Genomic DNA, 136076 nt, shown 5'->3' on the forward strand with positions numbered 1-136076 from the left:
GTAAGAAGACTTTTAAATGCTACCACTGTGGCAAGAAGGGTCACTTGAAGAAGGATTGTTGGGAATTGAAGAATTCCAATCCTCAAGGAAATGTCGCAAACACTTCAGATAATGGAATCGCGCTATGTTGTGAAGCATCAATTCAAGCGAAAATAGAAGAAGGTTCGCTGATATATGGTTGTTCGACTCAGGAGCTACATATCACATGACCTCTAGAAGAGAATGGTTCCATCATTACGAACCCATCTCAGGAGGATCTGTGTACAGTTGCAATGATCATAAACTTAAGATTGTTGGCACTGGATCCATTCAACTGAAGATGTATGATGGTACAGTTTGTACTATTCATGAGGTGCGACACGTGGAAGGCCTGAAAAAGAATTTACTATCTGTGGGGCAACTTGATGATCTTGGTTGCAAAGTTGAAGTTCAAAATGGTACTCTAAAAGTAATTAGAGGAGCACTTGTGCTTATGAAAGGAGAGAAGATAGCTGCGAAGTTATACATGTTAAGAGGAGAAACTCTGTCAGAATCAGAAGCATCTGTTGCTTCAAGCAGTTCCAGTGAGAAAGCTACTACGGTGTGGCATCAGAAACTTGGGCATATGTCTGAACAAGGCATGAAAATTCTTGCAGAGAAGAAGTTACTTCCGGGTCTCACAAAGGTATCACTATCCTTTTGTGAGCATTGTGTGACAAGCAAGCAGCATCGGTTGAAGTTTAGCACGTCAAATTCTAGAAGTAAAGTTATTCTAGAATTGGTTCACTCTGATGTGTGGCAAGCACCAGTTATATCACTAGGAGGAGCGAAGTACTTTGTGTCCTTCATCGATGACTACTCCAGGAGATGTTGGGTGTATCCTATCAAGAGTAAGGCAGATGTGTTTTCAGTTTTCAAAGTTTTCAAAGCACGGGTGGAACTTGAATCTGAGAAGAAGATCAAGTGTTTGAGGACAGATAATGGAGGTGAATACACTGGTGATGTATTTAGCCAATTCTGTAAAGTAGAGGACATCAAAAGGCAGTTCACTACATCATACACTCCTCAACAAAATGGAGTGGCAGAGCGGATGAACAGGACTCTGTTAGAAAGAACAAGAGCAATGTTGGGAGCTGCAAGCTTAGAGAAGAAATTCTGGGCAGAAGCAGTCAACACCGCCTGTTATGTGATAAATTGGTCGCCATCAACTGCAATTGAGCTGAAAACACCGATGGAGATGTGGACAGGAAAGCCCGTCGACTGACCTCCATATATTTGGGAGTCCAGTGTATGTAATGTACAATAACCAAGAAACTACAAAGCTAGATCCAAAGTCTAGAAAGTGTGTGTTCTTGGGATATGCTGATGGAGTAAAGGGGTATCGCCTGTGGGATCCCACTGCCCACAAGGTTATAATCAGCAAAGATGTTATCTTCACATAAGATAAGAAGATCGAAGAAGGAAGAAGCAGTTCAAAAGAAAGGTCAGAGACTGTAGCAGTACAAGTGGAAAAGGAGAATTCTTCTGGAGCAACACCAGAACACGAGGAAGCCGAACCTGCCGAGTTGGAAGAAGAACTTGGTAAAGGAAAACGTGTAAGAACTACACCAGCTTGGCACGAGGATTATGATCTGAACTGCAACGTTGCATATTGTCTTTTAACTGAGGACGGAGAGCCATCAAATCTCCAAGAAGCAATGAGCAGTCCAGATGTTTCTCAGTGGATGGAAGCAATGCAAGAAGAAATTGAAGCTCTACATAAAAATAAAACTTGGGAGCTCGTACCATTACCGCAAGGAAGAAAAGCAATTGGAAACAAATGGGTTTATAAGATCAAGCGAAATGGTGATGACCAAGTGGAGCGGTATCGTGCTAGATTGGTGGTGAAAGGATATGCTCAGAAAGAAGGCATTAACTTCAATGAAATTTTTTCACCTGTGGTTCGACTTACAACAGTTCGGATACTGTTGGCAATGTGTGCTACATTTGACTTACATCTAGAGCAACTAGATGTGAAAACAGCGTTTCTTCATGGAGATCTTGAGGAAGAAATTTATATGCTCCAACCAGAAGGTTTTGAAGAAAAAGAACAAGAGAACTTGGTTTGCAGGTTGAAAAAATCTCTGTACGGTCTAAAGCAGGCGCCAAGATGCTGGTACAATAGATTTGATTCCTTCATTATGAGCCTTGGATACATCAGACTTCATGCAGACCCTTGTGCATATTTCAAGAGGTTTGGAGAAGGAGAGTTCATTACTCTGTTGCTGTATGTAGACGACATGTTGATAGCAGGCCCCAACAATGATCGTATCAAAGAATTGAAGGCACAGTTGGCTAGGGAGTTCGAGATGAAGTACTTGGGACCAGCAAACAAGATTCTAGGGATGCAAATTCACCGAGACATAAATAATAGGAAGATTTGGCTGTCACAGAAGAATTATTTGAAGAAAATCTTGCGGAGGTTCAACATGCAAGATTGTAAGCCAATCTCTACCCCACTTCCTATTAATTTCAAGTTATCCTCTGGTATGAGTCATAGCAGTGAAGAAGGAAGGATGGAAATTTCTCGAGTACCGTATGCATCAACAGTGGGGAGCTTAATGTTCGCAATGTATTGTACACGACCAGACATTGCACAAGCAGTGGGAGTAGTAAGTCGATACATGGTGAATCCTGGTAAAGAGCATTGGAATGCCGTAAAAAGGATTTTACGATACATTAAAGGAACCTCGGATGTTGCATTATGTTATGGAGGATCAGACTTTGTTGTCAGAGGCTATGTTGATTCAGATTATGCAGGCGATCTAGATAAAAGCAAATCCACAACCGGTTATGTGTTTGCACTTGCTAGCGGGGCTGTAAGTTGGGTTTCAAAACTGCAGTCAATTGTGGCTACATCAACAACCGAAGCAGAGTATGTAGCAGCTACACAAGCTAGTAAAGAGGCGATGTGGTTCAAGATGGTAATGGAGGAACTCGGGCACAAACAAGAGAAAATTTCTCTTTTTTGTGACAGCCAGAGTGCCGTGCATCTTGCAAGGAATCCAGCCTTTCATTCAAAAACCAAGCACATACGAGTCCAGTATCACTTCGTTCGTGAGAAAGTGGAAGAGGGCACTGTGGATATGCAGAAGATTCATACAAAAGAAAACGTAGCAGATTTTATGACGAAAGCAGTCACTACTGACAAGTTTATTTGGTGTCGATCCTCTTGTGGCCTGAAGGAGACGTAAGCAACATGGAATGACAAGGTAGAAAGAATGGTGTGAAGATCCGATTGATCCTCGATCAAATCTTCAAGTGGGAGATTGTAAGTCAAATAACACGTTTTTCATAATGGACGGTGATGGACAGTGAAGTTGGACGGTGAAGGAGGTGATTTTGTCAATAATTATGGCTTTCACATGTCCAAACTTCTTCTATAAAAGGAGAGCTAAGTTGAAGAGGAAATTCATCCCAAAATCAAAATCACAGAGAGAAGTGAGGAAGAAGAAGAACGTGAGAGAGAGAGAGAGAGAAAAAAAAAACTTTCTTTTTTTTACGGGTATTTGGGATCGGGTTGAGAGAAAATTATTTAGAGAGTTTGGGTATTTTCTCCTATTATAACGAGAAAATTATTAATCGATTTCTCCGTTATAATTGAGAGGTTGTAACTCCTATTATTTTTCTCGTAATAAATTATTCTACCTTGTCTGTGGTTTTTACCCTTTGGGGTTTTCCACGTTAAATCTGGTGTTCCATTTATTACACTATTTCTCAAATTATTAGCTGCGACCCTGCTCTATCCGGTCCAGTTTTACAACAGTAACGTAGTAATACTAAAGTGGATCAATAATACTTCACATGTTTACTAGTAAACAAGCTTAAGAACCATTTGGGATGTAGCAAATGTCTAATCATCGTTACTGAGATCCTTTCAAAAATCTTAAAACGATTTTGTTGAACTCTTGAGCACATTCGATTTGGGGAATATGTGATGTGTCCTCAATGATTTCCAGTTCCGTCTTATCTCCAAGAATCCTACATAAATATATACCAACCATTGCCGCATTTAAAACTCCTTGTGCTTAAGAATACTAGTGAGCTGTAGGAACAATTAATTTAATATACTCTAAACATTGAACAAGAAATCCCCTTGTACTTACTCTTTTAGTTCGTAGGCCATCTTCACAGGAAATATTTGATCTTTGTCTCCCCATACTATTAGAACCTCCTGAGATTATATAAACGCCTTAACGTTAATCATATAATTTCCATTTAAGTACTCATATAATTGTTAGAAGTAAATTACGTTTGATTTGAAAAACATTTTATGACATGTTTGAAATTACATCACTACTACAAAACAAAGTTTACGTGTTCGAGAAAAAAGAAGTATGTACCTGAGAAAGAGGATCGATGTTTAATCTCTCGTCCCTGCCAAGAGTCACACCCTTCAATAATTCTATTTTCTCTTTTCTATTCTTTTGATATAAATTCTGCATAAATAAAACAAAGTAACCAAATTATTTGTCTGGACTAGTTTCAAATGTTTGCTAGAAACAAAATGTCATTAAGACTTTGATATATGTCGTTATGATGGTACTCAATGTCTGCACCTAACAATCTAACAGAAGAAGACAATAGTTAGTTACTTACACTGATAAAGTCGTTCCAGAGAGCATCAGGAAACATACGAAGCATCCTCCAAGAAGATGCCAAACCCATAAGTGTCCGAAGCTCGGACGCAGTAGATGGTAACATAACTTTCTCAATGCACTCACAGTTCGACCTTTGCAATAAACTTTCACTGTCACACTTTCTCATGTTGATGCCGGAGCTTGCAATCACTACTTTCTCCACTTTTTCTGGCCACATTTTTGCCATATGGTACGCCACAAATCCGCCATAGCTTGTTCCAACCACATTAAACTTCTTCTCTATTCCTAGTTTCTCCATTAGCTTTGCCATACACTCCGCCTGATAATTTATTTTTTGTTTATAATAAGAATGTGTTTATATACTAAAATGAGTTTAAATATCTAGATATAAAAAGAGCTAACACATCAAATGTCTGAAGAATATCCATCCAGTATGGACTAACTTTTATGTTTCCTTTCAAGTTTGATTTATATCAAATATATTAATCAGTAGAATTTAAGAATGGTTACAAATTTACAATATATATATATATATATGTTGAGTAGAATAAAATTGAAATTAGTCCCCCCAAAAAAAGAGAAAGAAATTCATATTAAGAATTAAGTTCCAAATATATTTTTCCTATATGTTAAAAGGGCATATGTAAATAAATTTAGCTTCTGTTTTTATATTTACTAAACTTACTTTTCACGTGACCAGAAAACAATACTAGTTCAAATCCAATCATCCTAGTGGAAAACATGTGGAAGCAAAAGAGTCATATATACCTGGAACACCTCGGAGCGATTGGTGGAGGAAGTGGTAGAGTCACCAAAGAAAACAAGATCAGGACAATATACCCGGAACGCAGACGGTGAGAAGGCTTGAATCTGTCGCCGCCACTGCCACATGGCAGATGGGCCGAAACCATGGAGGAGAAGCATCACCGGTTTGTCATCGATGCTAGGGTCTAGAGATGATGGACCCCAGAAGTGGATAGTTGTTTCAGAATCTATGGAAAGAGTCTGCGACGTGAGTCCTGCCGCCGTGAGGCAGCGGCGGAGGTAGCCTTCAAGAAGGCGCGTTGGGCTTAGGTAAGACGACAACGACATATATCTACTCTACTCTACCTTTCTTGGCTTCTTGCCAGAGAGAGAAGATGAGAAATGATACAATGAGTTTTGATGTTATTTTTAGTCAAATGTATAGGAACATCTCTAAGTGGGAGAAAAATAATTTAATAATTATTTATTTCCATTTTTCAATATCTACAAGAAAATACCATAGTAGTTAAAAAATTTCTTTACTCCCTAATCCCTACAAAATGATTTCTGATTCCATGAAAAAATAATAATTAAACTTTGTCAAAATGCATTACGTTAAAAATCGTTAGACGTTAATGTAAAATGTAATGTCAACCTGTAATTTGGTTAACAATACTAAACCGAAAATAGAAAATGCAATAACCGGTTACCAACCATCTTTGTACCCGCGTTAAAAGTCCTAAGCAACGTCACGAACTAACTTAAAGTCTTCTACTTTCCCCCCATGAGTTTCTTGCATCGCAAGATTACACCCCTCAACCCTAAAAGGTTACATTTTTAACCACCATGCAAGCAACCATCAAATCGATCCCTTTCTCCTTTCAGAGATCTCCTAAACTCTACTATCTCCTCCCTCCTTTGCGTCTCACTTCCGCTTCGCCATTTTGTTCTTCCTCTTCTTCTTCGTCACAATGGTTCAGCTTTCTCCGCGATGCTATCTCCACGTCGGACTTGAGCCTCGGGAAATGCACGCACGCACGTATCCTAGCCTTCGAGGAAAACCCAGAACGATTCCTTGTCAACAACCTCATTTCAATGTACTCGAAGTGTGGATCACTCACTTATGCACGCCTGGTGTTCGATAAAATGCCTGAAAGAGATCTCGTTTCCTGGAACTCGATTTTAGCTGCTTATGCTCAGTCTTCGGAAGGTGTTATCGAGAATGTCGAAGAAGGGTTTCATCTTTTTCGTATTTTACGGCAGGACGTTGTGTTTACAAGTCGAATGACTCTAGCTCCGGTGTTAAAACTCTGTTTGCATTCTGGATATGTGTGGGCTTCGGAGGCGGTTCATGGGTATGCATGCAAGATCGGTTTGGATAGTGATGAGTTTGTTTCCGGAGCTCTTGTTAATATATATCTGAAGTTTGGTAAGGTTAAGGAAGGTAGGGTTTTGTTCGAGGAGATGCCTTATAGAGATGTTGTGTTATGGAACTTGATGTTGAAGGCTTATCTGGATAGGGGTTTAAAAGAAGAAGCAGTGGATCTCTCTTCTGAATTTGGTAGAAGTGGCTTGCATCCCAATGAAACCACCTTGCGTTTACTCGATAGAGTTTTTGGTGATTATTTTGAAGGAGGAAAAGCGAAGTCATCTGCAAATGGTCATGATGCTTCAGGAATAAGATCCAAGAACCAAATATTGACTAAATATCTCAAGGGAAGTCAGTATTCAGCTCTTCTCCAATGTTTTGCGGATATGGTTGAGTCCAACTTGGAATGTGATGATGTCACATTTATTTTAGTGTTAGCTACAGCTGTTAGGTTAGATAGTTTAGCATTAGGGCAGCAAGTTCATTGTATGGCATTGAAGCTAGGATTTGATTTGAAGCTCACTGTGGCAAATAGTCTAATAAACATGTACTGTAAGCTGAGAAGAGTCAACTTCGCTAGGACAGTATTTAACAGTATGAATGAACGAGATTTGATATCGTGGAATTCAGTTATCTCCGGGTTTGCTCAAAGTGGCCTAGAAGTGGAAGCAGTGCGTCTGTTTATGCAGCTGTTACGTTGTGGCCTCACACCAGACCATTACACCATGACGAGTGTTCTAAAGGCAACTTCTTCTCTCTCTGAAAGCTTGTCGTTGAATAAACAAGTTCATGTTCATGCAATTAAAACCAATAATGCTGCCGACAGTTTTGTATCTACTGCTCTGATTGACGCCTACTCTCGGAACAGGTGTATGGAAGAGGCAGAGATTTTGTTTGAGAGGAACAGTTTCGACCTCGTGGCTTGTAATGCCATGATGTCTGGCTATACCCAAAGTAACGACGGCCACAAGACTCTGAAGCTCTTTGCTTTGATGCATCATCAGGGAGAGAGATCAGATGATTTCACGCTAGCAACAGTGCTCAAGACATGTGGTTCCTTGTTTGCAATCAATGAAGGAAAGCAAGTCCATTCTAATGCAATCAAATCCGGTTACGACTCAGATCTGTGGGTCAGCAGTGGAGTTTTGGATATGTACGTAAAATGTGGAGATATGAGAGCAGCACAGTTTGCTTTCAATTGTATTCATGCGCCCGACTATGTTGCTTGGACGACTATGATATCAGGATGCATAGAAAATGGAGAAGAAGAGAGATCTTTTCATGTTTATAGCCAGATGAGGCTCATGGGAGTGTTGCCTGATGAATTTACAATAGCCACACTTGCGAAAGCAAGCTCTTGTTTAACGGCGTTAGAACAGGGGAGACAAATTCATGCAAACGCCCTCAAGTTGAATTGCACTGGTGATACCTTCGTTGGAACTTCACTTGTGGACATGTATGCTAAGTGCGGGAGCATAGACGACGCATATTCTTTGTTTAAAAGGATCGAAGTGAGGAACATCGCTGCCTGGAACGCCATGTTAGTAGGATTAGCTCAACATGGGGAAGGGAAAGAAGCGCTTCAGCTTTTCGAACAGATGAAATCTTTGGGTATAAGACCTGACAAGGTCACATTCATCGGCGTTCTCTCTGCTTGCAGTCACTCGGGCTTAGTATCCGAGGCATACAAGCATATCGAATCAATGCAACGAGACTATGGCATTAAACCTGAGATAGAACACTACTCTTGTTTAGCCGATGCGCTTGGCCGCGCTGGACTTGTTCGAGAGGCTGAGAAACTGATCGAGTCAATGTCCTTGGAAGCTTCAGCATCGATGTACAGAGCTCTGCTTGCAGCTTGCAGAGTTCAAGGGGATACAGAAACAGGGAAGAGAGTGGCAACTAAGCTTTTGGAGCTAGAGCCGTTAGATTCATCAGCTTATGTGCTTTTATCCAACATGTACGCAGCTGCTTCCAAATGGTCTGAGATGAAACTCGCCCGGACGATGATGAAAGGGCAGAAAGTGAAGAAAGACCCGGGGTTCAGCTGGATCGAGGTGAAAAACAAGATCCATCTATTCGTTGTGGATGATAGATCAAACCCTCAAAGTGAACTGATATACAAGAAAGTAAAAGATGTGATCAGAGACATCAAACAAGAAGGGTATGTTCCTGAGACAGACTTCACACTCGTAGATGTAGAGGAAGAGGAGAAAGAGTGTGCGCTTTACTACCACAGCGAGAAGCTAGCTGTTGCTTTCGGGCTTATGAGCACACCTGCATCTACACCTATCAGGGTGATCAAGAATCTTCGCGTCTGTGGAGATTGCCACAATGCGATGAAATATATAGCAAAGGTGTATGATAGAGAGATTATACTGAGAGATGCTAATCGGTTTCACAGATTCAAGGATGGTAAATGCTCATGTGGTGACTTTTGGTAGAGACAAGTTTTTTTTTTCTTACCACAGATCATTCATGTTCTAACTCGATGATTGTCAATACATTATATAAATCAAGTTACATTACATTATCTGAAAAGAATGAAATCAGATCCTTAAAGAGCTAAAATTTCAAACTGTTGCTTCGATCCTAGGCTGGAACGAAAGAGCAGAAACGAACTCCACAGCTTCTCCATCCTTGAAGCATTTTGGCAACTCACTCCACTGTTCTGCAACTAAGTCATACACAAAGTATCTACAATACACCTCAGGAAGATTGGTGTTGAAGCAGACAAGTATCTTGTTTCCAGCTCCTCCAACACAGTTTATGTCTCCTTCTCTCCCGTACAACTCATGAGACATAGCAGGAGGCAACATCCCGACATGAACCCAACTCTGGTTCTCTAGCTTCCAGATCCTCAAGCTAGCGCTTTCGTAGAACTCAGAGAGAAGAACCACAAACATGGTTCCATTACATTCCACCAAGTCGATGGAATATTCAAGAAACGGAGGAAGAAGCTTAGGTAGCTCGGTGAAGCATCTATTGGTGAGATCACACGCTATGATGGTTCCATGAGAGCTGAGGAAGTAGACGGTTTCTGCATCGTCTTTAACGGTTATAACAGAAGAGTACTGCTTAGAGGGACTTCTCTGGAGATTGTTAGTAGCTACAACCACGTGTCCTGTCTTGCTAAGAAAGTAGACTGTTCCAGTCTCATCATCTGAGGAATCATTGTACTCATCATCTCCATCGTTCTTCTTCACTAAGTTCAACTCTTTACTCCATGAACCAGAATCTGATTCATAGAATTGGAAACAGAGGTTTGGGGCTTCTCCAGAGATTGTAACGAGCTTGTAGCTGGAGGGAGTGAGAGCAGTCATTGCTACAGCTTGGAGAGGCTTGCTGTTATCATCAGAGATTGGAGAAGGAATGTCTCGGGAAGATCCAGTGATGGGATTACAGAGGAGGAAGCCACCAGAAACAGAGCATCTGAAACAGAGCAAGCCGCCAGAGGAAGCTACTGGAATGAAATCGCGGCGGTTGCGGTTATGGTTGAGGCTTTTCCAGCTGTTATCTGTTGAGTCGTATACGAAAGTTGAAGAATTTGAGTCGTTGGTGATCATGAAGAACCAAGGGTCTCGAAGAGGGACTTGGGAGCAGGCAAGGTTGAAGCTTTTTGAGGTTTTGGTTGATTTCCATCTCTTGCAGACGGAGGTCATGCGGAGGAAAGAGGAAGTTGGTAGCCATGAGAGAACTCTCTCGAGGACGTCGTCGTTGAGGTCGTCCATGGGGAAAGCGGTGGAAGCTAAGGTTACTGTGTAGTCTTGTTCATCTCTTGATTTTCTTTTTCCAGCTGAGAATCCCATTTTTTCTAAGGCTTCAGATCAGTGTAAAGTTTCGAGCTTTGGGGTTTTGGTAAGTGGGATTTCGATTTGGAATGCAAAAGAGAGAGGTAAAAGGGAGATTTTTCCAGGAAAAAGATTGAATTTGAGGTTTTAAGTAAATGCAGAGAAGAGAGAATAGGAAAGTGAGATAGTGGTAAACTGGTAATGACAGATCTTTGGTAGAAGTGTTTTTCGTTTTTTAAAGAGAGGAGATTTGTAGTGCCATCGGAGAGAGAGAGAGAGAGAGAGAGAGAGAGAAAAGGAAGCTTCTTGGGCACCTCTTTCAGAGAGCGTTGACAATCCACAAAGATACTATGGGGAAGAGACAAAAACAAAAGTGAAAGATTGTGTTTTTTGTATAGCTTCTTGTTCAATGTTCTACCACTACCCCCAATAAATTATTTTTAATCAAATGCAGTATGAAATACTTGTCTATTCTTGAAATATAAAAATAACAATAGTCAAATAAATCAACTCTTCACAATTGTCAATGAAAAAACTATAGTTAGAACAGCCATATGAATTTTATACTATGACTACTTGTAACTTTTTTTTGGTCAAATAATTATTATTTTTTTGGTAAAAGACAACTTGTAATTTGTTAGCTTGTATATTAGTATTTGTCATATTATTGTTTGGATTTAATGAGTGTTTGTGCTTTGTATGTTGTAAAATATTTGTAAAGAAAAGTTTAATGGAGTGCGACAAAAAAAAAACAATAGCACTATTGAGATACTATTCAATAGTGAATGACTTTTCAATAGCAAATGAAATAAAAAGTAAACGTATTACCGGCAGTGCCAACTAACTCTTTTTTATGATTAGCTGGAGAGTGACTAACCTGCTACAATGATTTGACAAGAATTTTGTAAACGATTGTCTTTTGTTTTGTTTTTGAGTCATAAGTCATATGTTTGGACTTGATTTCAAGAATTATGTTTAGAAACATGAAGCAAAAAATAATAATTTAATATAGTATAAAACTAAAAGATGCAGCTCTTGTTTATCATTCTCTAGAGTTCCAAACATTAGTTGCAAATTTTAGAGTTGATCAATCTCAGCTCTGTATATGCATCCATCATCATTCAAATGGCAAAGAAATGGAACAAGATTTATCATTCTTCCAAATTTATGTGCCTTGCATGCAATGTAACCCGAATTTTCGTTTGCTTATGTGGATTTTTAACACATTAAAGATAGATCACTAACTAAGAGTAAAGAGGGACATAGAAGAATAATTTTTAAAAAGAAACATAGAAGAATTAGCGCACGAAGACAGTGGACATGGTCGCAAAAGCAAAAGAGAAAGGTAGTTAGGATTTAGGACTTAGGAGCTGTCTTTCTTCTCGTCTCTTCCTAATACAAAGACTACTACTATCAAAAGTGGGGATTCGTGTGAGTTGTCTTCTTTTCCTTTTTTTGGTTCTTTTTCTTTTAAACAGTTTTACCTTTCGAATAATAAAATTTAAAAAAGCAACTTCTTTTTTCTTTTGCTCGTGTTTTCTCTTATACAAGTATTAAAATCAAAATACCATAAGACAAATAAATCTTGGCATTGAATTCTTCATCCAAAAATGCAAGCTTTTGTAGTAGTCATGCAAAATCTAGTAGGAGTATAGTTTAGCTTTTAATGCATGTTATTTGAGTTCATGAAAATTGCTAGAGAAATGGATTTGAAAGTATATAGAATAACAGTTTATGACTGGATACAAACATCCAGATTGTATTGTGAGATGAGTTTACTGTAAGATGTTCATAAAAGTTTGTTTAAAAATATATATGTTGACTAAAATTGTGGGTTTTTCATTTCTTTATTAAATTATAATTTTGAAAGTTTTAACAACGGCATCTTCATTTTTGTTAATATTTTCTAGGATTAAAATCCAGTTATTGTCAAAATACATTTAAAATGTATGAAATTTAATCACATAAAAGAAGAGATGAGTGAAAAAAAAAAGCAAAAGGATAGGACCACCATTAACTTTGTAGCCTCGTTGAGGAATCTCTTCTCGCATCGACTTTTGTGCCATTGCAAAGTCAATGCCCAGAACTTGTTCCCAGGCCATGCCCAATTAAATACAATAAAAACTTTGAAAAGAGAACTTATATTAAAACCTGATTCATATGAAAAGCCGTCGTCGAAACATAACTGGTCGCTGCACATGTATCAATGATACCAAAACAATGTTCAGGTTCACATTCACTTTTCAGATAATTAGTTAGATTAGTCTTGTAAAAATAATTATTCATTTTATGAAACTACGTACCAAACCTGCAAGCGTATCTATCAACATGTGTAGTACCAAACCTGCAAGCGTATCTATCAAAATGTGTAGTACAGAGATGTTTGATGTCAAACTTCTGATGGATTCATTGTCATTGTCTCACGTTGCTGCACTGTATAATGTATATACTAGTCAAAATGTTTCTCTTGACATTCTCCTTCCTTGAACATATGCCATATTGAACATGGGCCTATTTTAAGACAACAGCTGAAGCCCAACCTCTGCAAATGTTAATTTATTTAAATATGATCCATATATTCACCATCATAAGCCCAACCTACCCAACACTTTTCAATAACTATAGGAATCTACTTCGTTTCACCCAATTTAGCTCATATCCCTTTATTATTATTTGAGGAGCATTAAAAATAAATAACCTTTAGTTCATGTGTTTATTACAAGTGTGCCATTTCTTACGTGGCAACTCCACAAGCTCCCTCACCTATTCTATTTAAAACCCCTTTGTTAACTAGAGTAATTACACAACATGCCATTGATCAAAACTTTATAATTTCCTTAGTTTTGTCTACATTTGTCACATATATACGTTGATACGTATTACATCAAACCTTATCATTTATTTCTTGCGTTAGTTACCTTAACCGAAGTTCTACGTATTACATCAAAGATTTTAAAATTATGTTAATTACCTTGACTGAAGTTTTTTCATTAATTTGTTTCAATACAAAAACATTACTGACATACGTAGTGGTCTAATTTTTTATTCAAAATGAATATAGATGCGAAAAAATTAATGTACGATTATCAATCAAAGTTTGTTTTCTGAAAAATCCTAAAAAGTATTTGATGATCAATACGTGCTCAAGTGATTGATTTTCTTAAAAATACGAAAAAAATATTTGTTCTCTTAAAAATATATCAAGAGGAAAACTTTGTTTTAAAATAGTGAAACAGAAGAACCATGCATATGGCATATACTTGCCCCGTTTCATTAAATTGTTAGATGATCTCCGCCTTGCGTTGTAGAAACTAAGGTAAAATACGATTTTCTGGCATACAATTATAAAAACTTACCTTATATGATCTATCGTAATTAAGATTTTAACGCCAGCTTGCATAAAGCAAATAATGGCGGAGCAAATTGCCCATGATTTAAACGTGATTTGCAAGGAAGAAATTGATTGATGATTGGGAAAAAGGAAACTTCTAATAACTTTGATATATTTTTAAATTACAAATTTGGTAAATTGATGGTAATAATACGTGATTTGTGAGGACTTGACTTTTGTATATAAGGAACGTAGATTAAGGTTCAAATTATTGTAATCAATTAATAATCATGAACTTTCTTGAATTTGTTCAATTGCGATTGATAAAAGGAAGTTTGCATTAACTATTTACAATATTAAAATAATTCTCGACTAAGATTGGAGCGCAAGTTATGTGTAATATTCGATTTAGTTACGGCCATTATTTTGAATCCATATGACCGACCCCATGGCGATTCCTTTTTAGTATAAATATACGGCTTCTATAATTTAGAAAACTCACCACACTTTTCTTCTCGACTTTGCTCATATCAAAACATTCTCTCAAGCAATCAAATGGCTAGCTTTAACTCTGTTTCCGATTTGAAACCATTCAAGACATTGTTTCTTTTATATTTTATTAGTCTATTGCTTATGTTTCGTTTTATTTTATATTTATAATTTATTTTATGCAAACAAATATACAATTTTTAAACAAAAATTCTGCAGCTTAATTTAGATTGATATACTAAATTTCGTCTAACCCTTACTTTATAACATATAGTATTTCTTGCTATGACTTTAATTTTTATTATGTCTATAAATTAAAAGTGATAATATTTTGAAATCTATTTACTCCGCGCAGGGCGCGGGTTATCACCTAGTGCCCTTGGTATTCTATTTCCGTATCAACATGAAAATTAGATTCATGAATCAGACATGTGAACCACCATGCAACCTTTTTTTAGGCGCATATACTATAAAGTCATGATAAAACCAAAAGAAGATAGACGTAAAGAACACGGAAAGTGGTAAGCGTCGTGATCTAAATGTAGGTAATTGCAAGTGAGTAACGTCTTCACACTTCTCTTGTCTATTTCTCTTCTTCTCAAACACGTAATACACTTTCCATTGGAGACAGACACCTTCAGTCCTATCCTATCCTGTCCCTTTCCTTTTATATTTTTTCGCGAGATAGTAAGTTTATTATTATTTCCTTTGTTTAGTGCAGTTGTCATTGTCTATTGCATTATTTAGTAGAGTAGAATTGACGTGTCGATTATAGCGAAACATGATATGTCACACTCACACATGTGTTAAATAAACAAATGTCGCCGATACTAATGCATCTAAATTATATAGTTTTTATATATCTGTATATTATTTGAGAATCATTACAACTTATTTTTATATCCACATATTATCACTAGGATGATTCTTAGAATCATTAGAGAAATATGTTGGTTCATCTAATTATATAATAATCTTTTTATTAAACTAACAATAAATTCATCATTAATGTACTTTATTATTTCTTTAAATAAAATTTACGAAATTGCCTAATGTGGCTAAAGTATATATGGCAATTAATGATTTTGAATAATAAAGATTTGATAAAAAATAGTGTATCTTCTATCATATTTGTTTAATTTTAAACTATTAAATAAATCAAACAACCATAATAACCATATAATAAAATTTTAGATTTTTATGTATATGTTATATTTTGAATTTTTACAAACGGTTATAAATTACTAAAACTGTTAAGAGTCTCACATTCAAATTTTATGATCCATGGTTTAAAAATTTTGCTATGATAAAATACAAATGATTACAAAAATTATATAAGTAAAAATTCTAATTTAATTAATTAATAAGATTAATATATATAGATCGTTTTAAATTAAACTATAAACTATATAAAATACAATATTTTAGTTTCAAAATTTACTTTGAACAATTTTTTTGATAAAATTTTTGAACGATCATTGACAACTTATTTTTTTAAAATTATAAATTACTAAAACTATTAATCCCACGATGAAAATTTTGTTATTAGTAATCTAGATTTTTTTCTATAAAAGATATAAATGATCGAAAAAACTATATGAGTAGAAATCATTATTTAATAGACATTAATATTAAAAGAATACTAAAATATATTATCTATGTTAGTATCATTTAAATTTAATTACATATCCTATCAAATATATAAAAAAAAATTGGATTAATAAAATTAATTTATATGTTCGCACCAATTTAATTATATATTTAATAGTTACTGAACTTTAATTATTTAATATATATTAATTATTTCATGTAAAAATATTTAATACATAAAATAATTTATATATATAATGTTGATTCCGCGCAAGGCGCGGATCTTACCTAGTTAATTCTTATAAATGATAATTTTTTTTTTAATTATATATGTTTAATTTATTTGGCTCTTCCTAAAACTTTGGGTTTATCACAATTTTTTTGTATCGTCATAATCTTTATCCAAAATACGCCTATTACTATATCCACCAAATCATTTTTAAAAAGTTTTAAGCTGAATCATATACGTAACCGTAGCTTATAAAAGGACGTAAAAAGAACTAAACTTGTTACTGCGCCTAAAACTCACTTCGGAAAAAAGGTTCCATCTTTCATTAAACCAGTTCACAAGCATTCCATGTTCAAAGTCATCGTTTTAGGTACGTTCTTGATTTCATCTTGCCATTACTCTCCTCTCCTAAATGAGCTTCTAATAAACTCCATCACACACTCTTTGTCTTTGCGATATTAAATAATAGTTTGATCTGTGTTCCTCTGTTCTTCTCTGCTCTGTTCTGCTCTGTTTCAGTTCTCTGTTTTGAGTCACCAGTTAACCGCCAAAGATTTCATTTTTATGCTCATAAATCGTTTGATTTCTCAATTGGTAAGCTTTAGATGATCTTTCTTTGTAAGTTTTAGGTAAAATTAATTGGAGTTTGAGATAGTTCAAGCCCTTCTTGTGGTTCTTTTTTTGCTTGACCGAACTCGAAGTATCAAACCGGTTAAGTCCTTATTAAAACATTTCAAGGAGTGTGAGATACGGTTTTGTTGTTCCTCTGCAGAGACTATAAGCTTACAAGCAAAAAAATGAATTCAAATGGCGGTGATAAGGAGAAGAAGAAGCTAGGGAATGGAGTTGTGGGGATTCTAGCTGAAACCGTAAACAAATGGGAGAGAAGAACACCATTGACACCATCTCATTGCGCTCGCCTTTTACACGGTGGCAAAGACAGAACCGGAGTTTCACGCATTGTGGTTCAGCCATCTGCAAAGCGTATCCATCACGATGCCTTGTACGAAGACGTAGGTTGTGAAGTCTCTGATGATTTGTCTGACTGTGGACTTATACTCGGAATCAAACAACCTGAGGTAATGTGAACAATTGCATATTTAAAATAATATACTAAAATCAAAGGGGTTGGGTTAGTGGTACGTAAGGGATAACCCGGTCAACCCGTAGTTCGATTCCCGTTGGCCACCAGGAAATTTACACATGTAGGCTATTCCCGTTGGCCACCAGGGATTTACAAATGTAGGCATAGCTGGGCTCACAGATAGGTTGACTTCGTTTGTCGGACACTGTGGTTAATTCAAAAAAAAAAGAATATACTAAATACTTTTTACTAGTTTTTATGAGATTTATTTTGTTGTGTTGCAGCTAGAAATGATTCTTCCAGAGAGAGCATATGCTTTCTTCTCCCACACTCACAAGGCACAGAAAGAAAACATGCCTTTGTTGGATAAAGTAACAACACTTTACATTCATTCCTTTTTTTTTTCTATTTTAGTACCTTTTAAGAGAATGTTGTAATGCAGATTCTATCTGAGAGAGTGACGTTGTATGATTATGAGCTCATTGTTGGGGATCATGGGAAAAGACTATTAGCATTTGGTCAATATGCAGGAAGAGCTGGTCTTGTTGACTTCTTACATGGTCTAGGACAAAGTAAGAATCTCTTGTTACTATTCTAATGAGTAAGAATATTTTTTTTTTTTTTTGGGAGTTGATGAATGTATTTTTTTGATGCAGGATATCTAAGTTTAGGATACTCAACGCCTTTCCTCTCGCTAGGGTCATCCTATATGTATTCATCATTGGCTGCAGCAAAAGCTGCTGTGATCTCTGTTGGCGAAGAGATTGCAAGCCAGGGACTGCCATTAGGAATCTGCCCTCTTGTGTTTGTCTTCACTGGGACAGGAAACGGTAACTTTCTTTGATCCTGAGGATGTTTCATTCAGTTCATTTATAACTTTCTTGATCTTGCAGTTTCTCTTGGGGCTCAAGAGATTTTCGAGCTTCTTCCACACACCTTTGTTGAACCGAGCAAGCTTCCTGAACTGTTTGTAAAAGTAAGTGTAGCTTTCATTTTTTATTCATTTTTTAAAGGTTATAAGTTTTTGGTTTATGAAATGTGTATTTATGAACAGGACAAAGGAGTTGGTCAAAATGGAAAATCAACAAAGAGAGTCCATCATGTATATGGTTGTATCATTACAAGCCAAGACATGGTTGAACACCAAGATCCATCAAAGCCGTTTGACAAAGTAACACTTTATCAACAACTTAGCTCCATGGCTGTAACTTTTTGTCACACTACTATTAACTCTATTCATTCTTTTTTCTTCAGGCTGACTATTATGTACACCCGGAACACTACAATCCAGTTTTCCATGAAAAGATCGCCCCTTATACATCAGTTCTTGGTTAGATCCTGATCTATACGTTGCCTTATAATCCATGAGTTTACATATAAGAAAAATATCATCTAACTGTGACTCTATGTGCAGTGAACTGTATGTACTGGGAGAAGAGGTTTCCTCGTCTTCTGAGCACTAAACAGCTTCAAGATTTAACAGCAAAAGCATGTCCACTAGTGGGAATATGTGATATAACTTGTGATATAGGTGGCTCCATTGAGTTTGTTAACCGAGCTACTTTAATAGACTCCCCTTTCTTTAGGTAATATTAGCTTTGAAAGAGCATTCTTCTCAGTCTTTTACTTGCACTATCTGAAACTCGTTTGAGTTGATAACTGTCTTTAGGTTTAATCCCACGAACAATTCATACTATCAAGACATGGATGGTGATGGTCTACTATGCATGGCCGTTGACATTCTACCAACAGAATTTGCAAAAGAGGTAATAAGATTACAGTTTTTAGTACTTAGAATGTTTCTAAGGTTGGAACAACTTTGTAATGATTTGGAGTTTCTTGTGTTAATGGAAAAAGGCATCCCAGCATTTTGGAGATATTCTTTCAGAGTTTGTTGGTAGTTTGGCTTCCATGACTGAAGTTTCTGATCTACCGGCACACCTGAAGAGGGCTTGCATAAGCTATAGAGGAGAGTTGACATCTTTGTATGAGTATATTCCACGTATGAGGAAGTCTGATCCAGAGTATGTTCTTCTTCATATACATTATCTGAAGTAACCATTAGGCTTCTTCTCTAAACTAAATTTAAATATTTATACACTTCAAAAGCAGAGAGACTCAAGATAACATCACCAACGGAGCTTCCAACCAGAGAACATACAACATATTGGTGAGTTTTGAAGTTTTTTTTTGTCTCATGTTGTCTGTTTCCAACCACAGAACATACAACATGAGATAAGCTCTTTGTACAAAGACCCAATATCTTGGGATAACTTATTTAAGGACAAGGTTTTAAATCAAGAAAGTAAATATAACTATTCCGAATCCTATGACCTAAGCAAATCTTGAGATATTCACAAACGTTTTGGAGGATATATCTCAGCTTCTTGTAATGATTTTTGACTGAGACAATGATGTGTAGGTATCTCTAAGTGGACACCTGTTTGATAAGTTTCTAATAAACGAAGCTCTCGATATGATCGAAGCTGCCGGTGGCTCATTTCATTTGGCTAAATGTGAAATAGGACAAAGCGCAGATGCTGAGTCATACTCAGAACTCGAAGTAAGTTTTTTCTTCTGAATAAAACCCCAAAAAACTTTAATATCAGGTTTAGGTTTGATGTCCTTTTCACTAATTGTCTTGAGTTTCTAGAACACGTAACCAAACAACAAGCCAAAAAATAATGTGGTCCACACTTTATCCTGTTCCCACTTGCTAAAGATTCCTTACATTATCTTATTATGTAGGTTGGTGCGGATGATAGGAAAGTATTGGATCAAATAATTGATTCATTAACTCGATTAGCTAATCCAGATGATGAAGAAGACTATATATCTCCACGTAGAGAATCAAATAAGATTTCACTGAAGATTGGAAAAGTCCAGCAAGAAAACGAAGAGAAGCCCGAAGAAATGACAAAGAGATCATCGGTTTTGATTCTTGGCGCTGGACGTGTGTGTCGTCCAGCTGCTGAGTTCCTAGCTTCGGTCAGAAACATTTCGTCACAGCAATGGTATAAAACTTATTTGGGAGGAGAACAAAGAGATGTTCGTGTGATTGTTGCATCTCTTTATCTTAAGGATGCCAAAGAGGTATATACTAAACTAATCTTTTCAAGTGTCATTATTATCTTTTTTTTTTTTTTTGCTGAAGTGATTAAATATGTTGTAGACGGTTGAAGGTATGCCAGAAGTGGAAGCAGTTCAGTTAGATGTGTCAGATAGTGAAAGCCTCCTTAAGTATGTCTCTGAGGTATTATCTTAAACTCTCTGTCCTTCGATTACCTTTACTCCAAACTCTACTACTCAAATATCGTAAATCTTATTTTCTTGGTATTGCCTACAGGTTGATGTTGTTCTAAGTTTATTACCGGCAAGTTGTCATGCTTCTGTAGCAAAGACATGCATTGAGGTACGTTACTACTCTGAAGACACTATCCCACATCGTAAGTTTGGAAAGGATATTAACGTATATAAGTGATATGAACCAATCTACTAATCACCAATTGGTTTTAGATTGGAAGCGGATTTAACTTAACACACTAAACTTTGACTCTTTCTACATAACACATTCTTGTTTATTGATTCTAAGTCACTCTGCTTCGCTCTTTGTGATTCACTCAGCTGAAGAAGCATCTTATCACTGCTAGCTATGTTGATGATGAAACGTCCGGGTTACATGAGAAAGCTAAGCATGCTGGGATTACAATTCTTGGCGAAATGGGACTGGACCCTGGAATCGGTATGACATCCTTTAATGCATCTTAGCCTTAGAATGTTTCTGGATAGAAGAAGGTGATCACCACGATGAAACTTTGCACAGATCACATGATGGCAATGAAAATGATCAACGAGGCACATATCAGAAAGGGTAAAGTGAAGTCTTTCACCTCTTACTGTGGTGGCCTTCCCTCTCCTGCTGCAGCAAATAATCCATTAGCATATAAATTTAGGTATCTTGGCTCCCACGCCACAAAAAATAACAAACTCTCCTCAACAAGTTATCATTCCATTAACTCAGTTACATCTCTACATTCTCAGCTGGAATCCTGCTGGAGCAATCCGAGCTGGCCGTAACCCTGCCAAATACAAAAGCAACGGCGACATAATACATGTTGATGGTAATAATTAATAGTCAAGGGAGATCGGAAGTAGCTTAGTTTTAGTACACTTCTGTTTGACCCATTGACCTTAACTGCAGGGGAGGATCTGTATGATTCAGCCACAAGATTCAGAGTACCTAACCTTCCAGCTTTTGCATTGGAGTGTCTCCCAAACCGAAACTCCTTGGTTTACGGGGAACATTATGGCATTGAGAGGGAAGCATCAACTATATTCCGTGGAACACTCAGATACGAAGGCATGTAACTCCATAATCAAAACTCACATCTTACGGAGGAAGGTTTTAACACTTTTTATTTTTATTTTTCTGGTTTGTTACAGGGTTTAGTATGATCATGGCAACACTTTCAAAACTCGGATTCTTTGACAATGAAGCAAATCAACTACTCTCCAGTGGACAGAAGATTACGTTTGGTTCTCTTCTAAGTAACATTCTTAGGAAGGATGGAGAATCTGTAGAGGCTCTAGACGGAGAAGAAGAGATCAGCAAGAGGATTTTAAAGCTTGGACATTCTAAGGAGAGTGCAGCCACAGCTGCTAAAACAATTGTGTAAGCTTGTTGTGTGATGATGCCAAATCTTCTCTTGAACATAACTTAATGCTGATTATTTTTGTGGTGTGTTAGATTCTTGGGGTACAACGAAGAGAGGGAGATTCCTTCATTGTGTAAAAGTGTGTTTGGTGCAACTTGCTACCTAATGGAAGAGAAGCTAGCCTATTCCGGAAATGAGCAGGTCTCTCATTGATAACTTTGCTTGTCTCTTTCTTCCACTTGATGTTGATTTTGCTTACATATTATTTGGGACAATCTATTCAGGACATGGTGCTTCTGCATCACGAAGTAGAAGTGGAGTTCCCTGGAAGCAAACGTACAGAGAAGCACAGTGCGACTCTCTTGGAGTTTGGGGAAATCAAGAACGGGCAAATGACGACTGCTATGGCCAAGACCGTTGGGATCCCTGCAGCTATTGGAGCTTTGGTTCTTACACTTTATCACCACTTTTAACTGTCTTTGTATCTCTCTTAAGATACACTTTTAAACATTTGATCTTGATGCTGTGTGTTGCAGTTGTTAATTGAAGACAAGATCAAGACAAGAGGAGTGTTAAGGCCTCTTGAACCTGAGGTTTATTTGCCAGGTAACTTTGGTTTTCAACTTCAAAACTAGTTATGTGTTGGCAGATGTACACAATGATGTTGAACTAGTGATTTTGTGGTGGTATGTACAGCTTTGGATATATTGCAAGCATATGGTATAAAACTGATGGAGAAGACAGAATGATTTTCTTTTTCTCGAAAAACTCTTTACACTGTTCCCCGATAGCTTGGAGACTAAGCTGAAGAAGATGGAGAGGAACTCTGTAGAAACATGTATTATATGTGTATATGATGAATGTTTGTACAAAAGAACTTGTGTCCACAAATATCAGTGGACGTATAGTAGGTGATCATACTATATGTGTATACAAATATTTAAATAATTGTTAAGCGTTATTTGATTATTATTTCCAAGTGTGTCATTAAACACCCCAAGTAGCTTTCCAAGACAAGACTCTTGCCCTTTACCAATTCACATTCCCTTCGTATTGACTGTTGATATAATCTTGGGAAGTGTTGATTTTGACTAACTTGATCAAATCCCATCTATAAATTCACCCACCTCTTCGTTAGTTTTGTTATCATTCCAAAACAAAAACTTCAGTTCACTCCTCGTACTGAAACTAAACACACATCTTCAAGATTTTAAGAGAAATGGACAAGAAGAATGATGGTGCAAAGTCTGGTAATGTAGCACAAACCGGTGGCACTGGATCTGGTTCGGTGAATATGGTGGCGCCGGGTACTGGAGGTGCAGTTCAGATACCTCGGGATGGTTTCGAAGCAAACACTAAGGCTTATTTTGACGACCTTCATGCGAAGGACAAGGCAACTAAGTGAGAAGTGTTTTGTGGTTTAAAATAAGAATGATCAGCAGCTTTGTTGTTTATGCTCCTATGATGTGATTCTCCTATTATGATCACAGTTTAATTAAATAAAATGAGTTATTATTTCTCTTGCTTTTCTTTTCTTTGTCATAATTTATCGTGTACTAGAGCATTCTATTATACTGCATTAATCCTTCTTGGTCACTTCACAAGCATTTTATTAGTCTCCAAGCAAAGTTTAAATTAATTTTACGATAGTATTGGTTAAAGATAGCTTTATATATAAGTCTTAAACAAATTTTAGATTGGTTTTTACATGTTGATTGATAGCTCACGTTAGCCCAGCGGATTGAACCGGACCCAACAGGCTGAACTGAACGAATTTTCGTTTGAATTTTCGTTATATGTTCGGTTTGGTTCAGAAAGCTTTTCAAAATCAATATGGTTACCGGTTCGGTTCAACGAACTGAACAGTTTTTTTTCGAAAAAAAGGCTAACGAACTGAACAGTTAACTGAATTATTATTTTTTCAAAAGAAATTATACCAAAACTAAACAGGTTTATACCCAAACTGGATAGATGTTAACAAATAATCATTTAAACTTAACCCATGTAACCGAATTCAAATGAAAATGTCCTATTTAAACTAAATTTTCATTTTTATGTAAAAACAAATTTTGGTTTATTTCGGTTTTGAAATTAAAAACCAAAATAACCGATAACAGAACCTGTAGCCGAACCAAAATGTTATTCGGTTATTTAGGAATTATTTTTTAAAATTTTGGTTAACCAAAATCGGTTGGTTTCGGAAAACCGAAATCGCAGGCCCAATTCACGTTATCTTCTTGTGTTTGATAAGTGTTCTTACTGTCCTCAATGACATTATATATAACTTTTTAACGATGAATTTATTAGTCTTCAACAAACTTCAGATCACTTTTACAATAATTCAGTTCGGTTCAGTTTTGGTATTATGTGTATATGAATGTGTGTACAAATCTCAATGGACGTATAATAAGTGATCATAGTATATGTGTATACAAAATTATAAAAGTAATTGTTAAGCCTAATATGGTTGTTATTTCCAAGTCCTCCAAGTAGCTTTCCAAGACAAGACTCTTGCTCTTTACCAATTCACTTTCACTTCGTATTGACTGAAAAAAAAACAATGCTTTTGTTGATACAATCTTGGGAAGCGTTGATTTTGACTAATTTTGATCAAATCCCATCTTGTTTTAAAAAAAAAAAAGAAAAGAAAAGAAGATGAAATCCCATCTATAAATTCACTCACCTCTTCATCAGTTTTGTCATCATTCCAAAACAAAACCTTCTTTCACTCGTCATACTGAAACTAAACTCACATCTTCAAGATTTTTAAAAAATGGACAAGAAAGATGATGGTGCAAAGTCTGGCAATGTAGCACAAACCGGTGGCACTGGATCTGGTTCGGGGAATATGGTGGCGCCGGGGACTGGAGGTGCAGTTCAGATACCTCGGGATGCTTTTGAAGCTACCACTAAGGCTTATTTTGACAACCTTCATGCGAAGGAAAAGGCAACTAAGTGAGAAGTATTAAGTGGTTAAATAAGAATGATCAGCACCTTTGTTGTTATGCTCCTATGATGTGATTCTCCTATTATGATCACAATTTAATTAAATAAAATGAGTTATTATTTATCTTGCTTTTCTATTCATGTTCTATAATTTATCGTGTACTAGAGCATTCTACTACAGTAATCCTTCTTGGTCACTTAACAGGCGTTTTATTAGTCTTCAAACAATTCTTAAATTAACTTTACAATAGTATTGGTTAAAGATGGCTTTAAATATCAGTCTTAATCAAAATTTAGATTTTTTTTTTCATATTGGTTGATAGTTCACGTTAGCCCTGCGGATTGAACCGGAGGACCGAACAGGCCGACCAAACAATTTTTTTGATTTTTGGTTCACTTTTGGTTCTGAGTTTGGTATGGTTCAGAAAGATTTTCAAAATCAATTTGGTTACCCATTAGGTTAGGTTCGGTTCAGTTTAACGAATTGAACGGTTAACCAAATTTTTGTTTAAAAAAAAACAGTTGATACCGAAGCTGGACTGATGTTAAAGAATAATCAATTAAACTTAACAAATGTAACTAAATTCAATTGAAAATATCTGATTTAAACTGATTTAAATAGAACTTTCAATTTTATGATAAAAAAAAATTTGGTTTATTTCCGTTATGAAATTGTAAACCGAAATTAACAGATGACCGAACTGATAACTGAATCAAAATATTATTCGGTTAGTTTTGGAATCATTTTTAAAAATTTCGATAATCATCTTGTGTTTGATAAGTTTTCTTACTCACGTCAATGACATTATATATGACTGTGTATACAGGTCCTTTCACATTTTACCATCGAGCTTAACCCTATGTAAGGTTTTTGTATATGTCCAAGATGATCACCGAGTTTTAGAATCATGCAGTTCTAAATCTGAGCAATATCATGGACAATGTACAATGGATGTTCGTAACCAAATATCATCTACAAAGTATCGTAGATTAGACAATATGGACTTCGGTTAGTTTTAGAATCATTTTTAAAATTTTTGATAATCATCTTGTGTTTGATAAGTTTTCTTACTGACGTCAATGACATTATATATGAATGTGTATACAGGTCCTTTCACATTTTACCATCGAGCTTAACCCCTATGTAAGGTTTTTGTATATGTCCAAGATGATCACCGAGTTTTAGAATCATGCAGTTCTAAATCTGAGCAATATCATGGACAATGTACAATGGATGTTCGTGTCCAAATATCATCTACAAAGTATCGTAGATTAGACAATATGGACTTCGGTTAGTTTTGGAATCATTTTTAAAAATTTCGATAATCATCTTGTGTTTGATAAGTTTTCTTACTGACGTCAATGACATTATATATGAATGTGTATACAGGTCCTTTTCACATTTTACCCTATGTAAGGTTTTTGTATATGTCCAAGATGATCACCGAGTTTTAGAATCATGCAGTTCTAAATCTGAGCACTATCATGGACAATGTACAATGGATGTTCGTGTCCAAATATCATCTACAAAGTATCGTAGATTAGACAATATGGACTTCGGTTAGTTTTGGAATCATTTTTAAAAATTGCGATAATCATCTTGTGTTTGATAAGTTTTCTTACTGAGGTCAATGACATTATATATGAATGTGTATACAGGTCCTTTCACATTTTACCATCGAGCTTAACCCCTATGTAAGGTTTTTGTATATGTCCAAGATGATCACCGAGTTTTAGAATCATGCAGTTCTAAATCTGAGCACTATCATGGACAATGTACAATGGATGTTCGTGTCCAAGTGTCATCTACAAAGTATCGTAGATTAGACAATATGGACAAGTGTCCACGATTAGGCCTATTGTCAAACAGAAAATTCTAGTGTTAATTTTTTTAAACTATTTTATTTATGATTTTAATAGAATTTTTTTTGGGTTAATTTATCTTGTGCTATACGCTTGTGAATGTGTACGGAGGAGTGGGTGGTTTGAGGTTGCGCGTAAAGTGCTCGACGGAATGTCCGAGAGAGATGTGGTTTCGTGGAATTCGCTGTTGAGTGCTTTTGTGGAGGAAGCGAGAGGAGCCTGATGGTTTTCCTTTTGTTAGTGTTTTGTCCGCGTGTGCTAACCTTGGCTCGTTGAGTCAAGGTGAATGGGTGCGTGTTTATATTGACAAGCGTGGGGTTGAGATTGATGGGTTTTTAGCGACGGCGCGCTTGTGGATTTATGTATTCCAAGTGCGGGAGAATTGATAAGGCTGTTGAAGTGTTTAGAGTTACTTCGAACAAATATGTGAGTACATGGAACTCGATGATCTCGGGTTTAAGCGTCCATGGTCTTGGAAATGATGCTTTAGAGATCTTCTCAGAGATGGTTTATGAAGGTTTTGAACCGAACAGCAACTGATAATGATGAAGGAGTCACAACCAGGGGGACCTGAAGCCCAGAAGCAGATGGTGCTGAGCAGCATTATTAGAAGGACATAATCCTTAGAAAGCACACAGAGTAATGAAGAATAGATGACATAATGAAACCATAACCAACATAGATGACATAATGAAGTGAATATACATAAAAGAGGTAGCAACATTATTGTGTTTTGCCTTCTGAATTCAATTCAACATTATTTTCTTTTGCCTTCTTCTTCTTCTTCTTCTTCTTCTTCTTCTTCTTCTTCTTCTTCTTCTTCTTCTTCTTCTTCTTCTGTAAATTGGTAAACTGGGTTAGCCCACACCCATCAGCCCATATTCATTTATTGTTTGTGCGCAAAGAATGACCATGTACATTAGGAACCATGGACCAGAACCACTACCACTCATGTCTACATGGGCTGCCATGGAGTCCATGATGGACCAAATAAGAAAATTTTAAATTTTAATTTATAAGCCTACAAATATTACAATTTTGGTGGAAAACTCGATTTTGCGTTTTCGGTAGAAAAATCGATTTTGCGGTTTTGCCGGAAAAACTCGGTTTTGACGGACAAACTCGATTTTGTGGTTTTCCCGAAAAAAATCGGTTTTCACGGACAAACTCGATTTTGCGGTTTTGGCAGGAAAACTTGATTTTCCAATCTTGCAAGGAAAACTCAATTATCTGGTTTTGGCGGAAAAACTCGATTTTACGGTTTTAGCGGAAAAACTCGATTTTTACGGTTTTGGTGGAAAAACTCGATTTTTGGGTTTGGCAGGAAAACTCATTTTTCCGGTTTTGGTAGAAAACACGATTTTCCGTTTTTGGCGGGAAAACTCGATTTTCCGATTTTGGCGGGAAAACTCGATTTTGCGGTTTGGCGGAAAAACTTGATTTTCCAATCTTGCAAGGAAAACTCAATTTTCTGGTTTTGACGGGAAAACTCGATTTTACGGTTTTGGCGGAAAAACTCGATTTTTTGGGTTTGGCAAGAAAACTCATTTTCCGGTTTTGGTAGAAAACACGATTTTCCGGTTTTGGCGGGAAAACTCTATTTTGCGGTTTGGGCGGAAAAACTCGATTTTACGGTTTTGGCGGGAAAACTCGATTTTCCGGTTTTGGCGGGAAAAATTGATTTTCCGGTTTTGGCGGGAAAAATCGATTTTCCGGTTTTGGCGGGAAAACTCGATTTTGCGGTTTGGCGCGAAAACTTGATTTTGCGGTTTTGGCGAGAAAACTCGATTTCGCGGTTTGGCGCGAAAACATGATTTTGCGGTTTTGGCGGAGAAAACTCGATTTTGTGGTTTTGGCGGAAAAACTTGATTTTACGGTTTTGGCGTGAAAAATGATCATGTCCTCATTCCTTAAGTTTCGACTAGGCTAAACAAAACAACAAAAGGAGTCACAATGAGTTGGTTTGGATTAAGAAAACAGTCGAATTACTTTGTGAGTCGAATTACAAAGCAACAACAACAGACAAAGGATCGCGATTTGCGAGTCGCCTCCGAGAGCTCGAGAGAAGATGAATGGAGAGTCGGAGACTGGAGAATGGAGAGACAAACGAAGAGACTTTCTCCGATGGAACTCAGTTTCAATCGCCAAAATCGCCAAATGAGTCGCAAAAACTCTCTTTCACGATGAAATGATTTTTTTTTCAATTTTCTCCCAAAATTTTGGAAACCCTAGAATTTTTTTTTAAATTGGGTCATCCATGTTCATATTAACCAAATCCACAAACACCCATAGATTAATTAGTTTCTCAATTTTGACCGTTTAAAACCCATCTGGAAATATGGGTATAACTAATGGAAGCCCAAATATATTTGGACATTGACATCCATTGGACAGCCCACCCATTTTGCAGCTCTACTCGCATGTTATCAACCGCCAGATCTCTTTTTTTCGGGATACACCCTAGAAAGTGTTTGCTAAAAACGAATTTCCTTTTTCTTTTTTTTCTAATTTATAAATTCCAATTTTATATAAAAAAAATCTTTATCTTTTAATTTTTTTTATCAGGATATTAAATATCTTATATCTCCTTTTCTTAATTCAAAGAAAAAAGAAAAGAAATCACATTAGTTAGAAAAGATTTAAAACAATTTTTTTCCTTATTTATAAAATTTGGAAAATTCTATTTAATTCTACTTTACATATATTCTAACTAAAAACATCAACAAGAATTTGTTAGCCGGTAAGCTTTTCTTTTAGCATGCCAGATATTTCTGTTATTTTAGTATATCATTTCAAATCTATATTACACCAATGTAAATTAACACTAATAAATATGTAACTCAAATTATCAATACCACTAAAATTACAAGTTTTTAAAAAATACCCTTACATTTGTAAATGATTAATAAAATTCATTAATGGTATTTGAATCTTTTGGTTTTGGGTCTGCATATATTTAAATGAATCAATAAATAACGGGCTTACACATACTTATAAGATATACTAGTTTTATTAAATATAAATATTTTTGGAAAAAAATATTAGACCTATATATTATGAAAACAAATTAATCAACAAACATAATGACATCACAATATTGTTTTCTTAAATCTATGTATCATAAAATTAAATTTGAAATCTAAAATAAAACTACAAAAACTTATAATAGGTTATTAAAAACAAAAATAAACTAATACTGTCATATCATTAAGTTTTTTATATTATCATTTTTTATTTGGATGACATAATAAAAATATCATCAAAGTTTAAAAATTACAAGTTTATGTAATATTAAAAAGTATATGATTAAATTAATAAATAATTTTAAAATACTATCAGATATTTTGTGTGTGTTTAACGGATCATTGGTATCAAACCACATGTTAATAACGAGTTTTTGGGATTTTATTGGTTTTTATGGATTTTTAATTAACGAAATTTTCATTGAATATGAATTGGATTATATACAAGGTATGAGTCTACCGGTTCAACCATAGATTTGAGTCAGATATGAAAACACTTCTTAAAACTCAAACATTATTTTTAAAAACTTTTAAATTATATGTTCTCTAATAAACAGTTATAAATTCATCCAAATCACTCTTGAAAAAATATTTCTTTTTATTTTGAAAAGAAAAAAAACATTAAAAAATCAATTGTTGTGATTTGAAACAAAAATCATGGTAATATGTAAATCAATTTTGGGTCAATAAGTGAAAAAAAAAAAATCTGAGCTTTTGAAGCGCATATCAAAAATCTAGTTGTTCATTAGTTTATGAACTTGCAAATGATTAGTAGATTATAAGCATTTGGGTCTGGTTCTGCCTCATCATCATCACATGCAAACCTCAATGGAATCATAAGGTCCGTAACAAGTGATCATATTATATGTGTACACAAAATTATAAGTAATTGTTAAGCCTAATATGGTTGTTATTTCCAAGTGTCATTGAATACTTCCAAGTAGCTTTCCAAGACAAGACTCTTGCTCTTTACCAATTCACTTTCGCTTCGTGTTGCCTGAAAAAAAAAACAATGGTTTTGTTGATATAATCTTGGGAAGTGTTTATTTTGACTAATTTGTTCAAATCACATCTATAAATTCACCCACCTCTACAACAGCTTTATTTACAAATTACAATCAAAAAACAAAACTTCATTTCACTCTCCACAGACTAAAGCTTAACTCATATCTTTAAGAGTTCAAGAAAATGGACAAGAAAGATGATGGTGCTAAATCTGGTAATGTAGCACAATCCGGTTGCACTGGATCTGTTACGGGGAATATGGTGGCGCCAGGGACTGGAGGTGCAGTTCAGATACCTCGGGATGCTTTTGAAGCTAACACCAAGGCCTATTTTGACAACCTTCATAACAAGGACAACGCTACTAAGTGAGAAGTGTGTAGTGGTTAAATAAGAATAATCAGCACCCTTGTTGTTATGCTCCTGTGATGTGATTTTCCTATTATGATCACAATTTAATTAAATAAAATGAGTTATTATTTCTCTTGTTTTTCTTTTCTTGTTCTGTAATTTATCGAATACTAGAGCATTCTATTACACTGCATTAATCTTTCTTTGGTCACTTCACAAGCATTTTTTAAGTTTTACAACAAAGTTTTATTTAATTTTACAATAGTATTTGTTAAAGGTGGCTTTCAATAACAGTCTTAAACAAAAATTATATTAGTTTTTGCATATTGGTTGATAGTTTACGTTAACCCTGCGGATTGAACCGTACCGGACAGTCTGAACCGAACAAATGTTTCGGTTCACTTTTGGTTAAGAGTTTGGTTTGGTTCAGAAAGATTTTCAAAATCAATTTGGTTTTGGTTAGGTTCGTCTGGGTTTAACGAACTGAACGGTTAAACAATTTTTCTATATTCCAAAACTGAACCAGTTTATACCGGAACTGGACCGATGTTAGCTATCTTAATAAATGTAACCGATTTTAACCGAATTTTCATTTTTTCTACAAAAATATTTTTGGTTTATTTCGGTCTTGAAATAGAAACCGAAATGAACCGAAAACCGACAACCAAACCAAAATGTTATTCAGTTAATTTTGGAATTATTTTTGAAAAAAATCTGTTAACCGAAAATCCCAGGTCTAGTTCACGTTATCATCTTGTGTTTGATAAGTTTTCTTATTGTCGTCAATGGCAATATATATGTGTGTATGAATGCGTGTACAAATCTCAATGGACGTATAATAAGTGATCATAGTATATGTGTATACAAAATTATAAGTAATTGTTAATGTTATTCCCAAGTGTCATTGAACACCTCCAAGTAGCTTTCCAAGACCAGACTCTTGCCCTTTACCAATTCACTTCCACTTCGTATTGACTGAAAAAAACCAATGGTTTTGTTGATATAATCTTGGGAAATGTTGATTTTGACTAACTTGATCAAATCCCATCTATAAATTCACCCACCTCTTCATCAGTTTCATTCACATTCCGAATCAAAACCTCATTTCACTCTCCACATATTAAAGCTTAACTCATATTTTTAAGAGATCAAGAAAATGGACAAGAAAGACGATGGTACTAAATCTGGTAACGTAGCACAAACCGGTGCGGCTGGATCTGGTTCGGGTCATATGGTGGCACCAGGGACTGGAGGTGCAGTTCAGATACCTCGGGATGCTTTCGAAGCTAACACTAAGGCCTATTTTGACAACCTTCATAACAAGGACAAGGCTACTAAGTGAGAAGTGTGTAGTGGTTAAATAAGAATAATCAGCACCTTTGTTGTTATGCTCCTGTGATGTGATTTTCCTATTATGATCACAATTTAATTAAATAAAATGAGTTATTATTTCTCTTGTTTTTCTTTTCTTGTTCTGTAATTTATCGAATACTAGAGCATTCTATTACACTGTATTAATCTTTCTTTGGTCACTTCACACGCATTTTTTAAGTTGTACAACAAAGTTTTAATTAATTTTACAATAGTATTTGTTAAAGGTGGCTTTCAATATCAGTTTTAAACAAAATTTATATTAGTTTTTGCATATTGGTTGATAGTTTACGTTAACCCTGCGGATTGAACCGTACCGGACAGTCTGAACCGAACAAATGTTTCGGTTCACTTTTGGTTAAGAGTTTGGTTTGGTTCAGAAAGCTTTTCAAAATCAATTTGGTTTTGGTTAGGTTCGTCTTGGTTGTTGACATAAAGCAGAAGTAAGCTGCCAGACTTGAGAAGTAAGCTGCCAGATTATAAGGCTTTATAAGATTTTATAAGCTCGAGTATTTTATTGAAGAGAAGAAGAAGAGAGAAGAAGACCGTTGAAGATATTTTAAAACAATGAATATTTTATTATATTGTGTACTGAGGCAACTTGTTTTTTAAATACTTGTATTCAGATCCACAATTAAAATCAAGGGAATAGAGTTTCTCCCAAATCTACTTTCTCTCTCTCTTTGTTCTTCAATGTTCTTCATCTAAGTCTCTTTATCCTCACATTCTTTCATGGTATCAGAGCAAATAAGCTCCTGGGATTCATTTTTCTCTACTTTATTCTTTTTACTTCCGTAAATCTCTGATTTTTCCTTTCTATTTTTGGTAAAGTTCATCATGTTCTTGAGTTGTTCTTCATTTCCAGACCTAAAACTTACCAAAAATGGAAAACTCCTACATTGATGTCTTTAAATCCGTGTCTATTCCGGTTACCCTCAAGGGAACCAAATACTTACTGTGGTCTAGACTTGTCAAAACCGCTCTTGGAGGCAGAGGTCTTTGGGAGTATGTTGTTGACGGCGAAGACACCAAGAAGACCATCCTAGGAGAGGATGGTAAAGAAGTTGTTGTTGCGGCTGAAGGAGGTGGGAAGAGAAGTCAGAAGGATCTCATGGTCCTTTCCATCATTCAGAATAGTTTTGAAACCTCTATCTTGGAAGCTTACTCCTACTGTGAAACTTCCAAGGAGCTGTGGGATACTCTCCAGAAGGTATATGGTAATATATCTAACATCAGTAGGGTGTTTGAAGTCAAGAGGGCTATCAACACTCTCAGTCAAGAGGACACTGAATTTTCCAAGCATTTTGGGAAGTTCAGATCGTTGTGGGCCGAGTTAGAGATGCTAAGACCGGCCAGTCTTGATCCGGATGCACTTAATGAGAGGAAGGAGCAAGACAAGGTCTTTGCTTTGCTGTTCACTCTCAACCCGGGTTATAGTGATGTAATCAAACACATTCTATGAAGTGAGAAGCTTCCATCACTTGAGGAGCTTTGTGCTCAGATTCAAAAGGAGCAAGGTTCAGTGGGACTCTTTGGTGGAAAAGGAGACCTCATCATAGCTAACAAGGTTGAAGGAAATAAGCACAAATATGAGGGCATAGCTAACAAAGGGTATTACAAGCCAGAAGACAAGAAAGTGTGGGTGTGTGACCATTGCAAGAAAAAAGGTCACGGCAAAGACAAATGTTGGATCCTTCATCCACACCTCAAGCCTCAGAAGTTCAGGACACCTTACTCTGATGCAAGAGGGAATTTCTCTGGTGAAATGGGTGAGCCATCTACTCCTCGTCCCATGAACTCGGTTGCGGCTAGAGAAGGGAAGACCTTGGGATTCAGTGGCTGTTCTATCATGAGGACTACCCAAGATGAGACATTCAAGAGGTCTGATCTTGATGCTCTCATCAAAGCCCTCAAGGAGAACTCTGGTAACACACTTGGTTTATCTTTGAATGCCTCTTATAAACTGCCCAATGCTCTTGTTACAACCTTGAATGCATCTGATAGCTTTAAGCCAGTAGTTATAGATTCTAGAGCTTCTCACCACATGATTAGTGATGCTAGGTTAATCAGTAATGTTAAGCCTGCCTTAGGTAATGTTATGATAGCAAATGGCGACAGCATACCAATAAAAAGTGTAGGAAACTTGAAAATATTTGAGAAAGATACTAAAGCATTACTAAAGCATTTTATATGCCATCTTTTGCATCTAATCTATTATCTGTCAAGAAGGTAACCACTGATCTTAACTGCAAGGTTATTTTTAGTCCTAATGATGTTGTGTTTCAGGATATTGAGACTCTTAAGATGATCGGAAAGGGTGTTACTAAAGGGGACTTATACCTGCTTGAAGACACCAAGACTAGATCATGTTTACCTTATGCCTTTAGTTCAATCCATGTCTTAGAAAATGATGTATTGTGGCATGCTAGGTTAGGTCATCCCCATTATAGAGCACTGAACTTGTTATTGCCTAAAGTTTATTTCAAAAATGATGGTTGTGAAGCATGTATTCTTGGCAAACATTGCAAAACTGTGTTTCCCAAGTCATCTACTATCTATGAGAACTGCTTTGATCTTATACACTCTGATGTCTGGACTGCACCATGCCCTTCTAGGGAAAATCATAGATATTTTGTCACCTTCATAGACTAGAAATCTAAATATACATGGCTGACTATGATACCATCTAAAGATAAAGTCCTAGATGCATTTATAAACTTCCAGAGCTACATAACTAATCAGTTCAATGTTAAGATCAAAGTATTCAGGTCAGATAATGGAGGAAAATATACAAGCACAGCTTTCAAATCCCACTTGACCAAGCATGGAATAAACCATCAAACCAGCTGCCCTTACACTCCACAACAAAATGGTGTAGCTGAGAGGAAAAACCGACATCTGATGGACGTGGCCAGGTCCATGATGTTCTACACCAACATGCCTAAGAGGTTCTGGAGTGATGCAGTCATGACAGCATGCTACCTCATCAACCGAACTCCAACAAGAGTCCTTGATGATGCCACACCTTATGAGGTATTGAACAAAATAAAACCATCTATTGACCATTTACGGGTATTTGGGTGCTTGTGCTATGTATTGCAAACAGGTGATCATAGGAACAAACTTGAGGCCAGAAGCACAAAGGCAGTGTTCATTGGGTATTCTACCACTCAAAAAGGTTACAAATGCTACTCTCCAGAGACAAAAAGAGTCTTAATATCCAGAGATGTCAAGTTTGTGGAATCTAGAGGCTATTATGAGGAGAAGAGTTGGGACAATCTCAAGGATCTATCTCAAGGGGCCTCGGATAGGGCAAACAACCTACGGATTATCATGGAGAGCCTAGGTATCATCATGACACCAAATGAAAGAACTAATGGTATGGATGCGGCTGAAGAGGCTTCTCATCCTAATCCTGAAAGGGGGAATCAAGAGGATTCGTCTACTGGTCAAGAGGAACCACACATGGGTCAAGAGGATCCACAGACTACTGATCAAGAGCAAGAGGTTCATGATCAGGATGAAAGCCAACAACAAGAGGAATCAGATCAACAAAATGAAGTTGAAGCTGAGATTGTTGGAGAGGTCTAGCCGCTTGTTGGAGAAGTCCAGACGCTTAGGAGAAGCACAAGGGTGAGAAAGCGTCCATCAAATTGGAAGTATTTCAACAGTCAAGCAGTAGTCCATCCCACTCAAGCAACTTGCTCTCTTGCTTACTATCCAAGAGATCATCAAGCCTTCATCACCAACATAAATCAAGAGTACATTCCGACGACCTATGAGGAGGCAATGGAGATAAAGGAATGGAGAGACTAAGTAGATGATGAGGTCAGTGCCATGATCCGAAATGGAACTTGGTTTGAGAGTGAGCTTCCCAAAGGCAAGAAGGCTGTCACAAGCATGTTACTATTCACTATCAAGTACTTGGCTAATGGGTAACCAGAAAGAAAAAAGACCAGACTTGTTGCAAGAGGCTACACTCAAGTCTATGGTGAAGATTACCTTGACACCTTTGCACCAGTAGCTAAGCTTCACACGATACGGATTGTACTCTCATTGGTTGTGAACTTAGAATGGGATATGTGGCAAATGGATGTCAAGAATGCTTTTCTACAAGGAGAGTTAGAAGATGAGGTCTACATGAGACCACCACCTGGTATGGAACACCTTACCAAACCAGGAAATGTATTGAGACTGAAGAAAGCCATCTATGGCTTGAAACAATCACCAAGAGCGTGGTACCACAAACTAAGCACCACACTCAATGGAAGAGGTTTTGTCAAGTCTGAAGCTGATCATACCCTACTCAGTCTCACTAGCCAGCAAGGAATCATTGTCATTCTCATCTATGTTGATGACATTATCATCACGAGCAGTGACAACGAAGGGATCATCTCGACCAAAGCGTTCCTTAAGGCTTCATTTGATATCAAGGACTTGGGAGAGCTCAAATACTTCCTAGGGATCGAGATGTGTAGGTCTAAGGAAAGGTTGCTTCTATCTCCAAGGAAATACACCCTTGACTTACTAAAGGAGGCTGGAGATCTTGGTGGAAGAGCTGCCAAAACACCTCTAGAGGAAGGATACAAAGTGATGCGTGAGGGGGAGATTGAAGACAAGTCATATGAAGATGTAAAGCACTATAGGAGAATGGTGGGAAAACTCATTTATCTTACCATTACCCGACCAGATGTATGCTTTGCAGTAAACCAAGTAAGCCAACACATGCAAGCTCCCAAGGTACACCACTGGAACATGGTTGAGAGGATTCTCAGGTACATAAGAGAGGCACCAGGCCAATGAGTATGGATGGGATGCAATAGAAGCACTGAGATTGTTGGGTACTGTGATGCGGATTGGGCAGGAGATCGAGTTGATAGGAGATCAACTACTGGATATTGTACCTTCATTGGAGGCAATTTGGTAACATGGAAGAGCAAGAAGTAGAAGGTGGTGTCTTGTTCAAGTGCTGAGGCAGAATATAGAGCTATGAGGAAGCTCACAAGCGAGTTGATTTGGATCAAGGGACTGCTTAAGGACTTGGGAATTGAAGTTACAACGCCAATCACGATGCATTGTGATAACCAGGCTGCTATACACATTGCTAGCAACTCAGTCTTCCATGAAAGGACCAAACATATAGAGGTAGATTGCCACAAAGTGAGACAATCCTTGGAGCAGAAGATCATATTTTCGTGCTACAAAAGGAGTGAAGATCAGCTAGCTGATATCTTCACCAAGGCAGCAAGCACTAAGGTATGTGAGTTCATTCATCCAAAATTGAGACTCATAGACCTCTCATGTCACTGATATCTCCTTCATGAAGTGTTCTACTCTTTTTCCTTGACTTGGATTTTCTCCCAAAGAGTTTTACCTAGTTGAGGTTTTAATGAGGGAATACTTCATGGCTTCCAAGCTTGACTTGTTCCATATGGTCAAGCTTGAGGGGGAGTGTTGACATAAAGTAGAAGTAAGCTGCCAAACTTGAGAAGTAAGCTGCCAGACTTGAGAAGTAAGTTGTCAGACTTGAGAATTAAGCTAGAGACTTATAAGGTTTTATAAGGCTTTATAAGGTTTTATAACCTCGAGTATTTTATTGAAGAGAAGAAGAAGAGAGAAGAAGACCGTTAAAGATATTTTAAAACAATGAATATTTTATTATATTGTGTACTGAGGCAACTTGTCTTTTAAATACTTGTATTCAGATCCACAATTAAAATCAAGGGAATAGAGTTTCTCCCAAATCTACTTTCTCTCTCTCTTTGTTCTTCAATGTTCTTCATCTAAGTCTCTTTATCCCCACATTCTTTCATTGGTTTAACGAACTGAACGGTTAAACAATTTTTCTATATTCCAAAACTGAACCAGTTTATACCGGAACTGGACCGATGTTAGCCATCTTAATAAATGTAACCGATTTTAACCGAATTTTCATTTTTTCTACAAAAATATTTTTGGTTTATTTCGGTCTTGAAATAGAAACCGAAATGAACCGATAACCGACAACCAAACCAAAATGTTATTCAGTTAATTTTGGAATTATTTTTGAAAAAAAATCTGTTAACCGAAAATCCCAGGCCTAGTTCACGTTATCATCTTGTGTTTGATAAGTTTTCTTATTGCCGTCAATGGCAATATATATGTGTGTATGAATGCGTGTACAAATCTCAATGGACGTATAATAAGTGATCATAGTATATGTGTATACAAAATTATAAGTAATTGTTAAGCCTAATATGGATGTTATTTCCAAGTGTCATTGAACACCTCCAAGTAGCTTTCCAAGACCAGACTCTTGCCCTTTACCAATTCACTTCCACTTCGTATTGACTGAAAAAAACCAATGGTTTTGTTGATATAATCTTGGGAAATGTTGATTTTGACTAACTTGATCAAATCCCATCTATAAATTCACCCACCTCTTCATCAGTTTCATTCACATTCCGAATCAAAACCTCATTTCACTCTCCACATATTAAGGCTTAACTCATATTTTTAAGAGATCAAGAAAATGGACAAGAAAGACGATGGTGCTAAATCTTGTAACGTAGCACAAACCAGTGTGGCTGGATCTGGTTCGGGTCATATGGTGGCGCCAGGGACTGGAGGTGCAGTTCAGATACCTCGGGATGCTTTCGAAGCTAACACTAAGGCCTATTTTGACGACCTTCATGCCAAGGACAAGGCAACCAAGTGAGAAGTGTTTAGTGGTTTAAAATAATAATCAGCACCTTCTTTCTTTATGCTCCTATGACGTGACTCTCCTATTATGATCACAATTTTAAATAAAATGAGTTATTATATTTCTCTTTCTTCTCTGTTCTATAATTTATTACGCTACCATTAATCCTTCTTGGTCGGTTAGCACTAAAAATTCTTAACAAGCATTTTATTAGTCTTCCAACAAATTTTAGATTAGTTTTACAATAGCTTTGAGATGGCTTTATATATCAGTCTTCAACATAATTTAGATTAGTTTTACATATTGGCTGAAAGTTAAACGTTATCATCTTATGTTTGATAAGTAGTCTTCGAAAAAGTTTATAGATTGACATTAGTTCATGTTGTTATCCTTGGATTTATAAAGTAACTTCATATGATATACTAAACACTTAAATTATACATTATCTTACATATGTGCAGTACAGATAGCGAAAAAATTTAGTGATACCAAACTAATTTTAGCAACAAAAAAGAAGTAATTTAATGCTAAAAGGTGACAGTTTTTTAGCTAATTTCATCTCTGGTTGCTAACTTATTCATCCCATCAAGATTTCTTGGTTTGTTCTGTCTTCTTTCATGTTTATACAATACAATGTAACATTGAAACAGCAATATGTTTTTAACACTTTGTTACTACCCATGAGAGAATCTGCTGCTCCACTTCTTCCCAATTATGAACTCTAGTCACCAGAGGATGTCTGTCCACAGACTCAGTTTTAGACCAAGGGTATGAGTTATCATAGTCAAAGAGGAGAACCTTCATTCCAATGTTAGCGCATTCCTCTGCATATCTCGGGTTATCGTCAATCAATATCTCTGCTCCGAATGATCTGCAGTTCCAATTCTTGGATTATTATTAGCACATGCAAGATAGTATCTAAGTTTTAGAGTAGAATAGAGTCTCAATCACAGTCTCAGTGTCTTTAATGAGATGATTATGTATGCACCTGCAGATTTCAGACTTGGGTTTAGACTCTCCATGAAGAGCAAAATGGTTCCCAAAATGAATATGTTTAAACAGTCCCGGGAAATGCATGTCGAGCCACTCAAGTGTGTGATCCTTTATCGCATTCTGCCGGGACCTATCCAATGATATTAAAAGAAAAAAAAATAGAATACGGGTTATTAGAATTAACTTGTCAAGCGTTCAACAGAGAGAAAATCACAGAGCATCATGGCACTTACGTCACAACTGAGAGCTCGCAGTATCTTGATAGCTTGTGAAGAGTCGTATGTGCACCTGGAAGAGGATGGATCCCTTTCTTGAAGTATGGTGTCTTAAAGAATTCATGAACACGTATGTCAGCTGCAGGACAATAATTACATGATTAGGTGTCGCACCAAAAATTTGCTGAAACACAAAAAAGTATTGAGAGCAACTAATCAGCTAGCCCCTTGATTAATGCTTATAGCTGCAAGTAGGCCAAGGATAATACCTTCATTACGAGAGCAGTTCCATATCTGCGACAAAAGAAAAAGAAAGAGACGAGTATAAGGGCGTATCATAGACAAGCAATCTGTAACCGGAAGACAGTAACGTTTTATATGCAAGGTAAAAGGCAACGCAAGGTGGGTTCCTAAGTTATGCGTTAGCGATAACTTGACAATAGAAAAAAAATGGAGGAGAGTTCCCCTTGACCCATTCAAAATTTTCACAACCAAGGTGAGGTTATATAAACAGTAATCAAAGTACATGCAAGGCACGGTGCTTTAAAAGGTGAAACAGAGAACTCCTATCCTTATAATACGCCAAAGATAGCAATTATAAGCAGTCCCCTTCATATATGAACTTCTCCTAATAGTGTTTACTCCAAGCTAACTCAATAAATCACCCATTCATCCCAGTCCCAGCATAGGAGGTCATATAAACTAAGAAACAATAACAACAATGCAAAAGTAAGAGAAGCTCCAGTTTCGTACCCTGAAGAACTCGTAGACATGGTATTCTGAGACTGAATGGTTTGACAAATAGCGGTCCGCAATGAACTTGTTAAGTGCCGAGACAAAGTTTCCAAGAACTGCTTACATAAAAAAAAACCCAGAAAAATTATGATGTGAAAGCAAAGGGATTAGAGAAATCAACAAACAAATCACATTACAGAATCCCACCAAACCAAGGCAACACTTAATCTCGACTAGTTGAAAACAGAGTCGCCAAACACACATGACAATGAAAAGATTCAAAGAAAAATCAATTTTTAAAACATATTTTCAGATAAATCCAGAATATCAATCATTGACTGTAAAAGTCCAAAACTTCTTCTAGAACCCATTTAACAACTCAATTAACTCCTCACAATGAAGAAGAAGGAAGGGGGCATTAGATACCCTCATCAATGTCAACAGCCACAACAATCTTATCACTCCCTTGTAACCTCGTCTTGTTACCAGGCAGGTACGCACCACGTCCATCCGCTAAGTCAGTGGTTCCGCCCCCGCCGCGTTGTTCTTCCCTCGGGCCATGGAGAAGCCGACGACGATGCAGAGATAAAGCTCGAGCCTTTCGATCAGGAGAAGCATCAAAACAGCTTCTCAAGGTTAACCCATTAGCCTTCCCGCCGCATTTATAAATGGGATTGGGTCTGTGAACGAAGCCTCCATCGAATCTGTTACCGTTACCGATGGATCGAGTGTGGAGCGATCGCAAGGGATCGGCGCAAGAAGCAGCGGAAGACATTAGGGATTGTGAATCGAATCGTGAGATTCTTCTGTAGAGAATGGCGATGGAGTGTTGTCTCTTTAACATAACGAGATCTCTCTCTCTCTCTCTCTCTCTCTCTCTCTCTCTCACATTACCACACCATCCACTATCCAAATTTCAAATCGAATAAGAAACCCTAATCTCCCCCCCAATCGAATTCGAGGAACACAATGATAAAAAGCTTTTTAAAGAAAAGAAAAGAAAAAAAAAGCAAATCTATAAGAGGCTCCAACGTAATAATCATGCATTGAAAGCACTTTGCTATGAGGTGCTTAATTAGCCATTCTAATTAAAAATTAAAGTAAAGATATAACACAATAAAACATACACACTACTCCTCTACCAATTGAACGGCGAAATAAAAGACACACACATCTTAATAGGTCGATCTGAATCCTATGAATTATGTTTTTTTGTTTTGGATTAATATTTTTTTTTATTATTATTATTTGACATCTTTTAATTAACAATAATATATAAGCAAATGATTTTAGTCCGGTTCAATTGGTTGAGCCGGTTTAGTCAAATAGATTTATTTTAGATGGTCCCACTCATTTGATAGGTACGATTGGAATCTTATTACATTACATCATCATCTCATACATGTTTGCAGTCAGTTTTTTTTTTGAATCCGATACCGATTCAAAAAGTGAAAGATATTTTGCACTTTCATGTCAATGTACGTTTATTCGTCATCATCATCATAAAAACCGAAAGTGATTTTAATGAGAGAGAGAGACACAAGTGTGAAATGAAAAAATGAGCACCGAGTCAAAGTGTTGTCTCAGACACGAATAAATTCTCTTCTTTTTCCTTTTTCAGCTTTTTTTCTCTATTTATTCATTTTTTTTTTGTTTTTGTCGCAAAATCATTTAAAGCGACAGGTAGGCCAAAAACAAGGAGAGTGTGTGAAGTGAAGTGAAGTGTGAGCCCCAACCACCACACTCAAAGCTGGAAACTTTGTTCTTTCTTCTTCTTCTCCGCTCCGACCAAAGATGCTTTGTCTCAAATCCGAAGCCCTCCGTGAAGATCAGACGTTAGCCTCATCTTCTTCCTCTTCTCCCAGCATCGATCGTACCGCCGCAAATGCCACTTTTCGTATCCCCATCAACTGGTACTAGTCTCTCTAAATCTACTTCTTCTTCTTCTTTCACTATGCTTAGTTTTGACTCTCTTCTCGATTTTTTTGCTGACGTGGCAGGGGAAGCTCGATCCGGAGGTATTTGAAAAAGACTGGTACTTTCTCAAGGAGATCTTACTCCTCTGGAGATGGCTCTTTGTATTTTCCTGATCTAGATGTAAATGTACCTCTCTTACTCTCCATTTTTGATTTCTTTGTTTGTGTGTGGTTACACAGTAAATCTAGGGCTTTTTGAGGGTTTAGTATTTAATTTGTTTTTTTTTTTTTGGGTATGTTTTTTTTTTTGTTGCAGAATGAAAGCAAGATTCTTGATCAAACTAGTAGTAGATTTGAAGGTAAAAGCAGAGTCTGGTACAAATGTGAGCTTGAACAAGATGTAAGTCTCTCAGATCCCATCACTCATCATGTTCAGTTGCTTGTCCTTGTCCTAGTGCTTGTGTTCTTAATTAACCATCTTGATATCAACTAATCTTCTGGTTTTTTTGTTAATCACATTTTTACAACTCTTCTCATTTACATAGCTACATGAACTTTAAAAAACATCAAAAAATAAGTTTGATATTTTTTGTCTTCATCCTTAATTGTGTGTTTGGGATGATACAGATTAAGAAGCTGCAGCAGCAGTTACAAGAAGAGATCAATTTACGCTTCGCTCTTACAAGCGCTGTTGAGCACTCTAGTTCCCCCTTTATGGAATCACCTTGTCAACTTCCTGATAAGGTCTCAATATAACGTTTATAAATTTTTTTTTGTAGCTATTTAGCTATTAACTATCTACTTATAGAAATAAAACTTGTAAAATTTGCAGGCACAAGAGCTTTTAGACAGTTTAGCAGTACTGGAGATCACGGTGTCAAAGCTAGAACAAGAATCAGTTTCCTTGAGATATTTACTAAGGCAAGAGAAGAACGAGCGGCGTCTCACTGAGATCCTACAAAAGAAGAAGTCTCATTATTCTGCACCTTCAAAGTTCACTAATGCACAAAGTTTCCCTAACAAGTTGGTATGACTCTCTCTCTATTCAAAAGGTTTTTTTTACTGTTGTGCATTCTTCTTTGGTCCTAGGTGTCTTTAAGTCTTAACAGGTTCTTCCTTCTGATTCCACAGGTGACAAGGAAAAGAGAGAGTAAACAAGTGGTTTCTGTGGATGATGAAGCTTTACAAATAGACTGAAGAAGAATATAAAGATTGATGTGATCGTAGCCTTAGTCAGATTGTCAAAGAGTCTTGTAGAGTTTATTCATCACCCTGGTCCTAGCATTGCCTTTCAGACTCAACAAGCTGGTCCTGAGCATCGCTACATCGAAATCTTTGAAAGAATACACAGCTATTCTACGGCAGCTCTGTTCTATATTTGCTTAGAATCTGGCGATGTCCGAGAAGTTAAACGTCGAGTAAGGTTATGCCCGGTAGGAGCAGCAATGAGAAGCTTATATCTACTCTATCAAAACATAGAATGCATTGTTGTTATCACTTGGCAAATCAATTGATCATTTATTATGTTTTTGGCTTTCTACTTCTCTAGTCTTCTTGCTGTTATTTTGACTTGGACTACGAGTGATGAGAATCTTCATCAGATCACAAGTAAAGCTGCCTTAAAGTTAAACAAACTGGAAAGCTTGAGTCCTGAGTTAGGTTCGTTTTTGTTTGTACGTGGACTTAACAACTAGGACTTAAAAACATTGATTAGCTGTTTCTATTTTTTGAGATTGAGTTACTCACTTTACATTTTTTGCAGACTTTTGAAAACTTAATTAATATTTTATTTGTTTACATTCACGTAACGAATTCAATAATAAAAACGAAATCAGATAAAACATATTATTGATTAATATTTAGCTGCCTTACTTACGTGCTCATAACAGGACAAGCGATTTAAAGAAATTAGGAGATATAGTTTTAAGTTTGCGTTTACTGCTGGTAATTTCGTTTACTTCTGGTCTCTGAAGAATATATCTGATTAATTCAAACATTTTGTATATAGACGCAATTGATTGGTCTATTAAAGAGATTAATAAATATTGTGTCTTACCATGTAAAAATTAGAAATTCCAGTATTTTTGAACTAAATTATATTGTATTCTGTATTTTTGAACTAAATTATCATATGATTAAAATTAAGGAATCTCCTTTATTCTTTTTGATCAACAATTAAGGAATCAATTCATGAAATTTTCATGTTTATTGCTGTTGTGAAGGCTGAAAGTCAGAAAATAATGGGCCTTTTATAGCCTGTACCTTTTAAGCTTGTCCACGAATCAAATCATGACCCAGTGTTACACACGTGTGAGTTGTTTCAGACCACACGGGAAAAAAATAGAAGTAATTTGAAAACAGACATAGGTTTGTAAGAGAGGGAAAAAATAGAAGGAACACGAAACCATCCTCTTTCTTGACGTTATTGAAAGCCACCTTTAACAAATACTATTGTAAAATTAAATAAAACTTTGTTATTTTGGCTTTTTTTTTTTCTGTTTTGAACAGGTTCACGTAGGATCTCATACTTTTATGTATGATTTTGTATTTGGAAACGCTGGCTTACCTTCTTCTCAGATCTACCACCGCTGCGTTGCTCCTCTTGTGGAAGATCTCTTCAAAGGGTACAATGCAACAGTTCTTGCTTACGGCCAGGTTTGATTTTGAGATTACTTTTTTTAACTCCTTATTAACTGCTTGTTTGATCAAACTCATTGTTTTATTTTTTTTTTGCGTTTGTTGCTATTTAAAGACTGCTTCAGGTAAAACATACACCATGGGCATGGGTACTAACTGTGGAACAAGTGACGGCATTATACCAAAAGTAATGGAATATGTATTTACTAGAGTGGAGGCAGTCAAATCTCAGATACGAGTATCGTTCCTTGAGGTTAGAAGAGCATCTGTTTATATGAGAGGGAGAGAGAGGGAGATGTTGTATTCTGTTAATTACTCTTTACTCTTTATGTAACGCAGATTTATAATGAAGAGATTTACGATTTGCTTGCCTCAAACCCCCCGTCAAGAGCTCCAATTATAATCAGAGAAACTGCTAGTGGAGAGATAACTTTGCAAGGCGTTACTGAGGTAGACGTGAAGACTAAAGAGGAGATGAGCTCGTATCTAGCACGAGGCTCTTTCGCTCGTGCTAGTGGCAGCACAAACATGAATATACAATCAAGGTACTAGTCTATAACTTTAACTGAATTTCTTTCCATTTTTGCACAATTATCTTAATATATATTAATGCCTTGTGAGTTTGTTTATTAGCCGTTCACATGCTGTCTTCACAATATCTCTGCAAATCACAACAGCTGAAGAAATACTGTGTGCAAAGCTTCGTCTAGTTGACTTAGCAGGGTCAGAGCGTGCCAACCGAACAGGAGCTGACGGGATGCGATTAAAAGAAGGCCGCCACATCAACAGTAGTCTTCTAGCTCTGAGGAATGTGATCAGTCTACTAGGAGATGTGAGAAAGAGAAAGAAAGGAGCTCACGTTCCTTACCGCGTTAGCAAGTTAACTCGCTTGCTTCAGGTAATCAACATCGTTTCTTTCTTTTTGTATTATTATGTCTTAAAAGAAAATGATGATTGGTATGGTTTTCACTTATATTTTTTTTACCTCAATTTTCCAACTTAGGATTCTCTTGGAGGCAAGAGCAAAACCGTGATGATTGGTATGGTTTTCACATTTATCAAACGATCATTTTCTTATTCAAACATTTATTCTAATGACTTAATGTGTGATGCAGCTTGTGTAAGCCCAGCAATTTCAGATGTTGAGGAGACACTGAATACGCTGAGGTATGCAAATTGTGCTCGAAATATTAAGAACCAAGCAGTGGTACAGAAGCAGAAGACGTATGCACCATCCTTTATGTTCAAGGAGCTCACACCATCAAAATCGGAGGCAAAGAACAAAGCAGTGGTACAGAAGCATAAGCCGTCTGTACCATCATTTGACTATGATGCTATGTTCAAGGAGCTCACACCATCGAAATCGGAGTCTTTGCCGGTCTATGACAAGCCTGTGTATGATAAGGAGGATGTGTTCCAAGATTTTTCTGAGCTTAAGATCCCATGGCCTTCTCAAGCAGCTAGGTTTGATGATCTTTTCGCCTCCACCTCATCGCGTTCAGAGCTGAGGAAACCGGTCTATGACAAGCCTGTGTACGATGAGGATGTCTTTGAAGCTATCACTGAGCTTCAGTACAATGAGGATGTTTTTGAAGCTATCCCTGAGCTTCAGTGCGATGAGGATGTCTTTGAAGCTATCTCTGAGCTTCAAATCCCATCTACTTCTCAACCAGACGATGTTTTCAGAGTTTAGAAAACATAACACTTCTTCTTTGGATGTTTCTCCCAAGAATACAGAAAGTGAGCAAGAAGATAAATGTCAAAACAAACCAATGGAGATCATTGATCTCACTGATGATGAAGCTGAAGTTCAAGAAAAGTGCTTCATTGATCTCACGACTGATGAAGAAGCTGAAGATCAAGAAAAACCATTCATCGATCTCCCGACTGCTGAGTGTCACTTAGAGCTAAAGGAACTGAACAAGAGACTTGAAGAAAAGGAGGTAGTGAGCTCGTTTTAGTATTTTTCATGTGTTTCCTGAAGATAGTATGCATATAAACTTTAACAATAATATATATCTTCTTGAAGGCTGAAATACGAGGAAATTACAAGGAAAAGGTTCAACTAGAAAAGGATAAAAGAGCTTTGCAGGTCTGTGTTTTTATTGGTTTATATTATGTTTTTAGTGGACTCAAATTTTTGATGAAATAAAATATGTATTGACAGAGAGAGATTGAAGGTTTAAGACAGAAGCTTGCTAGCTGATCATCTGCCACACCATCTTGCACTTGCAGTAAGAGGTCTAGCTGCCAATGCTTAGTTGCAAACTATTTTTGTGTTGCGTCATGTGGGTGTTCTTCGGTCAAATGCTCCAACAGAAGCAGAGATGAGGGACTCTTGTAGCTAGTACTTTTTTGTTATCCTGTAATATATATGGCTTGTAACCTATCACATGGTGAGTGTGATTTAGGATGGCCAGTAGTTGTATTTAAAGATGGCTAGAGAAGTTAAAATAAGTATTTTGATTAGAGTTATATGGTGAGTAGAGACTCCTGAGTTCCTTTCTCTCAAGTCTTGTAACAACCTTCTATCGTTGAAATACAACGTATGTTATATTATATCTGTTATTTCTTCAGTTTTGTATCTGCTAGTCTTTCTGGAAGAAAATGAATCTGTGTAAGGTACCTTACCAATCTCAAACTTGCGTGAACCTGAAAGAAGTTGAATTTGTTTGTCTGCAGTTTGTGGATACTCCAAATCTCACTGGATTAGACCGTGCTTAATTATGTTCAGCGATATCAGTGGATTATGCAGGAACATGTCTTTCATTTGCAGCATCCATTGGGTTTTTGTTTAGACCGATCATCAATTAAGAGTGTTTATGAATGTGACATTAATGATGGATAATGGTCACGTTTGTAAGAATTGTATAAGAGTTGGATCCTTAACTTGTCATGTGTTTTGAAGGAAACATGGGATTCGAAATATCGAAATAATTCTTGGAGATAATAGCACACTTGAGCATAAAGGGACATATGACGGAGTATTCTCCATCAATGTTTGAGGTTAGGATTTGTTTTTAAACTAAACTTTATTATTATGTTACATTTATCTGAAGTGATTGAGCTGTGATTACATCAGGAGGAGATCAACTTACGGTTAGCTCTATCAAGCACAGTTGAGCACTCTAGTTGGCCCCTTCAGCCATGACTATGAGAAGCTCATATTTCGTATTTAATGCATTGTTGTTATCACTTGGCCAATCAATTGATCATTTTATTCTATAAGAACTTTATCTATGGCTTTCTTCTTCTCTAGTCTTCTTGTGTTTCTGCCTATTATTTTTGACTCGGACAATGAGTGATGAGAATATTCATCAGGACACAAGTAAAGCTGCGTCGGAGTTAAACAAACTGAAAAGCTTACGTCCTGAGTTAGGTCCGTTTGCATTTGTACGTGGACTTAACGACTAGGCCTAAATGTATTTTCTTTCGAGTATCTTTAATTCCCGATGTAGCTTTTTGGGCCGTCGAGCCTTTTATTGCATGTTGCTTGTGAAAAGTATAATAAAACTGTGGTTATTGATTAGTTGAGAAAAGAATAAACAAGTGTTGGTATTGATGAGTATAATTGACTAATGATCGATGCTTGGAGCATGAACAAGTTAGCGATTAAAAAAGAGAGAACATGAGCTAGTTTTTCTTCTTTTTTTAAAGAAAAGGCTTTCAGAACATGAGCTACTTTGTAGATGCCTTTCGTATTACTTAATTAAAACTGGCTTAATAAATTATATAAAAGTAATTGTATATAATTTGATTGGTAAGCTGTCCATTAACAGAATATAACGTAGTCAACTAATCATAATGCTATGTATTTGGAGTTTTTTATTCATTTGGAAAAAAATCTTACTAATCATAAGGCTGCAACTAGATTGTCCAAATTTGGAATGAAATAAGTTGAAATGCTCTGTTCCATACATTCCAATTTTTTTTTACCATTTATCTTGAATAAAATGAAATGTTTATTCCATCAATTCCAAAAGGAATTAAACAAAATTCAAATAAACTATTCCACTATTATTTTGATCATGAATGAATGGCATAGATTTATTCCATGTTTTTTAATATTTCATTCATTCATTTCATTCCATTCCTTTTATTTCATTACTTTTTATCCCACTAATTCCATTATACATATATGGCCTTACCTTGACATCAGTAACAAAAGATCATGTGATTTTATCACGTTATTTGTAGATTAGTATTTCATTAAATAAATTGATTTTATGAGAAATATGTTAGTCAAAACTTGTAAAAATTTACCCTACACTATATTTGCGAAGTGATTTTGCCCCATGTCCTTTCTACAATCAATTTCACAAAACAAATATGACATGGCTACTGAAATTGATGACATGACTTCCGCAAAAATATGACACGAATAATTTCATTTAATGTTGATTTATATTTTTGACAAACTTATTAGAATATGATAATAATTCATATATTACATTTAATATTGATATTTCTTTTTGGTAAACTTTTTTTTTAAAAATATGGTAATAGCTCATACATCATCTATAAAATAAATATATTCATATATAACATTTCAAATTTCGAAATATTATTATTTTTGTATAATTATCCAATTTGTATTACTAAAGCTTTCAAAAATTCCTACAATTTTTTAGAATTTTAAATATCTAATCCTAAGATCATTAGTTTTTTATATACCTACAAATTTTATAAATATTGTTTAGGCTAAATTTTTTATAATTATACAACTTTATATTATTTTTATTAGTTTTATACAAATTGATTTAATATATATCAAATATATATTATATATTAGTAAAAAAAATAGTAAAATCTATAATATTTAATAAAAATTATTTTTAAATTATTTACTGCACGTGGTGCACTAAAACACCTAGTACTTTTAAATTTAATCCGTCATTACGTAATAGACGTAATTAACAATGCGTGGTGGGTTGAATTAAGAAATGTGAAAGCTGTTATATGTATTTATTCGATTTGTTTTTTTTTAAACTTAATTTATCCGATTTGTTTTTTTTGAAACTCAATTTATCCGATTTGTTGCTGCATTATATATTGGGTTTTCTGCAAAAAAACCCTCAAAGTGGTTTTTTTTTGCAAATTAATTCGCGAACTCAAAAATCCACGGGTCAACCCTCCAAGTGCCAGTCAAACCGCAATATAACCCTCGACCGTATTTATGTGTATGTGACTGTGTATAATTTTAACACTTTTTCAATACTAGGTCGTTTTGGCGCTAATTTTTTAATGAAAAAAAATTGTTAAACTCGTGGTTTGAAATTTGAACATTAAATACCATGTGCATGCTATATAACCATCTCGGCCAACAAATATATTTGTTTACTTAACAAACGCAATTATATAGATTTCTAAAACGAAATGACCTTGTTTTTCTCGGACATGGGAGCTTGCGTAAATGCACAATGAAGGTGGGGTTCAACAATTTTTTTTCATTAAAAAATTAACGCTAAAATGACCTAGTATTGAAAAAATGTTAAAATTATACACAGTCAAATACACATAAATATGGCAGAGAGTTATATTGCGGTTTGACTGGCATTTGGAAGGTTGACACGTGGGTTTTTGAGTTCGCGGATTAATTTGCAAAAAAAATCACATTGAAGGCCCTTATATATTATTAATATATATTATTAAGATCGTAACGATTAACGAGGAAAAAGACTCGAGAGAGAGAGAGAGAGTCGAGTCATGGAGACGATTGTTAAGGTAGCTTATGACGCATCCGTGAAGGCAGTTTTGACGTTGTTGGAGAAGAATCTATTACCGGATGTTGTCATAAGGAGGCTGACGCGACTGCTTCTCGCTGGTCGACTTCGTTCCGGTTACAAACCCACGGCGGAGCTGCAACTTTCCGATCTCCTCCGTTTCGTCAACTGTAAGTGACAACATGCCTAGTTTTTTTTTTGTCAAACAACATACCTAGCTGATCCTCTTGTTTTGTTTTTTTTTTTTTTCTTTAAAAAAAAAAAAAAGAGATTTTGTATTATTGAGTGATTGTGACGGTCTTGTACGAACTGGTTGGCGTTTGCTTTTGGGTTTTAGTTTCGTCTGTCACCAGAAGACTTTAGTGGGCCACGGTACTAGGTTTTTGTGAGTAATCTTTTTGTTTCATGTGTGTAAAAAACATGTATATAGACCGGGTGATTGTGATCGAGTGGTAAAGAAACGAGACTGAGACTAAGTTTTAGGTTCGATGCACCTGTTGCGCGAAACTAAATCACAATTATCCTGGTCACCTAACATGGATATGAACATATGCTTTAGGGTCCATTTGAATACCCGGAGAGATGATTTATCTGTGGGCTGCACCTCATTTGGAGATTAGTGTGGACCTTTCCATAGAGCTGAGATACCCAGATTAAAAAAAATGTAAATTAAAAATCTCTATTTTTTTGGCTCAAAATTAAAAATCTCTTTGAAAATGTCATCTTTTATTATTATTTTTTTTGAAAAAAAATGTCATCTTTTATTGTTTGGATATTGTTGTTGATAGATCCACTAACACAAATTTCTTTCTTTTTTTTTTGGGTTAAAACTAACACAAATTTCTTTTTTTATAGATTTGTAGACCTAGAAACTCTACATCTCAGTTGTCTTGTTGACTGGATCTCCGTGATCTAAGCATACAAGACTACATCAAAGCCGTAGTTATATGATAGTTTTGTTGGATAGAAAAATCTACAACTCAGTTTTATCTTGTTAACCGTCCACAAATATACAATCTTCGTCTCCAATCAAATATGGGCATAGATCGTTTGATATTTTTAAATTTATAGCAATATTTTGTTTGCGTAGGTGATCCATATACAATCTTCAAAAAAAAAATCAATAAAAAAATTTACATTTGAAAATTAGAACGTTTTCATTTCTTATTGAATATTTTCGCAAAATGTAATTTTTGGTCAAACAAAACAATATTCTGCTATGTAAACCTAAATAAACATTCGAGGTCGTGGACTCATGTTACTCTAATGTTTCATATATGACAGCTATAAAAGAGATGCCTATAGCCATCAATACCGAGAAGCCGAAGACTCAACACTATGAATTACCAACGGCTTTCTTCGAACTTGTTCTTGGAAGAAACATGAAATACAGCTCTTGTTACTTCTCGAACGATTCAAATAGCTTAGAAGATGCAGAGGAAGCAATGTTGGCTCTATACTGCGAAAGAGCTAAAGTGGAAGATGGACAAAGTGTTCTTGACGTCGGATGTGGCTGGGGATCTTTGTCCTTGTACATTGCCCGCAAGTACAGCAACTGCAAGATAACAGGTCTATGCAACTCAAAAACACAGAAAGCATTTATCGATGAAAAATGCCGGTAAGTATAGTTTTCTCATTTCATCCTAAGCATTTCTCTAGTTCTATTAGATAAGCTAAGACTCTATTCATGTATGGTTCCTTAACTTGTTGTGTGTTTTGAAGGAAACGTGGGATTCAAAATATTGAAATAATTGTTGGAGATATTAGCACTTTTGAGCATGAAGGAACATATGACCGAGTACTCTCCATCGAAATGTTCGAGGTTAGGATCATTTTCTTGGATATAAACTTTATCATTATGTTACGTTTATCTAAGTTGATTGTTATTAGCATATGAAAAACTATGGAGAGCTTCTGAAGAAAATTGGAAGGTGGATGAAGGAAGATAGTCTTCTGTTTGTTCACTATTTCTGCCATAAGACTTTTGCTTACCACTTTGAGGTATAAATCTAATTTCAAAATTGGTTGATTATTCAATTATTTAACCACTTTTTCTTGACAATAAAGTTATATATCTTTGTGGCTATGTTGATTCACTATAGGATGTGAACGATGATGACTGGATCACAAGACACTTCTTCAGCGGAGGAACAATGCCATCAGCAAATCTTCTCCTCTACTTCCAAGTAATATACATTGCATACATAGTCTCACTTTGTTATCATCAAATGTAAACATATATGTCATTTATATTTTCAGGAAGATGTTACAATTGTGGATCATTGGCTACTAAATGGGAAGCATTATGCAAATACCAGGTAAATACTCTAAAAACTGACTGTTGTGATGATAGCAATAAGAAGATTGTAATTATATTGTGATAACTTTGCAGTGAAGAGTGGCTGAAGAGAATGGACAAGGAGATAGTTGCAATAAAGGAGATAATGGAGATGACTTATGGGAAAGAGGAGGCAGTGAAGTGGATGGTTTACTGGAGAACCTTCTTCATCGCGGTTGCTGAGCTTTTCGGATACAGCAATGGAGAAGAGTGGATGGTTTCACACTTCCTGTTCAAGAAGAAGTGATTCTATATCTTTCTTCTCTTAATAATCAGTTCTTGAATTCGTGAGTGCCAAATAAAGAATAAAGACATTCTCCTTCAACTTTGATTTCCTTCTAAGTAATAGATTCGTATGCTTTCCTATTTTTTTTTTAAAAAAGTTGCTCAACGGAAATGTTTCAAAGAGACAAATGTAATGGTGAAACATAAAGTATCTCATTGACTGGATTCTTTTGAATCAGCTTTGCTTTGTTGGGTTCAGCTCACCATCGACTTCCAACATGCGAGTGAGAAGTTTACCATCTAGATTCTCCTGTTTGACATATACATGTAAACAGAAACAAACAATACTCAGAAAGAGAAGCTTATGGAATGGATTACACACAACATGAACAGAGCTGGGAGTTACCGAGAGACAGTGTCTGTACTTATCCCACTCAGCAACACACTCTTCTTTATCACATTGACCTTTCACGAACTTCTCTGAATACCATCTTCACAGAACCAAAAATAAAGGATGTAACTTTACGATCTCAAACGAAGAGAAGATTCAACGGTCCAAAGTTCAAACTCACTTGTTGAAGCAGTTGTGGTAAGCATTTCGCAAATCAGTACAGGGTGAAGCAGAGGAGCTAGCAGAAGTTGAATCCTTTTTCTTCAACAAGCCCATATTCAACAAGATGATCTACAAAGAGAGAAACCAAACAAGAGAAAGTCTTCAACTCTGTTCTGTAAAAATTATGTAATGACGCCTTGTGAATTGCCAAAGATCAAACAAACATAAATCAAATAGAGACAAATCAGGAACAATACAAAAGCTTCAAGCTGAAGAATTTCAATTCGCAGAAGCAGAAACGTTTTGTAAAAAATTTGAAATTTTTACCGTTTTGTCAGATCAGGACAGGAAGACACAGTTTGATTCAGACCGGAACAAAAAAAAAGGTATGTCTGAAGAATAAAACCCGTAAATTCGCTAAAACCCGTAAACCTCAGATTCCATCCACGAGACTGTGAGCAGTAAGTACTTCTCTCCTTGAACCAGTTAATCACACGCACGACGACCACACGACGGAAGTTTCCGAGATAGTGTGGGGAAACTCTAAAACCGACGTCGTTTTCGCTAGAAAGAAAACCTTAAAGCCCAATAGCGTAACGTGGGCTTTCCAACTTGTAAGCTACGTAACCGACGTCGTTTTCGCTAAAATAAAATAAACACGGTATTCAACGGTTAAGGCCCAATAGCGTATAGTGGGCTTTTTAACTTGTAAGTTACGTACAAAGGGAATCCAATCACGTGTGGTGATGATCATCATCATCTCGCGTGGCGTGACATAAAACACTTCCTTCACTGCAATTTTTTGTTTTTATTTTATTTAAGGATACACACTACACCTCGGATTAGCGAAAACAACCTCAAAAAAGAAAAAAAAAAAAAGAGAAGATGGATCAGTTCAAAGGTCAACCTCGCCTCCCCAAGTTCGCCGTCCCCAAGCGCTACGATCTCCGTCTCACTCCCGATCTCGTCGCCTGTACTTTCACCGGAACGGTAGCGATCGATCTCGATGTAGTCGCCGATACTCGTTTCATCGTCCTCAACGCTGCTGATCTCGCGTTCAACGATGCCTCCGTTTCCTTCACTCCTCATAACTCCTCTCAGGTATTAATTTCAACGCTCCGACCACTGTCTCTATTTTGGCTCTTTTTTTTTTGTTGTTGTTGTTGTTGTTGTAATAATGATGTGGATTCAGATTCCGACAATGTGATTAGGAGTTACTGTCTTTATGATTTGGATATGTACTTTCGATCTTAGCTATAAAAAGATGTCTGTCTTCTCGGGTTTTGATTGGATTGTGAAAAAAGTGTTTGGCTTGTTACTTGTTATGTTTCGTTTTATAAAAGAGATTACTTTTTATGTTTAAGCAGGCGCTTGCAGCTCCTAAAGTGTCACTCTTTGAAGAGGATGAGATTCTTGTGCTTGAGTTTGCTGAGAATCTTCCTCATGGAGTTGGAGTTCTACAAATGGCTTTTGATGGAATACTCAGTGACAAGATGAAGGGATTCTACAAAAGGTGAATTTTTTTTTTACATTTCTGTAAGTAAGAAGTTTACATAGATAAGGGTTTGTACCTCAAAGTGTCCTCTTGGTGTGCAGTACCTACGAACATAACGGCGAGAAGAAGAACATGGCCGTTACTCAGTTTGAACCAGCCGATGCTAGGAGATGCTTCCCCTGCTGGGATGAACCTGCTTGCAAGGTACTTTTTTTTTTCTTCTCTTTGCCTCCACTTTTATCAGCATGAAGAGCATATTGTTTTTGTTTTCACAATAGGCTACCTTTAAGATAACACTGGAGGTGCCTTCTGATTTGGTGGCGCTCTCCAACATGCCCGTTGTGGAGGAGAAAGTTAATGGGAGCGTGAAGGTTGTCTCTTATCAAGAGTCACCGATAATGTCTACATACTTGGTGGCGATTGTTGTTGGTTTGTTTGACTACGTGGAAGATCACACATCCGATGGTAAAAATTAATTTTTATTCCTTATTATCTCCTGTTTAGTCAAACCTCTAAACCAAGTGTCTATCTTTTGCTCAGGGATCAAAGTCAGAGTGTACTGTCAAGTGGGCAAAGCTGACCAAGGGAAATTTGCATTACATGTTGGTGCAAAGACTTTGGATCTGTTCAAAGAGTAGGTTTTGAAAGTACATCTGCTTGCATCAATCATATTCGTTTCAAAATGACACCAATTATTCTTGTAGGTACTTTGCTGTGCCGTATCCCCTTCCCAAAATCGATATGATTGCGATCCCGGATTTTGCTGCTGGAGCTATGGAGAATTACGGTTTAGTTACATACCGTGAAACAGCTCTTCTTTATGATGAGCAACATTCAGCAGCTTCTAACAAACAAAGGGTACTGCAAACGTGTCCTTTTAATTTATCAGAAAAGATTTTCTTGTGATTTATCTAAAGCATTTAACTTCTGCTGCTAGGTTGCGACTGTAGTTGCTCATGAACTGGCCCACCAGTGGTTTGGCAATCTCGTCACTATGGAGTGGTGGACTCATCTGTGGCTGAACGAGGGTTTTGCTACTTGGGTACATTGCAACTCTAGGCCTTTGTATTTATAATGATTTTGAGTTCTGTTGTGAATGTTTTGTTACTCCTTGTCTATTTCAGGTCAGCTACTTGGCTACTGATAGTTTGTTCCCTGAGTGGAAAATCTGGACCCAGTTTTTAGATGAATCTACTGAGGGTCTAAGGCTAGATGGGCTTGAGGAGTCTCACCCAATAGAGGTAACCAAAATAAGTATATATGTTATTAAATGTGACACTATTATTACCTATTTATCATAAATCTGAACTTTCCTCAGGTGGAGGTTAATCATGCTTCTGAAATTGATGAAATATTTGATGCAATAAGCTACAGGAAGGGTGCATCTGTCATCCGCATGCTACAAAGTTATCTTGGTGCTGAAGTTTTTCAGGTTCTGCTCTTAGTAATTTTCTCTTATACTCTCATATTATTTTATGGAAAAATATGGTGGCATCTATTGTCAATTTCCCCAATGTCTCCATAACTTCTTACTCTATTTATATGGTAAGCAGAAGTCGCTTGCTGCATACGTTAAACGTCATGCTTACTCAAACGCAAAGACAGAAGACTTGTGGACCGCTTTGGAAGAGGGTTCAGGAGAGCCTGTGAACAAGCTTATGAGTTCTTGGACAAAGCAAATGGGATATCCTGTTGTCTCAGCCAAACTAAAAGATGGCAAACTGGAACTTGAGCAGGTTCATAAACTTATTTTTTTCCTTGCTGGATGTCTTAGTTATACCTTTTTACCTGCCATTTTGGGAACTAACTAAATTCATTTTTTTAAAATTACAGTCTCGTTTCTTGTCAAGCGGTTCTCCTGGGGAAGGACAATGGATTGTGCCAGTAACCTTGTGCTGTGGTTCATACGACGTGCGCAAAAACTTCTTGTTGGAATCCAAATCTGGAGCGTATGATATAAAGGAGTTACTGGGCTGTTCCATTGGCGATGGGACATGCTCTTGGATAAAAATCAATGTCGATCAGGCTGGGTTTTATAGGGTGAAATATGATGACAGCCTCGCTGCTGGACTCAGGAAAGCAACAGAGAGCCAACGCTTGACCGCTATTGATAGATATGGTAATTTAACCTTGGCAGAGTTTTTATTTTCTTGTTGACATTATGCAACTTCTTTGGAGATATATAATTTTTTATTTTACAGGTATTTTGGATGATTCTTTTGCACTTTGTATGGCTCGTCAGCAATCTCTGGCTTCGTTGCTCACTTTGATTAGTGCTTACAAGAAGGAACTTGACTATACCGTGCTGTCAAACCTCATTGTTGTAAGGATCTCTCTTTTTTTTGTATTTAATTTTACCTGTTTCATAGTTATGCTTGTGCCTCTGGTTTTTACTCTTCCTCCATACAGATAAGCTACAAAGTTGTGAAGATTGCAGCAGATGTAAGTTCAGAACTGACGTCTGGGATTAAACAATTTTTCATCGGCGTTTTCCAGCTTGCTGCGGGGTGAGTTGTTTTACCCATCTACAGAGTTTAGACTTATCAACAACAAAAGATTATTATTTAAAAATGAAAAAGGAAATTATTGTTGGTACAATGTTCATTGTTTTTACAGGAGACTTGGTTGGGACCCAAAACAAGGTGAAAGCCATCTAGATGCTATGCTGAGAGGGGAAGTCTTAACTGCACTTACTGCGTTTGGGCATGATGAGACACTCAAGGAAGCAATTCGAAGATTTGATGCATTCTTAGCTGATAGGAACACTTCACTTCTGCCTCCTGACCTTAGAAGGGTTTGTTTCTTATTACATTAACCCAATTTCGCTTCCAAATGTGGATATTGTGATCTTATAATTCTAATCTTTGTATTGGTTGTTTTGTTTCGCAGGCTGCTTATGTTGCTGTAATGCAGAGAGCCAACAAGTCAGACAAATCTGGTTATGAGTCTCTGCTTAAGGTGTATAGGGAAACAGACCTGAGCCAGGAGAAAACACGAATCTTAGGTATAACTGATCTCTCCAGAAAATAATCTAACAGAAGATTGTTATTTCAACTACTAATGTTTTCCTTTGTGGTTTTGCAGGTTCTTTAGCTTGTTGCCCAGACCCCAGTATAGTTCAAGATGTTCTTAACTTTGTATTGTCTGATGAGGTATATATATATATATATAATATAGACGTCCTTATCATTAGGCTTTGAACTATTTAATGTTGAAACGGGGTTTCTTGTTTTGACCAGGTGCGGAATCAAGATGCGGTTTATGGACTTTCCGGTGTAAGTTGGGAAGGACGTGAAGTAGCCTGGAAATGGCTACAGGAGAAGTGGGAGTACATTGAGAAGACATGGGGTTCTGGTTTTCTCTTAACTCGCTTCATAAGTGCAGTTGTATCTTCGGTTAGTTCTTTTTTATTTTTAATAAAAACTCTTTCATTTGTCTATGAACAGCTTTTGATCTTTCTGCTCGATCACTGATTCTCTTATGTCTTTATTGTCTCAGTTTGCGTCGTTTGAGAAGGCGAAAGAAGTGCAGGAGTATTTCATAACGAGATCGAAGCCTTCAATGGCAAGAACCTTGAAGCAGAGCATTGAAAAGGTTCATATTAATGCTAATTGGGTGGAGAGTATCAAAAAGGAAGACAATCTCACACACCTCGTTGCTCAGCTCTCTTCAAACTAAATGTCTCAAAACACTTTCGTGTTGTTTTATCTCCTGAATAAACTAAAGTATCTGTGACTATGCAAACCTTTGTTGTTTCTTTCCTTCTCAACACAGAATTTGAAGTTTCTTTTTCAGACTTTGACTTTGCCATCAATAAAAGTTTCCTTTTTGGATATCGTTTTGACTTGGGTGATTAGTGCAGCGATATAGACAGTTTTGAAGATGATTAGTGTTGCCATTTGATTAGCTATAAACCATAAGACGAAGATGTGAAATGATGAGTTTTTGTCTCTTAGACAAGACTACATCTGTATGATTCATATAAATTTTATGAACCATCTTTGTTAATGACTAATTGGCTCTAATGATGGATTGGATACAAGGAAAGAAAAACAGAACAAACATCAAACTTCTGTATCCAAGTTTGGTTAGAAATCTGACTTGCAACAAAACTCAAATATACACTCTAAAAGTCCTCACTCCATGGTGGGTCTTCAAATTTATAGAAATAAAAGTTTGATTTTGATACACACAGAGAAAGGTAAAGAGAGTTATAAGTGTTGCAATAAAACTGCCACTAGAGAAGGCAACATTACTACAGCCAACCTGGGCAGCTTTTATATAACACAAAGACTTTACTCAGGTCCCCCTTTTCTTTCTTCTTCTAATACGCAGAATCATCAGGAAAAGGCTAACCATATTGTTAGTCTTCTTTTTGCTTCATTACTACTTTTGGTTATCTCAAATTACCATTGGATCATCCATCGATGATACCATCTGAGGAGCCTCTGCTGCTTCCCCGCTTATCCGCTCCACAGGCATCACCTCAGCTGCACACAGTTTTGACTTATATCAGTTTTCACTCTTTTTTTCTTGTGAATTGGAAGTGGTACTTTATGTAAACTATATACATGCATATGCATATATATATATATATGAGATTGTGGTTAAGCCGTATCTGTGAAAGAAGCTTTCGGATTTAAACATGCAAAAAGGCAAACAAAAGAAGCATGAAGTTTTCAAATGATGAAACACAGCTCACCTGGTGATCGATCCAGAGACATAGTTCTTGCCATCTCTACAGAGTTGGAAAAGATATTAGTCAGATTCTTCATAGTGTCTGATTAAGAGTAAATTCTCCAGTATCTCATTTACTTTAAACAGACTATCAAGACTAGAAAAATGCAGGGGTCTAGGTATGAGGTTGAAAATGATTTAATAAAAGTATGGGATTTTGGATGTACCAAGTGAATGACGCAACCCTTTCACGGCGTCAAAGTTCTTGTATGTATAGCCAACAAAGCTTAAATCCTTGGGAGCAAGATTCTGCACAAAATGGAAAAAGGATATGTCATTCAAAAGTGAAACATCTAATAAAAACAGGTTTCGTCACGTTCATTGAAAAAAAAAAAAAAACAGGTTTCGTCACAGACAAAAAAAATATATATCAACCAACAGCATTTGATGATGCTTTCTTATATCCATTACTTCAGCAGCAAACACTACTATGCTGTGTGGAGTATCAACATCCATTCACATATCCTTGAATATAAACCCGCTGGATTAAGTATACACTTAACAATATTTACAAACCTTCCTGGAGGTGCCTGATTTAGTTCTTTCAGGTGCAGGAGAATTCACCTGAGATAGTGTCAAAAAATTCAGTAAGCCCCTCACATTATCATAGAAAAATACTCAAAATTCACTTAAATATCCTAAAATGGATCAAAGAGTGGCTATTCTTCATCAGTTCACTAACAAGCAAATTCCTAGCCCCTAGGTAATAGATAATATCAATTAACGCAAATGTGATTAAAGACAAACACTCCCATGAACTACAATATATCATCCAAATATTTGCTCGACAAGGCAGTATATATTAGCACCATTGTCACATGAATAAGTCGCATAACTGAAATTAACAGGTATAATTTGTGGAATAACTGTAAGATATGAACCGTTCATATTTATGTAGAGCCTTAATACTGCTATAAGTTATGATAGCTCATAAAGTAATACGAGGGAAGTCTATTTGCCCGGGAAAACATTTTTCAAATAATGAAAGAAAAGGAAGAATTTATGGCATACTTCATCAAACTTCATAAAGTTTTGTGTATCTAGCTCGTCATTCACTTCGGGTTTGTAAGCAGCATCCATTTCGTAGAGCTTTTCCCAAACAACATCTTTGAACCAAGGATGAACCTGATGCAAATTTAAGAGACAAGTAAAGAAAAATGACGACGCTTATGGCTTATCACAAGTACTACTTAATATTCTCATCGACCATCCTTACCTTGATTTGCTGGGCTCCTCCTCCAGTGCCAAGTCTATGGTCCACGTTGCACAGCAACCTACAGATAAGATCTTTTGCCTCGCGTGACAGCTTAGCATCCTCGGGAAATTGCAAATGATTTCTCCAATTGACAATCTAGCAGGAAGAAATAAGACTTCATGAATATGATCACTGAACCATATAAACAAAATGTCTAGTTTTCTTTCTGCATCTACAACGAGCGAGCGAAACAAAATTTTACCACTAATCAATGCATGGTTAACAAAAATATATGAAAAAATTATAATAAGATTTTAACATTTTGCTAACTCGGACGCACATAAAGTTTGAGTAGGAAACCAGTCAAATTCTTTACTGTCAACTGTTTATAACTTTACATAGAGAAAATCACTGGATAGTTAACATAACAGCAGAACGCAATATACCTTTCTGCATGTCGATAAGGGGTCATCTGCATAAAAAGGAGGATACCCAACGAGCATTTCGTACATAATTGCACCTAATGACCACCTGAGAGACAAGAAAGATATTTCAAAGGTAAATAAACTCCACCCCAGTAGAATATGGAAAATTTACGGAATGAAAAATGAGAAAAGGCTTTTATTAATTCGGCACAAATCTGTATGGCTGCTACTTGTTCGCGCACAAATATTTAAACAGCTAAAGCACTATCAAATGAAAACGGAAATAAAAATAAACAAAACAACTAACCAATCACATTCCATGCCATATCCTTTCTTCAGTAAAACTTCAGGAGCAATATAGTCGGGTGTTCCCACAGTCGAAAATGCCTTTAAGAAAAGAGAAACCAATCAGAGAACAATATCGCCAGTTGATGCCATGCATATTTATCAACAGACAGTAGAGGTGATGAAAGTTTAAAATGTGTTCTCATCCAATATGAAGAATACTCATGTTTAGTGTACACTATTCCTCAATTCGGATGTCTATCTACATGCTCAGTCAGGTCATATTTTGTATATTCAGGAATCAGAGCAATATGGATAATACAGAGGAATTTTTACTACTCCAACAAAAAACACATACTAGTGTTCTGCGATTCATCTGCCAATGCTGAAGTTGTTCCTGGGGACTGCGCCAGCTTCTTTTGTTATCAGTGTCGGGAAAGCATCCATCAACATCCATAGGTTCTGTAACAGCTTCATCATCGGTGGCCCTATTCTCCTGAATAGAAGGCAAAGTTCTACAGTCAAGAGGCTTACAAAGCCCAAAGTCCGAGAGTTTCATGTGTCCATCTTTGTCCAAAAGAAGGTTGTCAGGTTTGATATCCCTGGAAAAAAAAAAGAGTGGAAAGACAGGTCAACAAGATGTACGAAAGTACCACTGTTTGCACCAAAAGCTTGCAAACTACGATAATTTCCAAAATCGACCTATGAATATAGTTGTATCTGTGTATGGACTCAATGGCCAGGACACTTTGAGCAATATAAAATCTTGCAACATCTTCCCGCAATGTATCCTCCCTCATGAGCAAAGTCATCATATCACCGCCAGGAAGGTACTCCATAATCAGGTATAAATACTCGGCATCCTGAAATGAATAGTAGAGTTTCACTATATAATGGCTTGCAACCTCAGCCAGCAGGTTTCTCTCAGCTCTGACATGTTCCACCTACAAAATGTATAATTTAATCAGTTACTAGGAAGAGAAAGACCCAGGTATGTAAACTCAGAGAAAAGCATAAACATAGTTAGTTATCTCTGTTAGCATATGCCGGTATCTTGAAATCAACCATGTATTTGAGATATTGGTTGAACTTATAGAAACTTAACACGTGAAGACCAATATCCTTAACTTTGCAACATATTGTTATCGGTACACAGAAGAAAACACATGCAATCACCAGATTAAAGCTAAACTACACTATAAGCTGGTAAGATGATGCCAAATATTATTACCATCAAACTCATAATGACAGACAAGATTAACTTTAAGCTCCAGCGAACAATAGTAGTCAAGAGAGTGGCACACTGTTCCAACTATTTACGAGTTTTACGAATTTATACCTGTCCTTTCATGACCATTTCAGACTTCTTTAACTTCTTCATAGCATAAATATTCCCGGACTTTTTCTCCCGACATAAGCGAACCTGAAAGTCAGATTAAGTTATTTATGAGATTAGACGTACCATAATCACTACGGAAAAAAAAAGTGCATCCCGGCTATAGTGTTTATATTTTGAACTTCAAGAATGTGTAATGAAATAAAAGGCACAGGCAGTATAGCTCGTCGTACAAACCTCACCAAAAGCACCTCTTCCGATGATCGTCAAAAGCTCAAAATCATCAACACTTATCTTGTTCCTTTTAAGCCTCATGAACTCAGTCTCTTTCCTCTCCAGATCTTTAATCATGTTGATCTGCTCCTCTTTTGGCACTCCAGAAGAAGCTAACTTTCTTTCCAAGATCCACCGTCTACAAAAAATCACACAATGTCAGTTACACAACGCAAGCAGCTATCATATCGGATCTCCTAAGGTTTCCTTTTACTTAGATCAATCATGGTAGTGAAGAGAGCATGAACTTTAACAAGCTTCTTCAAATCTCAAGTTCGTTAACCAATGTTAAAATCAGGAATCACTAATAGATACAGATACTTGGTTGCTTCACAAAGCAAAGAAGCCACAGAACTTAACCAGATTCATCTTCCCTATCCACCACCAAATGAGTACAACAGAGTAACCACCATGATTATCATCAAATACGAGAGGCTAATCAAAGCTCACGCAACTGATTTCGCCCTAACTTAGTCTCTCCAAAAACGATATTCCAAATCTCAAATCTCTCTCTCAACGAAAGAGACAGAGACGATTTATAATACCTCTCTTTCCTCTCCTGAATGTTCTTATTCTGAGCTTTGTAGTGATTCTCAATGTACTGCTTAGCAGCCGCCACTTTCTCCATGGTCAAGCTCGATCCCAGCACCTCCTCGTCCGTACCGTTCTCTTCCTCCTGTATATCCTCCATCTCCTTCCTCTCTCTCTCTCTCTCTCGACGTGAATGGCTATGGGAAAGCACCTCTCTCTCAGCACTCTCTCTCTCTCTCTCTCTCGCTCTGGAAATTCTTAAAGAGAGATGACGATTGTGATTTTACAATCTTACCCTCGGAAGCCGAACCTCTAATCGACACGTGTCGACCTTATTTTTAAAACGGCACTCTGTATAAGGGAAAGATTCAGAAATACATACGTATGATTTACAGCCTAATCTCAGTAGATTTGTTTCCTAAATTTTCTTTATTTGTTTTTTTTTGTCATCTATTATGTCACTAATAGCTTTATTTGATGGGTTACCAGATAAAGTATAATTTTTATTTATAATTTCCAGATATGTTTGGTTGGAGAGAGAGAGAGAGAGAGTGTATCGCTGTCAAGGGCGTAATTGGAATTTGAGGTTTGTCTCGATAAGTTTTTTTTATACAACGAAGCTGAAGATTTTAGCTTCGTGATTGGATCGTCGTTTTCACACGCGCATAGGATTCGATGGGCTCTGTGAAGCTTGTGATAGTCTTAAGTATTTAATTATTGGGATCCATTATTTATGTAAAAAAAAATCTAGCTACTATCTATGCCTTCTGTTTCTAGTTAGGATAATTATGTTTGTGTATAATTATCCTAATTTTTGACAATTATAAACTATGGTATGTGCGTTTTCTACATTTGTATGCAGATTAGCTGTCACACTATGTAACGATTATACATTCTCCAAAGTAATTACCGTTTATGTTTAAAGTTATTAACTTCATAATTTAAAAAAAAAGTTGTGTAACAACTGTCAAAAACAACAGATATAGAAAAAAGGTTATCCATGCTTTTAGATCAAGTGGAATGGTGAAACGTTATCACCATTCAACAAACATACTGTTCTTACACAGATCAATGATAGTGATTTTGGGTTTCCTATGCCGGTCTAGAAATCATATGAAGTCAACCGTTCTTGGTTTTGACCAATCATAGCCTTGTGAAAGCTATTTGTATTTTTAAGTCATTTCTCAGGAATATAAATGAGGTGGAGTCAAATTTTAATATTTTTCTTCTTCTGGGTATATGAATGTGTAGGAGAAATCTATGTAAACTAAAAGGATAAATAGAAGAAAAAATAGTGTGTTATCTTTTTCTTTACAAGTAAAAGTGAGAGAGAAAGGTAGTGGTGGTGGTCTAGCTGTAAGAGGGAGCAAGTCGTCAGAATGCTGCGTTGTAATCATAATTAGCGACAACGAAATTTTGACAACAACAAGAAGAAAAAAGTAAAAAGCGTTTTGCCTATTTTTCCACGTCTCACACGTGGCGTCCGGCCAATGGCTGTTTTTATAGAATTCTCCTTTTGAAAACGCAAATGTTTTTGGAATGTAGTTCATAAGGGTCGATCAAAAAAGATAAAAAGAGCAAGTGGGGTTTTGTACTTTTGCTGCGGAATTGAATGTTACACATGCGAGTGCAGAAGATTCACTATTCATAAGTAGGTACCATTGTTTATGTATAAAACATGTAAACACTATTATCTGCTACCTAGGAATAACTCTTTGGTTCATTCTCTGTAAAGCAATGAACAACCATGCTGCATTAAAGAAAAAGAGTAATTAATTTATGTTCTACCATGTATCATGGTCGTTTTGTAAAAGAAAAGGTTTGTTATCAAACAAAGACAAGACAACAAGAAGAGCTCTTTGAGAAGGATACAAAATGAGCTCGTGAAGACAGAAAAAAACAGTGAGAGAAAAGAGAGTTGAATAAAAGATGTTTTGGTTTCTTCTTCACGTTGTGGCGATTGAGGTAATGCCAACTCGACAAGTTCCTTATATTAGTAGTTTATTAGCAAAGAGCCAATCTCGACGACACCAGCCGTGAACTATGAAACATCGCTTTTAATAGCAAGACATGCCAGATTCTTTCTACAGAAACGTTCTATCACAAATTTGATTTTTTTTAAAGTGCTAAATTGAATAAGATTTCAACCAGCCAAGTTGCATAACAAGAGTAGAACATTGCTTAACTATTCGTTTGGCATCTGAAGTGTGTCTAACCTCCAAATGCGATGTTACATTACAAGCCCTTGATGGTGGTCGAACTCAGATGATTCCAGTACTCAGGCAAGAGACTTTCCTGACCATTCTCGTTCCCTTCGTTTTTGTTTGGCTTGCATTCTGTTGAACTTTTCTTTTCCCTTTTCTAGAAGAGGGTCAACCACAACATACGCATCTGGATCCTCCTTCCGCATCTTGTCCTGCAAGATAGCTTCACTTTTTCAGGATATGGCATAGTAAACATATACATATGGCTCAAACTTCTGATCAAAATATTCATTATTAGCATGCCCTATCCTATGAACTAAAATGACCGAAGTAGTGTAGTACTACATCCACTAGAACCTCACACCATCAGCTGCGATGGAACCTTAAGAGATTTACCTTGCCATGCTCGGGTGCAAACTTGAGCTTTACTTTCTTCCAATCAGAGACATCGTCTTCCATATTGTCTACTGGTTCACTACTTGAGCCAAACGGTTTTGCAGCAATGGATTGCTTAAATTTCTCGAGTTTTGCCAACACCTGTGAACAAGAGGGAAACAATGATCAGTTAATACACTATCTTCTAAGACTGTTTCTTGGACGGATTTACAAATTAATTTTAGGGAATATAATCAGGAACACGGATTTGGTCAGTGAGCAAAGATGGGTAAAGAATCCATAAGAAAACATATTTTAGAATTTAAGCTAGAAGCTGTTTTAAACAACTTACAGCATCCTCATTTCCTTGCATTCTGCGCTTCTTCAACTTATGTAACTGTCGGGCGCGTTCAGAAGCGTTGTAAAGCTGTAAATCAGCGTCTCCATTCTCCAATCGTTCGGCTTTGGCTTCTGAACCTATTCCCTTTTTCTTCAATGATAGCTTTTCCATCTTCGGTTTCTCATCTTCACTACTTGAAACATCAGACCTGTAAATAGCATAATAACTAGTAAGTCAATGACTTGTGTTACTGGACTGGTTATGCCAACATGAATTTAAGTAAAATAGATTCAAACATAAATCCCTCAGAAAGCAAACTCATTTGTTTTCCCAACCTAAACTAAACACACAAAATAAGAGCCAGGCGTGTTGAATTATAAGAGACAATAGAGTTTAACTGCGGTGTCATTACCTTTTGATAGATTCTTCAGGGGCTTTCACACTAGAGCTCTCTGTTAAGAGGACAACCACAAGGAAATCTAATTAGAATGTACAGAAATAACTAGAGATAATATAAACAATGCGCAGGAATAGAGAGAGAGAGCTGCACAATATTCCTCTCTGGGAATATGGTGCAAAACATAGAAACATCAAATTAATTATATATAAGTTTGAACTTTTATTATGATTTGGTTAGAAGCATCCCTAAGCACAGATATGCGTTGGTTTGCACTTTTATTATGTAAATCATAAGTTTAATATCTCAGCTTTGAGAGATGGAAAAACTAATTACTTTTTTTCTGAGTTGGTTTTGGAGGAATATCTCCCATCTCCTTCCTTCTGCTAAGCACTTGATTCCTCATCTTTGCATCAAATTTAGTCTCGTCTCCATCATCATCGTCATCATCACTATGTCCAACTGGATCGGATACAGGCCAGCTTTTCTCTTTTTGTGCATTTTCTTTCTTAGAACCCAGAGCTTCCCGCACAGATAGCACTTCCTTCGAGTCAGATGCATTCTGAAATGTAAAAAAAAAAGTTTTTAATATACATCAGAAAGAAAAAGAAAGACACCCATATAGAAAACCTTCAGTTTTCATCTGATGCCTATGATATAAGAACGCTAAGTTTCATTACATGTAACAACCAGGAGGATAAGTAATATAGTTATTCGCAATACTTTCACACTTTACATACTGATTAGCCTAGACTTTTCACACAGAAGAGAGGAATAAATGAGAGGGGAAGAAACGCCAGCAAAAAAAAAAAGGAGATAAAATTGTACTATTACCCGTTCTTTATTTGTAGTTTCTGCCTTCAAAAGTCGAGGATCGTTCAACACGTCATGACTGCTCTTAATCTTTTGCTTTACAGCTGCCAGTTCCTTCTCCTCTTCCTCAGCTTCTTCCCCGAATGACAGCAAGTTCAATTTCCTGATCGTACCAAAGACAAAAAAAAAGGAAGAAAAAAAAAACTCAACAAACAGCTAACGCAAAGATACAGGAGCTTAAACTATCGATATTCCGTGGATAGCATCTTACTTCACAGGCTTTTTCGGGGGTTCCTTGACTTCAGCAACAGGAGCATGCGATGCCTTCGCTAACACTCTAGGAACAATGTCTTCGAAAGGGTTCCACAAAACCTTACGTACAAAAAAAAAACAAGAAAATCACAAGACTGACAAACTCAAGCGTTATCATAAGAAGATCTTCAATAACGGGAGATCAACATTGTCTTATGCATCAGATTTAACTTGTAAGAACTCTTTACCTCAACAGATAATATTTTGGGGGCAGGATCCAGGGGACGATCATCTTTACCAGTGTCAATCTCTCCTAGTCTCAGAAGATTGAAGATTGAATCACCCGTTACCTATAAGAACATGATCAAGAACTTAGAAAGAATACTTGTCAAACAAACAAAAGTCAATTTCTTTTAACCTTTCCAAAGATAGTATGCTTCTTATCAAGCCAATCACACTTATCCAAAGTGAAAAAGAACTGACTCCCATTAGTATTCGGCGAGCTCTCATTAGCCATCGCCACAATCCCTCTATGGTTAAATCTCAGCCTCGAATGAAACTCATCAGCAAACACACCTCCGTATATACTCTCTCCACCTGTTACACATCACTCACAATCGAATCAATACAATACAAACCCTAGGAGTTGATCAATCAGAGGATCTGGGACGATTACCTGTGCCGGAGCCCGTGGGATCGCCTCCTTGGACGAGGAACCCTGGAATAACACGGTGGAAGATGGTGTCGTCGAAGTAACCCTCGAGGCAAAGCTGAACGAAGTTCCGCACGGATTTGGGGGCTTCCTTAGGCCATAGCTCGATGTCGATTGGGCCATGAGTTGTATTCACGATGACTTTTCCCTTCGTCGGTGGCTCGAGCACGTATATCGTCGACATCTCCTCCTCCTCTCACAAGCTTCTTCGTTGTCGTCTTCTCCGATTTGCTTTTTTTGATGGGCTTCTCCGAGAGGTATAGGTTTCCTTCGCTGGGTTTTAAATAGTAAGCCCAAGATATTAAAAATTGAAGCCCATATACGGCCCATTATCATCAAGCTACAATTAAGTATCTTCCCAATGTTTGGACTTTCTCTCGTAAAAGTCTCCAACCTCAAAACGCAGAAAGTCAAGTCAATGGTAACAAGTTAGCAAGTGCCGGATGCATTGAAAACAAAAACATGCGTCACCCGCACGCGTTGACATTTAAGACCATCTTCATGACCAGACCAAAACATGCGTCACCCGATCGCTATCCGGAAAAATCAAACTCAGAGATATCAAATTTAATTAGTAACATTAAATAATGATGTCATGGGTTGTGTTATATGTACAGTCCTTTTCTTCAATAACTTCCATGAAGTTACCTTCACTTTAGCCTACCCTTCCTTTTCAGTAAAAGATTATTCAAATGTTCAACTTTCTCAGACACACCAAGTTTGAATCTTCCGTCATAGTATTTGACATTCAACGATTTTTGTATAATTATGACTTTTTTACTCGGTTACTAGTCTTCACAACTGCCCATACTACTCCACGTTATATATAAGAGTCTTCTTCAACCTATGTTAGTCATATTCATATTTCTCGTCTCGCTTTCTCTACATTTATTTATTCTTTGAAAGTCTTCTTCTATCTCCTGGTAAAAGGAATACAAAGAGTGATACTCTGATCATTTAATTCCAAGAACGTTTTTTGTGTTTGATGCCCACAAGGTATTTAATTTTACTAATAGTATTTGGTTGGTATAGTTATATTAATACAACGGCAGTTTTTGTTTAATGAATTTAAAGCTGATACTGATCTGTCTTGATGTCTGCAGCGGATTTCTAAATTGAAAACTACTTTTTATAAGGGTCAATTCTCGCTTTATTGTGGCCATGGGTCTTGAAGTTGGTTCCTTTAGCCGCTTGACATCAAGAACCAGCAGTTTCAAGAATCCTACTATGGAGCGGTCTTTGAGTTTCAACAGCTGGGAGATTCCTAAAGAGACCAAGACTGATTCAGGTTTCGAGACAAAGAAGTCAACTCCAAACGCTTTGCATGGAAGAAACTGTGAGAGTCTCCAGATAAAGAAACCCACAGTAACTCCACCTGAGCCTTTTGTGTTCTTCTCCCCTAGACCTGTCACCGAGCTTGATGCAGCTGCGACTACGCTACAAAAAGTATACAAGAGTTACCGGACGAGAAGGAACTTAGCTGATTGTGCTGTCCTTGTTGAGGAGCTCTGGTGAGTTACATGTTCCACATCTTATTCTTCTATTTAATGTTTTTAAAATGTTTAAATTAATATTATATGTTGTGGTTCTGGTATTAAAGAAAAAGTTTGAACTTAACCCTTGTTATTGCTTGAAACGTTGTAGGTGGAAGACTCTTGATGGTGCAACTCTGGACCTGAGCTCTGTGTCTTTCTTTAAAGAAGAGAAACATGAACCGGCTGCTTCGAAATGGACACGAGCTAGAAAACGAGCTGCTAAGGTCTGCCATCATTTTCACAAGTTTTATTTTGTATCTCTCTGTTTACTTTTAAGTCAAGGTGTTATTAGTTTCACTATTTCCTTTTTTTTTAATGAAATAATAATATCAATGTAGGTTGGGAAAGGCTTGTCAAAAGATGAAAAGGCTCAGAAATTAGCTCTTCAGCATTGGCTCGAAGCTGTAAGTTAATGCAATACAGTATAACTGATAGGGGGCTTGTGAAGTAACACAAAATCAAAAGTTATGAGTTCCTATTTGATGTTGTGAATCTAATCTTATTGTCCCTTTCTTCTATCAACAGATTGACCCACGCCATCGTTATGGCCACAACTTGCACTTCTATTATGATGTCTGGTCAGCGAGCAAGAGCTCACAGCCTTTCTTTTACTGGTTAGTCTTACATCCAAAAAAAAAGGGTCATCTCATTTCTTCATGTGTGCTGAATCTGTTCTAAACTTTGTTTCCACCCTTTTGAAAATAAAGGTTGGACATAGGAGACGGCAAAGATGTAAATCTTGAGAAACATCCAAGAAGTGTTCTGCAGAAACAATGCATCACATATCTCGGACCAGTGAGTTTCTTACCCTCAAACTCAACCATACTAGTTAGCTAGCGCCTAGCTTTACCTTCTTGAACACTCATTAACTTATATGTTTCTTTCAAACTCTTAGATGGAGAGAGAAGCATATGAAGTGATAGTGGAAGATGGGAGACTATTGTACAAAGAAAGCATGAGTCCAATCAATTCAACAGAGGAATCAAAGTCAATCTTTGTACTTAGCACAACAAGAACCTTATACGTAGGGAAGAAGAAGAAAGGTGTGTTCCAGCACTCTAGTTTCTTATCTGGTGGAGCCACAACTGCTGCAGGAAGATTGGTTGCTCGCGATGGGATCCTTGAGGTACTGTCTTGCTTCTCCCTCACGTATGAATCTCTTACTAAAATGGTCTTGTTAGTTAAGTATTTATTTATAAGGCAAGGAGATACTTATCACATCGATAGGATTATAAACCCAATATTATTTCTAAGCAATACCAATTAACAATTAGATGAAAGAGATATAATGTTCGATCACGTTTTGTTTTCTCAGGCTATATGGCCATATAGTGGACACTATCTCCCAACAGAAGAAAACTTCAAGGAGTTTATAAGTTTCTTGGAGGAGCACAATGTTGATCTCACCAATGTTAAGGTAAGGAAATAACAAAATATTAGATCCTTTAATGTTTCTTGCGTAGCAAGAACATGTTTGTATTCACTCGGGATGAATCTTGAATTGCAGAGATGTGCTGTGAATGAAGAATATTCATCATCATTCAAATCCATTCCAGACGAAGAAGAAGAAGCAAAAGAGATCTCACAAGAAGTTGAGATGCCTTCGGAGCAAGAAGAGAGAGCGAGACCTGTGTTTGATCATGCGAAGAGACTGTCTTGTAAATGGTCAAGTGGATATGGTCCAAGAATTGGGTGTGTTAGGGATTATCCAATGGAGCTACAGACACAAGCATTGGAGCAAGTCAGTCTCTCGCCTCGTGTCTCACCAGCTAATACTTATGGACCTATTCCATCTCCAAGACCGAGTCCTAAAGTGAGAGTTTCCCCACGGTTATCTTACATGGGGATCCCTAGCCCGAGAGCTGTTAAATGCTAAAACGCACACACTTCTTTAACTTGTTCTCCAAGGAAGAGTGTGTTAGAAGTGAAGAAAACCTATAACCTCCATCTTTCTTTGTTCTTTTATATATATTTTGTAAATTTCGATTTTTTTAATCATTATTATTACATTTTTATTAGTGACTCGTGAGCTTTTGTCTCTTTTCTGCTGTTTTACTTGTGAATAAGATGGAAATTCAATTCATTTCATAAAAGAGTAACAATGAAGAACAAAGTGTTTATGAAACCATTTTTGGAGATAAATATTAAATGGCATGAAAATAAGTCTTGGTTGTACAGATAAAATCAATATTACTCATCATTTCCGTCACTCTGTGATAAATACATGCACATCATTCATCTATCTGCATGTGTAAATCAGTTCTTCCAAACTCAAACTCTCACGACATCTATCATTAAACATGTATGATCTGAAAGCAGATACACACATACAGAAACAGAAACATAAGCATGCATGACTATTTACATTTTTCATTAATTAATTTTTATTATTATATTTTGTGGACCACAAGGTTTGGAATATTTGATATCGGATTCGTGTCATATCATAGTTCGAAATCTTTACTAAATTTTAATTTCCGAAACTTAAAACTTATATAAAAATACTAGATTACAACATCTTAACAAATCACACTATTTTTTAGGGAGCCAATGACAGAACCCTATATATTTTAGTTTAATTAGCTTGGGAGAAATCTGTGGGCAGGTATAAATGCATCTGTTTAGAAATTTTAAAACATTTATTTCAGCGTTTGTTTGTTAAAAAGTGATGGTACCAAAAAAAAGCCAGCTCCTCTGAAGTAACACGCATACAATCTAGTGACATGTTCTAGTTCAACACATCTTTATTTACTTTCAAAGGAGGAATCACCATATGTTTTTAATCAAGCTATCCTGACAATCATCAAACATGTAATATATGAATGCAAACACACACATATACAAACACAAGCACGACTATTTACATGAGAATTTATAATTTTCAATGACTAATTTATCTTTAAATAATGTTTATATTGTTATTTTAAAAGTTTATTTTATCTACTTTTATGGTTAATAAAGTTTGAAATCTTTGATATCGGATTCTTGTCTATGGTTTGAAATATCTACTAAATCTTAGTTTTCTAAACCTAAAGATATCAAAATATTAAATTACAATATCTTAACCAATAACACTATTCTAGAGAGCCGATAGCACTACCATGTTTATATAGTCTAGTTAGCCCAAGTAGAACTCTGTGGGTAGGTGTAAAATGGAGCTGTTTTAACTATACAATCTACCGCAAACGCACTAACATATCTTTCGAATAATCGAAAAAGATTCGTTTTTATTAAAATTGGAATATGGATGGAAATGGAATCTTACATATAGAATCTTAGGACATAATGTTTTAGGTGAGACCAATATAAAAGGAATACGTCATGATCGATCCTGGTGGACAACTATATAAAAGACTAGAAGAGATCACAACAAAAGAAAATGGATCCACTCAAATAAAATAAAAGAACTAGTTATTACGTTCTAACAAAATAATAAAAATAAAGATGGGCTTACGTGAGCACATGTGGCAGACACGAAGTTGAAGACAACACCATCAACGGTGCTCGTATAACCACATCTCTCTGATGTCCGTTTCAGATTGGGCTCCAGTACATCTATTTCCACACCATTCATGCTTGTCCTCTTCTTCGTATTTACTCACTTTTCGCCAAAATGCATTTCTAACTTTGCTCATGGTTCATGAACATAAATTTTCTCTTTTAAACTCCGTGTGAGTTTATTCGATTTAGTTGATAAAAAAAGACTCGTAACTCTTTGTAATTTTCATTTTTACTCGTTATGGTGAAAAGAAAACATTATCATATAGAACTCAAGTGATGACAATTCACTCGAAGACCAGCGTAGACTTAAAAGTTCGAAAAGTTTAACTAGCATTTGATATCTCAAACTTGAGAGTTTTCTTGGAGACAATATAGTCTCAACCAGCTCGGGTATGACGAAATCCACGCCAACAGAATCTCAGTCTAAGAAGCTTTGGGATTGGTCCAAATGTTTTATATTATTAATAAAACATGGAAATCATCATGCTTAATGCTTTGTCATAATTGCACAAGTGTAAGCTCAAAGAATATGCAATACCTTAGTTCTACAGTTGTACTGGACTTTATAAAATACAATCATTAATAGTTTAGAAGACCTAATTAAACAATCAGATTATATAAACATAAAATGAAAACCCAAACAAACATAGTTAGAATAAAAAATATATACATTTAAATTCCATTGCAATTAATTTCTTGTTCCGTTGTCTTTTTGAAAAAGAAGTATTCCATCAATTTTCTTGTTTATCTTCTTAACCCTTTTAATGGCATCAGAAATATTCCATCAATTGTATCCCAATACAGCTTGATATCGTGGCTTAAAATTGAATGGTTCTTACATGACATAATAAACAGAGATTTAAATCATTTTCTTCAATTTAGAAACGTTGTTTTTGACCTCCCACCGTATAAGTCTTTTCTTGTTAATATTTCTTATAAAACTAGGTAATTCAGGTATTAAATTATTCACTAGTAGGTTTATATGTTAGATATCTGATGAAGATGGAATGGATGGAAGGGAGAAGGGAGATACTAGCTAGCTTTCTACATAGTTACTGATATGTGTCCACCAGTAGAGTCGGGTCGGCCCATCCCCTTAGATCGTATGTCTATACTATATAATATTCGATTTATGGGTTCATTTTTAAAAATTAAACGAAAAATCAAAGGTCTTAGATTTTTTTTCTCTCGCTAGTACTGCATTAAACTCAGTGAACCTGCTTCTACTGCTGTTTCTTACTTAAGGTTCGAACTTGAGTTCGAGAGTTAAGCCAAATGTACGTATGACACCTATCATTCCCCGCCTCTGTTTCCCAATACATAGATCCTAAGAGTTTTTCCATTCACCTTTTCCCATTGAAAATGTCAACATCTGCAATAAAAGCTAGCGCGTGGGTTTTGGAACTCCCATGCACTTGAACTCATCAGAATAAACAATTTTTTATAAATACAAAAGAAATATTACTCCTATAAAGAAATAAAAAAAAAAAGCAAAAGAAACACATCACGAGACAGTACTATGTGATGTAAGCAACCACATACACCGCTCCCTTCTTCTCCTCTCCCATTGTTTGTCCTTTTTCTTTTCCTTTCGCCAATAATTATTTCTTATTTTATTGGCTATTTAATTTTCCCTTAATTTTTGTAAATTATGATTCCTCTTTTTGTTTTAAGTTAACCTCTTTTGATTCTTTCTATATATACAATTACAAAACCACCACTTCCTCTTAACAAACCTCTCTACGTTTCTCTCTCTCTCTAATTGTTGCAATGATGCAAGAATTAGGCTTAGAACGTTTCTCCAACGACGTCGTTTCCTTAGACCTCACTCTTCCTTCTCAAACCTCATCCACCTCTCTCTCCATCGACGAAGAGGAATCATCTGAGGCCAAGATCCGACGGCTCATAACCGAGCATCCCGTGATCATATTCAGCAGATCTTCTTGTTGCATGTGCCACGTCATGAAAAGACTCTTGGCAACGATCGGTGTCATCCCCACCGTCATCGAGCTCGATGATCACGAGGTTTCCTCTCTCCCCTTGGCTCTTGGAGAAGAATATTCCGGCGGTGGCTCCGGCGTTGTTCCTCCTCCGGCGGTTTTCATTGGCCGTGAGTGTGTAGGAGGTCTCGAGTCCCTCGTGGCGCTCCATCTAAGTGGTCACCTTGTCCCTAAGCTTGTCCAAGTTGGAGCTCTTTGGGTATGATATTGTAATTTTACTTCTTTGAGTTTCAATAGTATTTTGCAGTATCAAAAGCATAAATTTAGGGTTTCTCTTTTCTGGTTATTATCTGATGATCATAATTAAACACCCATGTACTATATATGAATAATAATTAAAGAATGTGTAAGTAGTAAATTTTATATAATTTGCTTCCTCTCGTTTTCTCTCTCACTTACTAAAGTATACATTGATCCATCAACTTTAATTATTTTTGAATCTAATTGATAAGGACTAAATACAATTGTATGTAGTATAAAAAAATTTGTTTTTGTTTTCTTCTTGTATAATATCATGCTGAGGGATAATCAAAGATATATATATATATATATATATATATATTTGTAAAAATATATTTGTAAAATGCAAGATGTTTCTATCGGTATTCTTAGTTACTAGACACTAGTTACTTCGAAAACAGTATACTGTGATTAGCATAGTGTTTTTTTTAATACTAGTATATTTTAGAGGTTAATTAGTTCATCTGAGTATTGGTTTTCTGAATTGATTATGATTTATGAATAATTATGTTTATAATGATCATATGAATGCGTTCGTCGATCTGAAAGTTAACTTCATTGTTTAAGTCATTATTCTAAAGAATAAAGTAGAGAAGTTAGGAAAGGAAAAAAGATTCTACCATTATTTGTAAGGTCTCCAAGCTCAGCGTCACATTAATTTCCTATTCAAGGAAATATTCCATTAAAAGTCCGCATAGTTGAAGAAACTCAAACTAATAATCCTTACAAAAACTAATGTAACGAGGATCGCCATCTTAACCAAAGACAATTTCATGTTTTGTGCCTTGATCTCTCGTCTAATAAACAGTCGGTAAAGTTCATGCATTAATTCCATCTCTTTCCCTTAAATTACAAACGTGTCTAGTTAGAAAAGGTACGTCCAAAATTGTAAATAGATTTTTAATTGTTCGGTTATAAGTTCATAGAGTTTTGGAAATGAAATTAATAACAAGTGGAAAATGAGAGACCCACTTTCAATAATTGAGGGGTTTTCGATAGCGACGCTGGGGCTTAAGTGGCATCTCCAAAAACAAACCTTCTTTTATTTTCCTCCCCATAATTATTGAATTTTTTTTTTCAAAGATTCAGAAAAGACCAGGAATTTTTTTTCTTTCCAGTTAGGTAATTGGAATAGTATGCTATATACTTGGTTGACAAAAAAAAGTATGCTATATACTTTCTTTATACCGGTGGATTTTGTAGTAGATTACGATAATTAGGTCAAAAGTCTATGTTCCACATTTCAAGGGTCAAGATTGAACTGTGCCTGTATACTGATGTCACTATACTGCTATGTTTTCCAAGAGAGAGATTTGTTGAAATCCTTTTTGTTTTCTTGCGATGCTTCAAACGTTTTTTTTTGATTTTTGTTAATACACAAACCATATGACAGAAGAAACGAGTTTCACTGTAATTAAAATCACAGAGGTAGCGTTCTTAATTTATACCATTAGACTACATGATATAAGTCATGTTTGTATGTGTTTACAAATACAATATATTCACTCCCCTCAAATATTTTAATATCATCGTGGTAAAAAAAGAAGCAAAGATCAAATACTACATGATAGATTACTAGTCTGATCTCATCTCTAGACTTCGGTCAATTAGTCCAGATAATGCATATACATGCATTGAAAATTGGATGTAAACGTCAAACAATTTACCGATTCTCACTACACCGACATTTATAACCAACCAATAAATCATTATGGTGTAGCATGTCTCCCGTATCTTTATTTATTACAGAGTATTAGCAACAAATTTATATATGTCACGACAAAGAGCATAAGATTCATGCAGCATGTTCTGCAAAGATTATGCAATAACTATGGCCTATAGTCACATGTCTCGACCACATGCTATGTGAGCAAACACGACAGAGTAACTTATATCGACCAAAGCATATGTAAATACATTTACATAATAGAGAAATGGAAATTTGATCGAGGTATATATATATATATATATATACTCTTACTGATTACTTTTATATTCTGTTTGATACAAATAATTTCTTAATTTCAAAATCCAAACTCAAACAGAGAAGTATAAGCAAATAACTTCTCTAAGTATTGGGTTTGTCCTAGAACTTTTCAGAAATTAACTTAAACTAAAAAGTAAAAAGAGGCAGCTGATTTTTCTAAGCATCGTTACTCAAATGATGATGCACATTAATGTCTCTGAATTGCAATACCAATCTCATGCACTGACGTGTAAGAAAATAAGTTATACAATCAAAATAGAAATAAAATAGTGTCGACCTATACAATTTGGTAGTTGTGGAATAAAGATTTTTGTGTGAGATCATGTGACATGTCTTCAAAACTAAGATTATGCTTTTCATATATATATATTTTAATTTGCAAGTTGATGAATACTGATGGAGACGATGACCTCATCAATCATAAACAACAATCTCTCCAACAAATGTTTCATGATATTAATGTGGAATAATGCAATGAAAATACAAATAAACTTTGCCTCCACACCAAAAGCCTCCCCCACTTTTAAATACGTTATTTTCAGTTAAATTGAATCGTGTAAACTACATAAAAGTATACAATTATTTAATCACTGTCGTACGTATTGCGCCATTCTTCTTTTCACAATTTATGAGTGTGACTGGATGATATTTTTAGAACAAATATTTATTCTAAATATTAATTTATTTTAAATTTCACTAAAATTTTATTAATTAAATGTAACACAATTTTATATTTTACTCTAATCACTATTTAAATGGAAGAAAATATACACTTGGCTTTACTTTATAATGCGTTAAAATAATAATATTTTTATTATTTTTATTTTGTTTTCACCTTTCGTTTTCCACAAATTTCCACATTTTAACTCCATTTTATTCTAATAAAACCAGTCATAACCTATATCTATTAATCATAGTCTTAATGTATATTAATTTTTTATTTTCTTGTTGAAAATGGATTCATTTTTCAATATATATAAAAAGAATGAACCGACTAACATTAAAAACCAACGGATGGTTCAAAAATTAAATAAATTATTTTAGTTAATGTTTTAAATATTCTTTAATTTTGATAAAAAAAACATTCTTTAATAAAATAATTCTCTAATGTATTTAATACACCAAATAATATAAAACATTATTTAATTACTAACTTAGAGCCGCCAATAAAAAAAACTAATTTAGATGATTGATCAGAAATATTTGTCATTATATAAAACATAAATTGCAATTTTACTTGTTTGAAAATTTCCTCAATCACAAAACGAAATTCTTCCCACTTTTATCGAAAGCTAGTCAAAGTTTTGAACAAAATAAAATAGGAGATATTTAGGCGCCCATAGACTTGGTCTTAACGCCAATCTTCTTCCAAGAAACACTAGGCATGATCTGCTTTGTGTCCACACGATCCTTAAACTGAACGGCAAAGTTGAGCAACGAATCAAGAAGTGACTCAGAGAGATAATGAGGCTCGAGTCCAAGCTCCATCAGCTTTGTGTGCTTTGCGTTGTAGTAATGTTCTTCCGCCTCAACTCTCGGGTTAGGCACAGTCATCTTTGTCACGTCCAGCCCCAGCTTTAAACCAGCTTTAGTGACCAGCGACGCTAGCTCGTTGACTGAAAACTGTTCTGTGAATTGGTTGAATACTCTGAACTCACCAGCCTTTGCCGGGTTCGCTATAGCTAGCTCAACACATTGGACCGTGTCTCTTATATCAAGGTACCCTCTTGTCTACAAAAGGGAAATATATTGAATAAAGAGTGATTTACACTAAATGGTTGGGCATAAAATCCGGAACCCGAAATCCAAACCGAAAAACCTGATCCATATCCAATCCAAAATAAAAATATCAGTAAAACCAAAAAAAAACGAAAAAAAATCCGAAAACCCGATTCGAATATCCCAAGTACTAATCTAATAGAAATATACGAAACACAAATATGTACTTCAAATACTCAAATTCCCTACTTATAAAAAATTAAAATGGGAACTAAGAGGATGAACCCAAAAATCCAAAAACCCGATCCAAATCCAAACGCCTAGGCCTAATAAAAACCACTAAAATTTCTTGTGAAGACAAGACAAGCAAGTCAATTTACCTGACCACCTTTACCATAAACCGTAAGCGGATGACCAACAGCCGCTTGCACACAAAACCGGTTAAGAGCCGTACCAAACACAGCATCATAATCCAACCGGTTCCTTAGCTCCTCATGCATCTCAGTCTCATCAGTCTTCACACCATAAACAACTCCTTGGTTGAGATCAGTAGCTCTGATCCCCCACGCCTTACAAGTAAACGCAATGTTGTGCGAGTCGTGAACCTTGCTGAGATGATAAAACGAGCTAGCCTGCTTCGGGTACGGCAAAGTATCAGTCCTCCCATTGTGCGTTATCGTTATATAGCCTTCCTCGATGTCGATATTCGGAGTTCCATACTCCCCCATCGTCCCTAGCTTCACAAGATGGCACTCTTCTCCAAACTCTTTGATAGCGAAGAGGACGTTGAGAGTGCCAATGACGTTGTTGTGCTGCGTGAACACGGCTCTAGAACGGTCTATCATCGAGTAAGGAGCAGAGCGTTGTTCACCGAAGTGGACGACTGAGTCCGGCTGAAAGGACTTGAAGGATTCAGCTAGGAACTCGAAGTCACATATGTCTCCAACGTATAGCTCGATTGTCTTCCCTGTCAAGGCCTTCCATCTGCTGATACGGTCATGGATGGAAGCTATGGGAGTTAACGACTCAAGTCCGAGCTGGTGGTCGAAGAGACGTCTCACGAGGTTGTCAACAATGGCTACTTCGTAGTTCTTTTTGGATAAGTGGAGAGCAGTGGCCCAGCCGCAGTAACCGTCTCCACCAATGACCATAACACGTTTTGGTTTAGAGGATGATGAGTCGTTGGTAGATGTTTCAGAATATGGTGATTGCTGGCTTATAGCTGCTCGGAAAACGCAGCTTCTTCTTCCTCTTGTTGGTTTCTTCTCTTGGAAGAGAATTCCTTTGAGAGAAGATGTTGAAAGGACTTGAGGACGGTTGAAGAAGGTTTGGTTTAAACCAAACGGTTTAACAGAGTTCTTGCTGCTGCTGCTAAGGGAGATAACTGAAGGGCATGGAGATGAGAGTAGCTGCGCCATTTTCAAAAGGTTTGTTCTTGACTGTATCAGAAACACATTCACCTGCAGAACAAAAGCAACCAGGGTTTTAGGACAACTCTGGTCAGCAGAACAGGGGAATGAAACAGAGAGATGTTTTCTCAGTGTCATTAAAAATCATATTACTTTTGAAATTTAAATCGAAAAAGACATGGATTTGAGTTCTAAAGCTCTATCATCTTCACACACACACACACCCAAAATCAACAATATGCTTAAAAGTGAAAGAATCAGACTTTCAATTGACATTGCAATCAGTTCATCTAAAGATTGAATATTTTAATCATCAGAAAGCAATTCACGTTTGCAAATAAGTATATAAAGAAGAGTGAGATAAAAAGCCACACATTGATGGAGGAATGCTTACAGCTGAAAGCTTTGAAAAGTGAGCGCTTTGGAACTTGCTCAGAGTCGGAGAAGATTGAAAGAGTTTTAAAGTGAGGGCCTTTCCTTGAGATTCTTCTGGTCTCTCCTCTTGGGGACTTAGACGAGACGACGACGAGAGAGATGAATCACGCTAGATATGCCGAAGCATATTCTCATTTCTTCGGTTTTATTTTTTTTTAGCCGAGACACTTCTGTCCAGCCGTGAGTTTGGGCTTAATGTGGGTAATAATGGGCTTTTCAAAATCACTTTGTAAGGCCTACCTGTTTGACTACGACAAAAAAATCAGAGAACCAATCTAACCGATATATATCCAATTCGAAACTTAAGTCCCTAAAATGGTAAACCGGACATTTCTTTTTTTTTCTTACCATGTGATGAAGGAATGAGTTGAGACTTGAAGACTAGTGAAATTTATGAGGAGCAAACACCCAAAATCATTTATCCGTACAAAAAGCTGTCAAGTTATTGATTCTATCAATCATCGACATACAGCCAATCAGATTTTCATTTTAGAACATTGGTTACGTACAAAAAGCTATCAAGTTATTTATGAGAACATTGGTTTTGAAACAATCTAATGTGTAGCATGCAGTTACTAAAAGCAGTAGTGACATGCAAAGTAGTTTTCAAAAGCTTGGTGTGTTTGTATGAGTTTGATGTGGTTAGACTTCTTCGATCAGAACTCTCCTTTTAAAGGTACATGGATAAAAAAGGAAATTAAGAAAGAGAGTGAAAAGAGGTTCCAAAAACTTTTGTTTTAGAACTGTTTCTAAACATTTTTCATCCACATGTCATGCAACTAACATTTTAATGATTTAAAAAATATCAAATTTAATTGCACAATTAAAATATAAATATTTTTATTTTTTAGAACTTTACATGATTTCTAAGGACAGCCGCATCAAGAGTTCACATGGGGGTTCACACGTTTCCCGAAAAAAAAAATTATTAAAAAATGCTACAGTAGAGACTCTGTCTCGCAGCGCCCCTTCTGTATGAACCCGGGTCGTCACTGTTCAGCGGGCCCCACGCCACGTGGCGGCCCGCTATTGGTCAATTTTTTTTTTTTTGTTTTTAAATCAAACGAAAAAAAAATTAAAAAAAAAAAATTCATATTATGAACCTCAACCGGGGGTTCATTAATGCGGCTGCCCTAATGGTTGGAAATGTTCTTACCGTTTTTTTATAGGTGGTTGTTAGTCTTCTTTTTTGCAGGTTGACAACAAAAAAAGTCGTTTCTTAAAATAAAAATTTAAACACACAAAAGTCATCCCTATATAAACAGATGATTCAGTGAACGAAAAAGTGCAAAACAATATTCACTTCCCATCTTTCTTATATTTATTTTATCTTTCCGAGTTGTTAAGTTTGATTCCGAAGTCATTTTATAATGACACTCAAGTTTGATAGCGATCATTATTTAAATTATAAGAATCTTAATATTCAACTATTTCCAATGAGATTAGGTATGAAATGACAACATTATATGGCCATTCTCATGAACTACTTGTGACTTTCTCCACGTACGTGCACGCACACACAAACAAGAACACATGCTTAGTTAATATTTTCCCACTCTTTCTTCATAAAAGTAAGAGTCTATACTATATATATAATCCCTTAATTGCTGATGACAAGAATAGAAACCTTCAAGTGTAATCATCCAAAGCGAAGTAATGTCTCTCTTACAGGTTTGAAACTAATACTTCATTACTTCCTCATCAGCTAGTTCTTGACTTATTCTTTTTTTTTTTTATCACAATTTCTCTGCCTGTAAATGTTTTCAGGATTTCTGGCAGTTCCTCCAACCATTATCCTCTAGATTTACAGGTATTCTTTCCCACACTTCAACTATTTGCATATTTATCTTTACTTGTCTAGGATCATGATTTTTTCTAAATTCACAAAATATCTGAAAAATTACTTTACTTTTCTACTAATCTCTCATTAAATGGATAATCTTACTTAACACCCTTATATTAAGTCCATTAATTATATGCTAATATTGCAAACAAAATTTTACTTAGCCAAGATAACTTAATTTCTTTTGCCCCCATATATCATACTTTTTGGGATAAAATGTTAAGTTATATATACTTTCCCTCCATTATTTTTTTTGTTTTTGTGAACAGAGTCGTTAACAACCAGCTGTGACTCCGGCGAGTCAGACCCGTGCCGGGACGATGCGGCTGCTCTCACCCTCAAGTACGCAGCTATGGCGTCCATACTTGTCGCTGGAGCGTTCGGCGTCTCTCTTCCCCTCGTCGGAACCCTCCTCCCGTCAACCGGCGGACTAATGAGAGGAGCCAAAGCGTTCGCCGCAGGAGTAATCCTCGCAACAGGGTTCGTCCACATGCTCTCCGGCGGCTCTGAAGCTCTTTCCGACCCGTGTCTCCCGGAGTTTCCATGGAGGAAGTTCCCTTTCCCCGAGTTCTTCGCCATGGTGGCGGCGCTTCTCACTCTGCTGGCGGATTTCATGATCACGGGGTACTACGAGAGGAAGCAGGAACAGCTGATGAACAGGTCTGTCCAGTCACTTGGTCCGGCTCGGGATCAGGAGTTTGGATCGGGTTTATCATCGGGTTTTCTGAGGGATCAGCAGGAAGATGGTGGGAAGTTGCATATCGTGGGGATGAGAGCCCACGCGGACCATCACCGTCACAGCCTCTCGATGGGACCCGAAGGTTTTGAGGCTCTGGCGAATAGGAGCGGTGTCGCAGGCCATGGCCATGACCACGGGGACGTGGGCTTGAACAGTGGTGTCAGGCACGTTGTTGTTTCTCAGGTAAAGACATTTCTTGTTACTCCTTTTTTATATTTCTGATTTTGACTTTTGAATTGTTTTATTACATTTCTAACGAGCTGACTTCATTCATTCTTACACAAGGTAGTTAGTTAGCTAAGGTAATATATATATTTATGGTTGAACAAATCCAATATACTACTTTTCTTACAATAAAGCCGAAGTCAAAAATAAATCAATTGGATGCATTCTAATACTGCACGTTAGTTTCATTCTTAATAGAGCTGTCTTTGAGTTATACAGTAATAATAACCGACTGAAAGTTTTCATGAACCATAAGTTGAATTGCTCGCCACACAATATGACTATAATTGAAAATAACTTTACTTCCAACGAAATGCGAGTGTAACAGGCGATGTTCGACATTTGTTTTAAATGTAGCATTTATTCTAAAAAAAACATAATTAATAGTAGTTTAGTACTAAAACGAGATGAGTCTACCTTATAATCCTAAAACGTATTGATTGTTATTAGGTGGTGCTATTAGATTAGATAGACTAGTCAAACTATTCGTTTATATAATTTATTTATTTATATGATAATGGTGGTACTTTTCTTTTCATTTGTTATTCATCAGATACTTGAAATGGGAATAGTATCACATTCAATAATAATAGGAATATCACTTGGAGTGTCACATAGCCCATGCACCATACGTCCACTCCTCCTCGCTCTTTCCTTCCACCAATTCTTCGAAGGTTTTGCCCTTGGTGGCTGCGTTGCGGAGGCTAAACTAACCCCGCGTGGATCAGCTATGATGGCTTTCTTCTTCACGATTACTACTCCAATCGGTGTGGCTGTAGGAACAGCCATTGCCTCATCTTACAACTCCTATAGCGTTGCGGCTTTGGTTGCTGAAGGAGTGCTTGATTCTCTCTCCGCTGGAATACTTGTCTACATGGCGCTTGTTGATCTGATTGCTGCTGATTTCTTGAGCAAGAAGATGAGTGTTGATTTTAAGCTTCAGATTGTGTCTTATTGCTTTTTGTTCCTTGGAGCAGGGATGATGTCTGCTCTTGCTATTTGGGCTTGATCAGTTTTCACTTCTCTTTTTAAAAACAAGCTTTTATTGCCTCATGACAAAACATCCTTTTTCCTTCTTAAATAATATTTGTGTGTTTCAAATTTTGATTTTCGTATTATGAATTGTTGTTTCTTTTTGTCGTTGTGATTTATATATGAAAATAGTCATTGGTGTTGTATTTTGTCCCATTTCACAATCCGGGGATCAAGTGTTACACAAATAAAGGAGATGGGCGTATATATTTTTTGGCATGGCCCATCAAGATATACTCGTCTAATACATATACAATTTATACGTCTCCAAACTTAGGTACGGGTCTTCAGACAGCAACAAAGAGTAGAAGATTAGGTCCAAAGGCTGAAAAGAGAAAGGAGATAAGTCAGTACAGATAGAATATTTAGTCGATTGCATTCTTGTTCTAAGCTAGGGTTCTCTATTCATGTTGTATTTCTTACCTCAATGTGTTTGTGTAAACCTAAGAACCTATCACATTTTTGAGTTAACTTTTTTATCTAATGAAGTTTGGAAGCGTAAGTAAGTTCTCCCATGAGACATACTGGTTACAAGCCGGCAATTCGTTAAATTGTTTATGTTATTTACATTCAGTTGACACACAAGTGCGTGTAGTTTGGTTAAGGTTTGATCATAGTGAATCAAAACCTTACAATCGGACTAAAAATGGTTGCTATTTGTTGTATACGTAATCTGTATTTACAAGATTAAGTAAAGCTTCGGTATGTATGAAATTTGCTCGGATAAATATCTCGAGTCCCATCTATTCATTAACCGGGTGTTACATGATTATTGAGGAGTTATTATGGTGAGGTTCTTAGCGGAATATAAGAACACGTCTCTTAACTTTTAACTAAAAAAAGACACTACAAGAAAACATAATCTTGACGAGGGCGGTTTTCCTCATTATTTCGTCGTAAAAGACGCTTTACGACGAATTAGCGAGGAAGCGCGTTTGCTCGTTACTCGTCTGTCGTAACACATATTTCCTCGCTAATTCGTCGTAACTTAGCGAGGAATATATTTCGTCGTAAAGATGAAGTAGAGCTATTCGTCGTAAAGACCACGTCAATATTCCACGTAAGGACGTCGCTATATTTCCTCGTAAATACCTCGAAAAGAGTTCCTCGTAATCTACACGTAAATACCTTGAAAGAGTTTCCTCGCAAAATACACGTAAAAACCACGAAAGGATTTCCTCGTAAAATACTCGTAAATCTTTCCTCGTTATTTCCTCGTAAATGGTTCCTCGTAAAATACTCGTTTAGTATTTCTCGTCATTTCCTCGTAAGGTTTCCACGTAAAGAGGTCGTACATTAGCTATGAATTTACTTCGTTTTTATTATTTTACAGAATTTAAAAATATAATTAAAAAATAATTAAAATTATTTAATTTAATAATAAATTAAAATTTAAAATAAAAATAAATCAATATGAAAATATTTTATATATAAATAAGTTTTGAATTTATATAATACAACAACCCAAAAAAAAACTAAGGGTCGTTCATCGCCCGGTAGAATTCATCACTCCTCCTCGTAACATCCGCCTCGTTATGTACGTCGGATGACTCGCCTCGAATGGGATGTTGTTGTCGCATGTTCCTCAACATGGACTCCCATTCCGGATTTGTGGCCGCAATAACGTCCAAGAAGCCCTCGACTCCACCCATACGAGATTTTGTCGCGGTCAACTCGTTACGCAGCTGAGCGGACTCTCTACGCAGCTGAGCGGACTCTCTACGCAGCTCAGTGACTTCATCATCCCGTCGCTGACCATAAGACGATGTCGCTCTCGGAACATCGTTGACGGAACCAATACCCAACGTCCGTCCCTTTTTCTTAGGGACAACCTTAAAAACAAAAAGTAAATATTGTAAGTAAAAATTTAAAGTTAAATTAAATGAATAATAAAAAATTAATTTTTTTGAAAATTTACCTCCTCGTAAATCTTATCCACTTCAAGTGTGGATAAGGTGACGGGAAATCCGTCGGTAGACTGCTGGGTCAGCTGAGTCTGGCGGTCTTCAATCCGAGCAACTACGTCGTTGTAGATTTGCTTGGACTTGCCATCTACAAATACGCCCGCCTTGTTCTTGTGGGTCCTCTCGTAAAGTTCCATAAGAGACGGGAGATGTCCCGTCTCTTTGGCCTAAAAAACATTTAAGAAAGTTAGAATAAATTAATATATATATTAAAAAAATTATTTAATAAAATATTTAATTACCATTTCCAAACAGACACCGGCGTGGGGTTTTTGGCCCGTAGTGTGAAGCATCGGCCCGTTTCCGTGCTCATCGACCGTGTTACGGGAGTTAGAGCAACCCTGGGCGATTCTAATGGAATCAGGAAGGCACCAGTAACGGATGAGGTCATCCCATACATCCGTGGTGAGCTCAGCGGGTTTGCCACTCTCATACCTCTTCACGATCCAGTCACCCTTCCAGTTGGAGACCGTGTCCAACAAGCGAGCTTTCGCCTTCGCGTTAAACTTCTTCCTCACACTCTCAGTGATCCCCAAGGCCCAATTATATTTTTGCTGTTGGAAAAAATAAATTAACAATTAGTTTTTTAGAAAGTATATATATAAATCATGAAAAAATTAAAGTATATATAATTAATTAATAGAAACTTACAGCGTAAATTTTGAACCACGTCTTTCTGACGTAGTGAGGCGTCTTACTCCAGTTTGGATGTGGCATGGAGAAGTAACCCTTGATTGTGTCGGTTACGTCCGATGCAAGACATCCGTCAACCCCCCCACCTGGAAAATACAAATTTAAAATATAAATTATTTTTTAATGTTATAAAAGAAATTTAAACGAATTAAAAAAAATTAATGCAACATATCACAAAGTTCCGTCCGGTCGGTCTGGGTCGATGACTGGTAAACCTTCTCTGCCTGGCAGACTAAGAATGTCCCCTACAGTGTACTGCGAGTAAGGAGCACTCGGAGGCACCATCAAATCAGGATGAATATCGGCGGCCATCGGAGGTGCCATCGGAGGAGGCACAGGAGGAGGCATCGGAGGAGGCACATGAGGAGCCGATGGTGCACTAGAAGAAGTAGACCCATAGACTCTCTGAGTGTACTGAGTCTCGGGGACAGTCTCCTGACCCGAAGAACCGGGAGCGGAAGAAGAGGCCGGGTCTAAACGACTACCCGGCTCACCGAAGATCTCTCTGTAATGGGCAGTAAGTCTTCCTTTTCGAACCTGGGAAAAAAATGAAATTTTTAAAATTAACATCAACAATATATTTCCCAACATTATCCACCTAATCAACACTAAATAACATAAAATCCGCAAACCTATCTAAATTCCCTATACTAACCACCTAATCTATCCTAAACTAACCAAATTAGAGAGAAATCAGAGAGGCTTACCATTGCTACGAAATGGAGAGGAAGTAGAGAGGAAGTAGAGAGGAAAGAAAGAGTGAGCGCTCGGGTGTATATATAAGATTACATATCGTCGCAAATTCCTCGTAAGTTTACGACGAAATAGCGAGCAGTTACAAAGGCCCGTGTTTTTTTTACGAGGAAATTGCGAGGAATCACAAAGGCCCGTGTTTTTTTATACGAAGTATTAACGACGATTTAGCTTACGAGGAATTAACGAGGCTTGCTTTCCTATAAATATACCAACAACTCTCATTCTCAAACCACACACAAACTCCCAAATCACACCTTATCTCAAATCACATTCCTCAGCAAAATCCTATTCAAATTATAAATATTTGAAAAAATAGGAAAAGGAGAAGATATTAGAATTCATGTGGGCGAGACTTACGTATTATAATTGTTGTAAGTCTTGCCACATGTTAATCTGGTATTTCTCTCTTTTTCCTTTTTTTTTCTAGTTTTTACACTACGAGATATTTACGACGATTTGTACTTACGTGGAATTAACGGGTTTTATGTTTAAATCCTTTTACGTGGTCTTTACGACGATTTCTGCTTACGTGGAATTAACGAGAGTTTTGTTTAAATCCTTTTACGTGGTATTTACGACAATTTCATCCTACGTGGTATTTACGACGATTTCATCCTACGAGGACTTTACGACGACTTGTGCTTACGTGGAATTAACGAATGTTATGTTTAAATCCCTAGAATCCGAAACCCGAAACCCCAAACCCGAAATCCGAAACCCCAAACCCGAAACCCGAAACCCCAAACCCGAAACCCGAAACCCGAAACCCAAAACCCGAAACCCAAACCCCCATCTTTAATTTTCTACTTCATATATTCCAAACCCCATCTTTAATTTTAAGTTTCGTCGTTATTTTTAACGAGTGTTATTGTTAAATCCCTAGAACTCCAAACCCGAAACCCAAAACCCGAAACCCGAAACCCGAAATCCAAAACCCGAAACCCTAAACTCCAACCCCCAAACCCGAAACCCCAAACTCGAAACCCCAAACCCGAAACCCCAAACTCCAAACCCGAAACCTGAAACCCCAAACCCCAAACCCGAAACCTCAAACCCGAAACCCAAAACCCCAAACCCCAAACCCCAAATCCCATATTCCTTATTTTCTACTTCATATATTCCAAACCCCATCTTTATTTTTAGGTTTCGTCGTTATTTCCTCGTTGTCTTACGTTTTATTTACGAAGATTTCATCCTACGTGGTTTTTACGACGATTTCATCCTACGTGGTATTTACGACGATTTCATCCTACGTGGAATTAACGAGTCCCGCGTTCTTTATTTTTATATTTCGTCGTTATTTCCTCGTTGAACTACGAGGACTTTACGACGATTTGTGCTTACGTGGAATTAACGAGTGTTATGTTTAAATCCCTAGAATCCAAGACCCGAAACCCAAAATCCAAAACCCGAAACCCCAAACCCCAAACCCCATATTCCTTATTTTCTACTTCATATATTCCAAACCCCATCTTTATTTCCATTCCAAACCACAATTCCCACATTTGCTTATGCATAAAACAAACTTCCGGCATTACCTTATTCATAAAACAAATCCCCTCATCTTATTCACAAAACAAATACATCAATCGGATACATCGACATTCTCGTCATCACTATAAACATCATCATTTTCATTAAACTCGTCTTCAACAGCTTCGTCTGTGGCATCATCGGTAAGATCTTCGTACTCGTGATTATGCGGATCAATGAGAAAGATGTCATCAATTTCTTGTTCAGGTTCCTCGACTTCATTTATCTGTTCTTCTTGTAATGGTGGTTCTTCTCCACTGATGATTCGTCCTCGAGGTGTAACTTTGATCACTGCTAACCAATTTATACCTGAATCTCTCATCCGAGGGTATGGAAGGAAGCTAACTTGGTCTGCTTGTGAAGCTAAGATGAAAGGCTCGAATTTGTTGTACCTTCGTCCACCGTTGACATCAACTACACCGAATTTGTTAGACCGAACACCTCTGTTGACGACGGGGTCGAACCATTCACATTTGAAGAGGACGCATTTCAGCTTCAGTATCTCTGGAAATTCGACTTCAATAATCTTCGTCAAGATCCCGTAGAAATCTGTTTCCCCTTTCACACATATTCCATAGTTACTGGTCGCCCGCTGTCTACCATAGTCATATGTATGAAAAGTATAGCCTCGTGTGAAATACATCTGTGATGTGGTGACCTTTACAAGTGGAGATTGAATTACTTCGTGTAACCACTTAGGATAATCTGCATCGTCGTCGTCATAATCAACCTGCAAAAATAAAGAGAATGTTAATGAAATACAGATCATGTATGAAAAAAAAGTTTGAGTTAATACCTGATTCCGCAACCACTTAATGAAGTGTTGATCTTTTCTTTTGTCTACGTCACTTGTGGATATACCAGGAAATGTTTCTTCGACTTGAGAAACAAATAGGCTGTAAAATCACATTTTATAGGAATGAATCTCTCGCAATTATACAATTAATTATACTTATATGTGTTTCGAAGTGTCAATATATGTTACCTTTCAAAATAACGCATCAATGGATCATCGCAATTAAGTAGAATATAGGTGTGTGCACTATGAGCGTCTTGTTCACTCGACCACCAAACCTCTTTAGACTTCCCACCGAGTCGCGCAATCTGGCTAAAGATGTCTGGAACACCAGCAACTGCATATGTTGGCGCAACACCACCATCATCATATCTTCTTGGAGCTCTTCACCGGGTACGTACGTTTGACGCTAAGTAGTACGATGTGAAGTGCGAAACTTCTTCCGTCAAACTTCCAGCAATTATAGAACCTTCAACTTTGGCGAGGTTCTTTGCTTTTCCCTTCAAATATTTCATGGCTCGCTCATACTGATACATCCATCCGTAATGTACAAGTCCACGAAGCAATGCCTCATATGGGAGGTGGATAGCTAGATGCTCCATGACGTCAAAAAATCCGGGAGGAAATATCTTCTCCAAGTTGCACAATAAGATTGGAATGTTCTCCTGAAGCTGTTCCACAACTTCTTCTTTAAGAGTGCGTGTGCTCAGATCCCTGAAAAATGCTCCAATGCCTTTTATATTCAAAAAAACATTAAACACATTGTTAGTCATATATTATTTTATAAATTATTGTGATATAATACACTACGTACCTGCAAGTGCTTCATGTACGTTTGTTGGAAGTAGCTCCGCAAATGCAAAGGGTAGTAGTCGTTGCATAAATACATGACAATCATGACTCTTCATCCCGGAGAACTTTTGACCCTTTTCAACACATCTAGAGAGATTCGAAACATACCCATCGGGGAACTTCACTTCTGATGCCACCCAGTTGAACAACACCGACTTTTTTTCTGAAGATAATCTGAATATCGGAACGGGAACTTGTCCATTGCTTTTAATATGTAACTCACTTCTTGAGCAAATATCCGGCAAGTCCAACCTCGATTTTATGTTGTCTTTTGTCTTTCCTGGGACATTCAATATTGTATTCATGATGTTCTCAAAGAAATTCTTCTCTATATGCATCACATCGAGGTTGTGGCGCAGAAGAAGATCCTTACAATATGGCAACTCCCAAAATATACTCTTCTTGTGCCAGTTGTGATGAACACCGTAAGAATCTGGCATATTACGAGGGACATGCCAATTACCACCCCAACAAACTATTTCCTTAGCTCCGTAGTTGTCGATTTGCGCTTCAATTTGTTCTCCAGTTAGATATGGAGGAGGAGTGTCTCTCACAACCCTTTTGTGCCTAAACAAATTCTTGTTTCTTCGGTAAGGATGGCCAATGGGAAGAAATCGACGGTGACAATCAAACCAACTTGTCTTCCTACCATTCTTCAGTTGAAACGCATCTGTCGTTCCATTACAATAAGGACAAGCTAATCTTCCATGTGTAGTCCATCCAGACAACATCCCATAGGCAGGAAAATCACTTATGGTCCACAAAAGCATCGCTCGCATCGTAAAATTCGTCTTTGTTGAACAGTCATACGTCCTCACCCCTGTTGACCACAAATCCTTCAACTCTTTTATCAGTGGTTGTAGGAAAACATCCAGGGACCTTTTTGGATGGTTCGGACCAGGTATTAATATGGTCAAGAATAGTAACTCCCGTTGCATGCACATCTCCGGTGGCAGGTTGTATGGAGTAAGAAAGACTGGCCACAATGAATATTGTCTCCCTGACATTCCGAACGGACTAAATCCATTTGTGCATAATCCGAGATACACATTCCGGATATTGCTAGCAAAATCTGGATGTACTTTGTTGAAATGTTTCCAGGCTCTTGCATCTGATGGATGAGTCATCTCACCATCCGTCTGAGTATGCTCGGCATGCCATCTCATCTTTCCAGCAGTCTGCTCTGATTGATACAATCTTTTCAATCTGTCTGTAATTGGTAGGTACCACATCCTTTGGTATGGTACCCTATTACGTCCCCGTCCTTGCGGCTTGAATCGTGGCTTCTTGCAGAATCGACATTCTTCTAGCTTCTCATCATCTCCCCAATAGATCATGCAGTTGTCGATGCAAACATCTATCATCTCCGAATGCAACCCATGACTATAAACCAGTTTCTGAATCTCATAATAAGAATCAGCAGACACATTGTCTTCCGGCAAATACTCTTTAAACAAGTCCGCCCATTCGTTCATGCAACTTTCAGGTAGATTGTGATCAGTTTTAATATTCATCATTCTAGCAGCTAACGACAATTTAGAGAGACCTTCTCTACAACCACTGTAAAGTGGTTGATTCGCCGCGTTTAACATTTCGTAAAACTTTTTTGCATCTATATTAGGTTCTTCATCTTCATCATGAGCTACGAATGCATCAGCTACCATATCATGAACCCTATCATAATCTACCATCTCCTCCTGATGGTAACTATGTTCATTATGCAAATGATGATCAACCGATTCTTTTTCCTGAAAATTGCTATTACTACTACTAGCTTCGTTCTGATCATAATTAAAACCTTCTCCATGTTGATACCAGATATAGTAATTTGGCGTGAAACATCTATTTATTAAATGCTTCCAAACATTTTCACGGTTTGCCAGTTTCGAATTGTTGCATTTCCGACAAGGACAGAACATCTTACCACTTTCTTGGGCGAGCGGTGTTGAATCTGCTTGATGAATAAATGTCTCCAGACCCGCAAGGTATTCTTTCGTCACTCTCCCATTAGCATCTCTATGCATATACATCCACTTCCGCAACTCGTAAATAGTCCCGGAGCCAGCTATTTTTTTTCTTTCACGTTTTTTGTTGTTGGTGTGTTTAAAATGATGTTCAAACATCCATATTTATAGGAAAATTCGAATCTGGTAGTTGTAATTTTCCTATGAATTTACGACGAAAATTAATTAGGTGGGCAAAAAAAACGTGTAACACCTATAAAGTTGGTGGATTCAAAAATTTCCTCGCTAAATACACGTAAACTATTTCCTCGTAAATACCACGCAAAGTTTACGTCGTATTTACGAGGAAATAGTTTTTCCTCGTAAAATACTCGTAAAATTACATCCACTTTACGACGAAACACTTTTGTCGTTACTTTACGAGGAAATAACGATGACTTTAGTTTTTCACGTAAATTCCTCGTAAACTCGACGTAAATTTACGAGGAATGTTTTTCCTCGTTAAATTTCGTCGTTAAGCATGTGTTTTCTTGTAGTGAGATAAGAACCGGTTCTTAAATAAGAGTTTTAAGAACTGGTTCTTAGCTTTTTTAGTTAAAAGTTAAGAGATGGGTTCTTATATTCCGCTAAAAACTCCACCCTAAAAACTCTCCAATAATCATGTTCTTACGTCCTTCCACCTTTCAAACCTCAAAAACTTCATACACGTATCACAAACTTTTGGCACATGTAGATGTTTTGCGTTTTGTTTTTTGGGTAAAAGACTCAATAAATATGGTGAAAGTGTATATAATCTGGCTCTTTAACAACCACATTATTGTCCTTGGACACAAATCAAAACAAAGATCATCGTGACACCTCTCTCAAGCAATTTTCCTTTTATATTTTCTTTTTTGATATAAGCCTACAATACATTTACCAGTATAACTAACACCATATTATAATCCTTTGTACACAAGATTTTCTTCAAGCAAAACAAGAACTTCATGATTTTCCAAAAGGAGTGGAACGCTTAAGAGATTTATTTCTCTTCGAGGGTCCAAAACGAGAATGTTTCATTTTCAGTCGTATGTTTGGAGGACGATGGTTCCCAAGTTGTATGATGAACAGATGGCCAGCCCTATATTTATCTATTTAACTATTTATTTGTGGAGATAAACACTATGTGAAATATATCACGCCACCTAATTATTTTTTCATGTGAACCAAAATATTTACAACTTGTTTGCCATATGATTTTTCTTTTGTTGCTTTCTTTGTGATTTGTTTGATAAAGGTGACAAACATTTTCGTCCACCGAATCCCAATCTGTTCAACTTTAGCTAGCATCCTTTCAAATTTTATCTCCAGATTTTGATTTACAGCACTTCCTAAAAATATACATCATAAGTTTTGCCTGTATAGTGTATATCATCAAAAGCAATAGTTAGAGCATATGCAACGGTAGACTCTACCACTATTTTAGTTTTTTTTTTTTTGAATAGTTAAGGATTCTAATAAAAATAGTGTGTCCAATAGTGATCTCCGATTAGGAGTTCTTATACATATATATACATATTTCCCTCCATCCAATGAGACGCGGCCACGTCACTAAGGACTTGATCCTTAAACTCCTTGTCTAAGGATTGCTCTTTACCGAATTGGGCTTTGATAATATTATTTTATCTGGATTCGCCTAGGATATAGCGCTAAGGATTCGTCTAAATGGACCGTCGCGGATGCTCTTATAAATCTCACTATTCGATCTCATTATTCGTACTGTTTATCTAGGAATGCTAACTAGTAACCTTTTCCAAAAAAAAAAAACTAGTACCAAATAAAACCTACTTATTGATTAGCCCAATACAGCTAAATTTTGAAGAAAAAAACCACAAATTCTGGAGGAAAAGAACAAATTTTGTGAGCTAAGCACTTGTGGAAAGCAGTTTGGGTTTTTCTTAATATACAATTTCAACATGCAATATATAACTTTAAAATATAAACATATGCTATATATCATTTGTAAAACTAAATAATCTGCATTATTGACGTTAGAAAAAAACATGGTATATACTATGTGGTTTGGAGAAAATGCTCTAAATAAACAACTAATTTTTTTTTTTTTTGACATAATAAACAACTAATTAAGAGATGTCAGAGATCCATTTTAATCATAATTAAATAAATATGATTATCGTAACAATATTAATCAAATTCCTAATTAGATGCGATACACGTGGAATCTGCACAAATTGTTAGATACTTTTCACCAACCCCATCGCCTAGGCTTCACCATTTACAAGAGATCCACAATATTTGACAAATTAAAAAAAAAACTAAATAATTTTAGCAGTATATATAAACACACTCTGTCTTGGGACGTGATATACAGTCAGTAGTGATATACAACCATTTGCACCACCTCTCCACCAACCAATCCAATGGCACAAAACTAGAAAGACAATCAATCTTTCTGCGTTTTCCTGATTCCATCCCACCTTCTCTAATCAATCACCAATCACCATGGAGCGCGCACGTAGGCTCGCTTACAGAGGCATCGTGAGACGCCTCGTTAACGAATCGAAACGACACCGTAACGGCGAGATCACCCCTCACCACGTCCCTTCCGTTGTCCCCCACGCTCCCGCTCGGTACATCTCTTCCCTCTCCCCTTTCCTCTCCAACAACCACCACAGATCCGTCAATCTCCCCAAACACCACCACCACCACCATAACCAGACGCGTTCGATCTCCGTCGATGCGGTTAAGGCGGGAGACACCTTCCCGCGCCGCCACAACTCCGCGACGCCGGACGAGCAAGCGCACATGGCGAAATACTGCGGATACGACCACATCGACTCCTTGGTCGACGACACCGTCCCGAAACAGATCCGAATCGACTCGATGAAGTTCTCCAAATTCGACGGAGGCCTCACCGAGAGCGAGATGATGGCTCACATGACCGAGCTCGCCTCCAAGAACAAGGTCTTCAAGTCCTTCATCGGGATGGGGTACTACAACACACACGTCCCCACCGTGATCATCCGCAACATCCTGGAGAACCCCGCCTGGTACACTCAGTACACTCCTTACCAGGCGGAGATCTCCCAGGGGAGGCTCGAGTCTCTCCTCAACTTCCAGACGATGATCACCGATCTCACGGGACTCCCCATGTCCAACGCCTCGTTGCTAGACGAAGGGACAGCCGCCGCCGAGGCCATGGCGATGTGTAACAACATTCAAAAGGGGAAGAAGAAGACGTTCGTGATCGCGAGTAACTGCCACCCTCAGACGATCGAGATTTGTAAAACTAGAGCTGACGGATTTGAACTGAAGGTTGTTACGAAGGATCTTAAAGAGATTGATTACAGCTGTGGTGACGTGTGTGGTGTGCTCGTTCAGTACCCGGGGACTGAAGGGGAGGTTTTGGATTACGGCGAGTTTGTTAAGAACGCTCACGCTAACGGCGTTAAGGTTGTTATGGCGACGGATCTGTTGGCGTTGACGGTGTTGAAGCCTCCTGGGGAGTTTGGGGCTGATATTGTCGTTGGTTCGGCTCAGAGGTTTGGCGTTCCGATGGGTTACGGTGGTCCCCACGCTGCTTTTTTGGCTACTTCTTCGGAGTATAAGAGGATGATGCCGGGGAGGATTATTGGTGTTAGTGTTGATTCTACTGGGAAGCCAGCTCTGCGTATGGCTATGCAGACTAGGGAGCAGCATATTAGGAGGGATAAAGCCACTAGCAACATCTGTACTGCTCAAGTATGTTGTTGATACGAAATTTTTTATCTTTTTTTTTGGCTATTTTAGTAATGTTTTTTCGTTTTGTTGCAGGCGTTGCTTGCGAACATGGCTGCTATGTATGCTGTTTACCATGGACCTGCGGGTTTAAAATCTATTGCCGAGCGCGTTCATGGTCTTGCTGGTATATTTTCTCTAGGATTGAAGAAGCTTGGTGTTGCTGAAGTGCAAGATCTTCCTTACTTTGACACTGTGAAAATCAAGTGCTCGGATGCACATGCGATTGCTGATGCAGCTGTCAAGAGCGAAATGAATCTGCGTGTTGTGGACTCCAACACTGTGAGTGACTCTCCTTTGTTTGACATTCAAATGTTTGTAGCCGCTTAGAGATTTGAACATTTTGGCATGTTAACTTGATGTTTTTCAGATTACTGCTTCTTTTGATGAAACAACCACCTTGGATGATGTCGATAAACTTTTCAAAGTCTTTGCTTCTGGCAAGCCTGTGAGTGTTGTTCAATCCTCTTTTGTTGTTTACTTGGGTCGTTGCATGAAATTTGATTATCTTGACTCCATTTGTTTCAGGTTCCGTTCACGGCTGAATCTCTTGCACCTGAGGTTCAGAATTCCATTCCCTCTAACTTAACAAGAGAGAGCACTTATCTCACCCACCCAATCTTCAACATGTATATTTTTTCTGTTCTTTGAGTCTTGCCTGGTTTATTGCTTGTGGGTTATTAGTATCTCATATGTATTTTCGTTTTTTAACAATGTGATTAGGTACCACACAGAGCATGAGTTACTCAGGTACATCCACAAGTTAGCGAATAAGGATCTCTCACTGTGCCACAGCATGATTCCATTGGGATCTTGTACAATGAAGTTAAATGCAACAACTGAAATGATGCCAGTCTCATGGCCAAGTTTCACTGACATCCACCCATTTGCTCCAGTTGATCAAGCACAAGGTTATCAGGTGAGCCACTTTTTTGATTCAGTTAAGGTTTGATCTGGAAAATTGAATAGTGAATCTGAATACTTGTTGGCATTTGTATAGGAAATGTTCAGCACCTTGGGTGATCTCTTGTGTACAATCACTGGGTTTGACTCTCTCTCATTGCAACCTAATGCTGGTGCTTCTGGTGAGTATACCGGGCTCATGGTTATCCGCGAATATCACAGGGTAAAGGCTTATTATCCTAAATCTTGATTTAAATATTTTACTATTTCCAATTCTAAACTGTAAAATGAATAAATGTATGCATCATCCAGTCAAGAGGAGATCATCACAGAAATGTGTGTATCATACCTGTCTCTGCACATGGGACAAACCCTGCAAGCGCTGCTATGTGCGGAATGAAAATTATTACGGTTGGAACTGATGCTAAGGGAAACATCAACATGGACGAGGTGAGAAAAGCTGCTGAAGACAACAAAGACAGCTTAGCTGCCCTCATGGTTACATACCCTTCAACTCATGGAGTCTATGAAGAGACTATTGATGAGATTTGCAAAATAATACACGACAACGGAGGTCAAGTGTACATGGATGGTGCCAACATGAATGCACAGGTGAGAGACGTCTTGAATAAAACATCAAACAGAGATCTAGGGGATTTGTCTAAATTTTGTTGCTGTTGGGTTTCGTGGTAGGTTGGTTTGACCAGCCCTGGTTTCATTGGAGCGGATGTGTGCCATCTCAATCTCCACAAGACCTTCTGTATTCCTCATGGAGGTGGCGGGCCTGGAATGGGTCCCATTGGTGTGAAGAAGCATTTAGCACCATTTCTTCCTTCTCACCCTGTGGTTAGTCTTTGATCATTCATTCATCACTGTCTATGTTTCTTGGTGATCGGTGAAGTAATATTTTTTTTCTTGTTTTTCCTCTATTGCCAATGGTTAAAGATACCCACTGGTGGTTTCCCGCAACCCGAGAAGACAGAACCGCTGGGTCCCATTGCCGCTGCACCGTGGGGATCTGCGCTTATCTTGCCAATATCTTACTCTTACATTGCCATGATGGGATCTGGTGGACTCACTGAGGCCTCAAAGATTGCAATCTTGAATGCCAATTACATGGCAAAGCGCCTAGAGGTTACCTTTACTTCTTTTAGTAATAAAACAAAACATTCGATGAGGGATGAGTCCAATACTAAAAAAGAGAGTCCAATTTATTGATTTTGTTTTAACAGAAGCACTTCCCAGTTCTGTTCCGTGGTGCCAACGGAACAGTAGCACACGAATTCATCATAGATCTGAGAGGCTTCAAGGTATTATTATTTGAAATGTAAATGAAAGTGGATGTTGAGTCTTTGTATGGGGATTCAAACATGGTTTCTTTTTGTTCTTTAGAACACTGCTGGAATAGAAGCAGAGGATGTGGCGAAACGGCTGATGGACTATGGTTTCCATGCACCCACAATGTCTTTCCCTGTCTCTGGAACGCTCATGATTGAGCCGACGGAGAGTGAAAGCAAGGTACAATACGCATACGCAAATCTCTCCACTGACTATTTTTCTCTCTCAGTGTATCACAACTTGATAATAAGAATTGTTTGCAGGCGGAGTTAGACAGGTTCTGTGATACTCTCATTTCGATCAGGGAAGAAATTGCACAGATTGAAAAAGGAAATGCAGATGTCCAGAACAACGTTCTCAAGGTTACTGAAATAACAAATCTTATTTTCAGCACAGTTCTTCATAGATTCAGACGTTGAGGGTGTTGTTTGTTTGTGTGTGTGTGTGTGTTATCAGGGAGCTCCACATTCTCCAGCTATGCTAATGTCAGACACATGGAAGAAACCGTATTCCCGAGAGTACGCTGCTTTCCCTACCCCATGGCTCCGCTCTGCCAAGTTCTGGCCAACCACAGGTATTAAAAATCATCCTTAGATTATAGATTGTAGCATCCAGTTTTGAAAAAATATGAGCTTTGTGACAAATGAAATGAAATGTGGAAACAGGGCGTGTGGACAATGTGTATGGAGACAGGAAGCTGGTGTGCACTCTCCTACCAGAAGAAGAACAAGTCGCAGCTGCAGTATCAGCTTGATTTACATTCATGTCTTATGTTATGTGTCCCACTTTCTCTCATTTCTCTTCTCTCTCTGCTCTTCCATGTTTATTTCCACAGTGTTCTTATTATCATACACTTTCTATCTAGCTGTGTAATGTTTCCATTGGAATGTTGCTAATCACATCATCCTTCGTTTCCTTTGTTTAATTTAGTTCGATACATCTTACATTTCTCACATGGGGAAAAGAAAATAAATAAATGCTTCAAGTCAAAACATAAACAAAATGAGTGTGTTATAAATAAAGCAACTTGTTTTGCTTGCTGATTTCTAAAAAGTTAAAAAGTCTTAATATACTTATTTTTATGTAAAACTACCTACAAAAAAAACAGAGGGAGTAATGTTTAAGTTTTAAGATTTTTTTTTCATATCCGACCTAGATTCATGGTTGAACTTATTGATCCGATACATTGTATATAATTCGGTTCGGATTTAAAGAAAAATTTGTTAATTAAAAATCTAATATAGCCTAGTAAAAACAAAAAAACTCACTATTAACCTGCGATCTGATACCATTGATCCGACAAAACATAAAATATCTGATAGTATTTTTTAAAAAAATTGATTAAATTACTCATATATTTTTTAATATTACATAAATTAGTGATTCCTTAGAATTTGATGAAATTTTATTATGTTATCCAAATAAAAAAAATGATAATATAAAAAAACTTATTGATATGACAATATTAGTTTATTTCGTTATTAATAACCTATTATAAGTTTGTGTTTTTATTTTAGATTTAAAAATTATTTTAAGGTGGGGGTATTCGATTTAGAAGTTTGATGGAATTTGAATGAATTATAGTTTCCATTAAATTATATTGTTATTCAATTACGGATTTCATAAATTCTTTCAAATTCTTGTGTTATTGGATTAAAAATTTGTAACCAACTTTCTAATTACTTTAAATTCTAGTGTTATTCAATATTCCGTAGATTTTGTAGTAATGGCATTTCAAAGGAATTTAATGGAAATATATAGTAAAAATGTGAAGAACCAATTCCCTACTTTTATGATGAGATTTGTCATCATTGTAAGAAAACACAAAATATTGTTGGATATGAAGTAGTTGACGATCAAAGTAACAAAATATTCACATTCGTTAATGCTTCTTTTTTTTTCTTACGTAATGAGAACAAAGTGAAAAAATTGAAATAACAAAAATGTTTCCCATCGTCAAAGTGCTAGTATTTTAATATGTAAAGTTTTATGCAACGTCTACAAATAATATACCTGTATTTTGAAATCCCTACAAAATAGTAATTATCAAAAATTCTAATTACAAAATTTCAAATTGTTGTTGATAATATATTTTAATAAATAATATATCATAAAATCTTAACAAAGTAGTACCTATCGTTTTTCTGAATGAGTTTTTGTTAGATCATCTTCTATATATTCTAGTCAACCCTATATTAAAAAATCTCAAATCCATATAAAATAGTTCGTATTTATTTTTTTTAAAAAGTTTTTAGATTGCTTCACCTATATACAGTAGTCGTAATTGTTATTTTCCTTTCAGTTTTATGATTAAAATAATGTTCTTTATCTTTTCAATATACAAAAATTCAAAAGTTTCACATATTTTAGAGAAATTGATATTCTTTTAAATTTATGTACATTCCATTAAAATCCATAAGAAAAGAAAACAAAAGAAAATTATAAATGCATTAAAGTCTCATCAAATCTTTTAAACTACTGCAAAAATTCTTATTTATTAATTCAATCAAATTCTATTAAATTCTTAGATCGAATACCACCCCCTAAGATAGTTTTTAAAATATTATTGAACACTCATAATTGTCATATCAATATTATGTATAAAATGACATTATACATGAAAAAATGATATTCAAATATGTATATGATATATGGTGTAGGATATAAGATTTTGGTTTGTATTGAAAATCTGTATAATATTCAAATGATCTATTTTAAATATTGATATGTATATTTAAGAAAATAATATTTTCATGTTTGTTAATTTATTTATAGTTCATACTTATATTAAATTCAAAGTTAGTATATCTTTTAAATATATATATATAAGCTCTTTATTTATAGATTTATTTAGGTGTATCCGTAGGTCCAAAACCAAAAAATTTAAATGCCATTAATAAAATTTATTATTTTTTTGTAAAAATAAAAGTATTTTGCGATTTTTATTAAGGGCATAATTTGAGAATGATCCTATGGTATTGATTTTAAAAAGTAATTATGAAAATCTAGATTTTTCATGGCGCAACGTTGATCATATTTTTAAAAGTTGAGACAAATGTATACCTCTCTCTATGATTGAGATAAAATATTCGTTCTTATCTACAATCATTAGACATTGACCCATTCGTTTATCTTTTCCGAAACTTTACACATAAGATATGTATGGATCACTGGTCCATAGACGCAAAAGATAAAATATGTAAAAATAATGCTCATCACTTTCAATGGAACAGTGTACAAATGCTTGCATCAAAAGATATCAGGAGCCTCACAATATTTTACTTACAGCTAACGGGTAAACCACCAACTAATTTGGGTGAAAAATACAATAAGGAAACTGACAAAATCCAAGCAGAACCGGCTCAGCTTCAGTCTTCAACCTCGGTGTTGAATATAAAACTTGGGAATGCCGTCGTCACATCCCTTCAAAATTCAAACAGATATGTTGGATGAGATCACAACGTAAAGTTCATCTCTAGTTAACTAACAAAGAGAAGAATCATACTTTAGGTACGGAAGAGTCATATTCTTCAACAATGTGGGATGCTTAAGCACATACACTTTCCATTCCTCTTTGCTTATTTTACCGTCTTTGTCTGCATCTGCATCAGCAAATGTCTACCAAAAACAAGGTCAATGATCATTCAAATACGAATATCCACCAGTAAAAGGAAAGGATTCCAAATAGACTCACTTTATCAATGATCATGGTCAAAAGTTCATCGGACAGAATCATTTCAGATTCCATCAAAATAGCAGCCACCATTTGATGCACCTAAAACATTATTACAACTTCAAACTTGCTATTATGCACAAAAGAAAGTTTCAACTAGCAATGGCAGATTATTTTACCTCTTCTCGCTCTATATATCCAGTTTGTCTTAGATCATAAAGCCTAAATGCAACTGTCACATATAAAAAACATATGCTTGAGACTCTTTTTTTTTTGATCCATGGATCATATAAGAAACATATGCTTAAGAAACATATGCTTGAGACTCATCCATGGACTATAAAAGATAAAAGCTTTGCTACATACTATTAACATAGAGAACTGAATATGGTTTCTAAGTTCCTTACAGTCGATTTTCTCCTCGATTGGTGCATAGGGATGAAACACACTCAACGCATGTATAAATTCCTCAAACTCTATAACACCATTCTTCTTTTCATCGAACAAATCAAAAACCTACCAAAACATCAAATATAAGCATAACTTTAATCCTCAAAAAGTCCAAGAAACCATGGGAAAAGAAAACTATTCCGTCTTCTCTAAAGAAGACACACACTAGTGACTCACCCTATCAAGAAAGAGGTTCTCACCATAAGGAGCTTGAAAAAGCGCTAGCCGAAGCTCTTCCTACAAACAAACTCATAATCATTGAGAAAACTGATAAAAGATGGCAATTCATCAACGAGATCATCCTTAACTAGTATCAAAGAGACTTTCCACAAGAAAAGAAACTGACCTTGTGAATCAATCCATCATCAATAATTGAACAGCTCAGTTTCTTGAATAACTCATACAATGCTTCAACTTCATTGACTGAAACTGCAAAAAAAAAATACATTCAACACCAAAGTTAAAAACTTTTAATCTCCCAAACAGTTAAAATTGAAAACCCATTGATAAGAAGAGGGAGAGAGAAGATAAAACACACACATGGAGATCCATGTGCAAGACGAGCCAGATCCACGTGATGACACACTTGAGGCGAGCGACGTCGGCGGCAATCGAAGCATTGTCCAATGGTGGAGAAGAGGATATCAATAATAGCAAAGAGAGGTATAAAGACGGCGCAGACTTTCTCTCCCACAGTAAGAGAGCTTGATCTCTGCATTTTTTTTTATTTTTTTAATTATTACCAAACACACAAACCATTACCAATCCAAAACCAACAAATGGAGAAATAAATAAAAACACAAGTGGTAATGTCTTTTTGAGAAAATTTACAGAGGAAACTTTCGGCCAGTCCATGTCTCTTCCTCTTCTTCTTTTTTGGTCCTAGTGTTTGAAATCACATCACAATTCTCGAATTTTGGGATTCTGGAACGTCGTATTGAGAGGCAAAAGATCAAAAAAGACTTTTGATTTTGAGTCAATCAGTTAACACGTCTTCAAATCTTCAAATAACGCAGATCCAATAGTTTTTCGTATTTATCCAAATCAATCAAATCTTACTGTCTCTCCCTCCTTCCCATGTGAGCCTCACTTTTTTTATTAATCCACTAACTGTATATATGATTCCGTTTTTGAGGTGGTTTATCTACTTTTTTACTTCGTTAATTAGCCCACTAGGCCTTGCAAAGTGACTTCCAAAAGCCCATTATAACGTTTTAAGCCCAATTGTAATCCAGCTTCTACAGAATAATTCATACAAAGCTAACAAGTCGTCTGCCTCGCGCACATGTAATCCTAGGGTTGCAACGCAACTTAAATGGCATTGCCGACAACCATCCATCTCTGCCGTACATCACTTTTCGCCGATATCTATACTATTAAAGCAGGATCCTATTGTCATAATTACCTTAGGGGCATGTTTCCTTCACTAACATTGCATGTTTCATTAAGGGCAATTAAGTAATATTAATAACAAATCTATATTGGGTCATTATTTTTGGATCCAGCCCAAATCAAATCTCTCTTGGGCCATTTGGGCCTATTAAAAAATCAGATTCAATTCTCACTTTTTTTTTTCCTTTGGACCATTGAGTCCAAGTTCAAATAATTTTTTTTCAACTATTCTTAATTATTATTTTTTTCTTTTCTTAATATAATTTAAGCATTCATAAAAATAATTGAATTTTTTTATTGAAAAGTATAAATCTTTATTAAAAGTATATAATTTTTTAATTAAAATATTAACCCCATAATAAAATTAATTTATCAGAGTTATACCAACTTAATTCATTAAAAAAATAAAATTTAATTTTTTTAACATAAATAGTCATTTAAAATGAAATACGATAAATAAAGATAAATTTTTTAAGTCTTTTATAAAATAAAACACAAATATATGAAAATGTGACATTTACTAAATATTTGTCAATTGAAAAAAAAAACAAAAATAAACCCGCGCTTTCAAAGCGCGGGTCAAAATCTAGTTTAAACTTAATGAGAATGTACATTGGGGTGTATTTATTATAGAAGTATATATACAGTTTAGACTATACACATGTATGAAGTATATATACATCAATCTAGTAATCGACCTTTAGGGCATCTGCATCGGGCGTGCCTTGGGCCGTCCCTTCTTCTTTATTGGGTCGAAAATAATTGAAAATGAAATTAAAATGGGTGGGACGGGCCGTAAGGGCTCGTCCCGAAGGAGACGTGGCATCACGCTATTGGGCGATGAAAACGAAGAAGGGACAGTGGTTTCAGCTCAGGGAAATTGAAATCGAAAATCGAAAAAAGAGAGCTCGATGGCGACGAACTGAAGCATTGAATCGAAGATCGATCTTTTCCAAACGAAAGCGACGACCTGATCTCCTCACTCCACATGCGTCTTCTCTCTTCCACTGGAGTCTCTGTCGGCGTGTCTTTGCAAATCGAAAGGTCGCAGCTTCCAATCGAAAGGTCGCAGCTTCGAAATCTCAATCCACTTCCGTTCGATTCCGGTCATGTACGCAAGCTTCTTTCCTCTCCAAATCCTCGGCGAATCGTCCCAATCTTGGCAAGGTACGGTCTTCAACTCCTAGAAGAGATGGATAGATTCTAGGGTTTGAAATAGAATAAATTTTATTGATTTACATGGTTCGATTGTATGATTTGTATCCTTGTAGGTTAAGTGATTGTTTTCTTTAGATTATATGCGTGATTCGTAGCTAAAAAACAGCCTCCATTAAAAACTTTTGTGGTTCGAGATTAGATCCTGTAACAAAATAGGTTGAGTGATTGCTATATTTACAGTTTGATATTAACGAAATAGTTTGTGTCTCTTGTGGTACTCGGATTAGATCCTGCTCGTTTTGTTTTGTGGTGTAGTTTAGTTCTCTTTCTGCTATCGTCTGAATCTTGCTTTGTAATTCTTTTTGCCTTGCCATAGTTATGTTCCTGCTATCATCTATCTGCCTTGCCTGAGTTTGTAATTCTTTGAGTCTTAGCTTCTTTGCTATTGTTAAAGACACTTGCGTGTATTTGAAAGACACAAGTTGTTCGAAATAGACTAGGATTATTATTGATGATGTTGTTAGGAATTACTGCTTAGTTACAAATAGTCTAGTTTGTTTGAAACCAAATCTCATTATATTAATGATGTAGTTAGGAATGTTAGATAGCTTTTTTGTTGTGTAATAAGTTTGGATTAGACACTTCTTGTTCGGAGTTAGCCATTTACTAGCGTTTGTACTTTGTAGTCTTCACTTCCTCCTATAAAATCAATTTTCTCTTCTCACTTCTTTCATTTCACTCGCTTTTCTCTAATATATCTCTTCTCTTTTCTCTAATATATCTCTGCTCTTTCTCGAATATATCTCCTCTCTTTTCTTACTGCTATGGATCCAAATAATATTCATAGTCAGAGCTCTAGTTTATTAGGACTGCTTCACAGTCAACAAGGGAGCGTTTACCATGAAAACTTTCCTCATGAAAGTTTTCATGGTCGTATTAACTTTGGTGATTCTCAACCTATCCCGTCATTCAGTTCACAACCATCTCAAGTACCACCAGTGGCCCGTGGTGTTAGACGCAAATGGGACCCGGCTGATGATGAGGTGTTGATTAGTGCGTGGCTCAACACTTCTAAAGATTCCATTGTAGCAAATGAGCAGAAGTCGGGGACCTTCTGGGATAGGGTTGCTCATCTTTATTCCTCAAGTCCTCATGGATTAGAGGATGGCGAGAGAGAACCCGGGCAATGTAAGAAAAGGTGGCATAGAATAAACGATGACGTTAACAAGTTTTGTGCCGCATACTCCGCATCAGAGAGACAGCTTAGAAGTGGTGAGAGTGACACTGATCTTCTAAAGAAGGCGCATGAGATCTTCTTTGCTGATCAAGCTAAGAAGTTTACTTTTGAACATGCGTGGTGTACGTTGAGATTTGAACAGAAGTGGCTTTCCCTTAACGCACCTAAAGCTGGTGGCGGTGAGAAGAGGAAGAATGTTGAGACAACGACCCAAGCTTCCACCACCGACGGTGTCGTTGATGTTGACCCGAGGCCAGAAGGAATCAAGGCTGCTAAGGCTAGAAGAAATGGTGGTAAAGGAAAGTCTGTGTCTGACTATGCGAGTGTTTGGGAAATGAAGAAGGAGGACTGGAAAATGAAGAAGGAGGACTTGGAGAGAAAGGAGAGACTGTCGAAGTTATCTATACTTGACACTCTCCTTGCCAAAACTGAACCATTGAGTGAGGCGGAAGAAGCTGTGAAGAATAAGCTTTTAGCGGAGTGTTTCTGAACAATTAGAGCTTCTAAACATTAGTGGCTTAGCCTTTAAACTTTTTTGATTCTCTATGTATGATTAATGTATGGATCCTTTGCTTTGTGCTCAACAATTAGAGCTTCTAAATATTAATGTAGTTTAAAACAGAGACAATTTAATATTAATGTACTAAAAAACTCTTACTAATTTTTTGCAGGTATACTTGAAAATGGGGCGCTACAGCTATAGCCAACCATCACCGTCGAAGGATATGTTTGGAAACAATTCAGACAGTGAATACTCCGAGACGGATGATCTAATCCGACGTGATCAAACTGAGCTAAGCTTAGAACGTCGTTCATCCGTCATATACCCTCCACAACCGGAGGTGGAGTTCGGGTTCCCGCAGGTTTGCTACTGTGGTTCTCCGCCACAGCTTGTACCGTCTAGAAGTATTATTGGTCAAGGTAAGACAACATCAATTTCACAATGTAGCTAGTCATCACTTATGTCCGAAATGATAAGTTATCTTCCGTGTGTGATACATGTCGCTTAGTATACACTTGCACGAATAAAGACGACGGAGAGTGCCATGTTTGGAAATGGTGGGACGTGGCGGTGATGGAGGAGATGAGAGCCAGAGATAGACATGTCCTCCAGCTGGAGGAAAAGGTAGATAACCTGTCCCTTTTGAGTGAATATGAAAATGAGTAGAGGCTGCTACGTGTAGAGAAGATTATGTGTGATAATGCTAAGGAGAAATCCGTTTGTAGTGATGGGTTTGAGTATGTTGTGGGTGCTATGGTCGTTGTACTAATTTTAATAGGCTTGGGGATTATGTATGTGTAATGGTTTAGGCAGGGATGGTCGTAGTGTGGGTTTAGGCAGGGGATGTTATTGTTTTTTCTTAGCCCCTCGGATGTAATGGGTGACTATTGTACAACGATGTTAAGACATCAGTACGCGGATGTAATCAGTTTCAGACATTGTAAACTTGTGTACCAAGTTTGGACCGTCAAACATGATCATTGTACTTGTACTCGGATTTTTTTAAATATCTTCTCAAATGATCACATGTATGTATTAGAATCATCTATTAGAATCATATATTAGAGAATACAAATCACATGTATGTTTTCTATCTACCTACAAATCACAAAACATTTTTCTATCTACCTACAAATCACATGTATGCTTGCTATCTAACTAAATTTCACATGTATTTTTCTATCTACCTAAAAATCATACCTAAAAATCACATGCATACTTCCTAACTACCAAGATCTATAAATAAGAGACTTCTTTTGATTAGAAAAAATGCAAAGCATTCTCTTCTCTTTAATTTCCATAGCATTTTCTCTCTTGCAAAAATTTATCAATGGCTTCTTCCTCTCATTTTCATTACCACCAAGACGATCACCAACCTGATAATGAAGATATATTTGAAGACTTATTTGAAGACATTGACGAATTTCTAGAAGAAAATGAGCGTGTACCACGTAATTTTATCGACATACATCGGGAGGAAGGTCAAGATTTGCTATGGAATGATTATTTTAGCGATACTCCAACCTACCCGCACAATGTCTTCCGGCGACGGTTTCGAATGAACCGGACATTATTCATGCATATTGTGCATCGTCTCTCCCCAAAAGTACGGTATTTTGAAGAAAGAGTAGATGCAACCGGGCGGTCTAGTCTTACTGCACTCCAAAAATGTACCGCATCAATTCGTCAATTGGCTTATGGTGTTGGAGCTGATGCAGTGGACGAATATGTCCGAATGGGTGAAACAACTGCTCGACGATGTTTGCACATTTTGCCGCCGGAATAATCCGCTTGTTTGGCGATGAATACCTAAGACGTCCCACACCGGAAGATCTGCAGAGACTACTATACTTTGGGGAGCAACGTGGGTTCCCAGGGATGATTGGAAGCATCGACTGTATGCATTGGGAGTGGAAGAATTGCCCCACTGCTTGGAAAGGAATGTATTCACGAGGAACCGGAAAACCAACGATTGTCTTAGAGGCGGTGGCATCATATGACCTCTGGATATGGCACTCTTTTTTTGAAGCTCCAGGTACTATGAACGATCTTAATATTCTCGATCGATCACCCGTTTTTGATGACGTTATTAACGGAATAGAACCACAAGTTAACTTCTATGTTAACAATCATCCGTACAATTTGGCTTATTATCTCACGGATGGTATTTATCTAAAATAGGCTACTTTTATTCAATCTATCCGACTACCACAAACTCAAAAGCATTCTGTATTTGCTCAAACCCAAGAAGGTGTGCGAAAAGATGTTGAGCGTGCCTTCGGAGTCCTACAAGCTAGGTTTGCCATTGTTAGAAATCCATCTAACATATGGGATAAACGAAAAATAGGTAATATTATGAGAGCTTGTGTCATACTTCATAATATGATTGTCGAGGATGAACGATCGTCATGAACTCAGTACAACATTGCTGAATTTCGAGAAAGAGAAGAGGCGGATACCTTTACCGTCAATAATCCGTCACCTCTCGGCACTCCACTTGAACGTCGGACGAACCTTCGGAATCTAGAAACCCATCAACGTTTAAAAAATGATTTGATTGAAAATATATGAAATAAATTTGGACATCTTCCAAATAACATATAGTTTTTAAGTTTCTATTTGTATTGGAATAAATGTTTGTTTGTTTTTTAAATTATGATTTTGGCAATTTTTAAAAAAAAATTCTGTAATTTTCTTAATATTTCAATTTTAATGTTAAACTTCTATCATATAAGTTTTATTTAAAACTTCTTTACATATGTTATCACTTATTCAAATAAAAATATTAATTAAATAATAAACTAAGGAACAATCAAAGTCCCACTAATAATCCACTTGGTCCCTTAGCTAAGATCCCTTGAGATAAAAGTTTAATTAAAAATGCTAAGGGACTTGAAACACAATCCTACCATTGTGGTTGCCCTTAGACCTTCAAAAGTCACGGAATGAACATATCCAAGCATTGCTTGTTCACCCAATAAAAAGAGAGTACATTCACTTGTCACAGACATTCTAGTAACAACAAACCCAAAGCCATGCAGTTATAACACCAACTCCAACCCACATCTATTTCTATTTTTATATTTTTCTCTAAAATAGAAAAATTATATTGTAGAAGTAGAATTGCTCTAATGTATGCCTCTATAATAGTGTTCCTCTATTTATAGAGAAAAATATAGAGATATGCTATTTTATCTCTATATATAGAGGCAAAAAATAATTTTCTTCTATATTTTTTTTCTAAAATAGAATAACTATATTATAGATGTATATACATTGAATCAATTTCACCTCTATAATAGAAATTTCTATTTTAAAGAAAAATATAAAGGTGTATTTCAACAAGAATCATCATTGGTGTTTTTTTATCAAACAATTTGTTTATTGCCTTAGATTTACGTACTTTTTGTTTTGATTGTATATAGAGGCATATGTACGTATATTGGTTTTGTTATATGTTGAGCTGACGATCAAGCGATTGAGAGATGCATTATTTGTGTTAACAGAACCAGACAATACTGGCAGCCACCGACACGAACAAGAAAATGTCTTTTTGAAATTCGAGCTACGTGCCATTATTCTTTAGCTTACGTGCAATATTTACCAATGTTGATACTTATAAACCGGAAATCAAGTTGTGTAGCGAACCAGATAAACCAATGTTCAGCCTTTTGCCTCACGAGACTGCTGTAAATGTTCAGTCGAGTCAGCTTTCGGTTTTCTTTTTCATGCTTTTTCCTTTGCTCTCCCTTCCTTTTACGTATTCTGCACGTTACAGTCGGTTAATTTGGCAATTATCTTGGTGGCACCAACTCTTTTTTTTTTTGTAACTTAACTCTTTTTTTTTGTGAAGAATCTACTTATATTTTGTTCTCTCGCTTTTGCTTAGTTTCTTCACATTGTGATTCCCAAGTAAAAATGAGTTTGCGACAATCTATGAGCATAACCAAGTACATTTTTTCAATTTATAAGGTGCTGTAACGACTTCTTGTTGAGCTTTTTTGGCCAAGCGGACCATTAATCTTAGGATTTAGCCCATAATATTACAAGTGGTACGTGCCATTTCGTTATCTTGTCACATTCTTTGGTTGTATTTTCTTTTTGTCAGACTAGCACATGTTGGCGCTTAAGCTCATATTAGTTGCATCATCTATGAACATTTTGAAAATACTACAAAAACAAATTCTAGTTTTAGATTTCTTTATCTTGTCAACTTTGAGATCTATTTTGAAATACTGCCATAAAAATCGATCCTTAAGATTTAACATTTTAATTCACATCTTAGGCTTTAGTAATCATTCACAGGCAAATATTTGTAGTTCTGTTAAAAGAATTAATGTTTTGGTGATAAATTGGTAAAAGAAAACATATGGTACTTGTGAAAATAGTCTTTCTTTGTGTTTTATTTTATTAAATACTTTTTTGTTCGGCCTACACCCCATATTAGTCCTACTGTCCTAGGCATGATAACAAAGCTCTCTAGCATAGCATCAGTAGTTCAGACGATAGTTCGTAGTGTTTTTGATACTATTAATCTCTTTGATAATGAGAAATTCTTTCACCAACCAATAGTGTTTAAATATTTGATATTTGATATCTTTTTAAAAAAGAAACAAAATTGAATTTCTAAATAAGATTATATTTTTAAAATAAAATAATAAAAATACATAAAAATAGTTACAAAAAATAAATAAATAAATATTGTTAAACCGTTACCAAAATACTAAATTCTATACCCTAAATCCTAAACTTCAAGCCCTAAATTATAAACCTTAAATCTTGGATAAACCGTAAACCATTGTAAAATTTAAACTCTAAATCATACATTAAAAACTAAATCTTAATAAAACTAAACCCTAAACCCTAATCACTAAACCCTAAACCCTTGGATAAACCCTGAATCCTTGGATAAATCATAAACTCTAAATCAAAAATATTTAAAATTAAACCTTAAAGTTTATGATTTATCAAAGGGTTCAGAGTTTACCTAAGGGTTTAGGGTTTAGTGATTAGGATTTAGGGTTTATTGTTATTAAAATTTAGTTTTTAATGTATGATTTCGGGTTTAAGATTTTCCAACGGTTTAGAGTTTATCCAAAGTTTAAGGTTTAATGTTTAAGGTTTAGGGTTTAGGATTTAGGGAATAGGGTTTAGTATTTTGCTGAAGACTTAACAATATTAATTAATTTATTTTTTGTAACTATTTTATGTATTTTTATTATTTTATTTTAAAAATATTATCTAATTTGGATATTCAATTTTATTTCCTTTTTTCAAAAGATATCAAATATCAAATACTCAAACATTTTTGGATAGGTTCACCCTAAGGGGCGAACCCAAAAATTTCTCTTTAATAATAGTGTTACAAAAAAAAATCTCTTTAATAATATAGAATCAGAAGAAACAATAATAACTATCCGAATATACTGTATAGATCATAAGTTTTCACTTTTCAATTTCAAATTTAATTGGTAGTCGTTTACACTCAAATGCAGTTTTAAGTTATTTATAACAAAATAAGGCAGTTCTGCTCGTAGTACACTTTTTCTTAACACCTCTTAGTTGTTTCATTCATTACTAACTAAAGTATAACTAGAGCATAAACTGTAGGCACCACTAATTTTTCATTTCCTTTTTCAGAACTTTTTTATCAGTTCTTATTTTTTTTTTAAGTCAAGTGATTTCATAAAATAAAAACACAATCTCATCTTCTTTTCTTTCACTGCTTCTCTTCACCGTGCTTCTTGGTCCATCCATGATGAACCTCAGCCTAGTTCGATTGCAATTCGTCTTCTCTTTCGCCCTGAATCACATGACCAAACTTACTCCTCCACGTTGTACTCCGCAACTCATCCATCTCGCGCTGAGACCGTATGTTATGGTGGTTGTGATGGTCGGAATCTGAATCCGTGTCGGACGGTGAAGCTCGTTCAGCAATGGAGTTCTTCTCACATTTTCACATTTGGTCATTTATTTGTTAGGTTATTACCAATTTGGTCCAAATTATCAAAATTTCAGATACATCCCATTTAATTGTCCAAAAACTTTTAATTATTCAATTAAATCCCTACAATATGTAATTATGAATTTAAAATGTAATATAACAAATATGTACACAAAATTATTAAATATCATAATTTGAGAAATGTATAAATGAATCGGTGAACATGTATCATTTCGTATAATATTGTACACGTGGACAGTAGAATATATGTGTACACGTTGATGATATTTGACACACTGAGTAGCTTTCAAGTATTTTTCAAAATGTGATTTTAGGTTTTGGGTTTTTAAGCTATGTAGACAATGTGATTTGCGGTTTTAGTGAAAAAATATGATTGTAAGGTACATTGATTTAATGATATATAATGTACACAAGTGAAGATGTGCACATAAACACATATAAACATGTTCACGTGTACACATATACACATATAAACATGTACAAATTTACACATGTATGCATTCTAGACCATGGTTATGCAATTATGTATGCAAATACAATTTTCTATTAACAATTAAATGCTACTTAAATAATCTAAATTAACTAATTAAGATGCAATAGTAATATCTAAGTGCGCATATTGTACATGTACATCTATATCATAGTGTACATATATACATCAACTTCAAAGTGTGCATGTATACACTACATATATTCTTTAGAAATAAACAAACTGCACCACAATTGCATACAAACAAGTGTGTACATGTGTACAATACAAGCGAGTTTCAATGTTGCTCAACGATGGTTTAATTAAGTGTACACATGTATAGCTTAAATGTAATGTACACACGACATCATTCTCAAAACTAAATTAGTTTACTTATTACCAATTTAGTTTTGAGAATGATGTCATGTGTACATTACATTTAAGCTATACATGTGTACACCTAATTAAACCATCGTTGAGCAACATTGAAACTCGCTTGTATTGTACACATGTACACGCTTGTTTGTATGCAATTGTGGTGCAGTTTGTTTATATCTAAAGAACATATGTAGTGTACACATGCACACTTTGAAGTTGATGTATATATGTACACTATGATATAGATGTAAATGTACAATATGAGCACTTAGATGTTACTATTGCATCTTAATTAGTTAACTTATATTATTTAAATAGCATTTAATTGTTAATAGAAAATTGTATTTGCATACATAATTGCATAACCATGGTCTAGATGCATACATGTGTAAATTTGTACATGTTTATATGTGTATATGTGTATGTTTATATGTGTTTATGTGCACATCTTCACTTGTGTACATTGTATATCATTAAAGCAATGTACCGTACAATCATATTTTTCCACTAAAACCGCAAATCACATTGTCTGCTTAGCTTAAAAACCCAAAACCCAAAATCACATTTTGAAAAATACTTGAAAGCTACTCAGTGTGTCAAATATCGTCAACGTGTACACATATATTCTACTGTCCACGTGTACAATATTATACGAAATAATACATGTTCACCGATTCATTTGTACATTTCTAAAATTATGATATTTAATAATTTTGTGTACATATTTGTTATATTACATATTAAATTCATAATTATGTATTGTAGGGATTTGATTGAATAATTAAAAGTTTTTGGACAATTAAAAGGGATGTATCTGAAAATTTGATAGTTTGGACCAAATTGGTAATAACCTAACAAATAAATGACCAAATGTGAAAATGTGAGAAAAACTCCATTGCTGCACGAGCTTAACCGTCCGACACGGATTCAGATTCCGAGCATCACAACCACCATAGCATACGGTCTCAGCGCGAGATGGATGAGTTGCGGAGTACAACGTGGAGGAGGAAGCTTGGTCATGTGATTCATGGAGAAAGAGAAGACGAATTGCAATCGAACTGGGCCGAGGTTCATCATGGACTTGGACCAAGAAGCACGGCGAAGAGAAACTGTGAAAGAAAAGAAGATGAGATTGTGTTTTTATTTTATGAAATCAGTTGACTTAAAAAAAATGATAAAGAAGATCTGAGAAAAGAGATGAAAAATTAGTGGGACCTACAGTTTATGCTCTAGTTATACTTTAGTTAGTAATGAATGAAAAAACTAAGAAGTGTTAAGAAAAAATGTTATAGGAGCAGAAACTGCCTTATTGTGTTATAAATAACTTAAAACTGCATTTGAGTGTAAATAACTCTTTAATTAGTAATAAGTAAAAAAGATCCATATCTATTGTAACTTTTAGCCATGATATAAATATAAATAACTTTTACATTTGCTTTTCGCTTTGTTTTTTTAGTTAGAACTGTTTTCTTATAACACCTGCAAAGCTAGAAAAGTTTCCAATAAGAATATCATGATTTCAAATGCTCGTATCTAGGCCTGCTCGTATCTATTTTACTCTAGGACTAATAGTAATAGAGTTAATCATTATTAACCGGTATAATAAGACGTTGCGGAGTACGGTCTCAGCGCGAGATGGATGAGTTGCAGAGTACAACGTGGAGGAGGAAACTTGGTCATGTGATTCATGGCGAAAGAGAAGACAAATTGCAATCGAACTGGGCTGAGGTTCATCATGGACTTGGACCAAGAAGCACGGCGAAGAGAAACTGTGAAATAAAAGAAGATGAGATTGTGTTTTTATTTTATGAAATCAGTTGACTTAAAGAAAACAAAAACTGATAAAGAAGATTTATATCATTATTAACCGGTATAATAAGACGTTGCATATAACGACACATTGAACCAAATGAAAAGAAGATTTGATAAGAAAGGAACAATCAAAGAAAAGGCCAAACTTGATTGATATTTTCTCTAAAAAGGTTACGTAAAACTTCAATTTTAAAAAATAAATATACGTAAAATGAGATTTGATGGCACAAGACAAAGACACGAGTGGTGAGAAAAGAAAGAAGAAAGAAGCAATAACCCAAATGGATCACACATCTCATCAATTCTCCTTAAATGGCTAAAAAAAATCTCACCTCTCTTTACTTTTTTCCCTCTTTCTGATAATTGAAACCAGCACAAGAGGACAAAACCTATTTTCTTGTTATTTTATAAATCGACTTATTATATAACTCTATACACACATGCATAACATATAGGGACATGCAAATAGTAAAATGTAGTAGGGTCTCTTCCCTTATTTAAAGCCTGCAACAGAAATGAGTGCACTTCTCTGTAGTAAACAGTAGCACATCGGTCTTCTTCATGTCTTTGGATTTTCTTTTTAGTTTTGGTTTCAACTATATATCATATGAGCCACATTTCTCTCTACGATCAACATTTTTAAGTGATATAAATCATATAATAAGGAAAATATATAAGATTTGATTCTGGTTTATCTTTTTCTGAATTTGTTTCTGGTCGGAAGATCTAGTAAATATTTGATAATGGATTCATGTCATAAACAGAGGGAGCTCCGTACGTGATTTGGCCCTCTTTTATTTTACACATATCTCTTGAATTCATTTTTTATTTTCTTTTCCCGGGGAAATAGTTTATTTGTTTATTATAAAGTATGCTGCTATGTGTTAAGTCTAGTGGTCTGAATCTTTAAGTGAGGCAGAGGGTGAAGACGATGAGTTTCTTCATGAAAATGTATTAAAGTAAGGTGAAAATCTGAACCTTTTGAATAGTTTGCGTTCATGCAAAAGAGATTAACCAGACTCACTTTTCTCTTTTCCAGCTTTGTTGTATCATCTTTATCATTTATTTTTTTATGCAATATATAATAGTTTTTATAGTTGATTTATCCTTTTTTGCTTTCTTTAGGAGCACAGAGAAGCTGCGGAGTGAAAGTACAGTGTTCTTTCACTGAGAAAGAAGAGAAACAAACACTTTCATCTTCTTCAATTTTAACACAAATTTTGGAAATGCTTATGTAAAATTCTGCTTGCAACGGCTTGTTCTCTGAGATGTTCCCAGAGGTGTTATCAGAAGAAGAAGTATAAAGGCAAGTTCAACACTTTTAATGCTCTATGGACATTTGTAGTAAACTAATGCTTTTATTTTATTTATTAAACTAGTTTACTGCTTTGCACAGATATCTTTGAATTATTACTGGTGTGTGCATTATTGAGCCTACTCACTGTCTAATTAATTCATGCTTCAGTTCACATTTACCTATATGTTTATGAAACAGTTAATGATATAGTTCTTCTTACATTGAGTTCTGTCTCTTGCAGTAATTTTTTTACGTTTAGTACTATTCTCCAAAGATTTGGTTTCTGAGATCTTCTGAAAATACTTTTGTCGGAGTCTTAAAAACTTCTATTATTGTTAATGCAGTTTCATTAGACCCAATGGACAACATCAACACTTATAGTTCTCTGGACAATGTTATGACTAACCAAAACCATCTTCTCATGGATTTGATACCTTCAAGAGAAGATTCCACATCATTTCCAACAATGCTTCCATGGAATTCCATCAGACAAGATCCTCTACAAATGGGTGTCTTTGATATCTTCAACTCTTTTCTCACTAACAAGTACTTATCATCTACTTCAAGATCTACAAATGTTCATGAAACCAGCTTTGAGGCCATGGCTCCTCCTCCTTCACTTCATCCTATGGATCATCTAAGACCATATGATGATCCCTCAAACAACATGTGGAGTCTTGGTGAAAATAGTGAGTTTCATGCATATCCATTCATAGAAGGTGTTGTTGGTCCTAGTGAACCAATAATATCTACATTCGGTGAAGAATTCCCAAGAAACGAGTTCTCGTTAAGTCTTGCCACTGATGTTTCTGATGAGTGCTCGGAGATAAGTCTTTGTGCTGCTACTAAATCTACTAGAATAACCTCAGAGCAAGCTTCTTCCAGCAGCAAAGACATGTCAAACGTCTCTCAAGTCATATTTTGCTCCAAGTACCTTCACTCTGTTCAAGAAATACTATCTCATTTCGCCACATACTCCCTCAAAGGCTTAGAGACTAATCCTCAGTGCTACTTTTCATCTCGAGGAACCGAGTCAGAGGGTACAAACTCAGCCTTTACTTCATGTTATGAGAATCTAAACGAGTTTCTTGATGGCGGTTCTCAAAGACAAGCATTACAAGCAAAGAAAACCCATCTCTTGGATCTTCTTCAAATGGTATAATAATATATATTCACACATTGTTACATAAGCTAAGAAATTATTTACTAATTACTGAAAGTTTTTTCGAGTTGATTTTTGTCTTCAGGTTGATGACCGATATAGTCATTGCGTTGACGAGATTCATACGGTTGTATCAGCGTTCCATGCAGCAACCGAGTTAGATCCTCAGCTACACACCCGGTTTGCACTCCAAACCATCTCCTTCTTATACAAGAACCTAAGAGAGAGGATCAGCAAGAAGATACTCATGATGGGATCAGTTTTAGAGAGAGGCAAAGAGAAGTCTCAAGAAGACTCAATCTTCCACCAGCATTGCCTTCTTCAGCAGCTAAAACGTAAAAACCATCAGGTTTGGAGACCGCAACGAGGTTTGCCTGAGAAATCAGTCTCGGTTCTACGGACTTGGATGTTCCAAAACTTTCTTCACCCGTAAGAATCCCTTAAACTCTTTCTTAAGTCTATACTTTGTGATGACATTTGTTAGCTAAGCAAATGATATTGTTGTATAGTTACCCGAAAGATTCAGAGAAACATCTTCTTGCCATACGAAGTGGATTGACAAGAAGTCAGGTATGTTTCGACTTTAGAACGTATGTTTGTTACTTAGACCTAAGCAGCAAGTGTTATAAGTGTGTCTTGTTTGTTGTGTGTGATGAAAGGTATCAAACTGGTTTATAAATGCGCGGGTAAGACTATGGAAGCCGATGATAGAAGATATGTACGCAGAAATGAACAAGAGGAAGATGAGTAACACTCACCTTCAAGGCGGTAATGGAGGAAGTGTTATTAGAGTGCCAAAGTCTGTAATGATGAGCCAAGAAAGGGGCAAAATAAGAGAATGATTGTGTGTGTAAACTTTGTTTACGCAAAATCGCTACTTATAATTGTCAGAGGTTTAGAGCACTTTACTATGTATTATGATTGTTTTTTTGACTTTTTTTTGTTATAATTGTATATACAGCTTGTTCTTTTATATCATAGTATATTGCTGTTTTGTAATTTGCATCATGTGTTATCAACTATTCATCGTCTAAAAATGTAACAAGTTCTTGAAATAGTGTAAAAGCCAAGATGGCAGTGAAAACAAATCAAAGTTGCAAAAAAAACCGTGGATAATGAGCATATTTGAAGTTTTAATGTGTTATTTTCCAAAAGTAAAACTTCAAACCTAACTTCAAAATTATTTATATTTTACACTATAGTCCTTGTATTTGTCATAGTTGATGTAAATTCATAAAACTTCTACAAATAACTAGTACATATATATAAATATTACAGAAATATTAATTAAAAAAATTTTACACTAAAATATAAAATTATAAATAAAAGTACATAATTAAATATTAAACTGCAAGCAAATAGTATATTATTCCATAAAATTATTTCCGTAATGCTCTCATATATGATCAACTAGTGCATTTCGAAGTAAGAAATGATTCTCTTTATTTTTTAATTGTAGATTACGAGCCAAAAATTGTTGAAATCGGATATCCTCATAATATACCCGCTGATAGTTTGATATCATCAAACGAAAAAAATCCTTGATCTTTTAAACGAAAGTACAATAAGCATGGAAAAAGGTCATGGGGTGATTGAATTACGACTGAAAAATGAAGCAAAAAAGTTAGCTTTTAAAGAAGTAAAAGAGGAAAATAAAATATTGCTAAAAAAACTTAGCTTCTATCGATGATGTTAATATTCGTGAATACATTCGATCTGAACAAGAAAGAATCGTACGAAAAAGCGTCAAGAGCAACAACAACAATCATCTTCGGTTACACAAAATTTGTTTGGGCAATATTTTGGAGATTTGAGAGGTTCTGGAGCAAATTTACCAGACTATTAGTGTTGTTATAATATTTAAACTTGATGTCTTCATGTGTCTTTTTAATAAGTTTTTATTATGGTTTTTTGTAATATTCTTGTTGTTTAATTCTAGTTTTAAAATATTATAAATCTTGTTTTAAAATTTTTATTTAATTTCATGTGTAAAACTTAAATTTATAAAAAAAATTTGAATATTTATGAGATATAAAAGTTTTAAGGATTAAAACAATAAACAAAAAAATATTTAAGAATTGTAAGGACCGAAATGCAAATAAAAAGATGAAACTTCAAATTTGAAGTTTTGAAAAGTGAAACTCTATATTTGGAGTTTCACTTTTCAAAAATTTGAAGTTTTGAAGTTTTTTTTTTTTAGAGCAAAAAACTCTATATTTGGAGTTATACTGTTATAGAGTTTCTTTTGATGCTCTTAGGATTAAAAAATGCAAAAACAAAAAGGACGTCGTTTAATTGATTGTCTTCGGCCAAACTTACGAAACACAGCGTTTTAATGTCTGTTTTACGCGTTTTACGAAATCAAAGCTATGTAGTTATGCTCCTTGGAGGTTTGCAATTGCTTGGGAGGTTCTCTGTTGTGGTGAAGTTCTGTTTTTCTAAACAATCTTTATCTGATTGATACTTGACAATCTTGTTACTTGATGATGGTGTTCTAGTTATAGTCTCTAAATGGGCAGAGAGAATCACATTTGATGCATAACATAAGCTCCAATGCTGACCTGTGTCATCTAAATTGAAATGTAAGTGTCTTTTCCATCTAGTGACAGGTTGTGTGAGAAAGAAACTTATTGCTTAGATTATACATTTCTCTAAATGAAAGCTCGAGGACTTTTGTGTTTCAGCTTAGAAAGGATTTCACCAACAATGCCAAATCTGCTATTGCTTCTATGAGAGGATTGTCAGAGCTACTAAATCATCTGGTCGGGCGGACCTCACACTTCTATTCCGTGCAGCGGCTCAGGAAGCTAAACATTCCAGAGCACAAAACCTAATCTTAAGGGTGGAAAGTTCATTTTCTACAAAACAATTCTCCTCTAGCCACAATCTAAGCCCCACATATAACAGAAACATAAAATATTATAAGACACAACCATGAAGTAGTTATTACAGTGATTGGCAGATAATGTGTTCATCAACGGCTGCAAACATAGACAAAACAGAAACAAACAGACGCAACCAATTACCGTCACTTGGTTTCCTCTTTAAGAGAGGAAGTCCACTTGCCCCTCCTGGCCTCCATTTTTTCCAAACGTTGGAGACCTTTAACGAAGCGCTGAAAATAAAATGAGAAGAAGACTTATATAGGAAAGAAAGAAGAAGAAGAAAAAGACTTTAACCCAATCCCTTGAGGTTATTTACCTCTTCATATTCCCGAAGCCCCTTAGAGACGGGGCTTGTTGTCACACCACCTGACGAAGACCGTTTTTAGTGAACCCAAAAAATCTATATATATATATATATATATATAAGAGATTACAAACCACATACCGAGCAGGAATCCAGCACCACCAAAGACCGCTGTGAAGCAGTATCGATAAACTTTCGAGACAGCTAACAAACAAAAAGTTGATTCCAACGAGAATTAGAAACAAAAAATTTGACTTGAGGAGAGATATTGATATGCCAATAAATAATGAGATACCTTTCTCACTCCCGGATGAAAAATCACGACACTGCAGCCTCCCCTTGCGGCAAGACTGCATATTTATTCATTCATCCTCAGTGAACAGAGACAAAAGCAAAATTAAAATCAAACACACCCAGAGACAAAGATCTCTCTGGATTACCTTAGCCAAGGTGTTTCCCAGGAACGGCAACATCTTCTTTTGTCCTCGTCGAATTGGAGAGCCTAGGGTTTCAAGATTAGGGATCTTAGTTCCAAATTTATTATTAAAAAGTGTTACTTCCGTGCTATACACGGCTCGAATCTAGTAGATTTTTAAAATATTATTCCACAAAAACACATAGGCAATAATATTCGACAAACCCTTATTTAGTGATCAGACTATTTGACGTTATCCACTATACAACAACAAGTTCCAAATTTTATTATATAGGGTATTACAATAACAATAATATAAAGAGTAGAATGTTTAAAATATAATCGAGGAAAACAGCGAAAAATTGCTATCTAGATTTATATTAATATAAGCCATATAAAACGTTATATTGATTATGGTTGTACATGGATAAACGTATAATGTATGTGAACGTAAATTTCATATCATTGTTGTTGGAAAAAACCAATGAAACCCTTACTTCTTCCTTTTGATAATGTCATGTAGCTCCTTATTTTGTAAGTCAGCCACAAATGAAAAGTAAATAATTTTTTTTTGTCTGAGAGCACCATGGTATAAATTTTGTTTGTCAGAGATACAACGTAGAAAAGAAAGAAGAGTAGGTTTGAAACATATAGGAGATGAACAAAAAAAAACAGTTTAAAAACACCAAACGAACACAAGACAAGAAGCACGCCACCACTAAATTAGTACGAGAGTGTGGATAAAACACCAAACGAGCCAACACAAAAGACAATCAATTGTCGCCTAGACATTATCATCCAGTTCCTGCCATTCATGAAATAAAACAATTGGTTTCAACATAAGATTTTACCAAATAATAATAAAATGTATCAAACTTGACTTACCTTTTCAATACGGGCACGTTTCCCTTCAAGACGCTTCTTCTCATCATCAATAAATCTGTGAACTCTGTACCAATCCTCTCTTCGCTTGAGAACATCTGAAACATCCATTCATTGGAAACAGGAAAGAGAAATAGTTACATTCTAGAGAATTAATGTTGGAGACATAATTCAAAGAACCATACTTATGTTAGCTTTGACGAACCATCCACCAATGAACGCTAAACCAAGAACTAATTTGTCCTGCTCCTCCCAAGCATGCTTGACCCTCGTGGACATGGGGGAAGAGGCGATGGATGAGATCCCTTTCCGACAATACTGCATATCTCGACGACACAGACAAGACTACAATCACGAATACAGAGAAATCGAGAGGGGGATCCGGTATACAAGAATAATTCTTAGCTTAACCTTGACCAAAATCGTTTGCGCCTGCTTCATCATCATCTTTTGTTCCGCTGAGTGGCTTCCTTTGGGTGTAAAATTAGGGCTTCTGCTTTCCTTTGTTAGTTTATTTACTTGTGGCCCAAATCAAAGCACTACTCGTAGGGGTGTTCAATCCGGATATCGGTTCGGTTTCGGTTCGGTTTTTTTTGGTTTTCGGTATTTCGGTTAGTAAAATATAACTACCATTCTAAATCCACATTTACTTCGGTTCGGTTCGGTTTATAAACCGCCGGTTTTCGGTTTATTCGGTTTTATACCAAAACATAATTATTTAGTTTGAGATCATATTATATAAATTTTAGAGTCATATTGTCATTGCAGTCATTTGTTAAAAATATATTATATTTTAAAATAAAAGAACAAAAAAATAAAAACGCTTATACCTACAAATGAAATAATCAAATCTAGAATTAAAATCAAAGCTCGAAATTTTGAAAAAAAAAAAGAGAAGTATGAAAGAAAATGTTTCTACTCTTCCATATTCAGTGTTCATCAAATTCATACTTCATCGAGTGAAACTCTGTTCGTTTATAAATAAGAAAAAAATTGTGAAGAATTTTTTCTAGTTATTATCCATCAAATTTATAACCTTCACTTCAATTTAATCAATGATAAAAGAAAACAAAATGATTAAAAGAAGAAGACTAAGAAAATAAAAAGTCTCAGTTATGATGAATTGTTATTTAATTATATTTTAAGTGTTTTTCAAATTATGATTCTTTATTTCTATAAAAATATGGTAATAATTATTAACAAAAGAATAACTTATATAACAAATATATTTTTCATGTGACGTTATAAAATATGTATATATTTACATGTTTTTACTTTTGATCGGTTTTATTCGGTTTATTCGGTTTAATCGATTATAAACCAAACCATATCCAAATCCTACGGTTTTTATAAAATCATATCCATTCGGTTTATATGGTATATACCAAAACCATACCATATTGTCTATTTCGGTTCGGTTCGGTTCGGTATAGTTCGGTTTTACCATATTGCACGGGCCTCGTGTTTCCTTAAATGATTTGAATCAATTTTTGTAATAAATATATCTTTTATGTATTTTATAATTCTACAAATTGATCATGTTTTTTTTTAGAATTTCTTCTTTTTTAAAAGAAAAAATCTCTGTTTTCTTATCATATTATTTTCAAAAAAAATTATATTGCAAATTTGTTTTCATAAGGTAGTGAAAAATTGAATCTTGAGGGTGGTAAGTTCATTTTCCACAGAACAGTTCTCCTCTAGCCCCATCCTGAAAATGCTATATCGCTCTTTAGATTCTCATATACCGCAGGTCATCCGTGAGACCAACTCATGATTGGCCGATAAGGCAGAAGCTCTTCACTTTGGATGTTCTGTACTTTCCCGACAAACCGAATCCTGATAACTGTCCTCAAGGTGTGTATGGCTCTCTTGTCGATGCTGTAGAACATGTTTCAGACATGTCTAATAACGTCTTCTAGGTTATATTTGGCTTAACGTAAAACAGTTAGTTTCATGCATATCCATACGTAGAAGCAGAGCCGGGCTTGTGGGTATGCTTTCGAAACATTTGAATGGGTCTAGGGCCGTCAATCTGGTTGGATGCCCATGTATTTCATGGTCCAGTTGGGCTGAACACCAAATTTGCCCATGGACAAGTTGGGCCAATCCAATTGCATAATGGATTAACCCATTAAAAAATAGGTTTTTTAATATTGGAAGAAAATTGAAAAATCAATTATACGATTCATCTGCGATTTTGTGACTTGATTTCTCCGGCCTGAACCAGATTTCTCCATTATATAAAGAGCAATTCTCATAAATAGACTATTTTCAAGTTTTGATCACAAAAATAGACCACAAGGAGGAAAATGACCAAAATATTTCATTTAATAAGTAAAAGGACCATAATACTCTAGATATATAAAAAACTAAAAAAAAAAAAAAAATTTAAAAATATTAAAAAATGAAAAAAAAAATTATATAGTTTTAGATTATATGTTTTTAAATTCGAACTTTTTTATAAAAACATTTTTTTTAAAAAAAAATTAATTTTTTTTTTCAAATTTTCTTTTTGTAATTCGAAAATACTTTTTGAAACTATTTTAAAAAATTTTTATTTTCAAGTTTTTAATATTTATTTTTATTTTATAAAATTTTAAATCTCAATCCCAAATCACCACCCCTTAACTCTAAACTCTAAGGTTTGGATTAGTTAACCCTATGGGTATAAGTGTATATTTACTTCTTTAATGAAACATTTTATAAAACAGAGTTATAATTTTGTTTTACATAAAACAGAGAGTTATAATTTTTTTAATATAAAACAGAGAGTTATAATTTTTTTTACATAAAACACAGGTATAAAAAATTGAAGTCTATTGAATTTATTTTACATCATATTTGTATTTATAATTTTTCAACGACATTAAAATTAGACTTAGATTGAGTTTAAACAGATTTACTTATAATTGGGCGGGTTTGGGCTGTCCAGTTGGGTGAAGTTGAGTTTGAGTATTATTGGGTATGGGCTAAATATGGGTGTGGGTGTTTTGGGTCTAGAAAAATATATGCTCAACTGGATAAACCCATTTGGGTGTTGGGCCGCCAGTTAACAGCCCTAATGGCCCCCATTTGGTGGGGCCCCTTTAAAAAAAAAATTATTTGTATATATAGGTGTATTTATTGTATTAAATAGTGTTAAATATATAAAGTAAGAAATAGTTTATATAATAATAAAATTGTTAATGTATTCTATGTACAAGTTTAATAATATAATTAAAATAAATATATATTTTTATGTTAGTAAACTTCAAACTTTATATTTTAAAGAAATTTACATTAGTTTTTACTAAAAATATCTTTAATTTTAAATTAAAAAGAAATTTGAATAGGGCCCCCACACCTCTAGGACCGGCTTTGCGTAGAAGGTGTTGTTGGTCTTAGTGAACCAATAATATCTACATTCGGTGGTTTCATGCCACAGATGTTTCTGATGAGTGCTCGGAGATAAGTTTTTGTGCTGCTACTGAATCTACTAGAGGAACCTCAGAGAAGCTTCTTCCAGCACCAAAGACGTTTCTAATAACGTCTCTCAAGTCATATTTGGCTCAAAGTACCTTCACTCTGTTCAAGAAATACTATCTCATTTCGCCACATACTCCCTCAACGGCAATGCTACTTCTCATCTCGAGGAACCGAGTCAGAGGGTACAAACTCAGCCTTTACTTCATGTTATGAGAATCTAAACGAGTTTCTTGATGGCGGTTCGCAAAGACAAGCATGAGAAGCAAAGAAAACCCACCTCCTGGATCTTCTTCAAATGGTATGCATATTCAGACATTGTTACATAAGCTAAGAAAGGATTTACTGAAAGTTTTTTCGAGTTGATGAATGTCTTCTGGTGGATGATCGATATAGTCATTGCGTTGACGAGATACATACGGTTGTATCAGCGTTCCATGCAGCAACCGAGTTAGATCCTCAGCTACACACCAGGTTTGCACTCCAAACTATCTCCTACTTATACAAGAACCTGAGAGAGAGAATCAGCAAGAAGATACTCATGATGGGATCGGGTTTTAGAGAGAGGCAAAGAGAAGTCTCAAGAAGACTCAATCTTCCACCAGCATTGCCTTCTTCAGCAGCTAAAACGTAAGAACCATCAGGTTTGGAGACCGCAACGAGGTTTGCCTGAGAAATCAGTCTTGGTTCTACGTACATGGATGTTCCAAAACTTTCTTCACCCGTAAGAATTAACTCTTTCTTAAGTCTATACTTTGTGATGACATTTGTTAGCTAAGCAAATGATATTGTTGTATTCTCTTTGGGTATAGTTACCCGAAAGATTCAGAGAAACATCTTCTTGCTATACGAAGTGGATTGACAAGAAGTCAGGTATATTTTGACTTTAGACGCACGTATGTTTTGTTACTCAAATCCAAATAGCAAGTGAAATAAGTGTCTCTTTTTTGTTTTGTTTGTGTGTGATGAAAGGTATCAAACTGGTTTATAAATGCGCGGGGAAGCCGATGATAGAAGACATGTACGCAGAAATGAACAAGAGGAAGCTGAATAACACTCACCTTCAAGGTGGCAATGGAGGAAGTATTATTAGAGTGCCAAAGTCTGTAATGATGAGCCAAGAAAGCGACAAAATAAGAGAATGATTGTGTTACAACTTTGTTTACGCAATCGTTACAACTTTTACTACGTATTATGATTGTTTTGACTTTTTGTTATAATTGTATATACTGCTTGTTTTATCTCGTATATTGCTGTTTTGTATTTGCATCACGTGTTACTGACTGTTACCAACATATCACGACTTAAATTTAACAAGTTCTTGATGTTAAAATACTTGTGAATACGACCAAATAGAGCTGTTTACAAAAAAAAAAAAAAAGAGACAAATTATGAAGGAAAAATGAAAAAAACAGAAAATCACGTAAAACGACATTTGTCTGGATGTCTTCGGCAAACAGAAAATCACGTAACATCTCGGACGAACAAAACTAGAACCATTCGGAGAGAACCATTGACGGCGAATGGAGGAAGACAGAGCGGTCGAGATCGTAGGTGGAGTGTCTCGGTACGCGCTTAATAAAAAGCGAGGATATACAATTGTGCGTATATGTCGATGCGGAATCGACTACGGGAACCAGCGATGTTATAATGGGTTTTGTTAGCGGGTTTTTAATGGATTAAAAAAAAAAAAAGTTCATTTAGATCCATTTAGTTAAATGAATTTTAAATGTGTTGTTTTGTTAAGACTCATTTATTAAATGGATTCTACTTAAAATTAGTAGAGATTCTTTTAACTCATTTAACTAAATAGAATTAATTAATTATTTTTTTAGGAAAATCTGATTGTATAGTTTTGGCGAAAAATTCGATTTTACGGTTTTAGCGAGAAAACTCAATTTTTACGGTTTTGGCAGGAAAATCTGATTTTGTGATTTGGCAAGAAAACTCGATTTTACGGTTTTGGTGGGAAAACTCGATTTTGCGTTTTCGCAACTCGATTTTCGGTTTTGGCAAGAAAACTCGATTTTACGGTTTTGGGGGGGGGGGGTTTACGGTTTTGGCGAGAAAACTCGATTTTACGGTTTTGGCGGAAAAATCTAGTTTTGCATTTTGGCGAGAAAACTCGGTTTACGATTTTGGCGGGAAAACTCGATTTTACAGTTTTGGGAGGAAAACTCAATTTTTACGGATTTGGCGAGAAAGCTCGTTTTTGCATTTTGGAGGGAAAACTTGATTTTACGGTTTTGGCGGAAAAACTCGATTTTACGGTTTTAGCGGAAAAACTCGATTTTTACGGGTTTTGGCGGGAAAATCTGATTTTGCGATTTGGCGAGAAAACTCGATTTTGCGTTTTGGAGGGAAAACTTGATTTTACGGTTTTGGCTGGAAAACTCGATTTTAAGGTTTTAGTGGAAAAACTTGATTTTACGGTTTTAGCGGGAAAATCTGATTTCACGGTTTTGGTGGGAAAACTTGATTTTGCGGTATTAGCGGAAAAAATCAATTTTGCGGTTTTAGAAGAAAACTCGATTTTACGGTTTTACCAAAACAATTTAATTTGCGTTTATATAATAAAAATCCGTTAATTTTTTTTATTTGTTTCATTTAATTTTGAGAAAAATACAAAAATAGCACTAAATCAAGTTTTTGTTATCAAACTAGCACTCAAGGTCAAAAGTCACAAAAATAGCACTTAATGTTTTATCAAAAGTCACAAACTTAGGGTTTAGAGTTAAATGGTGGGGTTTAGGATTTAGGGTTTAGGGTTTAGGGTTTAGAGTTTAGGGTTTAGGGTTTAAATTTTAGGGTTTAGGGTTTAGAGTTTAGGGTTTAGAGTTTAGGGTTTAGGGTTTAGGATTTAGGGTTTAGGGTTTAGAGTTTAGGGTTTAGGATTTAGAGTTTAGGGTTTAGGGTTTAGAGTTGAGAAATGAGGTTTTGGGGATAAGATTTCAAATTTTGAAAAATAAAAAAATTAAAATTTTCAAAAGATAAAATGCTATTTTGGTCATTTTAGTTTTTGAGTGCTATTTTTGTGATATAAACTTAGAAATGTGCTATTTTGGAGATTTGCCCTTTAATTTTTGTTAAAACAATTGAAAATGGGTTAAATGGGTTAAACAATTACAAATGGGTTAAACAATTAAAAATGGGTTAAATAAAGTTAAAACAATTAAAAATTAAATCAACAATAGATTAAATGAGACTAAGAGGTTGATTTTTTGCAGTTTTTAAAATGGTTTTTGGTTTCTGATTTTCTAAAATCTACTTTTTTACCAATCAATATTTTTGAAAAATAGATTCCCTAAAATTTAGGGAAACCAGATTTTAAAATAACTACCTACTTCTTAGCAAAAACTAAAAACCAGATTTTTTGGTTTCCTTAAACAATGTACGTGACCTTTTGTTTTTTGTTTTTTTTAAAATATTATTTCTATATTTGAGCATTAATATAATATAAATAAATATAAATAGATTAGTGATAATATAGTAACTATTCCAAATTACCAAGAATCAACAAAAAATGTTGTCTATCATTTAAATTTAAATTCTAAAACTACAAAATAATCTATATCAGTAAAAAAATAATAATTCTTTTGTAGGATATAAAGGGCCTTTTTAATAATAATTTTAATTTTTATTAAAATAACTTAGAATCAAAATTAAGAAGAATAATATTTATAACATAGCTTAATTTTACCAAAGCTATTACAGTTGAATAATATTTTATCTAATAATGAACCGATAGCCACATTTTTTAATTTAATTTATTAAATTATAAAAAAATTTAATAAAAAATTAAAAATAATTAATAAAAAAAAGAAATTTAATTTCTAAAATTTAGCAAATACAAAAAAAATATGTATAAATTTAGTTGTATTAATGTACCTTTTAATAATTTTAGCTAGATTATGTATAAATATAGTAAAATTATAAAACAAAGTATATATAACTTATGTTTAAACACATAATTAAAATTCTAAGTTTATGTTTAAACATAAAATTATATTTGTTTTTGCTGTTTTTTGTAAAAAAAATAAGCTTATGTGTGTTTTGGTAATGATATTATATTTTTTATTTCCATAATAAATATTTTACTATTGATAATATTTTCATTTCATTATTTTGTAAACAAAAGCCAAAAACTAAAAACTAAAATCTAAAATCACAAATCATGTTTTTCAAAAAACTAATATCTACTGCAAAATCAAAAACCAAAAACCAAAAACCAAAATCTAAAATCCAAAAACTAAAAATTAAAAACCAAAAACCAAAATCCAAAAACTAGAAACCAAACAAACAATCATCACCTAAATGGGTTTGTACAAAATTTGTGGATCTAAATGGGTACACCTAATAGATCTATTTTTAAATGGATCTAAACGGATATGGATTTTAAATGGGGTGGGTCTTAAACGGGGTGGGTTTAAATGAGTTGGATTTTACCATTTTAACATCCCTAAGGGGAACTGACGGGAGACGATTTATACAAGTACCTAGTTGGATTGCCAATCTCTCACCATCTCTCAGCTTTGTACTTAGGAAAGGATTTAAAGGGTTGGATCTTTATCTAAGCCCACATATAACACAATCATGAAGTAAGTCATTACATTGATTGGCAGATAATGTTCAAAAACGACAGCAAACAAAGACAGAACAGAAACAAGCAGACAGACCCAACCAAATACCATCACTTCATTAATTCCTCTCTCAAGGTAATCAACTTGGCCACCCTGGCCTCTATTTCATCCGCATTTGGCATTTCTTCGATGTAAACCTGACAAAAAAACGAGAAGAGGAATTATATAGGGAAGATTAGAAAGAAAGAAAGAAGAAAAGACTTTTAACAGTTTAACCACGCTATTTACCTGTTCAAGTTGCCGAAGTCCCTTTGAAGAAAAACCCAAACAACAGAGTTTTATGAAGAAGATTGTTTCTATTGAAACCAAAATAAATAATAATAATAATAATTAAAAAAAAAAGCTTACAAACCACATACCGAGCAGGAATCCAGCACCACCAAAGACCGTTTTAAAGCAGTATCCATAAAATTTCGAGACAGCTAACAAATAAACAAACAAAAAAAGCTGATTCCAACAAAAATTAGGAACAAAAAAAAAAACTGATTGAAGGAGAAATTTTGATATGCCAATAAATGAGATACCTTTCTGATCACTCACGGATGAAAAATCACGATACTGTAGCCTCCCCTTGCCACAAGACTGCATATTTATTCGTTTAATTCAACCTCAGTGAACAGAGACAAAGGCAAAATAAAATCAAACACAGCAAGAGAGACAAGATCTATCGATTACCTTAGCCAATGTGTTTCCCAGGAAACGCAACATCTTCTTTTGTCCTCGTCGAATTGGAGAGTCTAGGGTTTTCGAGATTGAGGATCTTGGTTCCAAATTTATGATTAACTAGTATTACTCCCGTGCCTTGCACGAGTCAAATCTATTAGGTTTTTATAATATTTCCTTCTTTTCCAAAACATTGCCAAAATCATCATCCTAGTGTGTAAGTTTCCTATATGAATACAGAAAAAATAAATGTATTAGTAAACTAGTATTCGACGAATATTCAATGTTATTAACTATACAATAATAAGTTCAAAATTTCATTATATATAGTATTCGAAGAATCCTTACGTAGGTATCAAACTACAGTATTTGATGTAGTATTCGACAAAATTTCAAACTACAGTATTCAAAATTACGTAGTGATCAAACTACGTTACGTAGTGACGAATCCTTACGTAGTGATCAAAGTACAGTATTCATAATTTCATTATGGGTGTGATTGGTAGTGGCTGTGAGTGCTCTCTACAGCCTCATTTCTTTCTAGAGCACTAAATCTACACCAATCTTGATTTCTATTTTTTTTTAAGTTCACAGCCTTTTTATAAAATCCACAGCACTTCTTTGAAATTATGTCTTTACAATTTCTCTGCAGAGACAAAAACCTACAGCCCATATTTAAAGACTTTTAAAAATTAAAAATCTAAAGCCAAAGCAATAAAAACCACAGCAATATTTCTAAAGTCAAAAAATGAAATCACAGCAGTTACCAATCAACCCCTATATACAGGGGGTGATTGGTAAGTGCCGTGAGTGCTCTAGACAGCTTCAAATCTCTCTACAGCCCCAAAATCAAAACAATCATGCTCTGGTTATCTTTTTAAAACTCACAGCCAAATCCATATTTTGCTTTAGTTTACGGCTCTGAAAAGCAAATTCTCTACGGCTCAGTTTTGTGAGCTTTCCAAAAGAAAAAATGAATATTTTATTTAACTTTTATTCAAAAAATAAGATAAACACTAACGAAACCTGAGATAAACACTAAAACTAAAAGCCCTAGTTGTAAACATATATATACTACCTACGTAAGAGAGCCAAAAAAATCCAGAGAGAACAAGAAGAATAAGAAGAGGCAACAAGAAGGTACGTAACCCATCTCTTCGTCTTCTTTTATGTTATCGTATCTGGTCTTCTTTTATGTTATTGATGTACGATGAAATTTGATTATGAACACTAGTTCCATGGAAAAGAAAACCAATAATATGTTACGCTTAATATTACACAAGTTCATCTGGTTTTCTTTTATGTTCGTGTCATATTAATTTGATTATGAACTAGTTTTTAAATTGTATATTAGATTGTTTGTTGTAGTCATTAGAGCATGAACTATTATTTCTTCTAGTTTTTAACTATCTTTTCCTCTCGTATTTTTCAATTCTTTTTAAGTATGGTTATATTTGATCTAATTTAATATACATTTTAATAATATTTGTAAGATATGGCAAATAACAATGGTGAAAACAATGTTGGTGCAACCAACGCACCACCATTGCAATGGATTTATGGAATACTCGTGGATAGACTAGCTATTGATTTATTATTATATTAAAAGTTTTTTTTTTACTTTTTTTTAAATGGTTTTTTTTTTAGAATTCTTTATTTTTATTTATTCAGTAAAATTATTATTATTATAAGTTTTATTTTGTTTCTATTAGTATGTTGTTTAATATATATATATAATACTAATCTACAGCTAATGTATACCAATCGTGCTTTAAAAAGAAAATCTAGAGCTAAGATTTTACGGCCAAAGTTTTACAGCCGAAAAACACATATGCTAATATTTGACGAATCCTTACGTAGTGATCAAACTACAGTATTTGATGTTTGTTTTTTTAAAGTGAAAGTATTTGATGTTATTAACTATACAATAATAAGTTCAAAATTTCATTATATATAGTATTACAATAACAATTATATAAAGAGTATTTACGTATGGTTGAGCATAGTTGGAGGTCCTTGTCATCTTCTTTCACATTGTTCTTTCCATCTATAGCGAATACGTAATAGAATCTTTAAAATATGGACACCGAGAAAAATTTGATATCTAGATTTATATTGATAAAAAAATTTATATTATTGTTGTAGGAAACTGTAAGATTGATAACAATGAAACACTTGCTTCTTCTTTTCGATGATGTGATGTAGCTCCTTATTTTGTAGTTCAACCACAAATGAAGCTCCTTAT

The 136076-nt window shown here is 35.7% G+C and overlaps 25 protein-coding genes, 2 long non-coding RNA genes and 1 pseudogene across 37 annotated transcripts in view; 19 read left to right on the forward strand and 9 right to left on the reverse strand.

The window, feature by feature from the left end:
- Window positions 1-3719: 3719 nt before the first annotated feature.
- Window positions 3720-5908, reverse strand: LOC106368753 (2-hydroxymuconate semialdehyde hydrolase-like). Of its 2 annotated transcripts, none has more exons than XM_022694495.2 (5): window positions 5388-5908; window positions 4618-4938; window positions 4362-4395; window positions 4125-4192; window positions 3720-3999 (listed from the first exon to the last, which is right to left on the reverse strand). In XM_022694495.2, the coding sequence occupies exons 1-5, from the start codon at window positions 5709-5711 to the stop codon at window positions 3985-3987; spliced, it is 762 nt and encodes a 253-aa protein (XP_022550216.2). In that variant the 5' UTR covers window positions 5712-5908; the 3' UTR covers window positions 3720-3984. The 2 variants fall into 2 exon arrangements, with proteins under 2 accessions (XP_022550216.2, XP_013664238.2); XM_013808784.3 differs by having other exon boundaries at window positions 4362-4457.
- Window positions 5909-6006: 98 nt separating this feature from the next.
- Window positions 6007-9176, forward strand: LOC106368754 (pentatricopeptide repeat-containing protein At4g33170-like). Its single transcript, XM_013808787.3, has one exon. The coding sequence runs from the start codon at window positions 6210-6212 to the stop codon at window positions 9174-9176; it is 2967 nt and encodes a 988-aa protein (XP_013664241.2). The 5' UTR covers window positions 6007-6209.
- A 31-nt stretch (window positions 9177-9207) lies between these two features.
- Window positions 9208-11418, reverse strand: LOC106368755 (F-box only protein 13). Its single transcript, XM_013808788.3, has one exon. The coding sequence runs from the start codon at window positions 10539-10541 to the stop codon at window positions 9306-9308; it is 1236 nt and encodes a 411-aa protein (XP_013664242.1). The 5' UTR covers window positions 10542-11418; the 3' UTR covers window positions 9208-9305.
- A 4961-nt stretch (window positions 11419-16379) lies between these two features.
- On the forward strand, window positions 16380-22873 carry LOC106368756 (alpha-aminoadipic semialdehyde synthase). Of its 3 annotated transcripts, XM_048745191.1 has the most exons (26): window positions 16565-16583; window positions 16682-16756; window positions 16935-17241; window positions 17531-17617; window positions 17689-17818; window positions 17903-18076; window positions 18140-18222; window positions 18301-18417; window positions 18501-18576; window positions 18661-18832; window positions 18916-19012; window positions 19104-19270; window positions 19356-19416; window positions 19669-19809; window positions 19995-20339; window positions 20419-20499; window positions 20593-20658; window positions 20871-20988; window positions 21070-21199; window positions 21288-21367; window positions 21448-21606; window positions 21690-21918; window positions 21994-22102; window positions 22186-22347; window positions 22438-22507; window positions 22598-22873. In XM_048745191.1, exons 3-26 carry the CDS (start codon window positions 16960-16962, stop codon window positions 22648-22650), a joined length of 3189 nt encoding a protein of 1062 aa, XP_048601148.1. In that variant the 5' UTR covers window positions 16565-16583; window positions 16682-16756; window positions 16935-16959; the 3' UTR covers window positions 22651-22873. The 3 variants fall into 3 exon arrangements, with proteins under 3 accessions (XP_013664243.2, XP_048601149.1, XP_048601148.1); XM_013808789.3 differs by lacking the exons at window positions 16565-16583; window positions 16682-16756 and adding an exon at window positions 16380-16532; XM_048745192.1 differs by lacking the exons at window positions 16565-16583; window positions 16682-16756 and adding an exon at window positions 16380-16532 and having other exon boundaries at window positions 19359-19416.
- A 225-nt stretch (window positions 22874-23098) lies between these two features.
- LOC106363719 lies at window positions 23099-23421 on the forward strand. Its single transcript, XM_022694497.2, has one exon. It carries the CDS (start codon window positions 23121-23123, stop codon window positions 23304-23306), a length of 186 nt encoding a protein of 61 aa, XP_022550218.1. The 5' UTR covers window positions 23099-23120; the 3' UTR covers window positions 23307-23421.
- Window positions 23422-24457: 1036 nt separating this feature from the next.
- Window positions 24458-24971, forward strand: BNAC01G05050D. Its single transcript, XM_013804653.3, has one exon. The coding sequence runs from the start codon at window positions 24675-24677 to the stop codon at window positions 24858-24860; it is 186 nt and encodes a 61-aa protein (XP_013660107.1). The 5' UTR covers window positions 24458-24674; the 3' UTR covers window positions 24861-24971.
- A 5950-nt stretch (window positions 24972-30921) lies between these two features.
- Window positions 30922-32540, forward strand: LOC106365204. Its single transcript, XM_048745193.1, has one exon. The coding sequence runs from the start codon at window positions 30922-30924 to the stop codon at window positions 31105-31107; it is 186 nt and encodes a 61-aa protein (XP_048601150.1). The 3' UTR covers window positions 31108-32540.
- On the forward strand, window positions 32243-32540 carry LOC106365206. Its single transcript, XM_013804656.3, has one exon. The coding sequence runs from the start codon at window positions 32243-32245 to the stop codon at window positions 32426-32428; it is 186 nt and encodes a 61-aa protein (XP_013660110.1). The 3' UTR covers window positions 32429-32540.
- A 6156-nt stretch (window positions 32541-38696) lies between these two features.
- LOC106365207 lies at window positions 38697-39260 on the forward strand. The gene has a single exon (XM_013804657.3). It carries the CDS (start codon window positions 38969-38971, stop codon window positions 39152-39154), a length of 186 nt encoding a protein of 61 aa, XP_013660111.1. The 5' UTR covers window positions 38697-38968; the 3' UTR covers window positions 39155-39260.
- A 275-nt stretch (window positions 39261-39535) lies between these two features.
- On the reverse strand, window positions 39536-42240 carry BNAC01G05100D. The gene is made up of 6 exons (XM_013808792.3): window positions 41509-42240; window positions 41101-41198; window positions 40617-40641; window positions 40366-40486; window positions 40128-40262; window positions 39536-40010 (listed from the first exon to the last, which is right to left on the reverse strand). The coding sequence occupies exons 1-6, from the start codon at window positions 41924-41926 to the stop codon at window positions 39800-39802; spliced, it is 1008 nt and encodes a 335-aa protein (XP_013664246.1). The 5' UTR covers window positions 41927-42240; the 3' UTR covers window positions 39536-39799.
- A 423-nt stretch (window positions 42241-42663) lies between these two features.
- LOC106365209 (rho GTPase-activating protein 7) lies at window positions 42664-44526 on the forward strand. Of its 2 annotated transcripts, none has more exons than XM_013804658.3 (6): window positions 42664-42995; window positions 43083-43185; window positions 43315-43398; window positions 43626-43742; window positions 43831-44025; window positions 44130-44526. In XM_013804658.3, exons 1-6 carry the CDS (start codon window positions 42877-42879, stop codon window positions 44193-44195), a joined length of 684 nt encoding a protein of 227 aa, XP_013660112.1. In that variant the 5' UTR covers window positions 42664-42876; the 3' UTR covers window positions 44196-44526. The 2 variants fall into 2 exon arrangements, with proteins under 2 accessions (XP_013660112.1, XP_013660113.1); XM_013804659.3 differs by having other exon boundaries at window positions 42665-42995; window positions 43083-43179.
- Window positions 44527-45287: 761 nt separating this feature from the next.
- Window positions 45288-47328, forward strand: LOC125580869 (kinesin-like protein KIN-4C). The gene is made up of 7 exons (XM_048746118.1): window positions 45288-45308; window positions 45507-45653; window positions 45751-45888; window positions 45975-46180; window positions 46269-46533; window positions 46639-46675; window positions 46751-47328. Exons 1-7 carry the CDS (start codon window positions 45288-45290, stop codon window positions 47326-47328), a joined length of 1392 nt encoding a protein of 463 aa, XP_048602075.1.
- Window positions 47329-51267: 3939 nt separating this feature from the next.
- LOC106368758 ((S)-coclaurine N-methyltransferase) lies at window positions 51268-54156 on the forward strand. The gene is made up of 7 exons (XM_013808793.3): window positions 51268-51528; window positions 52643-52976; window positions 53081-53180; window positions 53249-53359; window positions 53461-53544; window positions 53618-53676; window positions 53751-54156. The coding sequence occupies exons 1-7, from the start codon at window positions 51342-51344 to the stop codon at window positions 53941-53943; spliced, it is 1068 nt and encodes a 355-aa protein (XP_013664247.1). The 5' UTR covers window positions 51268-51341; the 3' UTR covers window positions 53944-54156.
- On the reverse strand, window positions 54003-54970 carry LOC106368759 (uncharacterized protein At4g33100). Of its 2 annotated transcripts, none has more exons than XM_013808794.3 (4): window positions 54802-54970; window positions 54494-54603; window positions 54328-54412; window positions 54003-54231 (listed from the first exon to the last, which is right to left on the reverse strand). In XM_013808794.3, exons 2-4 carry the CDS (start codon window positions 54586-54588, stop codon window positions 54157-54159), a joined length of 255 nt encoding a protein of 84 aa, XP_013664248.1. In that variant the 5' UTR covers window positions 54589-54603; window positions 54802-54970; the 3' UTR covers window positions 54003-54156. The 2 variants fall into 2 exon arrangements, with proteins under 2 accessions (XP_013664248.1, XP_022550219.1); XM_022694498.2 differs by having other exon boundaries at window positions 54494-54647; window positions 54802-54962.
- A 332-nt stretch (window positions 54971-55302) lies between these two features.
- Window positions 55303-59804, forward strand: LOC106368761 (aminopeptidase M1-like). The gene is made up of 18 exons (XM_013808795.2): window positions 55303-55575; window positions 55842-55987; window positions 56071-56173; window positions 56248-56434; window positions 56510-56603; window positions 56674-56827; window positions 56907-57011; window positions 57094-57210; window positions 57288-57401; window positions 57523-57705; window positions 57803-58088; window positions 58171-58292; window positions 58379-58476; window positions 58586-58763; window positions 58859-58973; window positions 59054-59121; window positions 59209-59364; window positions 59468-59804. The coding sequence occupies exons 1-18, from the start codon at window positions 55360-55362 to the stop codon at window positions 59645-59647; spliced, it is 2622 nt and encodes an 873-aa protein (XP_013664249.1). The 5' UTR covers window positions 55303-55359; the 3' UTR covers window positions 59648-59804.
- Window positions 59805-60089: 285 nt separating this feature from the next.
- LOC106368762 (serine/threonine-protein kinase tricornered) lies at window positions 60090-65009 on the reverse strand. Its single transcript, XM_013808796.3, has 13 exons — window positions 64766-65009; window positions 64185-64359; window positions 63951-64034; window positions 63314-63555; window positions 62970-63213; window positions 62634-62713; window positions 62348-62432; window positions 61923-62057; window positions 61718-61831; window positions 61223-61270; window positions 60874-60955; window positions 60672-60707; window positions 60090-60459 (listed from the first exon to the last, which is right to left on the reverse strand). Exons 1-13 carry the CDS (start codon window positions 64909-64911, stop codon window positions 60371-60373), a joined length of 1560 nt encoding a protein of 519 aa, XP_013664250.2. The 5' UTR covers window positions 64912-65009; the 3' UTR covers window positions 60090-60370.
- On the forward strand, window positions 60836-61325 carry LOC125580565. Its single transcript, XR_007318288.1, has 2 exons — window positions 60836-61012; window positions 61049-61325. It is a non-coding gene; the product is annotated as an uncharacterized LOC125580565 (long non-coding RNA).
- Window positions 65010-66788: 1779 nt separating the features above from the next.
- LOC106368763 (peptidyl-prolyl cis-trans isomerase CYP57) lies at window positions 66789-70114 on the reverse strand. The gene is made up of 10 exons (XM_013808797.3): window positions 69809-70114; window positions 69551-69729; window positions 69381-69482; window positions 69152-69252; window positions 68902-69043; window positions 68404-68629; window positions 68083-68122; window positions 67683-67878; window positions 67352-67492; window positions 66789-67167 (listed from the first exon to the last, which is right to left on the reverse strand). The coding sequence occupies exons 1-10, from the start codon at window positions 70026-70028 to the stop codon at window positions 67030-67032; spliced, it is 1485 nt and encodes a 494-aa protein (XP_013664251.1). The 5' UTR covers window positions 70029-70114; the 3' UTR covers window positions 66789-67029.
- A 570-nt stretch (window positions 70115-70684) lies between these two features.
- On the forward strand, window positions 70685-73462 carry BNAC01G05180D (IQ domain-containing protein IQM1). Its single transcript, XM_013808800.3, has 9 exons — window positions 70685-70840; window positions 70948-71355; window positions 71489-71603; window positions 71718-71783; window positions 71905-71993; window positions 72087-72174; window positions 72275-72505; window positions 72695-72796; window positions 72887-73462. The coding sequence occupies exons 2-9, from the start codon at window positions 71006-71008 to the stop codon at window positions 73253-73255; spliced, it is 1410 nt and encodes a 469-aa protein (XP_013664254.1). The 5' UTR covers window positions 70685-70840; window positions 70948-71005; the 3' UTR covers window positions 73256-73462.
- Window positions 73463-76386: 2924 nt separating this feature from the next.
- On the forward strand, window positions 76387-77261 carry LOC106368766 (glutaredoxin-C6). Its single transcript, XM_013808801.3, has one exon. It carries the CDS (start codon window positions 76651-76653, stop codon window positions 77083-77085), a length of 435 nt encoding a protein of 144 aa, XP_013664255.1. The 5' UTR covers window positions 76387-76650; the 3' UTR covers window positions 77086-77261.
- Window positions 77262-80296: 3035 nt separating this feature from the next.
- Window positions 80297-82843, reverse strand: LOC106368764 (UDP-sulfoquinovose synthase, chloroplastic). 2 transcript variants are annotated; one of them, XM_013808799.2, is made up of 3 exons: window positions 82630-82843; window positions 81207-82286; window positions 80297-80838 (listed from the first exon to the last, which is right to left on the reverse strand). In XM_013808799.2, exons 2-3 carry the CDS (start codon window positions 82242-82244, stop codon window positions 80437-80439), a joined length of 1440 nt encoding a protein of 479 aa, XP_013664253.1. In that variant the 5' UTR covers window positions 82245-82286; window positions 82630-82843; the 3' UTR covers window positions 80297-80436. The 2 variants fall into 2 exon arrangements, with proteins under 2 accessions (XP_013664253.1, XP_022550220.1); XM_022694499.1 differs by having other exon boundaries at window positions 82610-82798.
- A 1100-nt stretch (window positions 82844-83943) lies between these two features.
- LOC106365210 (zinc transporter 9) lies at window positions 83944-86578 on the forward strand. Its single transcript, XM_013804660.3, has 4 exons — window positions 83944-84341; window positions 84438-84480; window positions 84783-85435; window positions 86031-86578. Exons 1-4 carry the CDS (start codon window positions 84327-84329, stop codon window positions 86484-86486), a joined length of 1167 nt encoding a protein of 388 aa, XP_013660114.2. The 5' UTR covers window positions 83944-84326; the 3' UTR covers window positions 86487-86578.
- A 10775-nt stretch (window positions 86579-97353) lies between these two features.
- Window positions 97354-102000, forward strand: LOC106368767 (glycine dehydrogenase (decarboxylating) 1, mitochondrial). The gene is made up of 14 exons (XM_022694500.2): window positions 97354-98808; window positions 98881-99126; window positions 99215-99292; window positions 99373-99473; window positions 99568-99763; window positions 99845-99970; window positions 100060-100359; window positions 100441-100593; window positions 100693-100881; window positions 100980-101057; window positions 101140-101265; window positions 101349-101447; window positions 101542-101659; window positions 101751-102000. The coding sequence occupies exons 1-14, from the start codon at window positions 97570-97572 to the stop codon at window positions 101837-101839; spliced, it is 3138 nt and encodes a 1045-aa protein (XP_022550221.2). The 5' UTR covers window positions 97354-97569; the 3' UTR covers window positions 101840-102000.
- A 2281-nt stretch (window positions 102001-104281) lies between these two features.
- Window positions 104282-106319, reverse strand: LOC106368768 (calcineurin B-like protein 10). Of its 3 annotated transcripts, none has more exons than XR_001274093.3 (9): window positions 106040-106316; window positions 105749-105920; window positions 105555-105637; window positions 105386-105445; window positions 105166-105274; window positions 104938-104990; window positions 104780-104860; window positions 104591-104687; window positions 104282-104508 (listed from the first exon to the last, which is right to left on the reverse strand). XR_001274093.3 is itself a non-coding variant. In XM_013808802.3 (9 exons), the coding sequence occupies exons 1-9, from the start codon at window positions 106061-106063 to the stop codon at window positions 104454-104456; spliced, it is 750 nt and encodes a 249-aa protein (XP_013664256.1). In that variant the 5' UTR covers window positions 106064-106319; the 3' UTR covers window positions 104282-104453. The 3 variants fall into 3 exon arrangements, 1 of the variants encoding a protein (XP_013664256.1); XM_013808802.3 differs by having other exon boundaries at window positions 104591-104703; window positions 106040-106319; XR_007318289.1 differs by lacking the exon at window positions 104780-104860 and having other exon boundaries at window positions 106040-106319.
- Window positions 106320-108582: 2263 nt separating this feature from the next.
- Window positions 108583-109485, forward strand: LOC106363723 (glutathione S-transferase T3-like). The gene has a single exon (XM_013803422.2). The coding sequence runs from the start codon at window positions 108583-108585 to the stop codon at window positions 109483-109485; it is 903 nt and encodes a 300-aa protein (XP_013658876.2).
- Window positions 109486-118692: 9207 nt separating this feature from the next.
- On the forward strand, window positions 118693-121553 carry LOC106365211 (homeobox protein ATH1). Of its 2 annotated transcripts, none has more exons than XM_013804663.3 (6): window positions 118693-119085; window positions 119247-119427; window positions 119763-120574; window positions 120666-121009; window positions 121090-121150; window positions 121240-121553. In XM_013804663.3, the coding sequence occupies exons 3-6, from the start codon at window positions 119777-119779 to the stop codon at window positions 121420-121422; spliced, it is 1386 nt and encodes a 461-aa protein (XP_013660117.2). In that variant the 5' UTR covers window positions 118693-119085; window positions 119247-119427; window positions 119763-119776; the 3' UTR covers window positions 121423-121553. The 2 variants fall into 2 exon arrangements, with proteins under 2 accessions (XP_013660117.2, XP_013660118.2); XM_013804664.3 differs by having other exon boundaries at window positions 118693-119080.
- A 3790-nt stretch (window positions 121554-125343) lies between these two features.
- LOC106363724 lies at window positions 125344-130583 on the forward strand (annotated as a pseudogene).
- A 2173-nt stretch (window positions 130584-132756) lies between these two features.
- The window catches only part of LOC111215342, an 8781-nt gene continuing 5461 nt past the window's right edge, over window positions 132757-136076 (reverse strand). Inside the window, exons 5-8 of one of the 2 annotated variants that reach the window (XR_007318291.1) lie at window positions 133844-136076; window positions 133693-133750; window positions 133397-133590; window positions 132757-133305 (exon numbers count right to left, since the gene is read on the reverse strand). The exon at window positions 133844-136076 is cut by the window's right edge and continues 306 nt beyond it. This is a non-coding gene — a long non-coding RNA (uncharacterized LOC111215342). Of the gene's footprint in view, window positions 133591-133692; window positions 133751-133843 lie in introns of both variants that reach the window. The other variant, XR_007318290.1, reaches the window with a different exon arrangement.

The sequence above is a fragment of the Brassica napus genome, chromosome C1 (genome assembly GCF_020379485.1).
Source record: "Brassica napus cultivar Da-Ae chromosome C1, Da-Ae, whole genome shotgun sequence".
Taxonomy (NCBI): domain Eukaryota; kingdom Viridiplantae; phylum Streptophyta; class Magnoliopsida; order Brassicales; family Brassicaceae; genus Brassica; species Brassica napus.

Bases quoted from the DNA above. Each gene is read 5' to 3' on its own strand.
- LOC106368753 (XM_013808784.3), bottom strand. From the start codon at position 5,711: ATGTCGTTGTCGTCTTACCTAAGCCCAACGCGCCTTCTTGAAGGCTAC. The intron at 4,939-5,387 runs GTATATATGACT...ATAAATTATCAG, and splicing joins ATCGCTCCGAGGTGTTCCAG to GCGGAGTGTATGGCAAAGCT. The intron at 4,000-4,124 runs GTAAGTACAAGG...ATATTTATGTAG, and splicing joins ATGGCCTACGAACTAAAAGA to GATTCTTGGAGATAAGACGG.
- LOC106368754 (XM_013808787.3), top strand. From the start codon at position 6,210: ATGCAAGCAACCATCAAATCGATCCCTTTCTCCTTTCAGAGATCTCCT.
- LOC106368755 (XM_013808788.3), bottom strand. From the start codon at position 10,541: ATGGGATTCTCAGCTGGAAAAAGAAAATCAAGAGATGAACAAGACTAC.
- LOC106368756 (XM_013808789.3), top strand. From the start codon at position 16,960: ATGAATTCAAATGGCGGTGATAAGGAGAAGAAGAAGCTAGGGAATGGA. The intron at 19,271-19,355 runs GTATGTTCTTCT...ACACTTCAAAAG, and splicing joins ATGAGGAAGTCTGATCCAGA to CAGAGAGACTCAAGATAACA. The intron at 20,659-20,870 runs GTACGTTACTAC...TGATTCACTCAG, and splicing joins TAGCAAAGACATGCATTGAG to CTGAAGAAGCATCTTATCAC.
- LOC106363719 (XM_022694497.2), top strand. From the start codon at position 23,121: ATGGACAAGAAGAATGATGGTGCAAAGTCTGGTAATGTAGCACAAACC.
- BNAC01G05050D (XM_013804653.3), top strand. From the start codon at position 24,675: ATGGACAAGAAAGATGATGGTGCAAAGTCTGGCAATGTAGCACAAACC.
- LOC106365204 (XM_048745193.1), top strand. From the start codon at position 30,922: ATGGACAAGAAAGATGATGGTGCTAAATCTGGTAATGTAGCACAATCC.
- LOC106365206 (XM_013804656.3), top strand. From the start codon at position 32,243: ATGGACAAGAAAGACGATGGTACTAAATCTGGTAACGTAGCACAAACC.
- LOC106365207 (XM_013804657.3), top strand. From the start codon at position 38,969: ATGGACAAGAAAGACGATGGTGCTAAATCTTGTAACGTAGCACAAACC.
- BNAC01G05100D (XM_013808792.3), bottom strand. From the start codon at position 41,926: ATGTTAAAGAGACAACACTCCATCGCCATTCTCTACAGAAGAATCTCA. The intron at 41,199-41,508 runs GTATCTAATGCC...TTATGTAAGCAG, and splicing joins GGCTGTTGACATTGATGAGG to TTCTTGGAAACTTTGTCTCG. The intron at 40,487-40,616 runs GTATTATCCTTG...ATTGTCCTGCAG, and splicing joins GAACTGCTCTCGTAATGAAG to CTGACATACGTGTTCATGAA.
- LOC106365209 (XM_013804658.3), top strand. From the start codon at position 42,877: ATGCTTTGTCTCAAATCCGAAGCCCTCCGTGAAGATCAGACGTTAGCC. The intron at 43,399-43,625 runs GTAAGTCTCTCA...GGGATGATACAG, and splicing joins AATGTGAGCTTGAACAAGAT to ATTAAGAAGCTGCAGCAGCA. The intron at 43,743-43,830 runs GTCTCAATATAA...TAAAATTTGCAG, and splicing joins CTTGTCAACTTCCTGATAAG to GCACAAGAGCTTTTAGACAG.
- LOC125580869 (XM_048746118.1), top strand. From the start codon at position 45,288: ATGACCCAGTGTTACACACGT. The intron at 45,889-45,974 runs GTTAGAAGAGCA...TATGTAACGCAG, and splicing joins TACGAGTATCGTTCCTTGAG to ATTTATAATGAAGAGATTTA. The intron at 46,676-46,750 runs GTATGGTTTTCA...TGTGTGATGCAG, and splicing joins GAGCAAAACCGTGATGATTG to CTTGTGTAAGCCCAGCAATT.
- LOC106368758 (XM_013808793.3), top strand. From the start codon at position 51,342: ATGGAGACGATTGTTAAGGTAGCTTATGACGCATCCGTGAAGGCAGTT. The intron at 53,545-53,617 runs GTAATATACATT...TTATATTTTCAG, and splicing joins ATCTTCTCCTCTACTTCCAA to GAAGATGTTACAATTGTGGA. The intron at 53,677-53,750 runs GTAAATACTCTA...ATAACTTTGCAG, and splicing joins AAGCATTATGCAAATACCAG to TGAAGAGTGGCTGAAGAGAA.
- LOC106368759 (XM_013808794.3), bottom strand. From the start codon at position 54,588: ATGGGCTTGTTGAAGAAAAAGGATTCAACTTCTGCTAGCTCCTCTGCT. The intron at 54,413-54,493 runs GTGAGTTTGAAC...GGTTCTGTGAAG, and splicing joins TACCACAACTGCTTCAACAA to ATGGTATTCAGAGAAGTTCG. The intron at 54,232-54,327 runs GTAACTCCCAGC...TATGTCAAACAG, and splicing joins AGTACAGACACTGTCTCTCG to GAGAATCTAGATGGTAAACT.
- LOC106368761 (XM_013808795.2), top strand. From the start codon at position 55,360: ATGGATCAGTTCAAAGGTCAACCTCGCCTCCCCAAGTTCGCCGTCCCC. The intron at 56,435-56,509 runs GTAAAAATTAAT...TCTTTTGCTCAG, and splicing joins GGAAGATCACACATCCGATG to GGATCAAAGTCAGAGTGTAC. The intron at 57,402-57,522 runs GTTCTGCTCTTA...TATGGTAAGCAG, and splicing joins TTGGTGCTGAAGTTTTTCAG to AAGTCGCTTGCTGCATACGT.
- LOC106368762 (XM_013808796.3), bottom strand. From the start codon at position 64,911: ATGGAGGATATACAGGAGGAAGAGAACGGTACGGACGAGGAGGTGCTG. The intron at 64,360-64,765 runs GTATTATAAATC...GATTTTTTGTAG, and splicing joins ATTCAGGAGAGGAAAGAGAG to ACGGTGGATCTTGGAAAGAA. The intron at 60,460-60,671 runs GTGAGCTGTGTT...AACTGTGTGCAG, and splicing joins GTCTCTGGATCGATCACCAG to CTGAGGTGATGCCTGTGGAG.
- LOC106368763 (XM_013808797.3), bottom strand. From the start codon at position 70,028: ATGTCGACGATATACGTGCTCGAGCCACCGACGAAGGGAAAAGTCATC. The intron at 68,630-68,901 runs GTAATAGTACAA...TTTACATTTCAG, and splicing joins AAACTACAAATAAAGAACGG to AATGCATCTGACTCGAAGGA. The intron at 67,168-67,351 runs GTAAATCTCTTA...GCTATCTTGCAG, and splicing joins TTGCACCCGAGCATGGCAAG to GACAAGATGCGGAAGGAGGA.
- BNAC01G05180D (XM_013808800.3), top strand. From the start codon at position 71,006: ATGGGTCTTGAAGTTGGTTCCTTTAGCCGCTTGACATCAAGAACCAGC. The intron at 71,994-72,086 runs GTTAGTCTTACA...TTGAAAATAAAG, and splicing joins TCACAGCCTTTCTTTTACTG to GTTGGACATAGGAGACGGCA. The intron at 72,797-72,886 runs GTAAGGAAATAA...CTTGAATTGCAG, and splicing joins TTGATCTCACCAATGTTAAG to AGATGTGCTGTGAATGAAGA.
- LOC106368766 (XM_013808801.3), top strand. From the start codon at position 76,651: ATGATGCAAGAATTAGGCTTAGAACGTTTCTCCAACGACGTCGTTTCC.
- LOC106368764 (XM_013808799.2), bottom strand. From the start codon at position 82,244: ATGGCGCAGCTACTCTCATCTCCATGCCCTTCAGTTATCTCCCTTAGC. The intron at 80,839-81,206 runs GTAAATTGACTT...TCCCTTTTGTAG, and splicing joins TTTATGGTAAAGGTGGTCAG to ACAAGAGGGTACCTTGATAT.
- LOC106365210 (XM_013804660.3), top strand. The intron at 84,481-84,782 runs GTATTCTTTCCC...TTTTGTGAACAG, and splicing joins ATTATCCTCTAGATTTACAG to AGTCGTTAACAACCAGCTGT. The intron at 85,436-86,030 runs GTAAAGACATTT...GTTATTCATCAG, and splicing joins GGCACGTTGTTGTTTCTCAG to ATACTTGAAATGGGAATAGT.
- LOC106368767 (XM_022694500.2), top strand. From the start codon at position 97,570: ATGGAGCGCGCACGTAGGCTCGCTTACAGAGGCATCGTGAGACGCCTC. The intron at 99,764-99,844 runs GTGAGCCACTTT...GCATTTGTATAG, and splicing joins ATCAAGCACAAGGTTATCAG to GAAATGTTCAGCACCTTGGG. The intron at 101,266-101,348 runs GTACAATACGCA...AATTGTTTGCAG, and splicing joins CGACGGAGAGTGAAAGCAAG to GCGGAGTTAGACAGGTTCTG.
- LOC106368768 (XM_013808802.3), bottom strand. From the start codon at position 106,063: ATGGACTGGCCGAAAGTTTCCTCT. The intron at 105,446-105,554 runs GTCAGTTTCTTT...GTTTGTTTGTAG, and splicing joins ATGATGGATTGATTCACAAG to GAAGAGCTTCGGCTAGCGCT. The intron at 104,991-105,165 runs GTAAGGAACTTA...TATATGTGACAG, and splicing joins AATCGAGGAGAAAATCGACT to TTGCATTTAGGCTTTATGAT.
- LOC106363723 (XM_013803422.2), top strand. From the start codon at position 108,583: ATGGATCCAAATAATATTCATAGTCAGAGCTCTAGTTTATTAGGACTG.
- LOC106365211 (XM_013804663.3), top strand. From the start codon at position 119,777: ATGGACAACATCAACACTTATAGTTCTCTGGACAATGTTATGACTAAC. The intron at 120,575-120,665 runs GTATAATAATAT...TTTTGTCTTCAG, and splicing joins TCTTGGATCTTCTTCAAATG to GTTGATGACCGATATAGTCA. The intron at 121,010-121,089 runs GTAAGAATCCCT...ATTGTTGTATAG, and splicing joins TTCCAAAACTTTCTTCACCC to TTACCCGAAAGATTCAGAGA.